General features: G+C 40.2%; 11 protein-coding genes and 1 long non-coding RNA gene across 22 annotated transcripts in view; 3 read left to right on the forward strand and 9 right to left on the reverse strand.

Moving 5' to 3' along the window:
• Nucleotides 1-2,462, reverse strand: part of LOC120552018 (vascular cell adhesion protein 1-like) — a 5,579-nt gene extending 3,117 nt beyond the window's left edge. The window contains exons 1-3 of the mRNA XM_039789633.1: nt 2,383-2,462; nt 2,124-2,199; nt 1,597-1,980 (exon numbers count right to left, since the gene is read on the reverse strand). Coding sequence (XP_039645567.1) covers nt 1,597-1,980; nt 2,124-2,199; nt 2,383-2,397 — 475 coding nt within the window. The 5' untranslated portion in view covers nt 2,398-2,462. The remainder of the gene's footprint in view (nt 1-1,596; nt 1,981-2,123; nt 2,200-2,382) is intronic.
• A 4,501-nt stretch (nt 2,463-6,963) lies between these two features.
• LOC120552019 (vascular cell adhesion protein 1-like) lies at nt 6,964-40,539 on the reverse strand. 2 transcript variants are annotated; one of them, XM_039789634.1, is made up of 8 exons: nt 9,804-9,889; nt 9,473-9,539; nt 8,904-9,275; nt 8,505-8,813; nt 8,151-8,417; nt 7,947-8,037; nt 7,725-7,779; nt 6,964-7,388 (listed from the first exon to the last, which is right to left on the reverse strand). In XM_039789634.1, exons 2-8 carry the CDS (start codon nt 9,534-9,536, stop codon nt 7,137-7,139), a joined length of 1,410 nt encoding a protein of 469 aa, XP_039645568.1. In that variant the 5' UTR covers nt 9,537-9,539; nt 9,804-9,889; the 3' UTR covers nt 6,964-7,136. The 2 variants fall into 2 exon arrangements, with proteins under 2 accessions (XP_039645568.1, XP_039645570.1); XM_039789636.1 differs by lacking the exons at nt 8,505-8,813; nt 8,904-9,275; nt 9,473-9,539; nt 9,804-9,889 and adding exons at nt 39,444-39,749; nt 39,841-40,209; nt 40,399-40,539.
• On the reverse strand, nt 35,769-39,030 carry LOC120552022. Its single transcript, XR_005637955.1, has 3 exons — nt 38,903-39,030; nt 38,723-38,777; nt 35,769-36,740 (listed from the first exon to the last, which is right to left on the reverse strand). It is a non-coding gene; the product is annotated as an uncharacterized LOC120552022 (long non-coding RNA).
• Nucleotides 40,540-42,171: 1,632 nt separating the features above from the next.
• On the reverse strand, nt 42,172-46,865 carry LOC120552020 (vascular cell adhesion protein 1-like). Of its 2 annotated transcripts, XM_039789638.1 has the most exons (9): nt 46,721-46,865; nt 46,424-46,488; nt 45,798-46,178; nt 44,856-45,161; nt 44,505-44,768; nt 43,920-44,013; nt 43,534-43,573; nt 43,128-43,146; nt 42,172-43,069 (listed from the first exon to the last, which is right to left on the reverse strand). In XM_039789638.1, the coding sequence occupies exons 2-9, from the start codon at nt 46,464-46,466 to the stop codon at nt 42,957-42,959; spliced, it is 1,260 nt and encodes a 419-aa protein (XP_039645572.1). In that variant the 5' UTR covers nt 46,467-46,488; nt 46,721-46,865; the 3' UTR covers nt 42,172-42,956. The 2 variants fall into 2 exon arrangements, with proteins under 2 accessions (XP_039645572.1, XP_039645571.1); XM_039789637.1 differs by having other exon boundaries at nt 42,172-43,146; nt 46,721-46,864.
• An 868-nt stretch (nt 46,866-47,733) lies between these two features.
• LOC120552021 (sialoadhesin-like) lies at nt 47,734-52,612 on the reverse strand. 2 transcript variants are annotated; one of them, XM_039789639.1, is made up of 9 exons: nt 52,453-52,612; nt 52,175-52,239; nt 51,701-52,084; nt 51,419-51,460; nt 49,958-50,263; nt 49,594-49,866; nt 49,436-49,514; nt 49,269-49,305; nt 47,734-47,902 (listed from the first exon to the last, which is right to left on the reverse strand). In XM_039789639.1, the coding sequence occupies exons 2-9, from the start codon at nt 52,215-52,217 to the stop codon at nt 47,849-47,851; spliced, it is 1,218 nt and encodes a 405-aa protein (XP_039645573.1). In that variant the 5' UTR covers nt 52,218-52,239; nt 52,453-52,612; the 3' UTR covers nt 47,734-47,848. The 2 variants fall into 2 exon arrangements, with proteins under 2 accessions (XP_039645573.1, XP_039645574.1); XM_039789640.1 differs by lacking the exon at nt 51,419-51,460 and having other exon boundaries at nt 52,453-52,611.
• A 4,486-nt stretch (nt 52,613-57,098) lies between these two features.
• Nucleotides 57,099-63,243, reverse strand: fen1 (flap structure-specific endonuclease 1). 2 transcript variants are annotated; one of them, XM_039789702.1, is made up of 12 exons: nt 63,108-63,243; nt 62,609-62,726; nt 61,337-61,439; nt 61,075-61,177; nt 60,587-60,650; nt 60,219-60,328; nt 59,452-59,588; nt 58,907-58,973; nt 58,501-58,632; nt 58,254-58,405; nt 57,744-57,858; nt 57,099-57,462 (listed from the first exon to the last, which is right to left on the reverse strand). In XM_039789702.1, the coding sequence occupies exons 2-12, from the start codon at nt 62,688-62,690 to the stop codon at nt 57,385-57,387; spliced, it is 1,143 nt and encodes a 380-aa protein (XP_039645636.1). In that variant the 5' UTR covers nt 62,691-62,726; nt 63,108-63,243; the 3' UTR covers nt 57,099-57,384. The 2 variants fall into 2 exon arrangements, with proteins under 2 accessions (XP_039645636.1, XP_039645637.1); XM_039789703.1 differs by lacking the exon at nt 63,108-63,243 and adding an exon at nt 62,862-62,880.
• Nucleotides 63,244-63,331: 88 nt separating this feature from the next.
• On the forward strand, nt 63,332-72,913 carry tm9sf1 (transmembrane 9 superfamily member 1). Of its 3 annotated transcripts, none has more exons than XM_039789699.1 (9): nt 63,332-63,796; nt 65,437-65,648; nt 67,563-67,694; nt 68,051-68,173; nt 68,455-68,813; nt 69,639-69,793; nt 69,981-70,166; nt 71,535-71,808; nt 72,330-72,913. In XM_039789699.1, exons 1-9 carry the CDS (start codon nt 63,658-63,660, stop codon nt 72,721-72,723), a joined length of 1,974 nt encoding a protein of 657 aa, XP_039645633.1. In that variant the 5' UTR covers nt 63,332-63,657; the 3' UTR covers nt 72,724-72,913. The 3 variants fall into 3 exon arrangements, with proteins under 3 accessions (XP_039645633.1, XP_039645635.1, XP_039645634.1); XM_039789701.1 differs by having other exon boundaries at nt 63,332-63,572; XM_039789700.1 differs by having other exon boundaries at nt 63,654-63,853.
• A 1,679-nt stretch (nt 72,914-74,592) lies between these two features.
• Nucleotides 74,593-76,773, reverse strand: nanog (nanog homeobox). The gene is made up of 4 exons (XM_039789705.1): nt 76,355-76,773; nt 75,460-75,797; nt 75,230-75,367; nt 74,593-74,961 (listed from the first exon to the last, which is right to left on the reverse strand). Exons 1-4 carry the CDS (start codon nt 76,758-76,760, stop codon nt 74,593-74,595), a joined length of 1,251 nt encoding a protein of 416 aa, XP_039645639.1. The 5' UTR covers nt 76,761-76,773.
• Nucleotides 76,774-80,441: 3,668 nt separating this feature from the next.
• ipo4 (importin 4) lies at nt 80,442-96,618 on the forward strand. Its single transcript, XM_039790926.1, has 29 exons — nt 80,442-80,893; nt 81,304-81,390; nt 81,594-81,673; nt 81,782-81,823; nt 81,997-82,126; nt 82,411-82,590; nt 82,720-82,785; nt 82,919-83,020; nt 83,134-83,217; nt 83,402-83,557; nt 83,685-83,738; nt 84,811-84,877; nt 85,047-85,186; nt 87,322-87,451; nt 88,096-88,209; nt 88,610-88,723; nt 88,954-89,077; nt 89,239-89,350; nt 90,542-90,672; nt 90,776-90,853; nt 91,136-91,193; nt 91,626-91,731; nt 92,068-92,261; nt 92,382-92,435; nt 92,837-92,962; nt 94,656-94,882; nt 95,000-95,132; nt 95,656-95,812; nt 96,088-96,618. The coding sequence occupies exons 1-29, from the start codon at nt 80,828-80,830 to the stop codon at nt 96,216-96,218; spliced, it is 3,243 nt and encodes a 1,080-aa protein (XP_039646860.1). The 5' UTR covers nt 80,442-80,827; the 3' UTR covers nt 96,219-96,618.
• An 843-nt stretch (nt 96,619-97,461) lies between these two features.
• si:ch211-196f5.2 (uncharacterized protein LOC556372 homolog) lies at nt 97,462-99,326 on the reverse strand. The gene is made up of 4 exons (XM_039789706.1): nt 98,843-99,326; nt 98,593-98,692; nt 98,365-98,494; nt 97,462-97,681 (listed from the first exon to the last, which is right to left on the reverse strand). The coding sequence occupies exons 1-4, from the start codon at nt 99,082-99,084 to the stop codon at nt 97,584-97,586; spliced, it is 570 nt and encodes a 189-aa protein (XP_039645640.1). The 5' UTR covers nt 99,085-99,326; the 3' UTR covers nt 97,462-97,583.
• Nucleotides 99,327-102,365: 3,039 nt separating this feature from the next.
• Nucleotides 102,366-120,772, reverse strand: rec8b (REC8 meiotic recombination protein b). 4 transcript variants are annotated; one of them, XM_039790505.1, is made up of 18 exons: nt 120,591-120,772; nt 120,299-120,367; nt 119,813-119,955; nt 117,656-117,731; nt 117,025-117,142; nt 115,752-115,827; nt 115,000-115,067; nt 112,648-112,729; nt 111,447-111,492; nt 110,980-111,145; nt 109,778-109,912; nt 106,873-106,948; nt 106,031-106,215; nt 105,669-105,708; nt 105,477-105,534; nt 105,274-105,375; nt 103,022-103,128; nt 102,366-102,695 (listed from the first exon to the last, which is right to left on the reverse strand). In XM_039790505.1, exons 1-18 carry the CDS (start codon nt 120,644-120,646, stop codon nt 102,619-102,621), a joined length of 1,680 nt encoding a protein of 559 aa, XP_039646439.1. In that variant the 5' UTR covers nt 120,647-120,772; the 3' UTR covers nt 102,366-102,618. The 4 variants fall into 4 exon arrangements, with proteins under 4 accessions (XP_039646439.1, XP_039646438.1, XP_039646437.1 ...); XM_039790504.1 differs by having other exon boundaries at nt 110,983-111,145; nt 111,447-111,495; XM_039790503.1 differs by having other exon boundaries at nt 111,447-111,495.
• Nucleotides 120,773-121,981: 1,209 nt separating this feature from the next.
• The window catches only part of pdcd6 (programmed cell death 6), a 24,524-nt gene continuing 12,844 nt past the window's right edge, over nt 121,982-133,661 (forward strand). The window contains exons 1-2 of one of the 2 annotated variants that reach the window (XM_039790507.1): nt 121,982-122,193; nt 128,080-128,141. In XM_039790507.1, the coding sequence (XP_039646441.1) occupies nt 122,111-122,193; nt 128,080-128,141 (145 nt within the window). In that variant the 5' untranslated portion in view covers nt 121,982-122,110. The remainder of the gene's footprint in view (nt 122,194-128,079; nt 128,142-133,661) is intronic. The other variant, XM_039790508.1, reaches the window with a different exon arrangement.

Genomic DNA, 133,661 nt, shown 5'->3' on the forward strand with positions numbered 1-133,661 from the left:
AGTTTTTTAATATTCAGGCTGTGAAACAGGTTGTTGTGAGTTGGCTGGGTGGTAGCTGCTTTTAAAAATGTAATGTTTGTTTTTCATGACTTGCTAAATTCTACGATTGCTAAGAAACCTTTTTGCTGACTTTTTTAGGGTTTTATGTAGACCAAACTGTATGGGAGAAAGCTATATGGGACATGCAATAATACAAAGTTAATTGACTTTTTATTGCTAAATAAAAGCATGTCAATAAACTCAACATGTCTGGCCCTTATTGTGATCGTCAAGTGAAATTGAGTTTGACACCCCTGGTTTAAGGCAATGGGTTTCCATGCAATTCTTTTAGTAAAGGCAACTAATTTGGGATAACAATGTAGTTACTCTACATATTGAGATTTTGCATACACACATGTGATAAGAGTATATATCTTGTATATTTTTTGGCTTGGGATCTCTTATTAAAAGTAGTGTTTGTTTGGGGTGTCTTGTCATGTTTCTGATGTTTGAGTTGTTCCACCAAAAGGTGATTTCCCCTCTCAACTTCTCACATGGTTTCATTTCAATAATTGTTTGAAGCAAAACTCTCCAATATTTCACAATAAAATAAAGATGAACGAAAAGTCAAAAATATGAACACAGATTTGTGTCGCATTAATTATTTTTTTCCTAATTTGCTCTCCCATTAATCATCACAACCCCTTAGATTTATCTTTTGACCCTTTGTAAGGGGTAACATAAAAAGTCAACTTGAATGTAATGTTTCCCATCACTGATGGTAAATAGTCCAAATAGCACGGCAAACACATGAAACTTCCCCTTTTCAAGTGTTAAATGCAAAGTTGGGTTTACAGGCAACTTTCTCATGGGACTACTATTAATAGTGCACTCATATGTATGTATATTTCATATTTCATGCAAACCAATGACTCCGATCACAGACTGGTTTCTGATACTGTTGATCATCCTACTGCAGATATCAGTGGTGGAAGAAGTAGTCAGATCCTTTACTAATATAATAATAAAAGTACTAATACCACACTGTAAAAATACTCTGTTAGAAGTAAAAGCCCTACATTGAAAATGTTACTAAGTAAAAGTATGTAAGTATCATCAGGAAAATGTCCTTAAAGTATTAGAAGTCAAAGTACTCAGTTCTGTCAATCAACCAAGTGTTTAATCGGCTAATCATTTCAGATGGACTGGTATGCCTGTATCTTGTTGGGTAGTTTAAGTTATAATAAAACATCATATTTAATAAACTAAATAATTTTTGTTTGCAGAAATCTTAATTTGTAAAGTAACTAAAGCTGTCAGATGAATGTAGTGGAGTAAAAAGTACAATATTTCTCTCTGAAATGTAGCGGAGTAGAAGTAGAAAGTGGCATGAAAAGAAAAGACTCAAGTAGAGTACAAGTATCTCAACATTTGGACTGAAGTACAGTACTTGAATAAATGTACTTAGGTACATTCCACCACTGGCAGATATTTACATTCACTTTGAAGGTCAGGTTCACTGTGTTTGCTGTTTACATCAAAACTGCAACTGATTTCACTTTTTCTTCTATAACAATCATAATATATACTGACGGATAAAAAACAAAACTCTTTTACCTTGAACTGTTATTTGAAGAGGATCACAAACAGCTGTTGCCAGAAATGGCCTGTTCTCAATTCTGAAGTAGTATGTGTCTGTGTAACTTGTGATTAAACTGGAAAACAAGGTGGTGCAGTTTTTCTGTCTCAGGTCTCCGGTAATATTCATTGGATAGATATTATTCACCATGCTACTGTTGAAAATCACATTATTTGTTTTGTCACTAAAATGTATATCAGTTTTAATCCACACTCCGAAGATTTTTCTTGTGCTGATGAATTCCGTGTCTGGTTTAGCACTAAAGTTACATGGGATTAACAGACAAGATCCATTCAGTGCTTCCATGTTCTTTGGTGCAGTAATGAATAGGGATGTATCTTTAGAACAAGCAGCCAGAGCACCTGTGAAACAGATGAACAAATTGTGGAGCAAAATCTGCTATGAAAAACAAAAAATGTCAGTATAAAACATTTCACTTTGCAGTCAGGACATGAACAGTTGGAAAAAGAAACATCTGCAAATAAAAGTGACTGAACAAACTCACTTGAAAGAAAGAAGACACTCAGTAATGCGTTGGCGGTCACAGTTTTCACAGACTGGACTGCCATGACACTCCTCAGCTGGATTTACAAACACAATAATGCAGTATCTTTTATGAAGCATTCAACACGATCTGTACAACCACAATTTAAGTAAATTGTTAAAGTTAAGTAACTGAGCGTCACAAGTCCGTAAACTGCAAATGAGTAAAACTCTCTGGGTTAGATGAGAAGTAAAACCAGCAAATAATGTTGTCTTCTTACCAAAGAAGCCCACATCAAAAAGAGAACGGCAATCAGATCCTTTGGTTGGCAGTTCCTACGTGAAAATGGTTAAGTGCATGAATTTTAACAGTTTAACCAACTTCCCTTTTTAGCTGTCGTAATTCAAAACCAAGTCGACTTCCTATGATTTAAGAACACAGTGCAAGTGCAGTTGGCTTTTATATCAGAGAAACTGAAGAAGTTCTCAGTGAGTCTATATGCTCTACAATCTTTATATGTTGCACAAATCCCAATAATAATGATGATAATAGTAATTCATGATATTTCAACAGATGTAAACATAAATGAACTACCACAGTGTTGTTGCTGACTTGTGTACAGTGACTGTGACTTGACTGATCACATTGGTCTTTATCACTGTTGCTCTGGAGGACTAGACTGATGAGAGAACCTCAGATGCTTTTATTTGTCTTATTACAACATTATCATTAAATAAATTACATCATGTGTTGTTGGAAAATATATTTTGTACAAAGCCAACATTGTGCTGGATGTACACATTCATGTAACAGTCACCAACAAAAAACACATGAACAGGTGCCACAGATCATTGTTGAAGCTGTGTCTGTTTTTATGTTTTACAGAGGGGTAAATACAGGAATCCATGGGAAACAGTGGAAAAAGGCTTCCCAAACGGTCTTTGCAAAAAATTTAATTTTGAACGTCAAACACTTAATTTTCTGCATTCTGGTGAAGTTTTTGGCTACATTTTGTGCCTTTTCTGCATCAATTTATGGAGCAAATGTCTATTTCTGTAAAGGAAATTATAATCTAAACATTTTGGGGGGGGGGGTGAGGAAGGGTTACACTGGCCAATTTTGATTATTGGGGAGGTTTTAACCCCTTTCCCCTTTAAATTACGCCTATGATGGGCAGCTACTCTTGACAACAGGTTTTAAGCTGGCTGATGAAGAATGCCAAGCTTAAAACACATTGAGATCTAACACTCTGGTTCATCCAGCCAGATAAATCTTGTTATTTAAACAGTTTCAGCACATGGGAGAAGTTAATGTTCAGGACTTTCTGCCAGAAAGGGTCTATTTTAACGCTAACCATAACCTAACCAAAGTAACTTTGTTGCATAAACAAGATTTCTGGTAACAAACGTGGTTCATTTAACCTAAACCATGACCCTTTTCTTAACCTAATCAAGTAATGTTTCAATCACAACATTGATCACGTGTTTTAAACTGTGACCGATTCACAATGTGCATCTGTCGCATTATCTGGGAGAAAATTCATTTTCCCTTGAAACGTAATTGAGAATGCAGTTTAGCTGTAACCAGCTTAGCTAAACCAGTGATTGCCACAATGTGTACGTCCTTTTTTTATTACTGACTGACATGAATATGTTGTATGTCGAGATTTTTCTTTACAGAACAATAAATAGTCTATATGTTTGAAACACAAGTTAAATAATTTAGGTGAGGGAACATTAAGGGTCCAACAGCATTTTAGAAAATGAGCTGAACCATAAACGTCTCCACCATTGCCAACAGTGCAGTCTCATGGTCAAATTATGTATAACCACTTAGTTTGGTCAACAACCACCATCATATCCAACATAGTCTATATCCACGACGTTCCACTTCTGGGATTGCTCCGTTGGATTTCACTCATTTAGGCCGTGTATTCGTTGCCTTTGGCTTTCTTTGTGTTGACATTTCAAACTGCGGTGGATTTCTGAGGACTATGGTTAACTGCTCCTCAGATCTCTGCAGGGTAAATCCAGACAGCTAGCTAGACTATCTGTCCAATCGGAGTTTTCTGTTGCACGACTAAAACAACTTTTGAACGTACACATGTTCCACCAAAACAAGTTCCTTCCTGAGGCTATTTTGCAGAGGTGTCGTTACTCTGTACGGCGCTTAGCACCGCCCAAGACGATTGTTTTGGGTTTAAAGAAATGCCAATAAACCTCCTCCGCAGCGCTGTGGAGGAAGGTCTGGCAATGTGAGACTATATCCATCATCACCCATGAGTCCTGACACACTGTTTTTCTGTATCTCTGTGGCATTTAATATGAACATAGAAATTCAAAAAGTGAAACACAAAAACAAGCCAGTCCTCAGGGTGTTTCTGCCTGAATCATAACTAAACAAAAGAGAATTGTAGTGATTGTAGCAGAAATCAGGCCCGGATTGGCTAATTGGGAGCACCGGGAATTTCCCGGTGGGCCGGTCTGTTTTTTTGGCCGCGAGGGCCGTTGTTGTCATGGCACTGGGTTGAAATATGGATGCTGTCCCTAGGCTGCCTGCACTTACAGCAGCCCCACTTTTTTTTTTTTTTTTTCCCCTTTCCTCTTTTTTTTTTTTTTTATATATTTTCTCGGGGTGGGTGTTTTTTTTTTATTTTTTTTTTTTTTTTCTCCCCCCCCCCCCCCCCCCCCAACAAAACAAAAAACTTTTATTTTTTTTTTTTACCCAAATCCTTTTTTTTTTTTTTTTTTTTTTTTTCAAAACGCCCCTCCCTACAATTTTATTTTTTTTTTTTTTTTTTTTTCTCCCCCCCCCCCCCCCCCCCCCCCCCCAACACCCTTGCTCAAAATAAAAAAGTCTGATAAAAATGGATAACAGGGAAGCAAAGCGCGGCACTGAAAAGGCCAAAAAAAGAAGAAAGCTTTGGAAATCAAATGTTGTAAACTGAGCACATTTTTCCTCAAAAAAACAAATGGACGCGAGGGCGCGGGGTAAGTAAGCTAACGTTAAGGTAGTTAAGTGCAGTGCAAGATGTTAGCGACTGTGCAAAACAACGTTGTCTGCAAACCACCGTTCATGTATCAAACTTTTTCTTGTAGCTCTTCAGCAGCAGCCGCCTCTAGTCCGGTTTGCGGCTAACAGTGAAGAGCAAGGCCCAGTAACGTTACCAAGCTCCAGTCATGAGCCCAGCACAACAGAATGGGCAGGTAGGATTGTCATTCAGAAGAACTAATAGTAATGAAGAGCCCTGCAAAATGAAAAATGCCCTGAGATAATTAATGATACCTGATGATTCAGCAATACATTAATAAAACTGACTTGACTTGATTTGAAAGCTTTGTAAAAAGGGGATATTTGTGGTGAGAAATAAATGTAAAAAATTTCATTTACAGAGCCAGGACCCAGTTGAATGCTCTCACTGTGAAAGACACAGGTAAGCTGCTGTCGTACCATAGTGTGTGAATAAGCAAACATTATCACTGAAAAAATGCTTTTCTTACTTAGTATCTTACTTGTTTCCAGTTCAAATATCTAAATATTCTTAATTCAAGATACATTTACTAGACAAGTGAAATGGCATAAGAAATTGTCTTGTTTTCTGAAAAAAATAAAATTTAGTGATTTTGTTTTTTTGTCTTTTCTTAAAACAAGCTAAATCTAAAACAATTATTTTTCTTACCCCATTGGCAGATAATGTAACTTGTTTTAAGCAAAAAAAATCACTTAGTTTTGAGGTGTTTTTCATCCTTGTTTAGTAAATGCATCTTGATATAAGATTTTTTTTTTTATATTTGGACTGGAAACGAGACAAAAATACTAAGTAAGAAAAGCATTTTTTTTTTTTGCAGTGATCACATTAGTTTCAATATAACAACTTTATATGCCCAAGTGTTACTAGTGACCCATTATGTTTTTAATCAAACGATTTTTAATATAATATATCATCATTTCCAATTTGGAAATGATGATATTTTTCAAAAATACAATTAATTACAAGGCAGTAGAGAACAGTGCGCCTATTGCAGACTTATATTTTTAATTACATTATTTTAATATAGTCAGTCGTGAACTAAAGTGGGCCAGTCTAAGGCATGAAACTCCAGGGCTGAAAATGAGTCCCAATCCGGCCCTGGAAGAAATCAACAAGCATTGGAGTCAGTGTTTTTTCTGCTGTCTGACAGGTTGATGCAGAAGTCACAGTCTGTGAAGTAGGAAGGACTGTGAGAGGAGGGAGGAGTTAATAGAAGGAAAGTCAAAATATCACTCATGGTGTTTCTGCAAATAGGAAATAAAGTTGTAATTCACACACTTGTATTAACATTTGTACTACAACAAGCAGAAGCAGAAATATCACAATTTCCCTTAATTTCCTAACCAATGATCAAATCGCAAAAGTATTCCAACTTAAGATGTGATTGTTAGGATTTTAGAAGGTGCTTAAAAAGGGTTTTATTACAGCACAGAGAATGGTTTGAATCATAGCACATTGTCTTCAGTTTTTCAGTGAATATAAAACAAATAAATGTATGAAGAATTGATGGGGTTTATTTAAATAGGGTTCACAATACTTATGTTAAGAAATGGAGATTACTTTTGACGACTTGTCAAAAATGAAAATACACATTTTAAATTAAAAAAACACTCTATACTACTATAGTATACTAATAATCCCCTGCACTGCTCTACAAGTGTGTGCAGAAATACTTTTGATGTCATTTAGTCTTGTTCCTTTTGTAGAGCTTTGGGACTTTTCCTAGCAGGTATCTGACATTTAAATAACAAATCACATAACAATGGCCGTGTGATTTCAGCACCCACGTATTAACATGTCGATAACTGACACAAAATAAGCTGCAGGGTGTAGAGGTTTTGAGTTTCCCTTTATTGAACGGTAGGCAATGAAAATTATATTTTCCTGTCCAGGATCCAGTGTTGTTTTTCTACTGTTGAACATAAACAAGATCTGATAAATAAAAATAAAAGTACATTTCAGATGAATCAAATGCAATCTTGCTGTACACAAACAAAACAACTCTATTTTGTCTTCACTTGAGCGTAGAGATCCTCTGGGCCGTCAGCAGTCTGTGTTCGGCTGTTTGCTGTCTGGGACACTTTGACCTGTGCATACAGCGTGTCCTGCTGCTGTCCTCTGTCCTGCTCTGAGGACAGTTCAGGCCTCAGCTTGGAGAAGTCGATCTCTCCATAATGGATGTCTTCTTCTTTTTCTTCTTCTTGTTCTGTTCTTCTTGCTGGCTCTTTAACAGTCAGCTCTTCACCTGTTTGACTCTGCAAAAATATGAAATGTTAAGTAGCTGGATTTGGAGCCTAGAGCCAGTTGTGACACTGTCACAAAAACATCTTATATTGTGTCACAAAAGAAAAAATTGTCTCCTCTTGTGTAGTTTGCCCAGTTTCACAATCTTTAACCACAGTGGGTTGCTAACAGGATAATTGGCCACATTTCCTGCAATATTTTTCTCATGAAGAATTTCACACAGTAGATTGTGTATTTAGTGGTCAGTACAAATGCTTTCATATATCTTATATAGTACACGGTCACTGTGGACAGATGCAAAACATTTCGAGCGCAATGCTGCACAGAAAAGTTGAGCATTTTCCCACCTGATTCAGTCGTTGAGTTGAATGTGTCAACTTTATCGGCCTCCTACACAGAATGCTGTAAAATAAATCATCAATGAGGAATTTGGATTAGTGCGTAAATTGAATGTAGAAATATGATGCTGAGATGCTGGCACAGAGGAGTATACGCCAACAGATGACTTCATCATCTGTGCCTTCAACCAACTAAGAATCCCATTAGCTGCTTTCATTTGAGATACTTACCAAACACAGACCACCAGGGAGATGAGAACGATGATCCCAATGATTCCTCCAATAACTGGCCCCAATGGTAGAGATGGATCAGGAGATTCGGCTTATAGAAACAAACCAAATATAAGTGACCACTAAAAGAAGGCATGTAACCAAACTCATGTAGCAGAAGTTCCCATTTTTAAAGTAAGCGGATCAATCCAGTTCCGTTTTTACCTTTAACATTCAGATGGATTGTTGATGATGTTTCATTACCAAGCTTGTTTGTGGCCATACAGTAATAATCTTCTATATCTGTCACACTGGTCACTTTGACGCTGTAAAAGACTCCTTCAGCTACACTGATGGCTCCATCTTTGCTGTTCTTGAACCAGCTGAAGCTGGCGGGAGGCTTGGCTCTGCTGGAGCAGGTCAGGTTCACCCAGCTACCTGCTGACACCAAACCTGATGGACTGATGGACACTGAGGTGTTCTTGGGAGCATCTGAGGAAAATGTGAGATTAACTTTATTCATTCAAATCAGCACATGATGTGCTGACAGGATCCAATAACAAACACTGGTTGTCTTACATGAAACATTGAGAGTCTTTCTCTCCTCTGCTGTCTTGACTTCTCTTCCTTCATTCACAGGATATGTGGCAGAACAGTTGATGGTGAATCCATCATGTGTGTCTGACAGAGTGATGGTCTTCTGGATTTTAGTTGTCAAAGTCCGATTTGTGTTCTCCTCTATGTTGTTGGGAGGGTCTTGTTGGAGATTCCAGGTGCGGTGGTTTGGGAGGGAGTGTGGACAGGGAGTGGAAGCTGAGCAGCTTATAGTGACAGACTCCTTCTCCTTCAGATCACCTGAGATCTCAATTCTGGGGCTCGGGGGGGAATCTGGGGTTTTAAACAGAATCAGAAACTGTGCATCATTTTCTTGTTATATCTAAAATAAAACATTATAGAATGATACAAACCCTCTCTTACCTTTAACTGTTATTTGAAGAGGATCACAAGAAGCTGTTGCCCTGAATGCACTGCTCTCAATTCTGAAGTAGTAATTGTTTGTGTAATTTATGATTAAACTGGAAAATAAAGTGGTGCAGTCTTTCTCACTCAGGTTTCCAGTAATATTCATTGGATAGATGTTACCTGGGTTTATACTGCTGAAAACCACAGTGTTTGGTTTATGATTAGAATCTTCTATAGTCCAGATTCCAACATAATTGCTGTTATTAAGCGGTATTTCGGGTTCACCGCTGAAGTTACATGGGATTTGTAAACAAGACCCACTCAGAGCTTCCATCTGTGGTACAGTAATGAAGAGGTTTGACTCTTGAGGACAAGTAGCCAAAGCACCTATAAAGACAAGACTCATGATTAACATAAGGTGGAACAAATCTCTACGAACAGAAAGACAAAATATACATCAGCAGCAGGATCTTGTATGTAGTTTTGCCTTTGGAATATCAGTAGAAATCTTTAGGAAGTAAACAGTTTTTATTTTTTTTAATTATCTTATTAGATTATCTATCTGCACAGAACACAGAGCTCACCCGAAAGAAAGAGGATATGGAGTAACATGTTGTCTGTTGCAATATTCACAGACAGGGCTGCCATCACCTACATTTGCAAACACAATAATGTAGTTACTTGTTAAATATGCTTTTAGAGCTGTTACAGAGAACATTTACACCAGAAACTTACACCATACAACCAGAACTCACTGTGTTCTAATTAGTGATCAATCAACATCTTCAGAAGTCAAATCTAAATAATACCACAACATGCAAACTCTCACTTCTTATGGCTCAGTAGAATGACAACATAATATTAGTCTTGACTAAAAAGCTAAGCAAAATCAGTCAAACTACAAGATTGTCTTACCAAACAAGTCCAATTTAAAAAAGAGAGCAGCAATGAGGTCCTTCGGTGGATGTTTTCAAAGTGAATGAGCTGTAGTGCAAATAAACTTCCCTGTTTAGTGGTTGTAACTTAACATCAGGTTAACTTCCTGTGTTTCATGACTCCAGAGTAACTGGTTACACCTGCTAAATATCATCTGATTTAAATGACTTATAGTAAATATAAGAGCCATTCAGGATGTTTTCACCTGTACTGCTCATATCCAGTGTGTGCCTATCTGCTGTCTGCTGTGTGGAATAAAACACCAGTTCATTTGCTCTCCATGCAGAAATACGCATTTTTATTAAGAAACATTTTCAATTAAAATATAATTCACAGTTGTCAACTGAATGCATCAAATGAGTCAATCTAAAGGAAACACAAAAAAACTTTCATTGCTTTTATTTATTAACAGTAAACTTACTCCTCAACATTCAATAATATACTTTAAGATTTATTTTTTACATCAGAAAAAAATACCAAACTTAATTTGTTGCCTCATTGTTCATCTCAACTAATTATTTCCCACAAACTCCCATTGCTGCAGCTTCCTCCCACATCACCTGGAGCCTCTGGTTCACTAGATTTGCTCTTCCTAAATTTCAGGCTTCTGCTTCTTCTTTGCTGATTCTTTAATCTCAGATTCAAAAGGAATACAGGAAACAAAAAGTCCAGCATTTAAGAGAAATACAAACATTACTGAATATAATAAGAAGTTGCTCTAAAAACAAATTAATAACAGTGACTGGAAAAAGACAGAATACTGATGGGATTAAAACATTAAACGAGAATAACTAGATAAAGACTCAGACAGAGGGGCACCACACATAAGGTTAAATCAATAACTGATCAACTAATCTGATCGACCATCAAAGCACCATTGGATCGCTTTGAATGTGCCGTGACCTCGTCCTGCCATATCAGGCGAGATAGGTAACAGGTTGGTCTCACTGTAAAACATGCAACATCAACCCATGGAATGTCCACCATCACCAATGAGTCCGGTCCCAGTCTTTCAGCAAGAAGCTGAGCCCTGTATGGGCTTCTGTGCCATTTATTAGGAGCACAGGACTTAAAGGAGCAGTGTGTCAGATTTATTTGATTTGATTTTTGATTTGAAAAACTTTATTAATCCCGATAGGGAAACTGGTTTGCCACCAACCATACAACCAATAAATAATTCTGCATTAGGAGACTAATAGACCCTGATTAAGAGACACAGTTTTAAGAAAAAATTTAATTTAAAAACACTATAAAAGACAAAAATAATATTTAACAGTTAACTGTGTTGGTTAAAATATCTAACCGCTGCGGGAACAAAAGACCTTCTCATGCGCTCACTAGAGCACCGAGGCATTACCAATCGCTCACTGAAAGAGCTTCTGAGTCCTTTGAACAAATTGTGTTGTGGATGGCCTTCAAAAAGCAGGAACATTTTTAGTTTTGAACTAATCCTCTTCTTTACAGTAACCTCCAGTACGTCCGGGTTAAGACCAATAACTGAACCAGCTCTCTTGATTATCTTATTTATCCTATTTTTGTCCTCAACAGACATACTGCCCCCCCAGCACAGTACAGCATAAAAAAGAACACTAGCTAAAATTCCTTGATAAAAAACATTTAAGAGCTTTGTGCTGATGTTGAATGATCTAAGTTTTCTCAAAAAGAGCAGTCTCGACTGAGCCTTCTTCATTAGGACATTTGTGTTCTCCTTCCAGTTTAATTTTTCATCCAGATGTACACCTAAAAATGTATGTGACTGCACAATTTCAATCAACTGACCATTAATTGTAACTGGAAGGACCTTCTCTTTTTTCTTTCTAAAATCAATAACAAGTTCTTTAGTCTTTCCTACGTTCAGTTTCATAAAGTTTGACTCACACCAAGTGTAAAAAGACATTATAAAAGGGGCATCTAGTGGTGAGGCTGCAGATCACAACCGGCTGAATTCCTCTTCCCTCACCCCGTGTGTGTAGAGAACCTACGGTGGCCTTCCGGGAATATAAAAACGCAAAAGGCTCTCTCTAGAGAAGTGGTTGTCAAAGTGAGGTCCATGGACCCCAAGAGCCCCTTAAAAGGGGTTACAGTGGTTCCCCAGCAAAAAGAGGAATAAGTTGTTTTCACTATAATTCCATCATTAAGCAACATAATAACAGAATGTATGACTATTCATTGTTTTCATACACATGCTGTCAGGGACGGTTCTACATTGAATGACGCCCGGGCGAGACCCCCTCCATTGCCAAAAGACCCAATATAGAAAAAATATTCGAAATAGCACAAATCCTTCATCACACGATATGTGAAAACACACTAAAGAGAATGTAATTATTACACTATAGCACTAAGAACAGAAAACCCAAACTACAACTAAAACCTGACCTTTCTGGCCTTCCTTGATGCAAAATCATCAATGATGTCATTGTATGAAATCTGCTCGGCCCACCACATAAGATCACTGACTGACTGACTGACTGACTGACTGATTGACTGACAGATAGATAGATTTTTATTGATCCCAAAAAAAATGGGAAATACCAGTGTTGCAGCAGCACAATATCAGACACACAGCACACACAGAATATAAATGAAATAATAGGATACAATACACATGAAATACTAAAACTGTTTAACTAGTAGTGATAAAGCTGTACCCATCCTTGCGCTCCCCTGAATATGTATACCAACTCCTACTCCTAAAACTACTAACGCCATGTAATGAGTAAGCAAGAATCAGTGAGAGTTGACACATTAAATACTTCAACAACCATTTATTAATACACTAAAACTGTATACTCCTAATGAATCATAAAACAAGCTATATATATATTTATATCATTTCAAGAGGCCCTGTGCTTTAATTTGAAGAGGTCTATCATGATAATGTGTCTGTCAACGCAGATACAAAAGCTACAATTCTTGTTAAGAAAGTTTGCATGATGTGCAACGTTTATATAGGCTACTAATGCGGTAAAGCATGCCTACGTCTTTTATTGTTGTAGTTTGTCCACCACTCAGTTTTGTCAAGGGTAAAGGTACTTTATTGTCACATACACATACATGTAGCGAAATTCATTCTCTGCATTTAACCCATCCCTCAAGGGAGCAGTGGGCAGCCAATCACAGCACCCGGGGACCAACTTCAGATCTGAGCCAGTGCCTTGATCAAGGGCACTGACTGGAGAACCTTGTACATGTTTTTGATGGTGGGGGAAACCGGAGCACCCAGAGGAAACCCACTCAAACATGGGGAGAACATGCAAACTCCACACAGAAAGGCCCCAGAACAACCTGGATTTGAACCCAGAACCTTCTTGCTGTGAGGTCACAGTGCTAACCATTGGGCCACCATGGGTTAAGTGTTTTAAGGGGAGTTGTGCTTACCGCAGGTTCTACTCTCACTCCCTCATCTCTGTCCCTCTCCTCCTCAGTCTCCTCCCCACTGTGCATATGCCACTGCTGCCGAGTCCCGACACCACTATCATCAACCACCGAAGCTGATGAAGGTCCTGCTACTGCCGAAAACATGTCTTTTCGCTTTTTTATTTTATGAAAGCCGCTTGGGTAACTTTGTTTCATTTTGGCGTTTAGACCATTGACATAAAAGAAAGTTTTAGACTCATCTTGCTCCGTCTCTGTGTAGGCTACTTCCTAGTTCTCCTGTCACTTTGTGTTTATAAATTATAGAAAACAGACAAACGCTTCGTGGCGCAGATGATTTATTTTTTTAATTTTTAAGTTCTCGTGCCGCCCCCCATGTGACAAGAAAAATGCCGCCCCGGGCAGCTGCCCGGTTCGCCCGTACCAAACACCGCCACTGCATGCTGTAATGAAACATCTAAAAGCATAAATCCTATCAAGTGGGGGACCATGGAACAAATCTTATTAAATGAGAGTCCATGGTCTACTTTGTGTCAGTTTTGGGGTTCTTTGAAAAAAAAAATTGAAGAATTAATGTGAGAGCCAGTGTTTGATTTGTCTGTTTTGGGCTACTGTAGCAACATGGTGGGCTCCGTGGAAGAGGACCCTACTGTAGAAATGAAGGTTTTTTTCTAAACGAAAACACAACAATTCTAAGTTTCAGGTGATTATACACTAACGTAAACATAATTATGAACATTATATTCCTACCCATAGATTTTGTAGATATCATTTTTGGTAGAGATGCACCGATAGACCGGCCGGTGACCGGAACTGGGCGGTTTTCACATGCTCGGCCATGACCGGCGACCGGCAGGTCAATCGGATATATGCTGATTTCATGCCGGTCAACGCTACAATTAACTGACAACATAAGTTATACGAGTTACGGTTCTCACGAGTTACACACTGACGCGACAGCACAGTCTCTTTTTCCTTTCTCTCAACTTTTCCGCCGTGTGTCGCGCGTACCCACTCGCGATGTGAAGCGCATGTCCGCACTATTCTCACACATGTAGGGAACCTCGTGAATTAACCTGCAACATGTCAACTGTTTGGAAATTCTTCAGCGCGTGTAGAGAAGACAACAAGTTTGCAATATGCAACACCTGCAAGGAAAAAGTAGGGCGTGGAGGGACAACACCAAAAAGCAAAATCACATTTTTTTAGTTGGATATTGGATGTGAAAAGAAGGAAATGGTTCTAACATTGCGCTTTAGATGTGTGTGAATTTCCCACACCAGGAGTAATGTATATAGTTCTATTTTATGTTTCTATTTATTTGTGCAAAATGTTTTATTAAAGAAAAGATAGAAAATAAATACTTGTGTGTGCTGTAAAGTGGTTAGAAAATATGAAATGGGAATCGGCTAAAATCGGTATCGGCTGGCCTAACTCAAAGAAAATCGAAATCGGCCTAGAAAGTTGTAATCGGTGCACCTCTAATTTTGGGGCACTTTCGGCCTTTATTTTTGAGAGGACAGATGAAGACATGAAAGGGGAGAATGACATGCAGTAAAGGCCACAGATCGGAGTTGAACCCGAGGCTGCTGCTTCAAGGAGTAAACCTCTACATATGGGCGCCTGCTCTACCAACTGAGCTACCTGGGCGCCCGGACAGCTACACTTGACAACATGTTTTAAGCTGGCTGATGAAGAATGCCAAGCTTAAAAAACATTGAGATCTAACACTCTGGTTCATCCAGCCAGATATCTTGTTATTTAAACAGTTTCAGCACATGGGAGAAGTTAACGTTCAGGACTTTCTGCCAGAAAGGGTCTATTTTAACGCAAACCATAACCTAACCAAAGTAACTTTGTTGCATAAATATCTGGTAACAAACATGCTTCATTTAACCTAAACCATGACCCTTTTCTAAACCTAACCAAGTAATATTGTTTCAATCACAACGTTAATCACGTGTTTTAAACTGCGACCGATTCACAATGTGCATCTGTCGCTGGTACGAGGATGTGTTGAAACAATATTCCACCGGATTTCACTCATTTAGGCCGCATATTCGTTGCCTTTTGGCTTTCTTTGTGTTGACATTTCAAACTGCGGTGGATTTATGAGGACTATGGTTAACTGCTCCTCAGATCTCTGCAGGGTAAATCCAGACAGCTAGCTAGACTATCTGTCCAATCTGAGTTTTCTGTTGCACGACTAAAACTACTTTGAACGTACACACGTTCCACGACGACAAGTTCCTTCTCGAGGCTATTTTGCAGAGGCTCCGTTGTACGCTTGCTTAGCTCCGCCTAAGACGATTGTGATTGGTTTAAAAAAATGCCAATAAACCAGAGCACGATTTTCTCCCATCCCGGCAGAGGTGGAAAGTAACGAAATACATTTACTTACGTTACTATTGAGTAGTTTTGTTGTGTATTTTGTATTTTTCAAGTAGTTTTTGAAATCTGTAATTTAAAAAGTACTTGATTATTTTTTGAGTGAAGTATTGTATTTCACTACATTACAAATCCCATCCGTTACTGAGTTAAAAAAAACTTTGACTAACGAAAACCGAAAGGAAGAAAAACAATCAGTAACGAATGATCAGCATCTAGGCCGCCTATTAGGCGCCAAGTCTTTCTGTAGGAGATTGAGAACGAGATGGAGGAGGATCAGGCAAGCAACGACGGTTCAGAGACTGTTTCAGTAGAAATGCTAGCTGAAACATCCAATTCTGCTGCCCAAAACGATGAAAATCCTTGACCATATTTGAAAGACTGTTTTTCATTTAAATTCAAGAGGGCCAATAGTATCATCATGCAATGCCAGATGAGCCTGCCAAAGGTGACTGAACTGGCAGCATTCAATAACTCCACATCTAATCTGCAGAAGCATGTTTTGGTAAGTATTTGTGCATTGGTACTTCAAATGAAGTTTTCATGACTAATAGCAAATTGCCAATTAGCAAAACAACATGTTTCGTGGCATTGCTAATTTTTGTCTAGCACTAGCAACCCGTAGGACAACGTATGTAGGACACTGGCTAAATGAATTTACATACAATCTAATTAGCTCATACGGGCTACTAAGGTGTGTAGAAGCTAGCTGCTAGTCTGGGCTGTAAACATCAGTCTCGATTGAACAAATAGGCTGTGCCCCACCGTAATTGTCACCGGTTTGAATGTAAACGAGCCTTTGAATTTACAGTCACATCAAGAGTGGAGAGGATTGTAGCATGAGGCTAGCCTGGGAAAACCCTGACAAACTTCTGGCAAATTTGAGATTTGCTCTGCAAGTCCGTCTGGCCAAGAGCCCATTCAAGCCCATTTCCAATTTTTCCAAATCGAGACCCCAATCACAACTGTTGAGGCGGGCTTTACACGATGACAATAGCATAGCGAAGGCAAGCAGCTTTGTTTACATTCAACATAACGGCCGCTGAAGATCGTTGGTCTGATTGGTTGAAGGACTATCCAATTGCGCCCAGAGGCATTTGAGCGGTGTCCGTTGGTGACGCTCCTTTGGAAATGAGATGTGAATGAACCTTCCCCAGACCCACTCAACTGAGAAGGGTCTGGTGTCAACCAGGCTAGCATGAGGCACTTTGCCATCATGTCATGTGTGACGTGTGTTATGTTGTTATTACATGTGTATGCATTTGTATAGATGTTTATACATTTGTATAGATTTTTCTTTAATTAAAAACAAAATAGTTTTGGATTTATGACCGCTTGTCCTATTTTCACTACATGGGAGAAATCCCCCACCCCATTTTTACAGTTTTTTTTAATGTAACTAAGTAACTTTTACTTAAGGTACATTTTAAATTAACTACTTATTACTTTTACTTGAGTAATTTGGCATCAAAGTATTGGTACTTTTACTTGAGTACAATATTTGACTACTTTTTCCACCTCTGCATCCCGGAATGCTGTTTGGAGTAGCCAGACCCTCCTCCGCAGCGCTGTGGAGGAAGGTCTGGCAATGCGAGACTATATCCATCATCACCCATGAGTCCTGACACACTGTTTTTCTGTATCTCTGTGGCATTTAATATGAACATAGAAATTCAAAAAGTGAAACACAAAAACAAGCCAGTCCTCGGGGTGCTTCTGTGTGAATCATAACTAAACAAAATAGAAATGTAGTGATTGTAGCAGAAATCAACTAGCATTGGAGTCAGTGTTTTTTCTGCTGTCTGACAGGTTGATGCAGAAGTCACAGTCTGTGAAGTAGGAAGGACTGTGAGAGGAGGGAGGAGTTAATAGAAGGAAAATAAAAATATCACTCATGGTGTTTCTGCAAATAGCAAATAAAGTTGTAATTCACACACTTGTATTAACATTTGTACTACTACTATACTATACTAATAATCCCCTGCACTGCTCTACAAGTGTGTGCAGAAATACTTTTGATGTAATTTAGACTTGTTCCTTTTATAGAGCTTTGGGACTTTTGCTAGCAGGTATCTGACATTTAAATAACAAATCACATAACAATGGCCGTGTGATTTCAGCACCCACGTATTAACATGTCGATAACTGACACAAAAAAAGCTGCAGGGTGTGGAGGTTTTGAGTTTCCCTTTATTGAATGGTAGGCAATGAAAATTACATTTTCCTGTCCAGGATCCAGTGTTGTTTTTCTACTGTTGAACATAAACAAGATCTGATAAATAAAAATAAAAGTACATTTCAGATGAATCAAATGCAATCTTGCTGTACACAAACAAAACAACTCTATTTTTTCTTCACTTGAGCGTAGAGATCCTCTGGGCCGTCAGCAGTCTGTGTTCGGCTGTTTGCTGTCTGGGACACTTTGACCTGTGCATACAGCGTGTCCTGCTGCTGTCCTCTGTCCTGCTCTGAGGATGAGGACGGTTCAGGTCTCTGCTTGGAGAAGTCGATCTCACCATAATGGATGTCTTCTTCTTTTTCTTCTTCTTGTTCTGTTCTTCTTGCTGGCTCTTTAACAGTCAGCTCTTCACCTGTTTGATTCTGTAAAAATATGAAATGTTAAGTAGCTGGATTTGGAGCCTAGATCCAGTTGTGACACTGTCACAAAAACATCTTATATTGTGTCACAAAAGAGTTACAAAAACAATTGTCTCCTCTTGTGTAGTTTGCCCAGTTCACAATCATTAAAGATGCAGTAGGTAAGTCTTATAAAACTAACTTTCTGTCATATTTGCTGAAACTGACCCTATGTTCCAGTAGAACTACATGAATTATGTAAAATAAAATAAAAAACAGCTCCTCTGGCACCTCCTACAGCCTGTAGTGCCATTGGCAAAATTCCACCGCTCCCGGTTGATTTTCTCCAATCAGGGCCACAGAGGTGGTCTATCTGCCTGTCAATCACTGCTCAGGCACACGCATATAATAGGGTTCTCCCCTACCCCTTTCCCGCACAAGCTGCAGAAAGGTTTACCCAAACTCCGGTGAATATTGGGAGTGGCTTTTCAGAGGTGGCGTGAGCTGCAGGATTTTAAAGATCTGAAGAACGATGCAGACGTAGCCACATTTCTTCTCGACAGGTAACATAATTACCATGAATGATTTATCTTTCACTTGGTTATTAGTAGTCAAAAGTCCACAAAGCTATGTCGGTGAGGATAATAGTAACGTTTGCACTGTGGTCGGTCTGATATGATGCTGAAATGGCTAACGCTAGCCTGCTAGTTAGCATCGTTTTACTGTTGGTGAGTAAAGTTAACGTTGTGTTAGTGTTTATTTATTGAACATGTTGTCTGACATGCAGTTCTGTCAAACTCCGTTGTGTGGGCGGGGCTTAGGAGACGTTTTGGGCTGCAGCAGAAAGGGGAGGGACTGAGAAGTTGTCGATGTTCAAATTTGTTGGCAAAGTCCTGGATCTTCACAATCTTACCTACAGCAGCTTTAACCACAGTGGGTTGCTAACAGGATAATTGGCCACATTTCCTGCCCTATTTTTCTCATGAAGAATCTCACACAGTAGATTGCCTATTTTGTGTTCAATCCAAATGCTTTCATATATCTTATATAGTACACGGTCACTGTTGACAGATGCAAAACATTTCGAGTGCAATTCTGAACAGAAAAGTTGAGCATTTTCCCACCTGATTCTGTCGTTGAGTTGAATGTGTCAACTTTATCGGCCTCTTACACAGAGTGCTGTAAAATAAATCATCAATGAGGAATTTGGATTAGTGCGTAAATTGAATGTAGAAATATGATGTTGACATGCTGGCGCAGAGGTGTAAACGCCAACAGATGACTTCATCATCTGTGCCTTCAAGAATAAGAATCCCATTAGCTGCTTTCATTTGAGATACTTACCAAACACAGACCACCAGGGAGATGAGAACGATGATCCCAATGATTCCTCCAATAACTGGCCCCAATGGTAGAGATGGATCAGGAGATTCGGCTTATAGAAACAAACCAAATATAAGTGACCACTAAAAGAAGGCATGTAACCAAACTCATGTAGCAGAAGTTCCCATTTTTAAAGTAAGCGGATCAATCCAGTTCCGTTTTTACCTTTAACATTTAGATGGATTGTTGATGATGTTTCATTACCAAGATTGTTTGTGGCCACACAGTAATAAACTCCATCAGTGACATCAGTGACATTGAAGCTGTAAAAGTCTCCTTCAGCTACACTGATGGCTCCATCTTTGCTGTTCTTGAACCAGCTGAAGCTGGCGGGAGGCTTGGCTCTGCTGGAGCAGGTCAGGTTCACCCAGCTACCTGCTGACACCAAACCTGATGGACTGATCAACACTCTGGTGTTCTTGGGAGCATCTGAGGAAAATGTGAGATTAACTTTATTCATTCACATCAGCACATGATGTGCTGACAGGATCCAATAACAAACACTGGTCTTACATGAAACACTGAGAGTCTTTCTCTCCTCTGCTGTCTTGACATCTCTTCCTTCATTCACAGGATATGTGGCAGAACAGCTGATGGTGAATCCATCGTGTGTGTCTGACAGAGTGATGGTCTTCTGGATTTTAGTTGTGAAGGTCCGATCTGTGTTCTCCTCTATGTTGTTGGGAGGGTCTTGTTGGAGATTCCAGGTGAGTTTAGGAGGGGAGTGTGGACAGGGAGTGGAAGCTGAGCAGCTTATAGTGACAGACTCCTTCTCCTTCAGATCACCTGAGATCTCAATTCTGGGCCTCGGGGGGGAATCTGGGGTTTAAAACAGAATCAGAAACTGTGCATCATTTTCTTGTTATATCTAAAATAAAACATTATAGAATGATACAACCCCTCTCTTACCTTTAACTGTTATTTGAAGAGGATCACAAACAGCTGTTGCCCTGAATGCACTGCTCTCAATTCTGAAGTAGTAGTTGTTTGTGTAATTTGTATATAAACGGGAAAATAAAGTGGTGCAGTCTTTCTCACTCAGTTTTCCAGTAATATTCATTGGATAGCTGTTAACTGGGTTTTTACTGCTGAAAACCACAGTGTTTCGAAGAGGATTAGAAACTTTTATAGTCCAGAGTCCGACATAATTGCTGTTAACCGGTAGTTCTCTGTCAACGCTAAAGTTACATGGGATTTGTAAACAAGACCCACTCAGAGCTTCCATCTGTGGTACAGTGTGGTGTATTTTGTAGCGATGCTGCATTGCTGGGTGGAAAGGAATCCGTCGACACTGTTTCTTGATTATAAAGGTTTATTTACATCAAAGAAATCAGCATCATGTACAAGCTCTGCAGAACTCGGAGAGGACCGCTTCTCAGATTCTCAAAAGTCACTAAAGTTCTTTGTGTGTGTGCCACATGTGTATATTCCATGAATTGGGGTGGGATCGATAACTGACCAATGGCTTCATGCCAACTGGCTCTGTCCTGGAGGGCCCCATTGATAACACTTTTCCAGATGTGTCTTCTGAAAGTAGGCTAAAGTTCATCACTTCTAGCTACATATAGATAGTTCAGATATGACCTAAATACAAGTTATAGAATGATCAGAATAAAGTAGGATGTTAATATACCTCAACAGTAATGAAGAGGTTTGACTTTTGAGGACAAGTAGCCTAAGCACCTATAAAGACAAGACTCATGATTAATATAAGGTGGAACAAATCTCTACGAACAGAAAGACAAAATATACATCAGCAGCAGGATCTTGTATGTAGTTTTGCCTTTGGAATATCAGTAGAAATCTTTAGGAAGTAAACAGTTGCAAAATTATCTTATTAGATTATCTATCTGCACAGAACACAGAGCTCACCCAAAAGAAAGAGGATATGGAGTAACATGTTGTCTGTTGCAATATTCACAGACAGGGCTGCCATCACCTACATTTGCAAACACAATAATGTAGTTACTTGTTAAACATGCTTTTAGAGCTGTTACAGAGAAGATTTACACAAGAAACTTACACCATACAACCAGAACTCACTGTGTTCTAATTAGTGATCAATCAACATCTTCAGAAGTCAAATCTAAATAATACCACAAAATGTAAACTCTCACTTCTTATGGCTCAGTAGAATGTAGGGGTGGTACGGTTCACAAAACCCACGGTTCGGTTCGTATCACGGTTTTAGGGTCACGGTTTTCGGTTCTGTACGGTTCTTGTTATTTTTTTCTTTTAATCTTTAACGCTCCAGAATAACTTCAGCATATGATATATAGCTAAAATTAGCATATTGAATGCATGTTGCACAAAACATGCACACAGTGGCAGTTCTAATATATTGTTTTATTTCATCATAGGTACCATGAAATCCAAAATGTTCCCACACACCAGACTATAAACGACGCTGGCGCATCCTCCAGCTCTGGGCAGCCTCTCTCCCACTTGACATTTCTGCATGTGACGTGACCTGCAGCGGCGGCAGCAGCACCCCACTCCACTTGAGGAGCGGTCGGCTCGGTGTCTCTCAAAATCTGACAAAAATCTTTTAAACTGACCTTTGTCGATCTGAAATGAAGACAGATTCAGCAACTGCACGGCCTATTTCTCGCTTAAAATATTTTCAGAAACACGTTTTGGTGAACTATTTTAGTAGAATATGAGATCGTATTCTGAACGAGCCGCCATGACAGTTTGGCTTTGAAATTAGGGACCAGCCAGACCTATGGCAGCTGATTGGACGATCGCGTCACATCGTCCAATCAGCTGCCATGGGTTGCCTTTGTCACGCCCATCCCGCTCGTCAAAGTGGGCACTACGGCAGTAAGGTTACTGTTTGTGTGTGTGCCACATTAACAGTGTACTGACGAACCGTGCGGTACACACACGCTCCGAACCGAGACTAGCGAACCGAGCGGTTCGGGTGTTTTTCCATGACCACCCCTAGTAGAATGACAACATAATATTAGTCTTGACTAAAAAACTAAGCAAAATCAGTCAAACAAAAAGATTGACTTACCGAACAAGTCCAATTTAAAAAAAAGAAAGCAACAATGAGGTCCTTCAGTGGATGTTGTCAAAGTGAATGAGCTCTAGTGCAAATAAACTTCCCTGTTTAGTGGTTGTACCTTAACATCAGGTTAACTTCCTGTGTTTCATGACTACAGAGTAACTGGTTACACCTGCTAAATATCATCTGATTTAAATGACTTATAGTAAATATAAGAGCCATTCAGGACATTTTCACCTGTACTGCTCATATCCAGTGTGTGCCTATCTGCTGTCTGCTGTGTGTGGAATAAAACACCAGTTCATTTGCTCTCCATGCAGAAATACGCATTTTATTTTATTTATTTTTATGTTGTCAACTGAATGCATCAAATGAGTCAATCTAAAGGAAACGTTTTACAAAAAACCCTTCATTGCTTTTATTTATTAACAGTAAACAGACTCCTCACACTCAATAATATACTTTAAGATTTATATTTTTAAATCAGAAAAAAATGCCAAACTTAATTTTTTGCCTCATTGTTCATCTCAACTAATTATTTCCAACAAACTCCCATTGCTGCAGCTTCCTCCCATATCACCTGGAGCCTCTGGTTCACTAGATTTGCTCTTCCTAAATTTCAGGCTTCTGCTTTTTCTTTGCTGATTCTTTAATCTCAGGTTCAAAAGGAATACAGCAAACAGTTCAGCATTTAAGAGAAATACAAACATTACTGAATATAACGGAACATAAGAAGTTGCTCTAAAAAAAGAATCAAATTAATAAAAGTAACTGTAAAAAACCTGATCAACTAATCTGATCGACCATCAAAGCACCATTGGATCGCTCTGAATGTGCCGTGACCTCGTGCTGCCATATCAGGCGAGATAGGTAACAGGTTGGTCTCACTGTAAAACATGCAACATCAACCCATGGAATGTCCACCATCACCAATGAGTCTGGTCCCAGTCTTTCAGCAAGAAGCTGAGCCCTGTATGGGCTTCTGTGCCATTTATTATGAGCACAGGACTTAAAGGAGCAGTGTGTCAGATTTAGGGGCATCTAGTGGTGAGGCTGCAGATCACAACCGGCTGAATTCCTCTTCCCTCACCCCGTGTGTGTAGAGAACCTACGGTGGCCTTCAGGGAATATAAAAACGCAAAAGGCTCTCTCTAGAGAAGTGGTTCTCAAAGTGAGGTCCATGGACCCCAAGGGGCCCCTAAAAGGGGTTCCAGTGGGTCCCCAACAAAAAGGGGAATAAGTTGTTTTCACTATAATTCCATCATTAAGCAACATAATAACAGAATGTATGATTATTCATTGTTTTCATACACATACTGTAATGAAACATCTAAAAACATAAATCCTATCAAGTGGGGGACCATGGGACAAATCTTATTAAATGACTAAAAAACTAATTTGTGTCAATTTTGGGGTTCTTGGCGTGAAAGAAATCTAATGTTGATAGTTTCCATGAAGCCGCAGCAACCGTGGGTTCGAAAAGCGAAATTTAAATTTTGAACGTCAAACACTTCATTTTCGGCAACATTTAGTGCCTTTTCTGCATCAATTTATGGGGCAAATGTCTTTATTTATGTAAAGGAAATTATAATCATTTTTTTAGGGGGTTTCCCGGCCAATTTTGATTATTGGGGGGGTTGTAACCCCATTCCCCCTTTAAAGTCCCCCTATGATGGGCAGCTACTCTTTTTTCTTTTTTTTGGGGCATTTTCAGCTTTTATTTTTGAGAGGACAGATGAAGACATGAAAGGGGAGAGAGAAGGGGAATGACAAGCAGCAAAGGGCCGCAGGTCAGAGTCGAACCCAGGCCTGCTTCATTCGAGGAGTAAACCTCTGTATATGGGCGCCTGCTCTACCAACTGAGCTATCTGGGCACCCAGGCAGCTACTCTTGACAACAGGTTTTAAGCTGGCTGATGAAGAATGCCAAGCTTAAAACCCATTGAGATCTAACACTCTGGTTCATTCAGGCAGATAAATCTTGTTATTTAAACAGTTTCAGCACATGGGAGAAGTTAATGTTCAGGACTTTCTGCCAGAAAGGGTCTATTTTAACGCAAACCATAACCTAACCAAAGTAACTTTGTTGCATAAATATCTGGTAACAAACATGCTTCATTTAACCTAAACCATGACCCTTTTCTAAACCGAACCAAGTAATATTGTTTCAATCACAACGTTAATCACGTGTTTTAAACTGCGACCGATTCACAATGTGAATCTGTCGCTGGTACGAGGATGTGTTGAAACAAACATTCCAAAATTTCACCGGATTTCACTCATTTAGGCCGTATATTCGTTGCCTTTGGCTTTCTTTGTGTTGACATTTCAAACTGCGGTGGATTTATGAGGACTATGGTTAACTGCTCCTCAGATCTCTGCAGGGTAAATCCAGACAGCTAGCTAGACTATCTGTCCAATCTGAGTTTTCTGTTGAACAACTAAAACAACTTATGAACGTACACACGTTCCACCAAAACAAGTTCCTTCTCGAGGCTATTTTGCAGAGGCTCCGTTTTACGCTTGCTTACCAAGACGATTGTGATTGGTATAAAAAAATGACAATAAACCAGAGCACGTTTGTCTCCCATCCTGGCAGAGGTGGAAAGTAACGAAATACATTTACTCACGTTACTGTATTAAGTAGTTTTGTTGTGTATTTTGTATTTTGCAAGTAGTTTTTAAAATCGGTAATTTAAAAAGTACTTGATTACGTTTTGAGTGAAGTATTGTATTTCACTACATTACAAATCCCATCCGTTACTGAGATAAAAAAACAACTTTGACTAACAAAAAAAAAATTTGCGCTACAGTGACGAATGATCAGCATCTAGGCCGCCTATTAGGCACCAAGTCTTTCTGTAGGAGATTGAGAACAAGATGGAGGAGGATCAGGCAAGCGACGACAGTTCAGAGACTGTTTCAGTAGAAATGCTAGCTGAAACATCCAATTCTGCTGCCCAAAACGACGAAAATCCTTGACCACATTTGAAAGACTGTTTTTCATTTAAATTCAAGAGGGCCAATAGCATCATCATGCAATGCCAGATGAGCCTGCTAAAGGTAACTGAACTGGCAGCATTCAATAACTCCACATCTAATCTGCAGAAGCACGTTTTGGTAAATATTTGTGCATTGGTACTTCAAACGAAGTTTTCATAACTAATAGCAAATTGCCAGTTAGCAAAACAACATGTTTCGTGGCATTGCTAATTTTTGTCTAGCACTAGCAACCCGTAGGACAACGTATGTAGGACACTGGCTAAATTAATTTACATACATCTAACACAAAAACAAGCCAGTCCTCGGGGTGCTTCTGCGTGAATCATAACTAAACGAAATAGAAATGTAGTGATTGTAGCAGAAATCAACAAGCATTGGAGTCAGTGTTTTTTCTTCTGTCTGACAGGTCGATGCAGAAGTCACAGTCTGTGAAAAAGGAAGGACTGTGAGAGGAGGGAGGAGTTAATAGAAGGAAAATAAAAATATCACTCATGGTGTTTCTGCAAATAGCAAATAAAGTTGTAATTCACACACTTGTATTAACATTTGTACTACTACTATACTATACTAATAATCCCCTGCACTGCTCTACAAGTGTGTGCAGAAATACTTTTGATGTCATTTAGACTTGTTCCTTTTATAGAGCTTTGGGACTTTTGCTAGCAGGTATCTGACATTTAAATAACAAATCACATAACAATGGCCGCGTGATTTCAGCACCCACGTATTAACATGTCGATAACTGACACAAAAAAAGCTGCAGGATGTGGAGGTTTTGAGTTTCCCTTTATTGAATGGTAGGCAATGAAAATTACATTTTCCTGTCCAGGATCCAGTGTTGTTTTTCTACTGTTGAACATAAACAAGATCTGATAAATAAAAATAAAAGTACATTTCAGATGAATCAAATGCAATCTTGCTGTACACAAACAAAACAACTCTATTTTTTCTTCACTTGAGCGTAGAGATCCTCTGGGCCGTCAGCAGTCTGTGTTCGGCTGTTTGCTGTCTGGGACACTTTGACCTGTGCATACAGCGTGCGTCCTGCTGTCCTCTGTCCTGCTCTGAGGATGAGGACGGTTCAGGTCTCTGCTTGGAGAAGTCGATCTCACCATAATGGATGTCTTCTTCTTTTTCTTCTTCTTGTTCTGTTCTTCTTGCTGGCTCTTTAACAGTCAGCTCTTCACCTGTTTGATTCTGTAAAAATATGAAATGTTAAGTAGCTGGATTTGGAGCCTAGATCCAGTTGTGACACTGTCACAAAAACATCTTATATTGTGTCACAAAAGAGTTACAAAAACAATTGTCTCCTCTTGTGTAGTTTGCCCAGTTCACAATCATTAAAGATGCAGTAGGTAAGTCTTATAAAACTAACTTTCTGTCATATTTGCTGAAACTGACCCTATGTTCCAGTAGAACTACATGAATTATGTAAAATAAAATAAAAAACAGCTCCTCTGGCACCTCCTACAGCCTGTAGTGCCATTGGCAAAATTCCACCGCTCCCGGTTGATTTTCTCCAATCAGGGCCACAGAGGTGGTCTATCTGCCTGTCAATCACTGCTCAGGCACACGCATATAATAGGGTTCTCCCCTACCCCTCCCCGCGCACAAGCTGCAGAAAGGTTTACCCAAACTCCGGTGAATATTGGAGTGGCTTTTCAGAGGTGGCGTGAGCTGCAGGATTTTAAAGATCTGAAGAACGATGCAGACGTAGCCACATTTCTTCTCGACAGGTAACATAATTACCATGAATGATTTATCTTTCACTTGGTTATTAGTAGTCAAAAGTCCACAAAGCTATGTCGGTGAGGATAATAGTAACGTTTGCACTGTGGTCGGTCTGATATGATGCTGAAATGGCTAACGCTAGCCTGCTAGTTAGCATCGTTTTACTGTTGGTGAGTAAAGTTAACGTTGTGTTAGTGTTTATTTATTGAACATGTTGTCTGACATGCAGTTCTGTCAAACTCCGTTGTGTGGGCGGGGCTTAGGAGACGGTTTGGGCTGCAGCAGAAAGGGGGGAGGGACTGAGAAGTTGTCGATGTTCAAATTTGTTGGCAAAGTCCTGGATCTTCACAATCTTACCTACAGCAGCTTTAACCACAGTGGGTTGCTAACAGGATAATTGGCCACATTTCCTGCCCTATTTTTCTCATGAAGAATCTCACACAGTAGATTGCCTATTTTGTGTTCAATCCAAATGCTTTCATATATCTTATATAGTACACGGTCACTGTTGACAGATGCAAAACATTTCGAGTGCAATTCTGAACAGAAAAGTTGAGCATTTTCCCACCTGATTCTGTCGTTGAGTTGAATGTGTCAACTTTATCGGCCTCTTACACAGAGTGCTGTAAAATAAATCATCAATGAGGAATTTGGATTAGTGCGTAAATTGAATGTAGAAATATGATGTTGACATGCTGGCGCAGAGGTGTAAACGCCAACAGATGACTTCATCATCTGTGCCTTCAAGAATAAGAATCCCATTAGCTGCTTTCATTTGAGATACTTACCAAACACAGACCACCAGGGAGATGAGAACGATGATCCCAATGATTCCTCCAATAACTGGCCCCAATGGTAGAGATGGATCAGGAGATTCGGCTTATAGAAACAAACCAAATATAAGTGACCACTAAAAGAAGGCATGTAACCAAACTCATGTAGCAGAAGTTCCCATTTTTAAAGTAAGCGGATCAATCCAGTTCCGTTTTTACCTTTAACATTTAGATGGATTGTTGATGATGTTTCATTACCAAGATTGTTTGTGGCCACACAGTAATAAACTACATCAGTGACATCAGTGACATTGAAGCTGTAAAAGTCTCCTTCAGCTACACTGATGGCTCCATCTTTGCTGTTCTTGAACCAGCTGAAGCTGGCGGGAGGCTTGGCTCTGCTGGAGCAGGTCAGGTTCACCCAGCTACCTGCTGACACCAAACCTGATGGACTGATCAACACTCTGGTGTTCTTGGGAGCATCTGAGGAAAATGTGAGATTAACTTTATTCATTCACATCAGCACATGATGTGCTGACAGGATCCAATAACAAACACTGGTCTTACATGAAACACTGAGAGTCTTTCTCTCCTCTGCTGTCTTGACATCTCTTCCTTCATTCACAGGATATGTGGCAGAACAGCTGATGGTGAATCCATCGTATGTGTCTGACAGAGTGATGGTCTTCTGGATTTTAGTTGTGAAGGTCCGATTTGTGTTCTCCTCTATGTTGTTGGGAGGGTCTTGTTGGAGATTCCAGGTGAGTTTAGGAGGGGAGTGTGGACAGGGAGTGGAAGCTGAGCAGCTTATAGTGACAGACTCCTTCTCCTTCAGATCACCTGAGATCTCAATTCTGGGGCTCGGGGGGGAATCTGGAGTTTAAAACAGAATCAGAAACTGTGCATCATTTTCTTGTTATATCTAAAATAAAACATTATAGAATGATACAACCCCTCTCTTACCTTTAACTGTTATTTGAAGAGGATCACAAACAGCTGTTGCCCTGAATGCACTGCTCTCAATTCTGAAGTAGTAGTTGTTTGTGTAATTTGTATATAAACGGGAAAATAAAGTGGTGCAGTCTTTCTCACTCAGTTTTCCAGTAATATTCATTGGATAGATGTTAACTGGGTTTTACTGCTGAAAACCACAGTGTTTCAAGAGGATTAGAAACTCTTTATAGTCCAGAGTCCGACATAATTGCTGTTAACCGGTAGTTCTCTGTCAACGCGTTACATGGGATTTGTAAACAAGACCCACTCAGAGCTTCCATCTGTGGTACAGTGTGGTGTATTTTGTAGCGATGCTGCATTGCTGGGTGGAAAGGAATCCGTCGACACTGTTTCTTGATTATAAAGGTTTATTTACATCAAAGAAATCAGCATCATGTACAAGCTCTGCAGAACTCGGAGAGGACCGCTTCTCAGATTCTCAAAAGTCACTAAAGTTCTTTGTGTGTGTGCCACATGTGTATATTCCATGAATTGGGGTGGGATCGATAACTGACCAATGGCTTCATGCCAACTGGCTCTGTCCTGGAGGGCCCCATTGATAACACTTTTCCAGATGTGTCTTCTGAAAGTAGGCTAAAGTTCATCACTTCTAGCTACATATAGATAGTTCAGATATGACCTAAATACAAGTTATAGAATGATCAGAATAAAGTAGGATGTTAATATACCTCAACAGTAATGAAGAGGTTTGACTTTTGAGGACAAGTAGCCAAAGCACCTATAAAGACAAGACTCATGATTAATATAAGGTGGAACAAATCTCTACGAACAGAAAGACAAAATATACATCAGCAGCAGGATCTTGTATGTAGTTTTGCCTTTGGAATATCAGTAGAAATCTTTAGGAAGTAAACTGTTTTTATTTTTTTTAATTATCTTATTAGATTATCTATCTGCACAGGACACAGAGCTCACCCGAAAGAAAGAGGATATGGAGTAACATGTTGTCTGTTGCAATATTCACAGACAGGGCTGCCATCACCTACATTTGCAAACACAATAATGTAGTTACTTGTTAAACATGCTTTTAGAGCTGTTACAGAGAAGATTTACACAAGAAACTTACACCATACAACCAGAACTCACTGTGTTCTAATTAGTGATCAATCAACATCTTCAGAAGTCAAATCTAAATAATACCACAAAATGTAAACTCTCACTTCTTATGGCTCAGTAGAATGTAGGGTGGTACTGGTTCACAAAACCCACGGTTCGGTTCAAATGTTTCGCTTTTAGGGTCACGGTTTTCGGGTTTTTTTACTGCGGTTCTTGTTATTTTTTCTTTTAATCTTTAAGCGTCCAGAATAACTTCAGCATATGATATATAGCTAAAATTAGCATATTGAATGCATGTTGCACAAAACATGCACACAGTGGCAGTTCTAATATATTGTTTTATTTCATCATAGGTACCATGAAATCCAAAATGTTCCCACACACCAGACTATAAACGACGCTGGCGCATCCTCCAGCTCTGGGCAGCCTCTCTCCCACTTGACATTTCTGCATGTGACGTGACCTGCAGCGGCGGCAGCAGCACCCCACTCCACTTGAGGAGCGGTCGGCTCGGTGTCTCTCAAAATCTGACAAAAATCTTTTAAACTGACCTTTGTCGATCTGAAATGAAGACAGATTCAGCAACTGCACGGCCTATTTCTCGCTTAAAATATTTTCAGAAACACGTTTCGGTGAACTATTTTAGTAGAATATGAGATCGTATTCTGAACGAGCCGCCATGACAGTTTGGCTTTGAAATTAGGGACCAGCCAGACCTATGGCAGCTGATTGGACGATCGCGTCACATCGTCCAATCAGCTGCCATGGGTTGCCTTTGTCACGCCCATCCCGCTCGTCAAAGTGGGCACTACGGCAGTAAGGTTACTGTTTGTGTGTGTGCCACATTAACAGTGTACTGACGAACCGTGCGGTACACACACGCTCCGAACCGAGACTAGCGAACCGAGCGGTTCGGGTGTTTTTCCATGACCACCCCTAGTAGAATGACAACATAATATTAGTCTTGACTAAAAAACTAAGCAAAATCAGTCAAACAAAAAGATTGACTTACCGAACAAGTCCAATTTAAAAAAAAGAAAGCAACAATGAGGTCCTTCAGTGGATGTTGTCAAAGTGAATGAGCTCTAGTGCAAATAAACTTCCCTGTTTAGTGGTTGTACCTTAACATCAGGTTAACTTCCTGTGTTTCATGACTACAGAGTAACTGGTTACGCCTGCTAAATATCATCTGATTTAAATGACTTATAGTAAATATAAGAGCCATTCAGGACATTTTCACCTGTACTGCTCATATCCAGTGTGTGCCTATCTGCTGTCTGCTGTGTGTGGAATAAAACACCAGTTCATTTGCTCTCCATGCAGAAATACGCATTTTATTTTATTTATTTTTATGTTGTCAACTGAATGCATCAAATGAGTCAATCTAAAGGAAACGTTTTACAAAAACCCTTCATTGCTTTTATTTATTAACAGTAAACAGACTCCTCACACTCAATAATATACTTTAAGATTTATATTTTTACATCAGAAAAAATGCCAAACTTAATTTGTTGCCTCATTGTTCATCTCAACTAATTATTTCCAACAAACTCCCATTGCTGCAGCTTCCTCCCATATCACCTGGAGCCTCTGGTTCACTAGATTTGCTCTTCCTAAATTTCAGGCTTCTGCTTTTTCTTTGCTGATTCTTTAATCTCAGGTTCAAAAGGAATACAGCAAACAGTTCAGCATTTAAGAGAAATACAAACATTACTGAATATAACGGAACATAAGAAGTTGCTCTAAAAAAGAATCAAATTAATAAAAGTAACTGTAAAAAAAAAAATTAAAAAAAAAAACACCAAAAAACTGATCAACTAATCTGATCGACCATCAAAGCACCATTGGATCGCTCTGAATGTGCCGTGACCTCGTGCTGCCATATCAGGCGAGATAGGTAACAGGTTGGTCTCACTGTAAAACATGCAACATCAACCCATGGAATGTCCACCATCACCAATGAGTCTGGTCCCAGTCTTTCAGCAAGAAGCTGAGCCCTGTATGGGCTTCTGTGCCATTTATTATGAGCACAGGACTTAAAGGAGCAGTGTGTCAGATTTAGGGGCATCTAGTGGTGAGGCTGCAGATCACAACCGGCTGAATTCCTCTTCCCTCCCCCCGTGTGTGAAGAGAACCTACGGTGGCCTTCAGGGAATATAAAAACGCAAAAGGCTCTCTCTAGAGAAGTGGTTCTCAAAGTGAGGTCCATGGACCCCAAGGGGCCCCTAAAGGGGTTCCAATGGGTGCCCAGCAAAAAGGGATGATCAGTTTTTTTCACTATAATTCCATCATTAAGCAACATAATAACAGAATGTATGATTATTCATTGTTTTCATAAACATACTGTAATGAAACATCTAAAAACATAAATCCTATCAAGTGGGGGACCATGGGACAAATCTTATTAAATGAGAGTCCATGGTCTAATTTGTGTCAATTTTGGGGTTCTTGGCGTGAAAGAAATCTAAGAACTAATGTTGGTTTGTCTGTTTTGGGCTACTGCAAAAAAAAAAAGGGTGGGGAAAAAAAAGATACTTTTAAAAATAATTTTTTTTTTTTTAAAAAAAAAAAAAAAAAAAATTTTTTTTTTTTTTTTTTTAAAATAATATTTTTAATTTATTTTTTATTATTTTTTTTTTTTTTTTTTTTTTTTTTTTTCCTTTCTCCCTTTTTTTTTAAAAAAAAAAAAAAAAAAAAAAACCCCCCACCCCCCACCCCCCACGGCTGTTGATAGTTTCCATGAAGCCGCAGCAACCGTGGGTTCGAAAAGCGAAATTTAAATTTTGAACGTCAAACACTTCATTTTCTGCATTCTGGTAAAGTTTTCGGCAACATTTCTGCATCAATTTATGGGGCAAATGTCTTTATTTATGTAAAGGAAATTATAATCGTTTTTTTAGGGGTCTGCACTGGCCAATTTTGATTATTGGGGGGGTTGTAACTCCATTCCCCCTTTAAAGTCCCCCTATGATGGGCAGCTACTCTCTTTTCTTTTTTTTGGGCATTTTCAGCTTTTATTTTTGAGAGGACAGATGAAGACATGAAAGGAGAGAGAGAAGGGGAATGACAAGCAGCAAAGGGCCGCAGGTCAGAGTCAAACCCAGGCCTGCTTCATTCGAGGAGTAAACCTCTGTATATGGGCGCCTGCTCTACCAACTGAGCTATCTGGACACCTGGGCAGCTACTCTTGACAACAGGTTTTAAGCTGGCTGATGAAGAATGCCAAGCTTAAAACACATTGAGATCTAACACTCTGGTTCATTCAGGCAGATAAATCTTGTTATTTAAACAGTTTCAGCACATGGGAGAAGTTAATGTTCAGGACTTTCTGCCAGAAAGGGTCTATTTTAACGCAAACCATAACCTAACCAAAGTAACTTTGTTGCATAAATATCTGGTAACAAACATGCTTCATTTAACCTAAACCATGACCCTTTTCTAAACCGAACCAAGTAATATTGTTTCAATCACAACGTTAATCACGTGTTTTAAACTGCGACCGATTCACAATGTGAATCTGTCGCTGGTACGAGGATGTGTTGAAACAAACATTCCAAAATTTCACCGGATTTCACTCATTTAGGCCGTATATTCGTTGCCTTTGGCTTTCTTTGTGTTGACATTTCAAACTGCGGTGGATTTATGAGGACTATGGTTAACTGCTCCTCAGATCTCTGCAGGGTAAATCCAGACAGCTAGCTAGACTATCTGTCCAATCTGAGTTTTCTGTTGAACAACTAAAACAACTTATGAACGTACACACGTTCCACCAAAACAAGTTCCTTCTCGAGGCTATTTTGCAGAGGCTCCGTTTTACGCTTGCTTAGCTCCGCCCAAGACGATTGTGATTGGTATAAAAAAATGACAATAAACCAGAGCTGTCTTTGTCTCCCATCCCGGCAGAAGTGGAAAGTAACGAAATACATTTACTCACGTTACTGTATTAAGTAGTTTTGTTGTGTATTTTGTATTTTGCAAGTAGTTTTTAAAATCGGTAATTTAAAAAGTACTTGATTACGTTTTGAGTGAAGTATTGTATTTCACTACATTACAAATCCCATCCGTTACTGAGATAAAAAAACAACTTTGACTAACAAAAAAAAAATTTGCGCTACAGTGACGAATGATCAGCATCTAGGCCGCCTATTAGGCGCCAAGTCTTTCTGTAGGAGATTGAGAACGAGATGGAGGAGGATCAGGCAAGCGACGACAGTTCAGAGACTGTTTCAGTAGAAATGCTAGCTGAAACATCCAATTCTGCTGCCCAAAACGACGAAAATCCTTGGCCACATTTGAAAGACTGTTTTTCATTTAAATTCAAGAGGGCCAATAGCATCATCATGCAATGCCAGATGAGCCTGCCAAAGGTAACTGAACTGGCAGCATTCAATAACTCCACATCTAATCTGCAGAAGCACGTTTTGGTAAATATTTGTGCATTGGTACTTCAAACGGTTTTCATAACTAATAGCAAATTGCCAGTTAGCAAAACAACATGTTTCGTGGCATTGCTAATTTTTGTCTAGCACTAGCAACCCGTAGGACAACGTATGTAGGACACTGGCTAAATTAATTTACATACATCTAATTAGCTCATACGGGCTACTAAGGTGTGTAGAAGCTAGCTGCTAGTCTGGGCTGTAAACATCAGTCTCGGTTGAACAAATAGGCTGTGCCCCACCGAAATCGTCACCGGTTTGAATGTAAACGAGCCTTTGAATTTACCATCACATCAAGAGTGGAGAGGATTGTAGCATGACGCTAGCCTGGGAAAACCCTGACAAACTTCTGGCAAATTTGAGATTTGCTCTGCAAGTCCATCTGGCCAAGAGCCCATCCAACCCATTTCCAATTTTTCCAAATCGAGGCACCAATCACAACCGTTGAAGTGGGCTTTACACGATGACGATAGCACAGCGAAGGCAAGCAGCTTTTTGTTTACATTCAACATGACTGCCACCGAAGTGCAGCAACCCATTGATGCCGCTGTCGCTGCTACGTCACCTGGATCGTTGGTCTGATTGGTTGAAGGACTATCCAATTGCGCCCAGAGGCATTTGAGCGGTGTCCGTTGGTGACGCCCCTTTGGAAATGAGCTGGGAATGAACCTTCCCCAAACCCACTCAACTGAGAAGGGTCTGGTGTCAACCAGGCTAGCGTGAGGCACTTTGCCATCATGTCATGTGTGACATGTGTTATGTTGTTATTACATGTGTATGCATTTGTATAGATGTTTATACATTATATAGATTTTTCTTTAATTAAAAACAAAATAGTTTTGGATTTATGACCGCTTGTCCTATTTTCACTACATGGGAGAGATCCCCCCACCCCATTTTACAGTTTTTTTTAATGTAACTAAGTAACTTTTACTTAAAGTACATTTTAAATGAACTACTTATTACTTAGTAATTTTTCAGATAGGTAATTTTACTTGTACTTGAGTAATATGGCATCAAAGTATTGGTACTTTTACTTACGCAATATTTTACCTACAATATTTTACTACTTTTTCCACCTCTACATCCTCGAATGCTGTTTGGAATAACCAGACCGTCCTCCGCAGCGCTGTGAAGGAAGGTCTGGCAATGTGAGACTATATCCATCATCATCCATGAGTCCTGACACACTGTTTTTCTGTATCTCTGTGGCATTTAATATGAACATAGAAATTCAAAAAGTGAAACACAAAAACAAGCCAATCCTCGAGGTGCTTCTGCGTGAATCATAACTAAACGAAATAGAAATGTAGTGATTGTAGCAGAAATCAACTAGCATTGGAGTCAGTGTTTTTTCTGCTGTCTGACAGGTCGATGCAGAAGTCACAGTCTGTGAAAAAGGAAGGACTGTGAGAGGAGGGAGGGGTTAATAGAAGGAAAATAAAAATATCACTCATGGTGTTTCTGCAAATAGCAAATAAAGTTGTAATTCACACACTTGTATTAACATTTGTACTACTACAATACTATACTAATAATCCCCTGCACTGCTCTACAAGTATGTGCAGAAATACTTTTGATGTCATTTAGACTTGTTCCTTTTGTAGAGCTTTGGGACTTTTGCTAGCAGGTATCTGACATTTAAATAACAAATCACATAACAATGGCCGTGTGATTTCAGCACCCACGTATTAACATGTCGATAACTGACACAAAAAAAGCTGCAGGGTGTAGAGGTTTTGAGTTTCCCTTTTTTGAACAGTAGGCAATGAAAATTAAATGTTCCTGTCCAGGATCCAGTGTTGTTTTTCTACTGTTGAACATAAACAAGATCTGATAAATAAAAATAAAAGTACATTTCAGATGAATCAAATGCAATATTGCTGTACACAAACAAAACAACTCTATTTTTTCTTCACTTGAGCGTAGAGATCCTCTGGGCCGTCAGCAGTCTGTGTTCGGCTGTGTGCTGTCTGGGACACTTTGACCTGTGCATACAGCGTGTCCTGCTGCTGTCCTCTGTCCTGCTCTGAGGATGAGGACAGTTCAGGTCTCTGCTTGGAGAAGTCGATCTCTCCATAATGGATGTCTTCTTCTTTTTCTTCTTCTTTTTCTTCTGTTTTTCTTGCTGGCTCTTTAACAGTCAGCTCTTCACCTGTTTGATTCTGTAAAAATATGAAATGTTAAGTAGCTGGATTTGGAGCCTAGATCCAGTTGTGACACTGTCGCAAAAACATCTTATATTGTGTCAAAAAGAGTTACAAAAATAATTGTCTCCTCTTGTGTAGTTTTCCCAGTTTCACAATCTTTAAAGGGGTGATAGAATGCAAAACCGATTTTACCCTGTCATAGTTGAATAACGACAGTTCGGTGGGTAAATAGGACATACATATAAGCTCAAAATCCCATTGACACCCCTTTACTATGAAAATCTCATATTTAGAAACTGCCGCTGAAAACGGGCGAATCTCAACAAAGCTAGTTGCTTGCGTAAGCATCTCAAAATCGGGAACCTTTGTCACAGTGGGTGTATTAAGAGAACGGTCACGCCCCAACATTTGCATAGGCTACACAACTGACCTGAGATCAGTTAGTCTTCTGAATCTAGGTCGTGCACATCTCAGAAAATGTATACATTGTTCATATGCTATTTTACCATTAAATTCACTTCTGAGACTTTTTTATGCGAGAAATCAACTACGTAGAGGTCAAATATGGGCCGTTTTACAAAAATTGATGTCTAATTGCAAATTTTGTCCGACTGTGTGTCGGACTTCAGATGCCGGTGCTGCCTGTGTTGCTGCCTCGCCGCCCGGCCTGCCTTCCTTCACAGACCCCGGCCTGCTGTGAGCTCGATTGAGCTCCGTCACGACTGGCAGCCCACGGCACTCCATACCCGCGCAAAGTCACCGTTTTGGGCTAATGAACTACGAAACGCCGCTGCTCTGACAGAGCTCCAGGGCCTGCAACTCCCCTCTTCCTGCTAGCTAAATGCACGGTGTATGTGAGTGAAAGCGCGGTCAGCGAGCTTGTTACGCCAGCAATCTCTTACCACAGGTTCCAGTTACTGTTTTAATGTGTGTAATTATAATGTGTTGAGTTATTTAAACAAACGATTGGGAAAATAAACGCTGCTTGTCCGTGAGTCTCATTGATAGCACCTGCGGCTGGATGGAGCTCTATCAATGAGAGCTAGCTAGCCTCCTCTTAGAATTCCTCTGGAATTCACAAAAATTAATTAACTTGAAATCGGACACCGTTGTTAGCTTTATAAAACATTTAGTTAGATGTTGTATAAGTGGCCGTGCGAAGTGAAACTGTAAATATAGCCAATTACGACCAAAAATGAAGCTAACTAGCCGCCGAATCTGTACATAGGATTGAAAGGGACAGTGATGCGCAAACGAAACCCTTACAGCTCACAAATATTCATTAACTTGAAATCAGACACCGTTGTTAGCTTTATAAGACATATAGTTATATGTTATATAAGTGGCGTGTGAGAAAATTCAAACTATAAATATACAATTACGACCAAAAATGAAGCTAACTAGCCGCGAAATCTGTACACATAGGATTGAAGGGACAGTCGCAGCTAACGAAACCCTTACAGCTCACAAATATTCATTAACTTGAAATCGGACAACCGTTGTTAGCTTTATAAGACATTTTAGGTAATATGTTGTATAGCTAAGTGGCGTGACATGTGTGTAACATGTGGTAAGAGATTGCTGGTGTAACAAGCTCGCTGACCGCGCTCTCACACACGGGCCATTTAGCTAGCAGGAAGAGAGGAGATGCAGGCCCTGGAGCTTTGTCAGGGCAGCGGCGTTTGGTAGTAGTCCATTAGCCCAAACGGTGACTTTGCGCAGGTATGAGGTGCTGTGGGCTGCAGCTGTGTCGAGCTCAATCGAGCTCACAGCAAGCCGTGGTCTGTGGAGGAAGGCAGGCCGGGCGGCGAGGCAGCAACACAGGCAGCTGAACTCCGATACACGGTTTTACCAAATTTGCAATTAGCCATCCATTTTCGTAAAACGGCCCATATTTGAGCTTTATATAGTTGATTTCTCGCATAAAAAAGTCTCAGAAGTGAACATTTAGACATTTAGAGTGCAATGCTGCACAGAAAAGTTGAGCATTTTCCCACCTGATTCTGCCGTTGAGTTGAATGTGTCAACTTTATCGGCCTCCTACACAGAGTGCTGTAAAATAAATCAGCAATGAGGAATTTGGATTAGTGCGTAAATTGAATGTAGAAATTTGATGTTGACATGCTCCAGCAGACCAACTAAGAATCCCATTAGCTGCTTTCATTTGAGATACTTACCAAACACAGACCACCAAGGAGATGAGAACGATGATCCCAATGATTCCTCCAATAACTGGCCCCAATGGTAGAGATGGATCAGGAGATTCGGCTTATAGAAACAAACCAAATATAAGTGACCACTAAAAGAAGGCATGCAACCAAACTCATGTAGCAGAAGTTCCCATTTTTAAAGTAAGCGGATCAATCCAGTTCCGTTTTTACCTTTAATATTCAGATGGATCTCTGATGATGTTTCATTACCAAGATTGTTTGTGGCCACACAGTAATAAACTCCATCAGTGACATCAGTGACATTGAAGCTGTAAAAGTCTCCTTCAGCTACACTGATGGCTCCATCTTTACTGTTCTTGAACCAGCTGAAGCTGGCGGGAGGCTTGGCTCTGCTGGAGCAGGTCAGGTTCACCCAGCTACCTGCTGACACCAAACCTGATGGACTGATGGACACTCTGGTGTTCTTCTGGGAGCATTGAAAAACTGAGGAAAGAATTATGTGCATTCAAATTTGCCAGGATCCAATAACAAACACTGGTTGTCTTACATGAAACACTGAGAGTCTTTCTCTCCTCTGCTGTCTTGACTTCTCTTCCTTCATTCACAGGATATGTGGCAGAACAGTTGATGGTGAATCCATCATTTGCATCTGACAGAGTGATGGTCTTCTGGATTTTAGTTGTGAAGGTCCGATCTGTGTTCTCCTCTATGTTGTTGGGAGGGTCTTGTTGGAGATTCCAGGTGAGTTTAGGAGGGGAGTGTGGACAGGGAGTGGAAGCTGAGCAGCTTATAGTGACAGACTCCTTCTCCTTCAGATCACCTGAGATCTCAATTCTGGGGCTCGGGGGGGAATCTGGGGGTTTAAAACAGAATCAGAAACTGTGCATCATTTTCTTGTTATATCTAAAATAAAACATTATAGAATGATACAAACCCTCTTTTACCTTTAACTGTTATTTGAAGAGGATCACAAATAGCTGTTGCCTTGTATGCCTTGCTCTCAATTCTGAAGTAGTAGTTGTTTGTGTAATTTATGATTAAACTGGAAAATAAAGTGGTGCAGTCTTTCTCACTCAGGTTTCCAGTAATATTCATTGGATAGCTGTTAACTGGGTTTTTACTGCTGAAAACCACAGTTTTTGGAAGAGGATTAGAAACTTTTATAGTCCAGAGTCCGACATAATTGCTGTTAACCAGGGGTTCTGGTTCAGCGCTAAAGTTACATGGGATTTGTAAACAAGACCCACTCAGAGCTTCCATCTGTGGTACAGTAATGAAGAGGTTTGACTCTTGAGGACAAGTAGCCAAAGCACCTATAAAGACAAGACTCATGATTAATATAAGGTGGAACAAATCTTTAGGAACAGAAAGACAAAATATACATCAGCAGCAGGATCTTGCATGTAGTTTTGCCTTTGCAATATCAGTAGAAATCTTTAGGAAGTAAACAGTTGCAAAATTAGCTTATTAGATTATCTATCTGCACAGAACACAGAGCTCACCCGGAAGAAAGAGGATAAGGAGTAACATGTTGTCTGTTGCAATATTCACAGACAGGGCTGCCATCACCTACATTTGCAAACACAATAATGTAGTTACTTGTTAAACATGCTTTTAGAGCTGTTACAGAGAACATTTACACCAGAAACTTACACCATACAACCAATCAACATCTTCAGAAGTCAAATCTAAATAATACCACAAAATGCAAACTCTCACTTCTTATGGCTCTGTAGAATGACAACATAATATTAGTCTTGGCTAAAATCTAAGCAAAATCAGTCAAACAAAAAGATTGTCTTACCGAACAAGCCCAATTTAAAAAAGAGAGCAGCAATGAGGTTCTTCGGTGGATGTTTTCAAAGTGAATGAGCTCTAGTGCAAATAAACTTCCCTGTTTAGTGGTTGTACCTTAACATCAGGTTAACTTCCCGTGTTTCATGACTACAGAGTAACTGGTTACACCTGCTAAATATCATCTGATTTAAATGACTTATAGTAAATATAAGAGCCATTCAGGACGTTTTCACCTGTACTGCTCATATCCAGTGTGTGCCTATCTGCTGTCTGCTGTGTGTGGAATAAAACACCTGTTCATTTGCTCTCCATGCAGAAATACACATTAAGAAATATTTTCAATTAAAATACAATTGACAGTTGTCAACTGAATGCATCAAATGAGTCAATCTAAAGGAAACATTTTACAAAAAAAACATCATTGCTTTTATTTATTAACAGTAAACACACTCATCAACACTTAATACAATACACAATAATATACTTTAAGATTTTTAATTTTTTACATCAGGAAAAAAATACCAAACTTAATTTGTTGCCTCATTGTTCATCTCAACTAATTATTTCACACAAACTCCCATTGCTGCAGCTTCCTCCCACACCACCCGGCCCCTCTTTTTTTCTTTTTTTCCCCCCCTTAATTTTTTCCTTTTTTCCCCCTTTTTTTTTTTTTTTTTTTTTTTTTTTTTAAAAAAAAAAAAAAAAAAAAAAAACCTTTTTTTAAAAAAAAAAAAAATTTTATATATAAAAAAAAAAAAATTTTTTTTTTAAAAAAAATTAAAAAAAAAAAAAAAAAAAAAAAAATTTTTTAAAAAAAAAAAAAGGGGGGGGGGGGCACCACACATAAGGTTAAATCATTAACTGGTCAACTAATCTGATCGACCATCAAAGCACCATTGGATCGCTCTGAATGTGCCGTGACCTCGTCCTGCCATATCAGGCAAGATAGGTAACAGGTTGGTCTCACTGTAAAACATGCAACATCAACCCATGGAATGTCCACCATCACCAATGAGTCCGGTCCCAGTCTTTCAGCAAGAAGCTGAGCTCTGTATGGGCTTCTGTGCCATTTATTATGAGCACAGGACTTAAAGGAGCAGTGTGTCAGATTTAGGGGCATCTAGTGGTGAGGCTGCAGATCACAACCGGCTGAATTCCTCTTCCCTCACCTCACCTCATAAAAACGCAAAAGGCTCTCTCTAGAGAAGTGGTTCTCAAAGTGACGTCCATGGACCCCAAGAGGCCCCTAAAAGGGGTTCCAGTGGGTCCCCATCAAAAAGGGGAAAATAAGTTGTTTTCACTATAATTGCATCATTAAGCAACATAATAACAGAATGTATGACTATTCTGGTCACTGTTTTCATACACACGCTGTAATGAAACATCTAAAAGCAAACCCCCCCCATAAATCCTTTTATTTTTTTTTTTTTTTTTTTTTTTTTTTTTTTTTTTTTTTTTTTTTATCAGAATGTGGGGACCATGGGACAAATCTTATTAAATGAGAGTCCATGGTCTAATTTGTGTCAGTTTTGGGTTCTTGGCGTGAAAAAATCTAAGAACTAATGTGAGAGCCAGTGTTTGGTTTGTCTGTTTTGGGCTACTGTAGCAACATGGTGGGCTCCGTGGAAGAGGACCCTACTGTAGAAATGAAGGTTTTTTCTAAACCAACGAAAACACAACAATTCTAAGTTTCAGGTGATTATACACTAATGTAAACATAATTATGAACATTATATTCCTACCAATAGATCCATCTAAGTCCTACACACTGGTCCTTTAACAAAACAAAGTGCAGAGGAATCCAACATGCAGCACACAATGCTAAAGAGAGACTGTTGATAGTTTCCATGAAGCAGCTGATCTGTCTCTCATGTGAAGATTAATTCCGCTACACTACACACCTTCATTTATTAAACAACATTCAAAATGTCACACTTTAAATGTATTGCAAAAACATTCAGGTTGCGAAGCCAATATTTCCTTGTAATACTAACAATTAAATATTTGTCCAGGGGCGCCGGGCACCTCACCTGGTTGAGTGTGTGCCCATGTACAAAGGCCCAGTCCTTACCGCAGCAACCGTGGGTTCGATCCCAACCTGGGCCCTGTGCTGCATGTTGTTCCCCCTTTCTCCCCCCTTTCTTGTCTTAAGCTGTCCTGTCAAATAAAATTGCCCCCCAAAAAATCTTGTCCGTGTATGTCCATAAACTCATTTATTTCTTCACTAGAGCGTAGAGATCCTCTGGGCCGCCAGCAGTCCGTCTTACGTTCTTTGCTGTCCTGGAAACTTTGACCTGTGCGTACAGCGTGTCCTGCTGCTGTCCTCTGTCCTGCTCCGAGGCCGAGGACGCTTCAGGTCTCTGCTTGGAGAAGTCGATCTCCCCATAATGGATGTCTTCTGTTTCTGTTGCTCTGGCTGGCTCTTGAACAGCCGGCCCCTCAGCTGTTAGGCTCTGTGACAAAAGAACCAAATGAGAAATGTTGTGAGGGACCTTCATCTACTTCCTTTAGTTCACCTCCGTTTCTCTCTCACTCAGCTCCCACTGCTATAACAAAGTGATAATCATCCTAACAATCAGCTCTTATTGGACACAGCAATGGGGACATCTTGTTGTTCTTGTTGTTTTTCTATGTATTTATAGATACAACAGTGGATTATCATTGTGAGAGTTTTAACAGGATCTTTTTTTTGTATCACATTTCCTGTGGGTCTCCACATTTACTCACTAATGAGGAAGCTGCTCAGTCCAGTGTAGATCTTATGAATGCTGATAGTATGACTAGTTAGAAACATATTCATTACACTCTCTGAAGTACTGTACATTTAAATATTTTCCCACCTGTGTCTGTTGTAAAGTTGGATGTTTTGTTTTATACCACCTGGAAGACATAAGAAGCCTGTCAGCTTTTCTTTCTGTGTAATAATAATAATAATAGTAATAATAATAATAATAATACATGAAGATTTTGTGTATATAACAAGTTTCAATACATAAATGACGAAGTGTTTTAAATGGAATTTAGAAATGATCAAGAAAATACAGATAAAGACATTTAATATTACAATACCAATAAATACACAAAAGCAAGTTATTTCACAGCTTAGAGGATTTGAAAGTGAAGCCTCGATCACCTCCAGTCTTTCACCCGACCGTATCAATGTCCGTGCTCGTATAACACACATTTGATTTATGGATACATCTGGAAATGATACTGAGGTACTTACCAAACAGCAACGATCACACAGAGGAGTATGATGATCCCAATGATCACTCCAACAACCGCCCCCCATGGTGAAGAGGGATCGAGCTTTGTTGCTCCTACAGAAACAGAAACGTTAGAAGTGACTGAAGTCAGGTAAACAAGAATCATGGCTGGGATCCAGCTTTCATAGAAAGCTCAGCTTGACTTCATGAAGTATTTTCAAACTACTTGTTCAAGATGCAAACATACTGTGTGTCAATTGTGCTTGCAGATGTGCAGTGAAATTAATTCTACACTGTACAATAATTTAAGAAAAAGTAAAAATTCAGTGGCAGCAGAGAATGGGATCAAGATTTATAATAGAAGATCATTTTTACTTCTTTATTCTGCTGGTCAAATTCTTTCCTCTCTCTTTCTATTGTTACTTTTTAGGAATCAACAAATACAACACTTTTCTCTAAAAATATTGTTTTTAACTTATCATCGATCTCTCCTTTTTTAATTTAAGGACATTATTCCAAATTCTGCATATTAACATTGGTGTATAAAATACTTTGTCCAACATGAACTGCTTCTATTTCCAAACCAGATGCAGTGCAGTGTTTACCTTCATTAGTCACATGGATCTCTGATGATGTCTGATTACCGAGATCATTTGTAGCCACACAGTAATAAACTCCATCAGTGACATTGGTCACTTTGACGCTGTAAAAGTCTCCTTCAGCTACACTGATGGCTCCATCTTTGCTGTTCTTGAACCAGCTGAAGCTGGCGGGAGGCTTGGCTCTGCTGGAGCAGGTCAGGTTCACCCAGCTACCTGCTGACACCAAACCTGATGGACTGATGGACACTGAGGTGTCCTTGGGAGCATCTGAGGAAAATGTGAGATTAACTTTATTCATTAAAATCAGCACATGATGTGCTGACAGGATCCAATAACAAACACTGGTTGTCTTACATGAAACATTGAGAGTCTTTCTCTCCTCTGCTGTCTTGACTTCTCTTCCTTCATTCACAGGATATGTGGCAGAACAGCTGATGGTGAATCCATCATGTGTGTCTGACAGAGTGATGGTCTTCTGGATTTTAGTTGTGAAGGTCTGATCTGTGTTCTCCTCTATGTTGTTGGGAGGGTCTTGTTGGAGATTCCAGGTGAGTTTAGGAGGGGAGTGTGGACAGGGAGTGGAAGCTGAGCAGCTTATAGTGACAGACTCCTTCTCCTTCAGATCACCTGAGATCTCAATTCTGGGCCTCGGGGGGGAATCTGGGGTTTTAAATCAAACTTTTTACACTAAAGAATACAGTATATTAGTTTGTACCAGTGATTTACATCTGCAAATGTGACCCTTTTATTGTAAAACTGTAATGACAATTCAGTCAGAGATCCCCCTTATGGAGAAACCTCATCATGGGACGCTCATGTAGATGTTTTAATCCCATTACTACCCCAACATCATCACAACACTCCACTCCACAGGGTTTCTCAACTGGAGCAGTATTTTCCATACAAATGAGGAAATGTGCGCATGCATGTGTGAAAATGTTAATGTACCATTTCAGGAGCTGCACAGCAAATGTTGTTGTACACGCTGCAATGATAATAAAGACATTCTATTCTATACCAAGAGACTTTCCTTTTTGAAGTCTGTTGAAATGAAGATGTATTCTTTTAAATAGCAATGCTAAATATATGACATATGTAGTACAATATATAGATTGTAATATGTGATAAGGAAGATTTCTTTTCAGCAGGTTTCAGTTATTAGACCATGTGGAACATCCTGACTGATCACAGGCTGGTTTCTGTAACATTTCACAATAAAGATATGGGTCATGGTGTTTGCTATCTAAGCAACAGCTGCAACAACATTATAAACATACTAATACAACCAAACCTTACCTTGAACTGTTATTTGAAGAGGATCACAAGAAGCTGTTGCTATGAATGTCCCGCTCTCAATTCTGAAGAAGTATCTGTCAGTGTAATTTGTGATTAAACTGGAAAACAAGGTGGTGCAGTTTTTCTGACTCAGCTCTCCAGTAATACTCATTGGATAGGTGGTAACTGTCCCACTACTGTTGAAAATAACATTATTTCTATTGATGCCAAATCTGGAGTCACTTTTAATCCACACTCCAAAGGTTCTTGTGCTGTTAAAGTCCTGATCTGGTTTAGCACTGAAGTTACATGGGATTATCAGACAAGATCCACTCAGTGCTTCCATCTTCTTTGGTGCAGTAATGAATAGGGATGGATTGTGAGGACAAGCAGCCAGAGCACCTGTAAAATCAGTTTCACGATAAACAAAATGTGAAAGAAAATCTGTAGGAAGAAAACATTCATGGTAGACAAAGCAGCAGTACGTTGCATGCTGGTCTTTTTTCACTGTCTTGTTAACAATTTCCTCATAAAACATTTCACTTTACAGTCAGAATGTGAACAAAATAACTAACGATCTGCTCTGGTCTTTCTGCTTTTTGTTTCTAAATGAAGATTGTAAATGATTCAAGTAACACACAGCTCACCTGAAACAAAGAAGAGGGTCAGTAAGATGTTGTCGGTCAGCATATTCACAGACAGAAACTGGCTCCTTGGATTGGCAAACACATAACACTGTTCATTTTCAGTTGTCTTAATCATATACTTAAAGTTTTTACAAAGCATTCAATGTCTAAACGGGAACTTCCCTACTTCAACTTCATGCCAGAAACTTGCCCCATACAACCACAGTTCAGTTTTTTTTATTATAAGTAACAATTAAAGCCATCTGCAGAGCTGTGCTTTATCATTCAAATATAAAGTTCAGTAAAATGTTTTCTTACCAAATGAGCCCACAGCTAAAAAAGAAGAAAAAATGAAGTTGTGATTCCAGAGTGAAATGAGGAAATTAGTTATTTTTAGCAGAGCTGCAACTAACCACCTAGCCGCTCTAGTATGAAAGAAAGAGGACTTTCCTTAAAATAATTGCAGTTCACTTCATTTGGTGGCAGAACTGCTAGATATCACATGACCCCCATGACTTAAACAGTTTTGCCACTGCTCATATCCTGTTAGTAAGGAAATCGGATATTACAACATCTTAAAAACTTTAGGTTTCAAGTGACACGACTCGTTGCTAGCCTTCATATATACTTAACATGACTCACAATAATAATGACTTGTTTGAACAGTTGAAAGTATGAACTTTGTATAATTTACTGCAATGTTGTCACTGATTTCTGCACTGTAAAACAACACATTATATCAGCCCTCATCTACACAGATCCATACATGCTTTCCTCCTGAACACTTTCTGCTCTGTGAAAAGCTTCTTCCCAGATAATCTGAAAGTTCAAATATTAACCCTTCTTGTTCTGTCTTTTTCAAACCATCTTTATTTCATTAACACACTTTAAATGCATCCAATGGAAACACCAGTTAACCGATGAAAATGACACATGGTCTAAGCATCTTTTTGGTATCTTAAGAACAAAAGAAAAAAGCCGGTGCTGTGATTCAGTTCAACCTGAGATGAATGATTAAAGGAACACACCGACTTATTGGGACTTTAGTTTATTCACCGTATCCCCAGTCCAGTTGTTGGAGCCGGTTACCTCCAGGATCTGGGCTAAGCGAGGCTAGCGGTGGGTGCATCAGACAGAGTTACAACACGCACAGAGATGAGAAGGGTATGTATGGACTTATCTAACTCTGGGGGTTACGGTGAATAAGCTAAAGACCCAATAAGTCAGCATTTTTTTTCAAAGAAGATGCTTTTATTTTTTATGTTGATTTTAACAAAGAGAGAGCAGAAAAAATACAAAAATATTATTCAAGCCTTTAAGAATTAATACCATTGAGTATTTAAAGAAAATCTATACACTTTATTGCAAGTGGCACACTAAGGCTAATAAATGCAGCATCAACAATACAGTTTGTTGAACATAACATCTTCTTCATCTCCTTCTGGCTCATGATGGATGTAACTCAACTGCACTGTTGACATAAACTGCTTCTCCTGTGTCCTGTGGAAGGAAACAACACAGAGAGAGAGAGTGGTGTTAGTGCTCTGCAGTGGATTTACTGCAGCTCAGTTTCAGTTAATGTAAAGATAAAACATTTTTTTGCAAAATGTCATTTTTATATGACTCGGTCATTTAAATTAGATCTTTAAATTCACATACACACCAACACACACACACACACACACACACACACAACCCTGTACTTTTATACTTGTGAGGACCCTCGTTGACATAATGCATTCCCGTAATTCTGTCATGTCTGTACGACACATTATAGTGAAGTAATTTCACAAATTTTCGTGATTTTAACCCAAATCACGATCTTATCTAAACTTAACTGCATTGTTTTTGTGCCTAAACCTAACTAAACTGTGACTGTTTTATAAAGTTAACAATGGTTTTAAAACCGTTTTAGAGCAGTGGTTCTTTGGTAGAAACAAACTACCTATGTGGTCTGATGGTTTGACAGGATATAATAGAATATTAGCTGTTCTTTTAGCTGCTAAATGCTCCGTTTGGTCACTAGCTAGTTGCTAACTTCCTCAGTCTGCAATGTCAAGTGTCATAATTAGCTTTTTTCTTTATTTTCATTCTCTTCTCTTCGTTTCCTTTCAAAATCAAAAGACAACATTCCCTGCATTCATTCATGATTCATCAAGAAAAAGTCAGATGTGCTGCGTTGCATTGTGGTCTGGTGTTTCTGCTGTAGGTGGAGACTATTTAAAGGTTTCTCCTACTTCTGAGACCTGCAGACAGATAAGTTGATCGATAATGAAGCAACTCTCCTTATCTGGTGGTGTCATCTTTGTGGTTTTCAGTTGTGATATTTCCTATTTTATTTTGTTGATTCATTTGTTAATTTAGTTTCTGTTTTGTTGATGTGTCCCTGTTATTTGTTCAGCGTTTCCTGTTTTGTTGTATTGTTCTGTTTTTTTGTTCATGGTTATGTTTTGTCCCCGTCTGTGTTCCCTGTTTTGTTCTCCTAGATACATCCATGTGCATGTTTGCACGCTTTACTTCCTGTGTTATTTTGTAGTGTTCTGTTACATGTGTCCCTAATGTCTTTCACCTGTTCATCACCTGTCTCTCGTGTTGCCTTGTGTATTTGGGGTATTTGGTCTGTGTGCTCACTTTGTCTGGTGTCAGCTCGTATGTCAAGAAGAAGTTCAGCCTGTGCCTAGAGTACTTTATTCTCCTGTTTCTGTTTCTTTTTCCTGCTTTCAGATTTTTTGATAATCGCCTGCTTACTTAGAGTGTAAATTTATTTTTGGTTATTAAATTATTCAACTCTCCGTTATCTTCTATTTTCCTCCCACATTTTGGGTCCAAACCTGCAAACTACTGCCTCATATGACAGGTGGCTTACCTTCACTGGTTCTGTGGAGCATCTTGATCTAAACCAGCTGTGAGAAAAAAGAAGAATGTTTTTTTGCAGTAATCATAAATATCGGTCTCATATGGCCAAACCACATTTAAATTAGACCAATTAGTGTGTACCTGCAAATGATCATATCACAGAAAAGTGTGTCTCACCACTCAAAGATGACCAATGTGCTGACAAGCATTATGACTGCCAGGATCTTCAATATAACTTCAACACCAACCTGTTCACCTGCAACACAGCAGCATGGTCACCTTCTAATTAATGGGACATTTTATAAAACGTCTCAAACCATAATTCCTGCGGTTACCTTCAAATATCAGCTGACATCCTGTTGATAGTTGGATGTCCCGATCATTTCTGCATCCACAATAATACACTCTGCCTCGATCACCGTTGGTCACTTTAAAGCCATAAACCTGTGTATCAGCTTTGATCAGTTCCAGTCTGCCATCACTGATCATGTACCAGACAAAGTTGACGACAGGATGTTTTCCTCTGCAGGAGCAAGTCAGGTTCACCACGCTGCCGACTGACACTGGATCAGTGGGACTGATGACCACCATAACATCTTTGGGAGGGTCTGGAAGATTTGACACATGGAATGATAAGAAAAGATCAGTTGTCTTGCCACCTGCTGTTGTCTTCATAAAACAAAATAAAGTAATTCTTACATGAAACATTGAGAGTCTTTCTCTCCTCTGCTGTCTTGACTTCTCTTCCTTCATTCACAGGATATGTGGCAGAACAGCTGATGGTGAATCCATCATGTGTGTCTGACAGAGTGATGGTCTTCTGGATTTTAGTTGTGAAGGTCCGATCTGTGTTCTCCTCTATGTTGTTGGGAGGGTCTTGTTGGAGATTCCAGGTGAGTTTAGGAGGGGAGTGTGGACAGGGAGTGGAAGCTGAGCAGCTTATAGTGACAGACTCCTTCTCCTTCAGATCACCTGAGATCTCAATTCTGGGGCTCGGGGGGGAATCTGGTGTTTTAAATCACACATTTTACACTAAAGAATACAGTACAGTGTATGGTTTGTACAAGTGATCTACAAATATGACTCATTTATTGTAAAACTGTAATGACAATTCAGTCAGCTTCACACTTGTGGAAAAAATCTCATCACGGGACATTTTTGTAGATGTTTTCATCCAGTTATGTAAATAAATAATAAATGTGAAGGAGTGACAGAAGGTCACTACAACACACTGGCCCACCCACCAACATCCTCACAACACTCCACACGACAGGACTAACAACTGGAGTAGTACTTTCCATACAAATGGGAAAATGTGCAGTAACATCTTTATAAGGTGCAATAGCATGTGGCACAATATCAAATAGTAGCGTTAGTGCGCATGCATGTGTGGAAACCGGCAGGTAGAACAGCTCTACAGTCACACATTTTGATGGGTCACAGATTTCAGTGTAACACCGGAAAAGCCTGTGTTAGTGAGTATGCAGGTAAAAGGTAGCATGAGATTTCTTTATGTATGCCTAATTGTATTTTATTGTTATTTTAGAAGTTATCTGCTGCAGTTATGGCTGATACAGGGGCAGGACCATCACAGAAAAAAAGGAAACAAAAAAGGAACAACTGAAAACTAAAAGGAAAAGTGACAGACGACGGGCGAAACCGAATAAATCTCGGTCAGGCTTTCAACAGATGGAGACAATTACGGGATTGTAAATGATTCAAAACCGACCCCGAATTAGCCCTCAGGTATGTAATTTGTCTATTAATTCCTAAAATAAAATAACTTTACAATGTGTAATGTGGTCGTAAATAGGATTGGGCATCGAGAACCGATTCCTACTTGGAATCATTTCAAAAATGGAATCAGAATTGTTAAAATCCAAACGATGCCCATCCCTAGTTGTAAGTCAGTAGCCGACATTATGGCCCCTGTAGAAAGGCATTTTCTATGGGCCCCTCCCCGCATCCACAGCTATTCATTCTAGCATCTTTTTGGGCCCTCCTCACATGAGGGCTCTGGGTACTCAGTCCTCTTTTTTTTCCCCCAGTCAGACGCCCCTGTCCATCTGTAACTTATTCTTTTATTGTAAATAAATGATTTTCTGTCTGAGCAAAACATTCTCGGTAATACAATGGGCAAGACAGCATGTAAAGAAATACCTTGTGTGGTAAAAACACTACCGCTTTTGTCCAAAGGGGCAGCTGAAATCAACACAAACTGAAAGTTCAAATAGCCACTTTAAGTCTGTTCACATAAACATGTTTTTTATATATATATACGTATATTAATGCAAAAAATATGAGTTATGTAATACAATACAACAATCAATTCTGGGCCTTGGAGGAGAATCTGGGCTTTCAAAACAGAATCAGAAACTGTGCTTCATTTTCTTGATATTTCTTAACTATAACATTATAGAATGATACAAACACCTCACTTACCGTGAACTGTTATTTGAAGAGGATTACAATCAGCTGTTGCCGTGAATGGCCCGTTCTCAATTCTGAAGAAGTATGTGTCAGTATAACTTGTGATTAAACTGGAAAACAAGGTGGTGCATTGTTTCTGACTCAGGTCTCCAGTAATACTCATTGGATAGGTGGTAAATGTCCCACTGCTGTTGAAAATAACATTATTTCTATTGGTGCCAAATCTGGAGTCACTTTTAATCCACAGTCCGAAGGTTTTTCTTACACTGTTGAAGTCCTGATCTGGTTTAGCACTAAAGATACATGGGATTAGCAGACAAGATCCACTCAGTGCTTCCATCTGCTTTGGTGCAGTAATGAATAGGTGTGAATACTGAGGACAATCAGCCAGAGCACCTGGAAAACCAGACTCATGATTAACAGTTGTTAATGTTCTAAATTGTTCTAAATGAAGATTGTAAATAATTCATGTAACACACAGCTCACCTGAAACAAAGAAGAGGGTCAGTAACATGTTGTCGGTCAGCATATTCACAGACAGAAACTGGCTCCTTGGATTGGATAACACATAACACTGTTCATTTTCAGTTGTCTTAATCATATACTTATTAAGTTTTTACAAAGCATTCAATATCTTTAAAAGCAACTTCCCTACTTCAACTTCATGCCACAGTTCAGTTTTTTTATTATAAGTCACAATTAAAGCCATCCACAGAGCTGTGCTTTATCAGTCAAATATAAAGTTCAGTAAAATGTTTTCTTACCAAATGAGCCCACAGCTAAAAAATAAGAAAAAATGAATTTGTGATTGAAAATTGTGATGAAATGAGGAAATTAGTTATTTTTAGCAGAGCTACAACTAACCACCTAGCCGCTGTAGTATAAAAGAAAGAGGACTTTCCTTAAAATAATTGCAGTTCACTTCATTTGGTGGCAGAACTGCTAGATATCACATGACCCCCATGACTTAAACAGTTTTGCCACTGCTCATATCCTGTTAGTAAGGAAATCTGATATTACAACATCTTAAAAACTTTAGGTTTCAAATGACACGACTCGTTGCTAGCCTTCATATATACTTAACATGACTCACAATAATGACTTATTTGATACACACATTATATCAGCCCTCATCTACACAGATCCATACATGCTTTCCTCCTGAACACTTTCTGCTCTGTGAAAAGCTTCTTCGCAGACAATCTGAAAGTTCAAATATTAACCCTTCTTGTGTTTTTCAAACCATCTTTATTTCATTTAACACAATTTACAGGCATCCAAGGGAAACACCAGTTAATTGATGAAAATGACACATGGTCTAAGCATCTTTTTGGTATCTTAAGAACAAAAGAAAAAAAGCCGGTGCTGTGATTCAGTTCAACCTGAGATACATGATTAAAGAAGATGCTTTTACTTTTTATGCTGATTTTAACAAAGAGAGAGCAGAAAAAATAAAAAAATATTATTCAAGCCTTTAAGAATTAATACCATTGAGTATTTAGAGAAAATCTACACTTTATTGCAAGTGGCACACTAAGACTAATAAATGCAACATCGACAATACAGTATGTTGAACATAACATCTTCTTCATCTCCTTCTGGCTCATGATGGATGTAACTCAACTGCACTGTTGACATAAACTGCTTCTCCTGTGTCCTGTGGAAGGAAACAACACAGAGAGAGAGAGAGTGGTATTAGTGCTCTGTAGTGGATTTACTGCAGCTCAGTTTCAGTAACAGTTACGGTAAAGATAAAAAAAACATAATTGTGAAATGCTCCATTTGTTCACCCGCTAGTTGCTAACTTCCCCTGTCTGCAATGTCAAGTGTCATAACAAACTTTTTTTTCTTCTTTTTTTTTTTTTTTACTTTTTTGATAATTACCTCATTTCCTTTTAAAATGAATAGTGAACATTCCTAAATGACTGAATTTATTTCTGATTTATCAAGATAAAGTGAGATGTAATGCATTGCATTGTTGTCTCTTTAAACAGTATTGTCTTTGAAGGATTATTCCTGTTGGAGCTACATTATAATCTATTTAAAGGTAGATGTTTCCCTCTTTCTGAGACCTGCAGACAAATTGATAGTGAAGTAACTCTGGCAGCTTACCAGGTGGCTTACCTTCACTGGTTCTGTGGAGCACCTTGATCTAAACCAGCTGTGAGAAAAAAGAAGAATGTTTTTGTTCATGCTATAATGATAATGATCTGTCTCATACAGCCTAACCACATATAAATTAGACCAATCAGTGTGTGCCTGCGAATGATCATATCACAGAAAAGTGTGTCTCACCACTCAAACATGACCGATTTACTGACAAGCATTATGACTACCAGGCTCTTCAATATAACTTCAACACCAACCTGTTCACCTGCAACACAGCAGCATGGTCACCTTCTAATTAATGGGACATTTTATAAAACATATATAGTTAAGAAAAAGAGCAATACAGTTTCAGCAGCAAAAGAACAAGAGCAGGTGTGGCAGAAAATTGCTGATCGAGTCAATGCGTGAGTATTCATTTAAAAAAGAATTAAAGTTGTATTCAATTCAATTCAATTTTATTTATAGTATCAAATCATAAAAAGGGTTATCTCAAGACACTTTACAGATAGAGTAGGTCTAGATCTAGACCACACTCTATAATTTACAAAGACCCAGCAATTCCAGTAATTCCCTCAAGAGCAGGCATTTAGTGCGACAGTGGCGAGGAAAAAAACTCCCTTTTAGGGAGAAACCTTGGGTGGTGAGGAAAACTCCCTTTTAGGGAGAAACCTCAGACAGACCCAGGCTCTTGGTAGGCGGTGTGTGACGGTGCCGGTTGGGCGTGTGATGAACAGTGGCAATAATAGTCACAATAAAGATATTGGAACTATGACTAGAAATAGTAGTTGTAGTAGTTCATGGTGTAGCGGGGCACTGCAGGGCGTTACAGGGTGTAGCAGGACATAGCAGGGCACTGCAGAGCGTATCTGGAGTTTAATTCTTATTTAACATTTGTGTGTCTGTGTGTGTCTTCATATTTATTCAGTTCAAACCCAGCGGGCACAAAACACACTTGGCAGCAACTGGAGATGAAGTACATGGTATCATTTTGTTTCAAGCAATTGTGATGTTTAGCATTAGTGGAATTTTCTAAGTGTAGTGGGGAAGACTTCCCTTAGCGCAGGTAAATGTGTAGTGGACCTGAATGCAGCCTTGGCCTGACCCCCTCCCATGGCCCCTGTGCTCCTTCGTCCTGTCTCTGAGCTCTCCCTGCTGTGGCTGATGCTACGTTTACATGTGGCCGGCTATTTTCATAAACGGACATTTCAACCTCTCCGTTTTCAGAAAAGTGTTCGTTTACACAAACCCGTGTATATATATGCCGTTAATGCAGCCAAGAGAACGCCAGACCTGTAGGTGGCGGTGTAACGACAAGCTCAAGCCCACGTTAGCCAATCAGAATCCAGAAAATAGCAACAACAGCAACCAATCACTTCCTCTTTCTCTCTCTCGGCTGCCTAAACCTCCGTTTGTCTCAGTTTACGTGCAAACGTGCAAACAACGTTTTCCAAAATCTCCACTTTGGCTGGAGTTTTTAGAAGTAATCGTTTTCTGTGATAAAAACAGGGTTTTCGTGTAAATGAGAGGCCAAACCGCAGGAAAATATCTACGTCTTCCCTTCGTGTAAACGGGGCCTGAGACTAGTCTTTGTTGCCCCCAGCGCTACCAGGAGACTCTCGTTGCCCCTCCTGCCCTGGGAAGGTGATTTTGTTCCTTTTAATGTCCCACCTCAGTGCTTGTTCATTTTTCCCTTATGCTGTTTTGCCCTTATGGTGTTGTTTTGCCCATTTCTTAGTTTCGATGTTTGGTTTAGTTCTGTTTTGCCCTTTGGTTATCTTATTTTTTTGTCTTTAGCTTGTGTTCATTTAGTTTAGGTTTGATTTGCATTTATTGTACTGCCCCTTTATTGTTGGCTTTTTGTGAGTTTTCTTTGTTTATTTAAAGATCTAATGTTATGCTCATTTTCAGGTTCATAACTGTATTTAGAGGTTGTACCAGAATAGGTTTACATGGTTTAATTTTCAAAAAACACCATATTTTTGTCGTACTACACATTGCTGCAGCTCCTCTTTTCTTTTCCTGTTGAGCTCTCTGTTTTAGCTACCAAGTGAGGCATCTCACTTCTGTTCCATCTTTGTTGGGAGTCACACATGTGCAGTACCTAGGTAAGGATTACCAGCCAGTCGTAAGGACTACTAGCCAGTCAGAAGCAGAGTAGGGCGGGCCCTGACAAACAAGCTAGTGTGATCCAAAACACAGGCAGAACAACCCGAACCAGCTTTGCTAGAGCAAGATGTTTCAGAGCAAGTTATTTAAATGTTAACAAATTAGTCTTTCATACGTAATGCTTTAATTCTGCACTGTCTCCTGGACATGGTGATAACAACTATTGGAACTCTTCGGGCCTCCGCTCTAACTAGCTTGGTTTGAGGCCGTGCCACGCTAGCAGCTAGGCAAGCGTTATAACGTCTGTTACAAAGTGAAGCAAAGTGACGCACGTTTGTCACAGAAGTAAAGGCTGAACTACAATAGAGCTGTTTGCAGCAGTTTGTGAACAGCGTTTTCTGTTGGAGATGGTAAGTCCCTTTGGGGTGGACTTTGGGCTTTTTCACTTTGTAAACCTAAAACTTGCACAAAAAGATATAACACAATAAAGGAAAGGGAAAAGGCAAAAAAGCATAATATGAGCACTTTAAAGATTGCTATCAAGGCTGTTATTTTAACATTATTGTTATATAGAATCATTTTACCCACCCTACCACTTTAGGAAGTTTGTTAATTAACCCTTTTCTTTTCTGTCAGCAGTTTAAGCCCCTGCCTATTTTGATTTATGTTATTAGAAATAAAAACATTTGATATTCTTTGATATCGGTAACGCACCTGCCTGCCTTTCTCTTTCTTCAACTAGTCAATGTTCATATAGTTCCTAGGGTGCAATTGCCTAGGTGGTGTTGCCGGTTCTTCCATTCTTCCTTTTAAAAGTAACACTAAGTGCACTTATGCATGCAAGTCCCTAAATTTGTGCTTAATAAACTAATTCAAACTCTATTTCAGCCAACAGAGGGGGGTGGGGGTGTACCAGAAGAGATGGTCCTCAGTCAAAACAGATATTCAGCATTAGCCCATGACTTACAATGAAATTAGGAAGGCTGGCACTGGGAAAATTGTATGTAATTTTGTGTTCCTTGAGCTCCTTGTGAAAACTGCTGGTCTACTTTGAGAAAAAGATGTGCCACGGTCTGTGCATGTATGGACAATTACTGTAAGTGAAATTGTAATTAGAACTTAAACTGTATTACTCACGATTGAGTTATCAGCTGTCCGTTACCCCAAGTGAATAAATCAAAAGGCTAATAACAAATTGCTCTACAAAAAGACTTTTATTCAATAACAGAAAACACACTTTGATAAAACCCTAATACACTCAGGAAAACACGGCTAGCTTGGATTTTTATTTTTTCAATTTTACATCAACAAATCATGTTTGGTTTATACATACACAGTTGTTCAGCTGAACTAATCCCAACCTCTTATTGTGTTGCAGCTTCCTCCTGCCTCACTGGGAACTCAATGCTGGGTTTTATACTAGGTGTTAATAATTACAACAATTACTTCCCAAAAGAATCAAAGGGAGTCCTATGTTCAGTCTATTTTCCCTTCCTAAATTTGCCCGGCGTGGCTCCGGTCTTCTGCTTCTTTTTTGCTGATCCTTTAAGCTCAGGTTCCTAAGTAACGCAAAAAGGAATAAAAACAACTGAGTCCAACATTCAGAAGATAACATGTACAACATCACTACCTACTGTAAGAATATACACAATATACACATAATAAAGCAGCCTACTGAACACCTCTGCTTACTTTTTTTAAAAAGTTACTTTTTTAAGTAAGACTGAATATAGATTCTGACATTGGGTAGTGCACATTACATACTACTGTAGGTGGTCAGATTAATAATTACTTAAAGGCAATGATTTCATCATTTTGGAAACACATGACCTAAATGTACCTTTCGTTTGGAGGACAGAGATCCAGTGATGGTGAAGAAAGAGTCCAGTCGTCCCTGTGTGCTGCCCTGTCGGCTCTTCAGAATCTTCTTACAGCCGTTACGGATCCTGTCCTCACTGCACACACATACCCAAATTAAATCAATCAATTAAAGCGGCCATGCTATTCTGCGCCTAAGCAGCATTTAGAAGATGGTGAGAAACAAAAGCAAGAAACAAAACAAACTGAAATTGTGTCTCCTGTAAAGAGTTCATCCTGAACAGACTGGTATGTGCTGTAAACCTTAAATCATATGTGAAAAGGCTGTGGGCTTCAGTGATGCTAGAGCCATAAACTCTTGCATCTCTGCAGTGCAGCCTAGTGGTCAGATAGTGCATAAACAGCTGGTCTGATCATATAATTATTGGAACAACAGATGTCTTCATCATGACAATCAATTCAAGAAATCCTAATAAGCAAGCAAAAAAGATGGATCCAGCACAGTGCTGAAAAGAATCTTCTGATGGTTCACCTGAACTGTTTCTCGGCGCACATGAACTGGATCAGTGCCTCCTCATCCGGCTCGTTCCACTTCAAATCCACTGTGGAACAATCCACCACTTCTGCCTTCAAGAACAAACCCCGGGCCTCTTTGTACAGCCAGTCCTCGGGCGCAGGGTGCTTCTGCGTGAAGGAAAGCAAGACACACGCAAAGAATCAGAACCAAACCTCCATGTTTAACTGCCGGAACTTCTGGATTGTAGCAGACATCGACTCACTTTGGGGTCAATGTTTTCTAAGATCTCCTCAATGCAGCCGTGCTGTCTGATCAGGTCAATGGCTCTCTTGGGGCCAATTCCCTTGATGGTGCCGCAGTAGTCACAGCCCAGCAGAATACACAGGTCTATGAACTAGGATGGACCATGGAAAGAAAAAGGAGTTCATGTAAGAAAGAGCCAAATATCACTCATGGTGTTTACAGTTCTAATTAGCAGGAGGACTGTGAATTTCAGGGAAATATTGGTCATGGCATGCCGACACTGCACTGTAGGGTGACAGCTTGCAGAGGGAACAATCAGCGTGATGAAAGCAGAGCAGGTTCTTGACATTGACCTCGGGTAAGAAATTACACTCTTGAGTAAATATTGTGCTGCACCTTTCTCAAAGTAAAAAAAACAACATTACCTGTTCATTGGTCAGGCCGATGTCCTGCAGGATGCGACTGAAGTGGAACTCTTGGATAGGAAGTTTCCTAAAACAAATAAAACCCCTTGATGTATTATAAAGTGCACAAAAGAATACATTGTCATTATTATTATTTGTGTTGTAACAAGGAGCATATTGTCTCCTCTTCCGAGCCTTAAATATACACAATTATTTAAGGGGATCGAATGGACGTCATAGGTTTAGGTTCATAATGACTGAGATGTGTTACCACCTCAATAAAACAAAGGAGAAAATACAGGGGACAGTAGTACTCTTGTGTATGGTTTCATGGCTGTAGTACTTGTAGCATGTGGTGTTATTTAGAGCGGGTGGGACAACCCAACAACACGGTCATCATTAAAATAGAACATATGAACTTTGACAATTTGGCCACATTTTTCCACCAAACAATTTGAATTTTATCATTATCAAGTATAGAAATAAGATGAATTTACAGGTTGTATCCAAATAATGTGTGCCAGAACCAAGGATGCCGTGATGGTGGGATGCGGGTGTAACATTACTTTGCTTCACTGGCAGTGAGGTGTCTGAGCAGGACGTTTGTCCCAAAGGTCAGCCCATCCATATCCTCTGTTGCTGTGGCAAAGACCTTCCCTTCTTTAACCAGAGCAGCACACGTGGCCTCCGCCTCACATGGAGCCTGAAACACAAAACACATCAAATTACATTTCACTGAATTATTCACCCACACCTTTCCTGTTGCAAGTGATTTCTCTGACATGGAGAAAAAAAAAAAAAAAAACACTCTAGTTGCCAGGCATACAGTAGAGCAGGAGGCAGTTCACTGTATATTCATTTCAAATGTACTTCTTTAATTCATGAACATTTCCTTCCTAATGACACAATTTAAAAAAAACATTCATTATGTTTAACATTACCTTTTCTGTCTTTCAGGCTCTTTTTTAAGATTATTTGGGGCATTTGGGCATTTTAGGCCTTTATTTCTATAGGACAGCTCAGACTTGAAAGGGGAGAAAGAGGGGGGAATGACATGCAGCAAAGGGCCACAGGTCGGAGTCGAACCTGCGGCTGCTGCATCGAGGTGTAAACCTCTATATATATGCACTCCCGCTCTACCAGGTGAGCAAACCAGGTGTCTGTCTTTCAGGCCCTTTTCAGCCTATTCTGACACTAAACTAAACTGGAAAATAATGATAAACATGTCAGAAAGAGCACTGAAAAAAGAAAAAGTTAGCAAAAAACATTGGCAATACAAATGTAGAAATATTCTTAAAGCCAGCAAGAGTTGCAAAGTGAGAGTGGATCTTACCTCAATGAAGGGCACTCCCATCAGGGTCAGCAGCTTCTTACACTCATCATTATGCTGCCTGGTGACTTTTACCAGACGCTTGCTGAATTTGTCAATATTCTCTTGTTCCCCTGGGTGGAGACAAACCATTTTGCCCACATTTTAATACATAACCAAAGTAAAACGTTTCTACAATCTCTACCATGTAAACAAAACTTATTATGTAACATATATACATGACACCGATCACATTGGTTTACATGTTAATTGGCAAAAAAGCACATTCACACTCTCCCATTAACAGTCAGGGCCTACATGAAAAGACAGCACAATAAAGCCACTTGCACCACTCATGATTACTGTTTAGTAACGTGAAAAAGTAACTGTACCCATTTCCTGGGCCTGAGCAAGCATCTTTTCAGCTTCTGCCCTCCTCTCCCCTCTCTTCTCCAGCTGGGGGTGACAAGAAGAGCAAAGACAGAGGAAGAGAAAGATGAAACAAGAGACAGAGGGCGTAGCTTACAAAAAACAAACCTAAGTCATTATTTAAATAGGAAGATGAGAGCAAATGTAAATCCGTACAATTTTCATGTGACATATTTGCCTCTTTCTATTGCCAAATAAATAAGTTACACATACAGACAGCGTTAAAACATTTTTTGCTATCTATTGAACAACAGATTACAGAGACTAACACAGTGGTTAAACAAAGTACAGAGTGCCTCAAAAAAATCATCATGCCACATTTCTGATTACACTGTTGTTGATGTAAGTGATCAAGAGTACAGGTGAAATGCAAACAACAGCAATACTACACAGCAATAAAAAGAACTGGACAGCTACTTCCGCAATAACAGCATTCAGAGCCCATACTAACCTCTGCTGACTTGAGCTGTGGGGGCTTGCCGTCAAACACGTACACAGGTTTGATGCCGTTTTCCAGCATGCGGATTGTCCGGTAGAACATTCCCATCAGGTGGCTGGTAAAAAGAGCAGGTAGCAGACATATTTCAGCCTTGTGTCAAGATGTGAGCTACCTAGTGTAGGATTAATCCCAGAACTCTATCTCTAAAGTGTCCCCTACTATGACATCACAATCTGAATTTCAAAGTGTCCGTCTGTATTGCTGGGGGTTGTACCTCGTTGTCTCGCCATCCTCATTCTGCAGAAGGTTCCCATCCTGTCGCACAGCAATCAGGAACTGGTACATACACATGGAGGCATCTATAGCAATTTTTCTGCCTGCAAAAAACAGCAGTGCGTATCAAAACAATGCTTTACATTGCATTTTCCATATATAACCTGGTTTTGATGCAAACCTTCAATCACTATATTATAAAGTAGTGTAAAGCAGTGATTCTCAAACTTTTTTCAATAATGTACCCCCCTTTGAAATATTTTTTAGTCACGTACCCCCTGACGAGTGCAAAGCATTTTTGGTAGAAAATAAAAGGCTATATAAAGAGGTACATTACAGCTCTGCACCATTTAGTGTCTGATTTAATTAACAAGCTTGTAACTGAAACACACTTAAATGTTACTTCAGATGTTTAGAATGCATAACTAAATACATTTTATTAATTATGCATGATTGAGATATTTGAAATTAACATTTATAAAAGGAATCTCACGTACCCCCTGCAGTACTCCAAAGTACCCCTAGGGGTACACGGACCCCCATTTGAGAAACACTGGTGTAAAGTATAGGGCTGCACTATATATCGTTTTTTTTAATCGTTCATCACGATATCAACTGGCACAATATACACATTGCGTAAAGGCTGCGACATATCGTGAAAAACATTGAGGAGATTTTTTTTTTGAGTTAGTTAAAAGAAATATCAGTAGAAAACTGCACTCTGATTTTTTTAGTGGTGTCTTTTATATTCAATTCAATGTTCAATGTGTTCAATTAAAGAATGTTGGAAATTATTTCCTTTCATTTGTTTTAAATTTAACAAGCAATTTGTTGTATTTTAGCAGAATACTGAAAGCAACAGAAATGCAGAACTGGGTACACTTTAATATCTTTATTTATCACAAGTAATATTGTTATTGTGATATTCAACAACGTTATCGCAGATTTTCCTTATTTTGTGCAGCCTTAGTAAAGTACATAAGATGTATTAAGTCATACTAGGGTTTTGTTAATACAAGACAAAAAAATAACGTTTTCAACAATCAATTTGAAATTATTAGTACACCACTATGATACATTGTTGGGTAATGTTAACTACTGACTTATTTGGTCCCGGGCTCTATTCATCTTTATTGAATTACAAAGACCTACAATCTATGTTATACCTCCCTATCCATATTCCATTTACCCAAGAAGATAATTAAACTTTCATTTGATCTAATTATCACTTCTTATGCAGACCTCATCAATATGTAGGAGAAGAGACCCGTACCAAAGTAGTTCTTGATGTCTTGCTCTTTGATGGCACCGGGGGCCTGGTCAGCAATCAGCTTAGCAAGTCCGTGTATTCCCATTGTGTTGGGCTGAAGTTAAACTGCAATCACCAAAGTCTGAAAAACAACGATTTTAAAAGTTTACATTTTGTTTACATATGTGCTGCTTTATTGGATCCATTCCGAAATCAAGACAATGTATTGGCAATATCTAAAACATAATGTAAGCTTGCTCTGAGAGTGTGGATTTACAATGAAAGACGGCCACATTAAATTGTCAGTTTATTTAAGGAAATCTGTATTGCGGGGACCGAGCGTATCCTGACAAGTCCGTTAGCTTTGCCGCACAGAGGTAGCTAAAAGCTGCATAGATACAGCTAGCTGGAGGGCTAAAACACAAATGACGTCACACATATTCATAATGTAGATGCTTTTAGCGCAATAACTGTCACCTGTATGCGTTATCTGTTTGATTACATGTTACTGTTTTCAACTCACCAATTACTTGAGTTACACTCGCGTTTGTGCACACTTGTCCCCTGCGTCTCGGGCGCGAGGAATTACCTCTCTTTCGCGGGAAACCAAATAGCAGGCATAGCCTATCAATCTATCGAGCACGGCATCGTCAAAGACGCTGAAGAAGTGCGCATCGATAGTGCAGGTACGATTAAACGGGTCTGAGTTCTAACAAGGAAGTAACGGAAAGGGCATTCGATTGGTTCATTGAGGTTGAAGGAAATCCGGTCAAAACAGAAAAATAATAGAGTCACTTAGGTAGAAGCTCAGTCGGTTTAAATGTTGGTTTTTGTTGGCGTTAAAGCACAAAAGTAAACCACATTATTTTCAAATGGCTTGTGAGAGGGACATTTTACCGGCTGCGAATAACCGGTAACGTCGGAGGTGTATTTTTGTTTCTCCGCCCACTCCGGAAAACTCAACTGAGTCGTCGTTATTTTTATTAAGGTGACGTGGAGTCGGACCCCTCTTCTACTGTCGCATGTGTCAATAAAAGTAGGCTACTTGGTGTACCCGGATATGATCGCAATGAATGCATAATAGGTTACATTTCCCCGAGGATTTTCAAGATGTACAGCTGTACATTTTTACATTGAGCTCCATCATCTGCGCATACCGGAGCAGAGGAGACTGTCGGGGCCTGGAGTCCGAGAAATCCGGCGGACAGACAGGTTTTGTTGGATCTGCAGCATTTGGAACTGAAGTGACATAACATAACAGTGAAACTGGTAGTGCATAATTTTCTAACCTCTTGCCTGTAGTCATTTGCTGTCTTCGTGAGTCGGGGCTGAAAATGAATAAAGCAGTGTTGATGTAGGCTAGATAAGTTGACTGTTTTGTGTGACTCAGTGAGGCCCCTCATTATTATCACATTTATTTTCATGGAATCTGCTGAACAAATAGGAGGCGCCCTGCGTTTTGTGGCACTTTTTTTACTTGACCTTCCTTAGTCTTAGTGCAGTAAATTAGGGAATAGTCCAGTTATTTCTTATTTCTTATACTTAACTCACTGTCAGTACAAATAGTTTTTAAAAGCACGACTGCTTTGGCATAGTGCTATAGTTGTCAGTTGCTGCTGTTGTTATTTGTCCAGCTAATATAATTCTGAGAACCCCCCAAGTTTTTAGATGTAACACACATTTAAAAAAACAAAACAAACAACAACCTTGGCTGTCCTGGCACTACAAAGTTCAGGAGGTCCGGACCTGCAGGTGTGATGCTACTTTAAAGAGGCATAAGAGGAAACCGTTTGACACAGGGGATCATTGATTATTGACAAGTGATCAGCTTCTTGAGACTTCACCTTTTTGCTGAAACTCAACAGAGAGCACACCTAGGCCAGTGCCATGCTGTATGCTACTCTGGTCAGAAACCAGCTAAATCCATATTTTAGCCTGAGAAAAAAAGACCACTATTTAGCATCCACATACACTCTCCTTCAGGGGCATTCACATTTAAACTAAAATCTGCGGTCACCATCTGCATTCCAACTTTTCTTTAACATTAACACTGAAAGTCAGCATAGTGATGCAGAACACAGGCAAGACATTTTGATCAACTAGATTTTAATTGCATTAATAATGCAATTAAACACACCGACAAATCCCAAATTTTGCATTGTGACATCTGACCATGGATCAACCATGGACCATAGATCAGCCTCTTAAATTCCTTTTTATATATCAAAAGTGATGAGACCTGTTTTGCTTTGTGATATTGAGGACACAATTTGTATTGCTAAACTATTGATTTTTAATACATAGTTATGGTAGGTCATTAGTTTTGTACATGCAGGGCTTTCCTCAAAGAAAAAAGGAAACAATGGCGCTGTTGCATCATCATTTCCCTTTCAAAATGTGGTGTTGTGCATTCAAGTTTAGTATGCAGTGTACAAACTGTGTTTCTATTTTGAAATTGAAAGCATCTAACTGTGGAATTCTGGGGAGACCCCTGTAGTGTTAAAAAAAAAAACAATTGCCGACAGATGCTCGTTTAATTATAGTCAAAAGGCCCCTCTGGACTAATACAACTGATGAAATACATTGTAACTAATTGTGGTTACACAGTGTCTCACAGTTCTGTCTGTGTGTTTCTCAAATGCCTGCTGTGTTTGTTAGACCGTTAAGGGAGTGACATTGCATAAAATGTTCCACTTGACACATAAATCCTCACATATCAAGTATAAGTGGCATGGACATGACCTAATTTCCTGACTTGAATTGAGAGGCATACTGTAAGTGTCAGGACAGACCGTCTAGTTTAAATCACAGCTGTCCCTCATGAACTGATGAACTGTCCATCTTTGCAACAGGGGTTATGCAGTGTGGAATAGGACACCTGCCAGGTGGCTGCCAGAGGACGATGGGCCTGCACTGCGTCTTGATCCTGTGCTTGTTCTCAGGCTGGGCAGTGGGCTACAAGCAGGGGGAGAACGTGACTCTCTATGTCAACAAAGTGGGCCCTTATCATAACCCCCAGGAGACATATCACTACTACACCCTGCCTGTTTGCAGGCCGGAGAAGGTCAGTCTTTGTTCTGTTTCACTGTGTATTAATGGGCTACTGAAATCCACAAAGGAACTGTACAATATGTTGTCATGCTAAATGTAGACACTAATGTAAGGATAACACAGTCAAATGTGTTTATCTGAAAGGTACTGTATCTCTATCTGGCCACAAAATGGAAATGTTAAAATGATTATAAAAAAGGGTCCAAAAAAATGGCTCTGAGATGGGATTTTTTCCTATGTCGATGTGTTTACTTGTGAGCAGGACGTAGCATTGAAAGGGATTTTATTTGAGACTTCATTTTGGGACTTCACTGATGAGAGCTTGGTTGGATCGTTGCAAAATCTATGAACAATTTGTAATGAATACAGAATAATTCAAATTAACCTCTTACAGGAAAAAAATATGTTCAAATGTATTTTTGAATTTCCATTTATTATTTATTTTCAGTCGATGCTTTCCAAAACTGACAATAGCAGCAACTTATTTATTTTTTTATTAGTTTATTTGTCAAGGACAATGCAGCGCACATTATTACATACAATTATCATAGTCAATCCATAACAATGTGAGTAGATGTGTTGCATAAAAAGGTTTCTAGCCAATTGGCTAATTTGCAACCCCAGTCCTTGGTCAGGCCTTTCTAAAACTGTATCCAATTGTAATTTTTAAAAGAACTACATGTGGGTTACACAATCATGTAGCTAATAAGTTGTATACTAATACATTACATCAACATTTCGCAGAGTCGTGACCACATTACACAGAACAGCATATCCTGTAACAATACAAACCCCAGGCAACCGGACACTCACACTCACTCACCTATACCCTAACCATAACCTTGGCAGCCGTATACGACCAGCCATGCATCCACAGATAATACATTACTACAACACAGCTGACTCAATGGTTACATATTTGATTTTCTTTCAGCCAGTATTTCACCATTGTATGGAATGTTTTCAGTTCAGTTTGTGTTTTTATTTTGATTGGTAAATTATTCCAGAAATGGGTCCCTATCACTGAAAAACATGACTGGCCGAAAGTAGTTTTGCGCCCCTCTGCTATGCAGTTGCCACCTACTGCTCCCCTAGTGGCCACTCTCCTTGTATTTGTCTTTGTCACAAAAGGACAGAGTACGGCTGGAGCTAGATTATTTGCACATTTGAAAGTCAGTTTAAGAAAAGAAAACTTAATAAAGCTATCAAAATTTAAAAGCTTGTATTTCTGTGCTATCAAGCAGTGATGCCACATTGTTGGTTTCCGATCCATTATTTTCAGTGCCTGTTTATATAGTGATATGATGGGTTTGACTGTTGTCTGGGAGGCTTGACCCCATACAGTAGCACAATAGGATAAGTGAGAGAGTATCATGGCATGAAAAAACAATAAAGCTGCCTTAACAGGTATGTAATGCCTCATCATTCTAAAACAGTTCAGGTTTGTCCGGACAGTCTTACAGAGTTTATTAATGTGTTTATTGAATTTAAGTTGGGAGTCCAGAATAATACCTACAAATTTAAATTCCTCAACTTCCTCTATGACCTCTTGGTCTATTTTGATAGTACACTTAGCTTTCCCTTTTATAGAGAAGCACATAGATACATAGATCTTTTTGATGTTGAGCGTCAGATGGTTATCTTTAAGCCACTGGGATATACCCTCCATTTCCTTGGTCAGGGTCTCTGCTACTGCACTTGGTGTCCTAGCTTCCCACCATTATGGGATATGGTACTTCAACACCAAGCACGCACTGATGAAGTGTGATTGTAGCCAGTTGTGTTTTTGTTTTCAGTTTGCCCCTATAACTACATCATTGCTGTGTTCGCTGTTTTGAAATCACTTGCTCACAGAACTGTGACCAGCTAATGCTTTGTGCTGCTTTTTTTACACTCTGTTACTCATATTGTAAGACTTCTTCTTCAGGTGCATCACAAGTCCCTGAGTCTAGGGGAAGTGTTGGATGGTGACAGGATGGCAGAGTCCTTATATTACATCCGATTCAGAGAGAACGTGGAGAAAAAAACACTTTGCAAGCTCACTCTTTCAGAGAAACAGGTATTTATTTGCAGAAGACCGGGATAGTAACACTTAACACTTCTACTACCAGACATCTTGTGTTAAGCTTCGATACTCTGGGCTCATGGTGGATTTAAGCTGTTTATACTTTATTAAGTGGCTCAATTTTAAATTGAAATTACTGTATGTCATAAATGGTCAGTGGATGGTAGATGATGCAAGACAAGGATCATTTTATATGACAAATTTTGCAGTTACTTTTAATAATTATCATTGCTTAACATTTCCTCGGGTAGATGGTTTTCTTGGATATGCTAGTCTATTGTAAAACGATTAAAAGGCTGGGGCCCTTGAATGCATGGGATGTGATCGCGGATATGTTTTGTGTGTGTCAGGTGGACGAACTTCGTGAGGCTATCGAGGAGCTGTTCTACTTTGAGTTTGTCCTGGATGACATTCCAATCTGGGGTTTTGTGGGATACATAGAGGAGAGTGGCTTCCTGCCTCACAGCCACAAGGTAAATTCATTTGTGCTTCTGAAAGATTGGAAGATATTTGGAGTAGATTGGATTCCATCAGGGAAACAAAAAAGACTGAAAAACTGTGTGAGTTTAACGGTTTTATCTTTATGCAAAGTTCCCGTTTCAGCTGAACCAAATTCATTGTCATTGTTCTTATCTCTCACTTGCTCCTTTTTCTTTTCTCTCTCTCTATCTCTCTCTCTCTTTCTCTCTCTCTCTCTCTCTCTCTCTCTCTCTTGTTCTGTCTTTTCTCTCTCCCTTTCCCTTTCTCCCAACAGGTGGGTTTGTGGACTCACCTGGACTTCAACATCGAGTACAACGGCGACTCAGTGATCTTCGCCAACGTCTCAGTAAAAGACGTCAAACCTGTTCCCCTGGAGGAGGGGGCAGGTGCAGCGGTGGGCGTAGTCGGAGTGGGCGGAGGCAGCCTGACGGTCACCCACACCTACAGCGTGCGCTGGTTCGAGTCCCCCCTGCCTCACGCCCGGAGATCCGAGCGCCTACGAGACTACTCGTTCTTCCCTAAAACACTGGAGATCCACTGGCTCTCCATCATTAACTCACTGGTGCTGGTGGTGCTGCTGCTGGGCTTCGTCATCATCATCCTAATGCGGGTCCTTAAAAATGACTTTGCCAGGTTAGTCAGCGAAGGAGCTAAAGTGGTTATTTTTTTGAGCCAATGTATAGGAAACTTTATCTTCCATGGCTTTTAAATATTAAAAGGTTATAGTGAATGAAAGGCTGACAAAGACTTCAACGCAACGTCAGCATCACTTTGGGTAAGAAATCTTAGGGAAAAGACATTTAGCCTATAAAGGCTATTCAAATATCTTAAATATAGTTATGTTACATTTGAATTGTTTACCAATGCAATAACATATTAGTCAACTTACAGAAAATGAAAATTTGTTTTCTTGTTTTTCTTACAATTTGTCCACCATAACAAGCAATATGAAGACATCACCTTGTGGTCTGGGGAATTTTAAAAGCATTTCTCACAATTTTGACAGTATAAAATGTCATAACAAAATCATTCGATTAGTTGAAAAGACATTAAACACATTGGTCAAAAATAGAAATAGTCAGTAGTTGTAGCCCTAATTGTACTTTTTATTTGTACTTGCTGCAATCAGGTAGGAAAGGTTACCAGTTTCATATATATTTCTTAAATATTATGGCCTTAAATGTATACATTGTGGCTTTTATCATGCTGGAAATTATACATAAGTCTAGCTACAGGGTAGTTTGGATATTGTATACTTGCAGGCATAAGACCCTCTGACATCTGCCTTGCATACAGCAGGTGTTCTCCTGAAATTGTGTGAGGTTGATGTGTTTCTTTGTGCACTCTTCCATGCAGACCTTAATTTCATCTAAATTAAAGGTGAAACTTGTGGACGTCTCCTGCTCGTCAGGTACATGATAACATCCTGAGTGAAAGCATTTTTCCTCTCCCCTGCAGGTACAATGTGGAGGAGGAGGGCGGCTGTGATGATCTGGACCAGGGAGACAATGGCTGGAAGATCATACACACTGATGTCTTCAGGTTTCCCCCTTACAAAAGCCTGCTGTGTGCCGTGCTGGGAGTGGGGGCTCAGTTCCTTACTCTTGCCACAGGTGAGCATTCATTCTGAAATACACCCAAACACAGCAGCACACACGGCTGAACGTGGACACACACACACGTGGACACACAGAGTGACATAACAACTAGAAACCACATAATGGCATATACACGCAATTCATATGTACAGACCCTTAGATGCAGGAGTCTGATCACTCTAATCCCTCCCCATTGCGATAGGAATCATCTTTATGGCATTGCTGGGAATGTTCAATGTGCACCGCCATGGTGCCATCAACTCTGCAGCTATCGTGCTGTACGCTCTGACCAGCTGTGTGTCAGGCTACGTGTCATGCAGCTTCTACACACAGATCAACGGCCAGCGCTGGGTGTGGAACATCATCCTCACCTCGTCGCTCTTCTCTGGTGAGTCCGACATAAGAAGGGTTTGGGATCACTTCACACTTTGGTTGTAAGCACAGGGTAAAAAAAGTTCATAGAGCGCTTGAACATGTACTGAAGCCAGAAACGTTTTCACAAATAAACCATGTTCATTTACTTACTGATAATGAAAACTCAATTAATCTGTAATGGATTCAGATATATTCAGATGTTTTTATACCCATTTCTTTCCAGCCATTCTCCATCCTTGCTTAGTTTGCTCTTTATTTCCTCCTGTTTCTCACCACTACTCTCGCATTATTTCTGTCAGCATTTTTTTATTCATGCATTGAAACTGTAATTGCAAAATTAGGTAATCAACTTGAAGGATTTTTAGGAAAACATGATAACAAACGGATACCGATCAATTTTAATCCAACTGTTTATCTTAGTTTGCCACATATTGGAAATGAAATTTCAAAATTTCAAATGCATATTCTTGTAAACTTAGCTGCTGGCTGAGACGAACCAGCCCTTTCTCCCCCTTTCAGTGGTTAATCCACATGGCTAATTATTATGCATGTCAATGACACTGTCGGACCTTGCCAGTAAAGGTGTGAGTAGCAGATTCACCTCAGCAGAGGAAGGACTGATACTGACTGATGTTTATGACAAATACATCTCTTAAATCTCTTTATTCTTTCTAAACTCAGTATGAGTTTATACAGTGACTTTGCTGTTTAAAACCTGTCTGTTGCTGCTGTTACATTAGTTTTTTTTGTACAATGTGACAATGCTGCCCTACTCAGTTAATCATTTATTCATTCATCTATAACGTATTAACAGCATTCACACTTTGCAGGAGTACTTTGTTCAGGTTCTGGAAGTTGTTTGAAAAAAACAGCCCTCTGGCACATACATTTCCTGGTCTTATTCAAAGTGCTCTAAGCATTTTTTGTCACATACAGCAACCATCTCCTCACTATCCGCAAGCTGCCTGTACCCTGATCACACTGTAAAAAACGGCAACAAAGACAAATTGTGCCAACCTGCACCACCAAACATAACCGCGTTCCAGCCAATAACCGACAAGAAGGATTTGGGGGTGGGGGTTGGGGGGGTTACTGCGCGGAAGGGAGGGAGAGGAGACGGGATGAGGAGGAGGGAGGGGCGAGCAAGCCTCGTTTTGTATGAAAATACTTCGAACGGCAACAAGAAGTGCCGTCACCCAACATTGCTTAGAGCAGCTTTAAGTTATTAAGCAGCCATATCTCAGTATATTTTCATCATTAAAATCACTGATATGATGGGTAATTTTTTAGCAGTACTCTGGGGCACATTTTCCCAAAGAATTACCTGGAATAATTAAAAACAATGCCCATCCTTTATTCAATTGGTCCTTCATTCCCACAGCTCCTCTGTTCCTGACATGGAGTGTTGTTAACTCGATCCACTGGTGGAGCGGCTCCACTCAGGCTCTGCCGGCCACCACTGTGCTCCTCATTCTGGGTGCCTGGGTGCTGGTGGGCTTTCCACTCACTGTCATCGGCGGCATTGTGGGAAAGAACCGAGCCGGCAGCTTCCAGGCGCCATGCCGCACTCGCAACATCGCCCGGCAGATCCCTACACAGCCCTGGTACAAACACACGGCTGTACACATGGCCATCGGCGGATTCCTGCCATTCAGGTGAGATGTCTTTGCGTGTGGAAAAGAGCTGCTTGGCTCATAGGGTGAATACATAGATTAACACTAAAGGTAAAGAGAGCTTTACCCTAAATCACCATTCAACGGTTAATATGACCACTTCAGTAGTCGTATATAAAAATATTTCCATCATCAAAATTAGATTTTTGGTAGCAATAATGACATTGCACAATGAGATTTTATTTGTACGTCAAGAATGGAAATAGGATAATTAAAAGTCAAAGAATGAAAATAAAATGGAGGTCCCTAATTTGAATGTATTTCTACACTTATTGGTGTTGTGTTTTTTAGCTTTTGTATTACTTATAGGTCCAGAATAGTTTGGATAATGTGTATAATCTACTCTGCAAATGTTTTCAGTAAAAGTTTCTATGTCATCTTGACTGACGGGTCCGTTTTTTTTTAAATTACTATTCTAAGAATGTATCCACTGCGATGGGGAAAAAAATATTACAGCCTATTAAATTTAATTATTTCTTCTATCAATTTTTTTTCTCCCCCAGTGCCATCTCAGTGGAGCTGTACTACATCTTTGCCACGGTTTGGGGCAGAGAGCACTACACCCTCTATGGCATCCTGCTGTGCGTCTTCGCCATCCTCCTCTCAGTGGGAGCCTGCATCTCTGTTGCTCTCACCTACTTCCTGCTGTCTGGCGAAGACCACCGGTGGTGGTGGCGGAGCGTCCTGAGTACCGGCTCCACTGGCCTATTCATCTTTGTCTACTCTGTTTTCTACTACCGGAACCGGTCCTCTATGAGCGGCCTGGTGCAGAGCACCGAGTTCTTTGGTTACTCTCTGCTCACAGCGATGGTGTTCTCGCTGATGCTGGGCAGCGTATCGTTCTGGGCCTCACTGGCATTTATTCGTTACATCTACCGTAGTCTCAAGATGGACTAGACATCAAATGTGCACACCAGACATATGGCTATAAACAAACATTCCCTCATAGCACACGTGGACAATCGTCATTCTCCTCTCTTGCTTTCAGTCGTACACCACACACACCTCCAATGTGGGAGGAGAAACAGGGGCCTTTATCTTGATTTGACAGGAGCTAATGGTTGAACTCGAGCCATCATTGTTGTAATAAAGAAAAAATAGGAAAAAACAAAAAAAAAAAATAGAAAAAAAAAAAAAAATTTTGATTGTTTATCAGGTGTGAATGGTTCAAATGTATGATGAGATACATGAGTGAATGGATTTAATAAATGTAGTGTGGCATGACATCTGCTCTGGTTCCTACTTGGTCTACCAAGGCTTGGCAGGCTCTTTATTTCCCCCATCATACCACTGAGACAGCTGACTTGTACTTTAGTTTTAATTATGCTGCAGTTCAACTGTTATTACTTGGAATTATGCTCCCCCCCACACACACAATTGTAGCCACCTTTTCAATAGAACCTAAACCTTGTTTTGCACTGGCCTTGTCAAGCTGTACGTGGCCCTGCAGTGGATTAGAGGAATGATGAAATTTAGATTGAAGAGCTGTTGCAAAATATTGGTGATGGGAGCAATATTATTGTATTATGGTCAGCATTGACTGCGATTTTCGTTGTGTAAATAGTCTTTTCAATAAATGCTTTTTAATACAATATTGCCAGCAAACATTACTCGACTATTTTTTTAACCCACGATTATACATTTCCCTTCAAATTATTTTACAATTTTAAGAGCATATTCACCGCATCTTGCATAGCCAATTGAAACACTAGCATAAATTGTGATGAAATGCTGGGGTTACGGCAAGTGTGACAAACTGCCCTACTAGTCTTGGTGGACTGCAAATACAAATATTTCACTTTTAGCCACAACGCCACCAGTCACACATTGCATCAGGGGTGTCAAACTAATTTTCACTGAGGGCCACACTGGAAAAAGAATCACACAAAGGGCCAGACATGTAGAGTTCATTTTTGTTTTGGTTCCGACTTTTGTGGCTCTCAAATTTGTCACCTTTTTGTAAATTTGTTGCTTTTTCCTGACTTTTGTACACTGTCGTATTTTTGTTGACATGAAGCCCTACAAAAGTCATCAAAAGAGTTCCTTAACCATTATAGAAGTTAGCAAATCAAGCAAAACAATGATAATTTTTTTTAACAGCAACCTATTTCACAGCCTGAATATGAAAACTCTGATTCTGGGGGAATTTCTGAGTCTAAGAATCAGCAAATCTTCCATATTTTGCTTTGAATGTCATGTAATTGCAGTTTAAAAAAAACTCCGTCCTGTGTTTTTTCATTTGGCACACAACTAAAATTTATTGTGAACCCAAATTGATATATACACGGGCCAGATCTAAAGCTGCAAGGGGCCGGATATGGCCCGCAGGCCTCGAGTTTGACACATGTGCATTACATGCACTATTCAATCAAATTAGAGAAGTTATTTGTAAATTTATATTGCAATATTAATCATGCTCTCAGAAAAAAACAAAAAAAAACACTCGTGAAACAAAGTGAACTGGTATTTATGTAAAAAAAAAGTGTGCACATCAGATCTGTATCAGCACTTGGCCTTAAAACAGTTCCAAAAAAAACAATGTAATCCAAAGAATGCATCCAACTTGGACCTATCTCGTATCACCAAGCGCAAGGAACACACAATACATTAAATAGTTGCATATAAAAATAAAAGTTCATAGTAAAAAAAGTTCTTTTCAACAGGAGTATGAACAGGGAATATGTACACACCGGCCAAAGACAAACTAGTCAGAAAACTTAATACCAACTTACAGAAAAGCTTATTAGCTTAGCAGCTGAACATAGACTACTGGCTGGCATTATGTACCATTGTTGTGCTGCTGTTGACATGCTCCCCATCTTTTCCTTCAAAGCTTGTGTCCTGCCCAGCGTCATTTTCAGCAGAGTCACTGGCTGAGGTAAAGGCATTGGGATTGTATTCATAGTGCCTGGACCAGCCAGCCACCTGGGGCATGGACCAACCAGCTGCCTGGGGCCTGGAGGGCACTGCAGTCTGGGGTGTGCCAGGTGCCCAGGAGGGGTAGCCAGCAGATCCAGCAGCAGAGCCCATAGTAGCCAGATAGAAGGCCATGTTCTGTGGATTTTTCTTAAAGGCTGCCTCCATCATGTGCTGGTTGTATTGCTCTTTAAGCTGGGGCCGGGCTTCTCCCGGATACTGAAAAGGAAAATAAAGTGGTAGTTCAATTTAGTAGAAGCAGCAAATTCATATAGTCTCCTTTATCACATCATATATTTTGACCTTGTTTCGTCTCGCCTTTAAGGCCATAACCAGACTACGGTTAGGCCTCCATTATGGACGTCTTGTTCTATGTCCAAACCGCTTTTTCTCTGTTCTCAGTTAACAGGAAACCTGGGCAGGACAATAGTCTCACTTTTATCTGCCTTTACCATTTGAGCAAATAATGCTTTAGCTAGCTACTTACAGACTGTCCATGTGAGGGAATGTTGGTGTACATGGTTCCACGAACCGGGCTGCCTTTGTTGTAGCGCTCAGACACCCAGCTGGTGTCTTTCTGGTGCCTCCTTAGCTTCATCCTTCGGTTCTGAAACCACGTCTTAACCTATAAATAAGATGGAGATCCCAGCTGATCAAAAAGTGAACATGCATACATTTTGTTGTGCTTGTGATCCAACAACCTTTTTAATGCCTCACCTGTTTGTAGGTCAGCCCTGTCAGCTCTGCAAGGTTCTTCATTTCAGCAGGGGTGAGGTACCTCTGAACACTGAAGCGCTGGACAAGAGTATTCATCTGAATCTCTGAGAAGGCTGCACGGGCCTTTACTTTAGGGTTATTTACAGCAGTAGTCTTCTTGATGCCATCGTTCTCATTGACAGCAAAGGTCCTTGGCTCTTCCATGACTGAGCTTGAAACATCTTTGCTGGCATCAGGGCTCCTGCTGCTTGCCTCATCGTTGAGTTCTTTCTTCACCCAGGTGGCAGGGTCTGCCTGGGGGAGAACTCCTTCTCGGCTGCTGCCAGAACTCCATGAATCTAAGTGAAAGGGAACAAATTGTGAGAAGGGTGAGCTACAGGGTCAACGTGGATTTGCCAAAGCATTGGCAGCAACTGTAGGAGATGACATTTTACAAAAAAAATAAATAAAAATTTTTTTTTTAAACTTATTGAGCCTCACATTTACATTAAATGTAAACTATGCCCCATTTTCCAAGGCCTCACATTTACATTAAATGTAAACTATGCCCCATTTTCCAAGGCATATCTAACCTAAACTTTCTCGGATTCTGTCGCGAGATGTCGCCACTTGGCTTTTTCCAGGAGCGTTCAGTAAAGTCAGTGGCGGGATGTTTGGGAATCTCTTTCACGACCAAGATGGAACTGAATTGGACTTTGGGTGCAATATTGGCGGAAGAAATTATAGCTTTCAGCAACCAACGCGAAAATGTAAGCACTGATGCAAAACCTTATAATTAAGTTATTGTTAATTTCCAGTTAAGTTCCAACAGCACAGGGAAGGTCCACGGTCTTTTCTGCTATGATTAGCTAGCTAGCTAACATCTTTGCAAAATGCTAAAATCAGAATTACATACCCGGTGAGGTGTGTGCCTCAGAGTCACTAGTGGAATCGCTCCCGGCCCGTCTGGCCTCGTGTGACCGTTCGTCGTAAGCAGTCCGGGGAGGTCCGGCCAGGAGCATACGGCCTGCCTGTGTGTCACCGAGGTAGACGACCCCGGTGCCCTGGTAGGGACCAGGGCCGTTCAGGTCATGCTGCTCCGGACTGCGAGGTGAAGACTCTTCCCGGGTTCTGGCGGTGGTGGCGTAGTAGGCCGGTGTCACCCCGGCATTGTAGTTGCTCAAATCCGTGACTCCGGCTTCTCCCCAGTTAGTCAGGTTCGCGTGGTTTTGCTCTGAACCGGGTGGGTACACGAGTCCGTAGGCGTATGCATGGTAAGAAGGGCTGTAGTTGTAACTTATCTGCGTCTTCCAGTCTGCCATCTCTCTGGCAAAATGTGCGTCTCGCGATAAAAAGAAAAATAATGGAACAACCAAAAAAGTATTGGTGTTAAAAATGCTTAAAATGGAGGTGGGCACCCCCGTAGATCTGAAAAGACAAAAAAAGCAATGACCTGTCCAGTTAAAACAAGCAGCGCCAACTAACTTCAAAAATGAAAATGCCACCAGCCTCCAGATGCTGTTTATAAAGACGTGTGGGATTGTGGGTGTGGTGGCCGTTCTGTGGGCAGGTATGTAGGTGGGTGTTTTGATTTGAGCCAATCTCTTTGATTCACCCTTCATGGGCGGCAGTAACGTAATTTCATTGGCCACATAGGTAGGGTTATTCTTTGCTTTTAATTTGTCAAGTTTGGAGGCAAAAATAAAGTTAAGTTATTAAGTTAAGTTAATTTTTAAGTAACCCACTTCTGTAATATCATCATCCTATATTTAAAAAATCAAAGTATAGGTACACTGAATATCTAGAATCTTTCTTTTTAGTGAGTGATGTCTCAATACCACAGATCAGAAAAGTAAAATGGCCCACAGTGTTACACGAGTTTTAGTGGATTGGAATGGGAATTTGGAAATTGTTTTGTGGTAATATCAATAAATGTAATTTTGTTTGGTAATATGAATATGCACTATTTGAGCACAATATGAGCCTGCATGATGATAAGGAATCTAATTGAGGCCCTTTGTTGAAGAGTGTTTGTGTGTCAAAATATTTTTTAAGGACATTATTTAATCTGATAATGTGCATGATGCATATTCTTAAATGATTATTTATAATTTGTTTAATCATATTACCTCACGGTTACCTCATGCCTAAATGCTCCTAATTGTGTGGCCCAAATTCAGTATTTGCAATCAAGAGATAAGTCTCTTTTAAAGACATTAATTTTGAGGCTCAGATAGTTACTACTGGTGGTGTTTTGCGGTTGTGTTTGTTAGTAGGGTAGGGAGGACACCTTTAGCTATCTTGAAGGAAAGGAAGGCAAGAAAAGGGCAGTATTGCAACTCCCTGATAATGCATTTCAGGAAAACATGATCTTTTTTTTATGGCATCTTGATTGTTGGTACAAAACATGCTTCCCTGCCTGGATGAATACACTGTGCAGCAAAAGATCTAGCTAAGCAGGGAAGGGTTTTGTGTACCAGGCAGTTTCACAAAACATAACTTAGTAACCAAAAGCGGCTTTCCAAATAGTCTGTTGACTCCAGTTGCATGATTAAGAATGTTTTCATGAGCTTCAGTGCCAGATCAATGGACTAAATACAACATATGGGTCTCAAGCATGAATAGTTTATGAACCACAAATACTTCATAGTCAGCATTTTTGTTAATGATTGAGAAATCTAAATCTATGGCAGCGGAGCTGCTTACTAAAAATGTATTTCACAGAATGTTTAGTAAAACATATTCAACTCTTTAATTTCTGCACTTTGAACATAAGTGTTGAAAGACAGACCATAGCTTCAAAGCCCAACATTTCCCCATTCTGTACAGCGGGTTGGGCATGTTGATGCAAACGGCCTTTACCTCCATTTGCAATCCTTTTCATAAAGATGATTTAGATTAGCCAGGTGTTACCATCCAAGTGCTTGTTTGTGTTCCCATTCCTTGCCTGTATTGAGGTGGTAATGATTTACTTAGTGCTGAAATAATGTGCGAACAGTGAGCCTAATGGGTACATTAGCATTTCTACTGATCTCTGCCTCGACAGGGTGTGTTCGTCTGATCGTGTATGAGCTGAGAAGTTTAGGAGGGGGGTTGATGGTGTAGGTGTGTATAGTGGCAGCTGTGCAGGAGTAGCATTGGTATGTGGTAAGGGGCCAACAGATTGGCCTCTGACGACTAGGCATACTGTACTCTATTTTGTAAGTGTATTTGTGAGGCACTGCTACTGTGAAAAAAGGGTGTACAAGCTTAGAGTATCCATACATTTGAACATGCTCATTTTAATCAATTATGGTTTGTTTGCATTTTTTTTTTCCTACTGCAAAAACCTTGGTAGATTTTCTTACCCTCCTGTAATAAATGTATAACAGTAAATACTGATTACCTGGTAGGCGTAAGCATATCTAACTAACTGATGCTGAATTTGACTTCTTGTCCTCAAATTACATGATTGCTTCTTCAGCTTTGCTTTCTTGTGTAGTGCAGATTAGTCACTGATGTTGTGTTTTGGGTAATGGGTGTTTTGGGCGGGAAATGCAACACCATGAGTATCTCCTTTGTTGTCTGAAAAGTGTGCAAATGAGGCTAGCTTTCTCCCAACTGCAACCACAAGGCACTTTTCATGCAATATAAATCAGTGGTGGAATAAGTACCGTACAGGTCCTTTACCTTAGTAAAAAAATCTTGATTACTAAGCCTTGCGCTAAAAATGCGTAAGTATACAAGTATATATCGGCTAAATGTTGCAAATATCAGTACTTGACATAGATGGTGCCTTTTAGTTGTTTTAGTCGTGTAACAGAAAACTCAGATTAAACATTTAGTCTAGCTAGCTGTCTGGATTTACCCTGCAGAGATCTGAGGAGCAGTTAACCATAGTCCTCATAATTAGACGAGCGTTAAAAATTTCAACACAAAGAAAGCGGAAGGTAACAGACATCTGGCCGAAAAGAGTGAAATCCGGCGGAATTTCCGGCGGCAACGGAGCAATCCCGGAAGTGGAACGTCGTGGGTTTTCTGTTGCACGAATAAAACAACTTTTGAACGTACACGTGTTCCACCAAAACAAGTTCCTTCCTGAGGCCAGTTTGCAGAGGCACCGTGGCTCTGTCAGGCGCTTGGTCCCGCCCATGACGATTGTGATTGATTTAAAGAAATGCCAATCGGGCGGCCTCTGGCTCACCCAGTAGGAGCGTTAGCACCATGTTGGCTCAGTCCTGCAGCGGCGCGGGTTTGAATCCGACCTGCTGCCCTTTGCTGCGTTTCATCCCCATCTATCTCCCACTTTCCTGGCTATCCACTGTCACTCTATAATAAAGGTAAAAGCCCCCAAAAAAGAATCTTTTAAAAAAAGAAAGAAATGCCAATAAACCAGAGCACCATGCCGGAATGCTGTGTGGACTAGCCAGGCGCTCCTCCGCAGTGCTGGGGAGGAAGGTCTTAAAGGAAGACTATAGTCTGACCAACAGAGACTGATATTTAATTTTGAGATAACTATATAAGCTAATATTCATTTTTTTACATGAAAACCTGAGCTAAACAGATAGTTTTGTCATCCTCCAAAATTACCATACACTTAAATCAACACCTCTCTAAAAAGTTCGAAAATTATAATATATTATAATTTTCATGAAGGTATGCTTGCAGGGCAGATATATTAGACTGCATCAGTTTTAGCTAGGTATAACTAAACTTGTAATTGAGTGAATTTTTGGTATTTAAAGTCTGCAAAGTGAGTAATATTGCTGTCAGATTAATGTACTGGAATAAAAAGTACAATATCTTTTAAATGTAGTGACGTAAACGTATAAAGTAGCATACCATTTAGTATAATACCAAGCTTTGATAATACTAAAGTAGGTCTATGTATAAGTAACTCAATGTTGCACGACAACTGCCATAAATATCTCAGTTACTTGCCCACCACTTTTAGATTTGCACTACGCCCTCCTCTCCGCTGGGAGGCGCTGTTTGTTTTTGTCAGACTGAATGCAAACTGATAGCAGCAGGTCCCTTTAACTCAACTCACATGGAACTCCTGGCCGGTTCTGCTCCGCGTGCTGGCAGTTGAAGCCTAAACGGACCAGACCGAGCTAGGGGGTTCGAATCTGTCAGACTCTCCTTTTCGGCTTGATAGCTTCATACGTATCCGACTTTTTTAAAAGAGATTTTTTTTTTTTTTACAGCAAATTTGGTAGCTAGCTAGCTATAAGACCTACCCAGAGAGGCTCTCTTTACATATTTGACAGCTGTAACATACTTGGGACACCGTTGGTAACCACAACACAGAAGGACAACTCGTTTATCTAAACCGGTTAATTAGAAATAGTACCGCTAACGGTCACAACAGGTTAACTAAAGGTGGTAACGTTTGTTCTGAGCTGTCAAGATGACCGAGGAACTTGAGCGAATTCTTTTACAGCTGACACAGCCCGATAATGCTGCCATTCAGCAGGTAACGTTAAAGCCACAAATAACTTTTTTTCAAGTTAGCATTTAGCTACGTTTCTAGCTAGCTAGTTTGTTAGACAGACGACAAGTTTGAAAACTAACAGTTAACGTTAACTAACGGTTATCGAAGTAACGTTAAGCTAGCGAAATAAACGTCTGGCAATAAACGGCCGACTGACTGTCAAGCAGTTGGTCATGATATATCTAGCTACAGCACCAATGTGTTCTAACGTTATTAGATGTCATGTAACGTTAGATAACTTAAACTTAGTTCCAAAAAAAATTAATTCAGGCCTCGGGCTGAGTCAGTTGGCTGCATTTTGTAATGTACGTTTGTGTCCTGTGATTTCTGCAATAATGTAGCTTTGTGGCAGCCAGTCTAACTTGGTCAGACTTCTTTTGTCCCCCTTTTAGGCCACCGCCCAGCTGAAACAGGCTTTCAAAGACCCAGCCATTATACCAGCACTATGTGCTGTCATGAGTGGCTCCCAAAACCCTCAGGTATTGTGTGAGCAGTGAAAGAATGTTTTATACTATTGGATAAGTATAATTTCCAGTGTGTGTGTGTGTGTGTGTGTGTGTGTGTGTGTGTGTGTGTGTGTGTGTGTGTGTGTGTGTGTGTGTGTAAATAGCGAGTGATGGGTATCAGCATTTGTCCTTGTGTACTTTCATCTTTGTAAACTTCACCTGATTGTACATCTTAGATTCGTCAGTCAGCTGCAGTGATGCTGAGGATGAGAGTGAAGAAACACTGGAAAAAAATTATCCCTAATGATAGAGAAAGGTTCACAGATTTGTTTTCATTGACGAATTTACACTACACCCAGTTATAGTTGAAATTAAGTTGAAAATAAGTTGTAATTGTGATGTTTGCCCTTATTCATTCATGCAGCCTTAAGGCGGTGGTGCTGCAGGCCTTCATGCAGGAAACAGAGTAAGCTATTCGGTTTATTTAATTAACTTATTGTGTCTTCAATTAACCAGATTGTATGTGTTGTAAATGACGCTGACATATAAAATGTTATCTCAAGTGTGTATGGCCATATGCAGCCATACACATGTGACATAGGAATGAGCCTGAACTAAATCTATAAATCAATTTTGCAGGCACACAGTGCAGCATTCACTCTCCCAACTGTGCGCAGTTATGGTCAAACATGAAACACCAGACCGCTGGCCTGCCCTGCTGCAGTTTCTCAATCAATCCACCAAGAGCAGCAACCCTCATGAACGACAGGTACAGGCTTCATGTAACACCTACGAATTTAGATACGGTTCATTTATCTACTAATTTAACAGTTAACTTATTATTTTCATTAGGACCTTCAAATGATTGCTGAACACCTCTAGTCTAATTTGCAATCTGTGGCTACAGCTGTGGTGTATTGCATTTTTCATTTCATGACCTAAGAGTTACAGTTTGTTTGGGGTTGTTTAACTACTTCAGTCTCCTGTTAGATTGTATAACACGATCTTCGTCAATCACAGCCTTGGAATATCAACGCTCTTCTGTCCTAACAGGTTGGCCTCCTGCTGCTGAATAAGGTGATGGAGTCCAATCCTGAGCCTTTCAAGCCTCACTACTGCCAGCTGCTACAGCTGTTTAGTACTGTACTGCAGGACCACAACAACCCGACAGCTTTGTACTACTGCATCCTCGCCCTTACAGCCATTACTGCATACACTGGCTCAGAAGAGATGGTGAGGCAGTTTTAACTTTGACATTTGGCAGCAACAGTTTTCAAATAGTATATAGACATTCAAAACATTACAAATGGGAAAGATGTATACACTTTTTAATGACCGATGTGACACATTGCTGCCTTACAGAACCTGATGCGTTCTATCATCCCAAATCTGATTGTCGCTTTGAAACACCTCATCAAGGCAGATCAGGTAAATTGTAGTATGTTTTTTATTTTTTATTTTTTTTAAACAAGTAATCCTGTTTCTGTTGCCAGTTAAATTAATTTAAGGGTATGAATCACTCAGACCTGTCGAATTATTACGTTTGTCTGTGTTTGCACAGGGCCAAGCCAGCGAGGCCATGGAGGTGTTTAATGAGCTCATGGAGAGTGAGGTGTCCATCATCGTCCCTCATGTTTCTGAGATTGTCCGCTTCTGCTTGGAGGTGGGAGCTGAATGTCTGAATTCTGTCTTTACTTCCCACTGTTGTGTTGTGAATTTTATTTTAATTTCAGAATTGACAGATTATAACATGTTCAATATCAATGTTTGTGTCAGGTGGGCAGTGACACCACACTGAGTGACTCTCTGCGGGTGAAAGCACTCTCTTGTATTGCCTTCCTCATCAAGCTGAAGAGCAAGGTAAAATAAACCATATGTTACTATAAATAAATTAGTAACAAGGCTCAAGAACAGGTATGAGTCATTTGAAACAAAAGATGGAAGATTTCTACTTTCTGCTTTACTGGCCAACTACGAAGTGTTTAGCTTTGTAACATTATATATAGACTAAATAAAAAAAATCTTAATTTTATCTACTTTGTAGACGGTGCTGAAGCAGAAGCTGCTGAACCCCATCCTGCAGACCATTTTCCCTGTGCTGATTGCAGCTCCCCCACCTGGGGAGCATGACCCAGAGGATGAGGAGGATGACAGCGGAGACGGCACAGACAATGACAATCCCAAACACTGTGCTGCTCAGGTATTTGTGTTGATATACAATGTGTTCTTCTGTTGTGTAAGAAAATATACTTTGCAACAACTTAAGTAGATTCATTGGAGTTGCAAGAAAGCTTAATCTTGATGAATTGTTTTTGCTGTATTTACAGATAATTGACACTATGGCCCTCCATATGCCCCCAGAGAAACTGTTTCAACAACTGGTAAGTCATCTGGATGTTGATGTTAACAGATATGTTCAGGGTTCATACGTTTTGAAAAAACCTGGAAAAGTTGTGGAATTTGAAAAATGCAAATTCCAGGCCTGGAAAGGTTTTGGAAACATAAAAAGACTCAGAAAGTTTTGGAAAAGTCATGGAATTTTTTTTTAACACAGCATAATAATATGTGATTAATAAATGTATTTTCACATAGTCTTAACCTCAACGTTCTATTCGGGGAGCGATATTATGAATCCCACTATGAACCACATAAATTGTCAAATTGTTAAAATGAATTTTTATAGAAAAAAAACCCAAATGAACTTTCTTTTTTAGGTTTTTGTTTGGGTCTTGATGAATCTTTAAAACAGCAATGTGCATTTAAATAACATGCATTAAGTAAAAGTCCTGACTTGAACATTTTACACACCACGCAAAACACAACACCTCCCTCTCCTCTCCCAAACCCGTCCCTACAACCTATTAAATCAATAAAAATAATTTCTTACACGGCACTGGAACTTTTATTCTTGTATTTGTATTTCATTCTATTTTAGCCTGTTATTTTCTATCTCTTTTTAATTTCTCTTTTAATGTTTTAGGTAAAGCACTTTGAATTGCCTTGTTGCTGAAATGTGCTATAGAAATATAGTTGCATTGCCTTACAACCTCCAGCCTGTCAGTCTGTCACCAGGGCATATGCCGCTTTCGGCTCGCCATTATACAGTATTGCAGCGAACGCTGTCTGCGTTGAGTGTAACCACACTTGCAACCGCTTTACCGGCATTGCCGTGTCTCACTGTGACTTAAACAAACTGCTGAGGTGACATCATTTCGCTCCGTTCGCACCACTGCTCTGTGTGTGTTTTGTAGCCCCGCTCTCTGTCACCATGCAGAGAGGACAGATAAGCTCGCACTTACATGCTCTCAGTTACCGGAATTTGGCACTGTTGGATTTAATGTGAATCAGTCCTTGGTAGTACCGTCGTTATTCAGTCGGTACCCAAAAAAGTACAGAATGCGGTACCCAACCCTATGCTTGTGGCCATGTATTACATTGTGTCTTGTGTTTTAGATGCCTCTTGCCAAGACCTGCCTTGCCAGTGACAAAAAGGCTATGAACTTGTGTGTTAGCGCCGTTTGCACAACCATATCAATCACACAGATAAATAAAGAAAAAAAAAAAAAAAAAAAAAAAAAAAAAAAAAAAAAAAAAAATAAAAAAAAAAAAAAAAAAATTAAAAAAAAAAAAAAAAAAAAAAAAAAAAAAATGTCTGTTGGCTGACTTTGGAAAAATCAACATGATTTGAGTAACTTCACCTTTTATATCTGTCGATGTTAGGTTGCTGTCGTCAATGCTGCAGACAGTGTGCCAGAGTCTCTCTGACAGTAATCAGGTGGTGCGCAGTGCCGGCCTTTTTGCCCTGGGACAGTTCTCTGAACATTTACAGGTAATTCAACACAGCAACATGTAAAATGGTACATACCTTTTTTGCCTTTGCTTACATGTTAATATTTTGCTTTTAAAGGCCCCATATTGTCAAAAGTGAGATTTTCTTTTTTTGTTTATTATAAAGCAGGTCGAGGTGCTATGTTAATACTGTGAATGTATCAAAATGCTCAATCCACAGAAAAATGCACACACCCCGTATTTGCAAACTGTGCCTTTTTAAACGAGCCACTTACTTTAACGAAAACATGTTCATAAATAGATATTATTTGCAATATTTCGATATTTGATATATTTATACAGTTGAATGCTCACAGTTCAGACTTGGGACTGTGTATGTAGGAGAGGATATACATTTCAGTACAATATCGCATTCCTTGGCATGGGAGTACTGGTTACTTATTTTTTACACATGTACAGTGCCTTGCGAAAGTATTCGGCCCCCTTGAACGTTTTGACCTTTTGCCACATTTCAGGCCTCAAACATAAAGATATAAAACTGTAATTTTTTGTGAAGAATCAACAACAAGTGGGTCCCAATTATGAAGTGGAACGAAATTCATTGGCTATTTCAAACTTTTTTAACAAATAAAAAACTGAAAAAGTGGGCGTGCAAAATTATTCAGCCCCTTTACTTTCAGTGCAGCAAACTCTCTCCAGAAGTTCAGTGAGGATCTCTGAATGATCCAATGTTGACCTAAATGACTAATGATGATAAATAGAATCCAGCTGTGTGTAATCAAGTCTCGTATAAATGCACCTGCTCTGTGATAGTCTCAGAGGTCCGTGTAAAGCGCGAGAGCATCATGAAGAACAAGGAACACACCAGGCAGGTCCGAGATACTGTTGGGAGAAGTTTAAAAGCGGTTGGATACAAAAAGATTTCCCAAGCTTTAAACATCCCAAGGAGCACTGTGCAAGCGATAATATTGAAATGGAAGGAGTATCAGACCACTACAAATCTGACGAGACCCGGCCGTCCCTCTAAACTTTCAGCTCATACAAGGGAAGACTGATCAGAGATGCAGCCAAGAGGCCCATGATCACTCTGGATGAACTGCAGAGATCTACAGCTGAGCTGGGAGACTCTGTCCATAGGACAACAATCAGTCGTATACTGCACAAATCTGGCCTTTATGGAAGAGTGGCAAGAAGAAAGCCATTTCTTAAAGATATCCATAAAAGTGTCGTTTAAAGTTTGCCAAAAGCCACCTGGGAGACACACCAAACATGTGGAAGAAGGTGCTGTGGTCAGATGAAACCAAAATCGAACTTTTGGCAACAATGCAAAACGTTATGTTTGGCGTAAAAACAACACAGCTCATCACCCTGAACACACCATCCCCACTGTCAAACATGATGGTGGCAGCATCATGGTTTGGGCCTGCTTTTCTTCAGCAGGGACAGGGAAGATGGTTAAAATTGATGGGAAGATGGATGGAGCCAAATACAGGACCATTCTGGAAGAAAACCTCGATGGAGTCTGCAAAAACCTGAGACTGGGACGGGATTTGTCTTCCAACAAGACAATGATCCAAAACATAAAGCAAAATCTACAATGGAATGGTTCACAAATAAACATATCCAGGTGTTAGAATGGCCAAGTCAAAGTCCAGACCTGAATCCAATCGAGAATCTGTGGAAAGAACTGAAAACTGCTGTTCACAGCACTCTCCATCCAACCTCACTGAGCTCGAGCTGTTTTCAAGGAGGAATGGGCAAAAATGTCAGTCTCTCGATGTGCAAAACTGATAGAGACATACCCCAAGCGACTTACAGCTTTAATCGCAGCAAAAGGTGGCGCTACAAAGTATTAACTTAAGGGGGGGGCTGAATAATTTTACAACACAATATTTCTCAGTTTTTATTTGTTTAAAAGGTTTGAAATATCCAATAAATTTCGTTCCACTTCATGATTGTGTCCCACTTGTTGTTGATTCTTCACAAAAAATTACAGTTTTATATCTTTATGTTTGAGGCCTGAAATGTGGCAAAAGGTCGAAAAGTTCAAGGGGGCCGAATACTTTCGCAAGGCACTGTATATCTATAGTTTAACAGAATACAAAATGTTCTTATTTCAAACTGAATTAGTCTAGTTTCTGTTCTTAATTTCTTTTTACAAACTATTCTTCCCAGCCTGAAGTGAGCAAGTACTGTGCAGAGTTGATGCCTTTGTTGCTGGGTTACCTTTCGTCCTTGAACCAGGCCAAGGTTGGTCATGTCACCAAGGCCTTTTATGCCCTGGAGAACTTCATGGAGAACCTAGGTAAGCTTAAAAAAAAGGTTTATTCAATGACTGGCACAGTATGCCTGCATACCTTGCTCCCTATAAGAGGAAACAGCCTTCCCATGAACCAGTAAAAAAACAACAACAAATCAACAAACCAACAAACGTGTGTTATACAGATGATCTGGTATTGAAAAGGTTAAAATTCTTCAAATTTGGCACAAAACTCCACTTGGACCCAAGGTCTGAACTGATTATGACATTTCACGCAAATTTTTCAATAGGATTAAATAATGAAGTTATGACATTTTATATCCAAAAAAAACTTCACTGTGACGTCATAATGTTGTGCAAAAACGCTTTTCTCAGGAAGCGAAGGGGAGATTTTGACCATATTTCACATTTGGTTGGATACTGAATTGGAATTGAAATAAAACTGCTGACTGTATAGATCTTCTGTGCTGCCGGGTTGAAAATGTGTGTCAAGCATCCATGTTTCGTCAAAAATTCGCTAATTACCTTTTTATCAAATTGCTTCAAAGTCTTCGCTACATATGTTTTGAGTCTTGACAGAAATGAATGTAAACTGCAACTTGGCTGGTTGATGAACTAGAACAGCTAGGCTGTAATTCTTGTCAGAATAGGGTCTACATGCTTTCTTCTCTTTCTTTTTGGTTAAACAGGAGCAGATATTGAACCCTACCTGCCCACACTCATGGAAACTATGTTGTCTGCCCTTAACAACACGGAAAACCTCAAGATAAAAGAGCTTGCTGTGTCTGCTATAGGTGCCATAGGTAAGAAGATGTCAAAGATTCATCAGATGCAATCATGCAATTTTTCAGGCTTACTATGTAAGCTAAATGTTAAGCTTATAACTCACTTTAGCAGTGTTCAGTTTTGGTCCACCTTCAGACACTTAAAAAAAAAATAAAAAACACAAGGAGATTGTAAAAGTCATAATAGTATGACTTTGAGCCTCAGTTTGCAAGTCTATAGGTTAATTTGGCTTAGGGATGTGTTTCCAGAGAGAGAGATAAATAAATAAAAAATAAAATAAAAACATAAAGTTGGGTTGTTGGTGTAATGTTATCCTGCAATACTTGGTCCACTATGAAACAAACTTGCGGAGATAATGTTACTCTTGGGATCAAAGTGAAGTGATGTAAGCCCCATTGTGAATCACTGTCTTATCAGCCAATGCCGCCAAGGAGCTGCTGGTTCCCTACTTCCCTCCAGTTATTGAAAGCCTGAAGGGCTTCCTGACTACCACCACAGAGGAAATGAGGTCTCTGCAAACTCAGTCCTTGGGTATGTAATCACAGAGATTTGCAAAGTAAAAGGAAGAAGTTGTGATGTATATTTAGAAGAAACTATTTTTCCCACTTGACCCTGGTGGCATTTTGTCATACATAGATCTTGTGATAATGTAGGTTTTGTTTTACTCTTGTTATGCCAACATATATATATTTTTAAATTGCAACACCAAACTCGACAGCATGAATGAATTGATGTTGACCCTTTGTTGTTGTTGCTGTTAGATACACTCTCTGTGCTGGCCCGTACCATTGGCAAAGATGTCTTCAGTCCTCTTGCTGCAGAGTGTGTTCGTTTGGGCCTCAACCTCACCGACACCATTGATGACCCTGACTTGAGACGCTGCACGTATGTAACTCAGTGTGTGTAAATGTTTGAAGTTTTTTTAAATTTTTTGTCTCCACTCACTTGACCAGTCCCCACATACAGTCTGTTAGTTTAAGATAAACTGAAGGAAAATAAATAAATACATAAATAAAAAAGTCTCCCTCTGTGCTTCTGTCCTTCAGGTACAGTCTCTACTCTGCTGTATCCACAGTCAGCCCGGACTGCCTGACTCCTCACCTCCCGGCCATTACAACAGTCATGCTGCTCGCCCTCAAGTCCAATGAAGGCATTACGGTATGAAGCATACATACAACACTATGTAACCTACAAGATGTTCATCTCTCTAAAAAATCTGTGTGTGTCTTTGTAATATCTCAGGTCAACTGTTCATCCAATCTACTTCCTTGGTACCCAGCCCCACTTGGGGTTTGTAATTTGAAGCAGTTTGGATAGCATTCGGTGTTTCCCACAGGTTAAGAATTTACTTGTGGTGCTGGATTCAGTAATAAACTAGTCAAACAGGTTTATTAACTATTTATTGAAAACAATGACTACAACATTAACGGATAATTTAGAAATAAATAACTATTTGCATAATAAACATATCAGACTAAAAGATGATACAGATGAAGTAGCCTTTGATGTCAGTTCAATCTGGTTGGTTTGTAAAATGTTGTGGTTCAGCAGATAAAATACCTGGAGCCAAATGTTATATGTATTGACAACTTCAATTTAAAACTATACTATGATCCATACAGACAGTTATGATATTATAAATCTCAACACTGTCTTCTCCTAACTTCTGTTAAATCAAGTTAATTCTTTATCATTTTGTTTATGAATCATTGTTCGGTTTTTTTTGTTTAAGCGTTTTGAGGATCCTAAATACTCTGTTTAGTATTATACATGTCTGTGTTGCACTCATTAAGATCTCATCTGATCAGATTTCTGTTATTTAAACAACTGACCATAAATACTGTTAATGAATACGGGAACGGAGAACAACTAAAGGCTCGGTCAGCAACGATTAGCTTCGGTTAGCTCCGGTTAGCTCCATTATAAAGATATGAAGTGGACGAGACTGCTGCAGAGGAAAAAAATCACAACAAAAAAAAAACCTCTGCTGCGCAAAAGACGTCACACGCAGCAAGCTGTTGACAACGCTGTGTACAGCAGCGGAAGAGTGTTCACTTTTTGCTAAGAGGAAACTCTATAAAAAAGTCATTTTGCCAATACTAGATATCAAACAAAAGCCAGTATAGTAGTGTAGTAGTACAATATTTTCTTCCAAAGTAGAATTGGTTGCATATTAGGTGCTTTGGGGTCCTTCTGTAAGTAATTTTGGGGTACAATGGTTCTAGAGAAATACCACAGGCCAAGCAATCGGCCCGTTTAAAACGGGAACATTTTGAAAGATCACCACTAGTAATATAAATAATAATACGGCATTTCACTGAGCATCCTCTTCCTCTGTCTTTTCATCAGGCCCACATTGAGGAGGACAAGACATTTGTCCTGCTGGATGATGATGACGATGATGACGATAACGAAGGACAAAAAGATACAGATGAATTTCTGGAAGATGAGCCGGAGACAGATATCCATGATGTTGCAGGGTGGGGTCACATACACATACAAACATACACGCAAGTATATTTACTATCCCTGAGCAAACGTTTGCGCTCACTCCGTCTGATACCATGTCTATCCAACTCTCAGGTTCAGTGTGGAAAACGCCTACATCGATGAGAAGGAGGATGCCTGTGATGCACTGGGAGAGATTGCATTCAGCACTGGGTAACATAGATATTTACAGGGGATCTAGTCTCGGCATTTATATGACGCTTCTTGTATTTCTCTTCTAGTCTGACTCTATTCTCAGAAACTGTATTACAGCAACTCAGAGTAGTACATGTGCAGTTATCTTTTAGGTAGTGTCGATGAATAGTTTGACATTTCTTTTCTGTTCTAATTTTGTCATATGTTCTTTAAAACGGTGTAGTACTAATTTTATATCAGACACTTTTGTGTGCATACATGTGTGTATTTTAACTTGTGTTGCTGTGTTTCCCATGAAAGTGCTGCCTTCCAGCCCTTCTTGGAGTCCAGCTTTCAGCAGGTTTACGAGATGAGAGATGTAAGTCACTCTGACTGGCTGGTCCGGCCCTATCATCCTTCTCTGTCCAATGTGCCATGAAGGGCGCTTTGTACATTGTGTTTATAAATGGAAGTGTCCGTAGATAGATTGATAATGCAAGTCTTGAACTCTTACCATGCTTTAAATCATTAGTTTAAGTCAGATTTAAAAGGTATCCAGTACAGTTACTTTATTTAGATAAAGGTTTATTATTATTATTATTATTATTATTATTATTATTATATTATTATTATTATTATTATTATTATTATTATTTAATTATCAATCAATCTCTAAATCAGGGTCAACGTTAGATTAGTTCCACTGGTCATAGTAGGGACTTGGTGTCTTGTTAAACAACACTTATGAATGGCAGGTGCTTAATCTCTCTTCTCACCCCATAATTCTGTCATTTTGTGTGTGTCTCCCTAGTTTCCCCACGAGGATGTCCGCAGGGCAGCATTCGGAGCCATGGGCCAGTTTTGTCGAGCTCAGCATCAAGTGTGGAAGGAGAATCCCAGCGAGACCAACCACCAGGGTAAAGCCTCTCTTCTCAGGAACTCTACCCTACTGTTATTATTTACAGGAAATGCAGAAATGGGTGGTGCTGCTTTCTGCTGCAGTGGGCATTATTAATGATCAACATCAAGGGAGAAAATAAAAGTGGTTTCTAAGCAGATATACAGTATACTGTGAGATTATACACAATTGCAAACAGTAAGGTCGAAGACAAGCTAACTTCTTTTTTTGTAAGACTGTGTTGAACCGGTATCAATGCAGTTGCTTTTTGCTAGTTTTAACTTTATTCCTCCTCATACATGTGCATCTTGTCGTCCCCACCCCACCCCACCCCACCCCACACACACACACACAGCCCTACTGAAGTTGCTGGATGTGGTGCTTCCCTGCTTCGTGGAAACAGTGCGAACGGAGCATGAGCGCCAGGTTGTGATGGGTGTTCTGGAAACCATGAACAATGTCATAAAGTCGTGCAAGGAGGAGGCTTTCAAAAACCCTCAACGTCTAAAGGAGATCAGCCATGTCATCCGTGATGTGCTCAAGAAAAAGGTGAGAAGAGGGGAGGCTGATGAGGATGAAGGTTTTTTTTGTTATAGCTAAGGACGCTAAAATGTGGAAGTAACGCTCGTAACGCTCCCTCATTGGTTCCTCTCTTTTCTCTCTGTTCAGACCGTTTGTCAGGATGGTGGTGGTGGTGATGAAGCTGACGATGAAGACCAACAGGTTGGCTGTCCTCTTGCTGCATATCAAAGTCACAGTCATGGACATTAAAGTCCATCTACACATACAAGTGATTTAATCTTGAATGTCACAACATTACAGCAAAATTGTATGTGATGATGAATATGAATTATTGTGGTTACAACATGTTAATGTAAATTACTTTCAAACTGAATGGATGGAACGTTGAATTGGTAATGCAAGAGTTTCACTTTCTTTTGCAGCCATCCAGGTTAAAGTGTATGCTCTCACATTACACAAATACAGTCAAAATAAAAAAAATAATTTGATATATTGATACTGTAAATATAGAATATGTAGATATTGAATTATAGGCTGCTTTTTTACCCATTATTTCTTTCAGTTACACATTGTCCTTTGTGTTGATGTGCTTTCTGATTCAGGCAGAGTATGATGCTATGCTCCAGGAGTTTGCCGGGGAGGGAATTCCTCTGCTGGCCTCTTCTGTGCCTGCAGACAACTTTGCCCCTTTCCTCAATGACCTGCTGCCTCTCCTCATGAGTAAAGCTGTGAGTCTGGAACAATTAACAAGAACAGGAGTCTAACAGAAGTCTATTTACTTGTAGATTTTGTTGGTACGATTATAGTCTGAAGAATAATCACGGTTTCACGACTATCACGATTATTATGCATTCATTTATTTCACTGCTCATATAAAATCACATGAACACTTTTGAATGTTATGTATTGCTGCTTTTTGAAACAGAAATAACAAACCGAATGTTTTGAAAATGACTATCATCAACCTTTTTTAATTAAATTCATCTGAAAAGATTAGAGACTATCGGTGACTCGGTCACAACACAAACAAAGGCCAAGTTGGCAGCAACAGTGCTGTCCTTCAGGCCCTCAAAAAGCTCCAAACGGCCCTGCTAGCTGGTGTTTCTAAAAGTTGGATGAGCTGCCTGCATGTTGCCAGGAATAAATGCGATGGAGTGATCTCTTTGCAGCCTTATTTCCCATAAGGGGGTGAAGAGGAGTAAGTAACGTTAAGCGGTAACGTCCGTGACATGATTGAACTGTTGCAGAGTTTTGACTCGTACGAACGTAATGTTAGGACGCTATCGTCGGCTGATGCTGACTTGAATAGATAGCGTTAAATGTAACGGTAACATTAAACAGGCTACATGAGCTAACTGGTAATGTTGACAAGCGAACAAACAATTAACAACAACGTTAACAAATAAAGTCGCTAGCTGGCTTACCAACTTGAGTTGAATTCCCTGTTGCAGCTGTTGTGAGGTCAGGGGCTGGCTCTGCTGTGTTTTCCTGGTGTTTGCTTACTTGATGTAATGTTAAAAAATTGCAGCAGTAAGTTATCCCACCATGGGACTCTGACAGTCAATACTCACGGTGACCGACGTCTGATGTGAGCGTTTATGTTGTCAAGGAGGTTTGTAACGCACGTTATAATGCTCGCTTAGCTGTTAGTATGGCACTCCCTCATACTCTGCTTCTGACTGGCTAGTAGTCCTTACCTAGCTACTGTGCATGTGCGGCTCCCAACAAAGATGGTACAGAAGTGAGATGCCTCACTCGGTAGCTAAAACAGAGAGCTCAACACACAGGGTGAAAAGAGGAGCTGCAGCAATGTGCAGTAAAACAAAAAATATAGTGTTTTTTTTAAAATTAAACCATGTAAACCTATTCTGGTACAACCTCTAAATACAATTATGAACCTGAAAATGCACTTTATAGTATCTGTTCAGGCCCCGTTTAGGCACCGGCACCATTTAAAAAAAATACTGGTATCGGAAAAGAAAAAAACAATACCCAACCCTGGTAATAGGTCATAAAAATGTGATATAAGCTATTGATATATATTTAGCCTGTAACTGTTTCATACAGGGGCGGGGTGTGTGCTCTCCACTTGCGACTGCAGTTTATGATGCGTGCCCCTTACTACATGTTCACATTAGAAAGATACAGAGGGATGTGGACTCAGACTCTTCTTTAGGACTCGAGACTAGATCTCAGGTAATGGTGACTGGACTCAGACTCTTCTTTCGTGACTCTGACTTGGACTCGAACACTGGGGACTCGGGACTTGACTTGGACACAACCGTTGGTGACTGGACTACAGCACTGAATGGTACAATCCTTTTGATATTTAGCCAATGTGTATTGCCACAGAGTAATGCCTTTTGATGAGTCCTTTTGTGGTCAGTGTAACACTAATTAATTGCCTTTCTCCTTCAAAAGAAATCCACATGCACCGTGGCTGACCGGTCCTTCTCTGTGGGTACCATTGGAGAAATCCTGCAGTCCCTTATGAGCGTGTCCGGGGGCCAGGGAGTGGCAGGCCGGCTGTCCAATCGTTTGCTTCCCGTGCTGGTGGCTGGAGTGAGGGACAGTGATCCAGAGGTTCGCAACAACAGCGTGTTTGGACTGGGATGTCTTGCCCAGGCAACTGGACCCATCTGTGTATCGTATCCTTCTTACGTGTGTGTGTGTGCTTTTGCAAGTGTGGATGTGTGTTGTGTATTGATGCCTAATTTCTAAAAGCAAACATTACACACAGTTGTTCCTTAGTTAACGTGTTCCAGAGACTATCCCATGATGCTGTCTGTGTTTTCCAACATGCTGACCAAAGAGTCAGACCTCAGGGTGATTGACAACCTGTGTGCCGCGCTCTGCAGGATGATCATGAGCAATGTGGATGCTGTCCCTCTGGAGCAGGTAAATAGTATAATGGATAGATAGTATTCCTTTTAGCCACCACAAGTAATCTCTTTATGCTGACTCTACACCAACAAAACCATGTAACTGAGCGAGCTATGCTCTACACAAAAACATGCCATGCTCTGGTACAATGAACTTCACACCTGGTATATCCTATAAAAATTTAGAAAAAAAAAAAAAAAAAAAAAAAAAAAAAAAAAAAAAATCCCTCTTAAAAAAAAAATTTTAAAAAAAGGGAAATTTTTTTTATTTTTTTAAAATTTTAAAAAAAAAAAAAATAAAAAAAAAAAAAAAAAAAAAAAAAATTTTTTTAAAAAAAAAATACAACTTTAGAATGACCTCAACACATGCTTTATAAAAACCACTATCAGGCCAATCTTTCAATCATTTTTTTATTACATTTTGTGATGTTTATACAGTATTACTACATCATATTATGCATGCATACAGCATATTTCAACTCTCTTGATTCTCTCTTGATTTTTACAAACATCCCATGCTTCGATGAAGATCCTGAAACTTGTGGTTTCTCATCATTGTGTGTATTTGGTCCATGGACTTGGACACCAATCTTAAACATTGTTACTTACTTATTTTCCTTTTTCAGGTTGTGCAGCTAATGAAGCCCATAGTTGCTGCTTCCAGTCATGTCCTTGGCAACAAGAATGTTGATGAAGGTAAAGATTTCTTTGGTACCAGGCAGCATTTTCAGTGTCCTGTTTTTCTTGGATTGCACTGAAAAGGCACTAACTTAAACTGAATGCTGTAACTGTTTAGTGTTCAAGCTATTTGTGCATCTGAAGTTACTGAAAAACATAGTACAGCTGGCATACTATTTTCCACTCATTGAGCATCTTCAGGCAGTCACTGCACAGTACTCGTATCAACATTCTGTTGCAATGTTGCTGTATTTCTGTCATCCCTAAACTTTTATTTTGTCTCTTCTCCACAGAAACCCAGAACACTTTGGCCATGCTGATAAAACAATTTGCCCAGCAGCACTCTGCAGACTTCCAAAAAGCTGTGACCTCACTTCCTGGAGAGCAGCAGGCCAAACTCAGTGTCGCCATCTCTGCCTCGTAGCCCACACACATCCTTCCACTCTTGTGTAATAGCCAGCCAAAACCATACATTTTTATACTGTAGGTAGAAAATGGGACAGTTCTTTGTGGTGTAAATGATCTAAGCACTTCAAGCATTCTACTAGTTATTATCACATTTTGCAGTTATGCCTCTAAGTATTAACTTTTAATTTATTTGCTTAAACACATGCTATGTTGAAGTTTTATTATTTTAAGAGTTATGTACTGTTTACCATCCTGTATTGTTAGCATTGTATTTTGTTTTCCTGTTATTTCTAGAATGTGCCACTATGAATTGCTACTGTCCCATTTCTGCCACTGTTTGGACTGACTTCTGGCTTTGCTATCTGAGTGTAAAGCAATGAATTTGATCGCCTGATAAATGTAATTTTTTGTTCCAATTTCAGTGTACTTTACTTTTTTTTTTTCTTTATGTGTTTTCTCTTAGCGTTGCCTTACTCAGAGAATATCTGTTGCTTACAAAGGGTTTTCTCTAAATGGCAAACTCTGCAGCGGTGTGTTGTGTGAACTCTGGCAGAAATACAGCTATAAGAACCCCCAGAGGTCCCTGACTGACTGGACACACTAAAGCTAATACACCACATGCAGTTGTTATTAAAAAAAACAACAGCACTTACTACTGTTGATGCTTAAAGCAGCCCAGCCTGAAACTGTATGCAGCAGTAACCTTTCCGTCTCTATCCGTGCTATTTCTGCTCAGCCTATCAAAAACTACTCAACAGTATCCTACAACACATATTTGACAAGTGCAAGAGATTTTTTACAAATGCTATAAAAAAAAGTAACATGATGCTACAACGCTGGCAAGTTTCGGCATGCAGTTAATGTCAAACCATTTAACCTCGCCTCGCTGTAGAAAGAGAAACTGCCGACACTTAGTTTGAATCCTCCTAATCGAATCAAAATGGAGTTAAAAATGTGCTTTGCTGTGGACTAGTTGAACCTCTGTTAGCCTTAATGGCCAGCTTGTGGATTCACATTAAAGGTGCAGTAGGTAGGACTTACAAAACTAACTTTCTGTCATATTTGCTGAAACTGCCCCTATGTTTGAGAAGAACTACATGATTTGCAAAAATCCACTGCTCCCTGTTCAGATGCACCAATCAGGGCCGGGGGGAGGAGGTGTCTAACTGCGTGTCAATCACTGCTCATGCACACGCATTCATTCTCCCTTGTGGGGGGGAGGGGCTTAGAGACCGTTTTGGGTTTTAGCGGAAAGGGGGGAGGGACTGAGAAGTTGTCATTGTTCAAATGTTTTGGCTAAGTCCTGGATCTTCACAATCCTACCTACGGCACCTTTTAAATCTGCATTCTGTTTTGGATGATGGCGACTCTTTGTTGCTCCTCAGATCTCCCGTTGTCCCTGGGCCTCAGTGGAGTCAGGCTGCTGGTTTTCCACGTCCAACGCCATAGTCATCTGCACCGGTGTCAGTCCATTCTCCCCTGGCAGACAGACAGACAGACAGACAGACAGACAGGTCTTATCAAATGTATGCGCCACTTAAACCACATCAGTGCTAATGATGAGGGGGTAAATACCACACATTAGAAACAGCCCTACGAAGGTGTAGACACAACATAACTGAGAAGATGCAATCTGGTCTGTGATTATTATTAGTGTCTATATCTGCATGTTGGCTGTTTTTTTATTTTATTTTTATTTTTTTTAATACTGTTGACATCAGCCATAATCTTTAGCTTGCTCTGTCACACAACAACCAGCCTTTTCTGCGCAGAAGTCATTCTATTACGCATTGAGAAAACAAAAACGGCCATGATTGGCACAAGTCAAACAGATTTTCACAAATCCCCCCCCCCCATAGGTTAGGTCCAAGGCTTTATCTGGACTTTGCTGTAATGTTTACGAGGATCTCATTTCGGTGCCTGCGGCTCTGGCACACTGCTGTGATCTGCATCAGTCTGACAGTTCACCCGTTATCTGAGAGCTCGTTGCAGACTGCCACGGCTGAGTGACTTTTGGGGCATGGTTGCGCACATACAGAAATAAATCCTCCATTATAAGATGAACTATGAGCTAATATGAGGGATAATGAGAGCTGACCGTAACATTAAAAACGTCACAGGAGTTTAATATTTGGATTGATTGATTTGAAGTGCTCCCAGACCTGTATTCGTGTGTTTCCAGGGCAGGATATCCATTCCTGTACGACAGAAGGAGCGGTCAGTGTGCGCCTCAGTGCTGTACAGGACCTCCTGGAGCTGTTTGTCTCCCGGCTTCTGGGCTTTCACTCTCACCTACAACAGGAAACCAACATGTGTTTACTATCCTGCCTCAGGTATACTTTTGTTTGCTTCCGTTTACATCAAGGATAAAAAAAAAAAAAAAATCTTACCTCCAGGATGGTGATCTCTTTCTCCTTCAGCTTCCCTGCTTTGTTCTTAACCTGGGTCTTCTTGGTGTCGACCCACACCACCCTCTCCTTCACCTCTGACCTGGACACACACACACACACACACACACACACACACACACACACACACACACACACACACACACACACACAGGCACACCAACATGTTAATAAGTCTACATGAAATTGCATTTTAAGACCCCTCAGACTGAGAGCTTGGATTGGAACTCACTCTTGGATGCCCAGGTCGGCCAGGGTCGTGTCCAGGAAGGGAAAAGGCTGGTGTGCCGCGTCGGGCTCCACCAGGATGGGCAGTGACAGAGACATGGGGATCTCCCACTCCAGTTCAACACGCACCATCTTGCCCCGTGACCCGGGGGGCTCCCTGTCTGCTGGGCTGTCCGGCCCTCCGTTGGCCTGCTCCACGTTGGCCTCTCCCTCCTCCAGCAAGCTTGTTGTCTCGTCTGCTGCCATCTTGACTTTCTGATCACTATGTTAAACAAAAGAACGCGATGTGTCCCTCGCCCTCGCTTCTATGATCTGTACTCTATCTCTGTGGCTGATGCTGGGTATCTGCGCCGTGTTGTTGTTGCAGATGCTGGCTGATCTAGCCTCTCCTCCCCTCTCCTCTCTGGGCTGATGATTCAGAGCTCTGCCTCTTCTGATCTAGAAGTCCTCTGGAAAGTCTGAGTGTGTCTAAATGCATACGGACTTGCGTTCTGCCCTCCTGGCTGATATAAGCAGCCGCTGTGAATGTGTGCTATGTGTCACTCAGATGCTAGGTTTATTAGACTGTCAGGGTGGTGATGGACGGGTGGTTGTGCTTGCACTGCCAGGTGTCTGTGTGGGTTATCAGTCTGAGCGTTCCTGGGTGAAATCAGAGCAAAGTAAGAGTATGTTTTGACTGTAAATGGAAGTATGTGGCCTAAAGCACTGCCAGTCTGTGAAGAAACCACTGGGAACTGCATGCGTCATGATCTAGAGTTCATGTTTTGAATGTATTTAGTCACATAACGCACAACAAAATGCCAAAAGGGTCACATATAGTTCAGCGTAGACAGATGTATTACTGTGCAATGAGATGATTCTCTCCACCACCCGTCATCGTTTGTCTCCCTTCTCTCATTTGTCCGATAGTTTAGGTGAACAGGAGCTTGACGTGTGGATCATTCACAGCACAGCGTCACATTTTGGGCTTTTGAAGAATGTGTTCTTGCTCTGACTTACAAGGGGACACAAACATGGGACACTGTCGGTCCCCATGCTGTGGAGCATGCGTGTGTTGTTCTGTACAGCAGGGAGCTTTTTTTCCCACTAAACTAGCACTCTGGACTCAGCATGTCACATTCCATGGGCAGCCGCACAATAAAAACCTCCTTACGTCAGCGCTGCGGAGCGGTACAGATGATGTACAGGCTCGGGAATGTATAGAGCCAAAGGGAGGTCGACTGTCTAAGCATCACGTTAGGGCAGCACATGTTGGATTTTCTGCTCGTTGAAGTGGCCATAATCAGAGCTACACACACTTTATTTGCTAGGTGGAATTCTATCGTTGCTACATGTCCGCTGGATGTGTAAATAAGCAGCTGTTTGTTCATCTGATCACTGATATATATTTGTGATCAGGTTTTTTTTTTTTTACGTTTAGCTGCTGCCCCCGTCCCCAGCAGTGCATTGCTTAGCTTCTGTGCCTGTCTTCTACTAACTGGGGGCGTGGCGACCGCCATCTACTGTAGGTAAATACTCTGCCTATGGATAAGTACCTCATATAACTCCACTTCAAAATGTCCAAACTATCCCCCCCCCCCAAGCCCCCTTTTCTTATAAAAAAAAAAAAAAAAAAAACATTTTTTTTTTTTTTTTTTGAGATTTTTTATTTACCAATGATATACATATCTTGAGTGCTTTATGTACCCATTAATCAACAGTGGTGGTTAACCTGCAACATGGGCTTTAAGTGTATGTTGCTGATTTTCATACAAGTTTAAATTTTTTTTTATTTTAACAAAAACATACAGTTTAATCCAAGGGGATTTTTACCACCTGCCAAGTAGATATTTTGGCCTCACTATTCCGCCTGTGAACACAGTGAAGTCACACTTAGATTCTGTCCTGCAGTGATGCAGCAGCAGCACGAAGCCCACCGTAACCTCTGTGTGCCAGAGGTGACTAACCATTAAGCTGCTTTTGAGCAAGGCATTTAGCTCTAATTGATGAGGGTTCGTACCTATGAAGGAGGTAGCAGCAGGGGAACACCATGGAAAAAAAAAAAGGAGTTGACTTGTTTTAGATGATGCATTATTTATTTATTTTTTTATGAAAACACAACTTGGCAGCGTAAACGACATTTCCCGGCATAGCACCGAAACCTGAATGTATCACAAGTAGTATCAACAAAATGACCATTCTACCATGTTGATGTGAGTTAGGATTTCTGTTCTGTGACTGCAGCACTGACCTCAGCTCGGTCACAACCAGGTGCCACATGGACACACACACACACACACACACACACACACACACACACACACACACACACACAGCGGCGGTCCCCAGCGCGTTTAACGAACAAACACTTTAATTGTGTGGAGTTATTGAGGCATGAAGTCAGACAGTGAAACCCAATGTGGTCCTGTTGGAGGCAGGGGACTGCTGATGTAACTGTATGTTACATTTCTCTCCACCATCACAATATTTGAATTTGTTGGATTTGTTGGCAGCTGATTTTTATTTATTTTTTTCTCTGATGATTTTCAGTCCAGAACAACAAACTATAAGGTTCACGTTTTGTGTCATTACTTTGGATTTGTCTTGAAGGAATAATATTTAAAAGAAAATACTCACTAGAAATGGAGTTAACATATGTTTACAGTGATTCTTGAGCAGTTGAAATGAGAGAATACTATGCTATAGAAAATGACAAACCTAAATCATATTCTCACAGAAATACAAAGTTTATCAGGGGTCAAAATGTTTAGTGTGGAAGAATAATTCAAGATCATATGCTGTACTGAGCAAACCCATTTTATTTAAAGTTTTAAGTTAAAAAGGATAAAAATGCACACAGCAGATACAAACGTCATAAAAAGCTTAATTTAAAATCATTACAAAGGTTAAAATGTATACAAACTGTGGAACAAAACCTAGCAGGTCCAGTTGTTAAAAACGTCAATAACAGTATGTGAATTTAAATGATGTTAACACTGATAAACTCAGTGGGTAGAAATGAAAATACAACCATACCAACAAATTACAACCAGTTTAAAATGGTTAAAAAAATCTTCTTTAAAACACTGCATAAAAGCTAAGTTATGCTGTTAAATATGTCACCCTTCTGAGTAATTTAAAGGTGCCCTGCCACACATATTTCATTACTTTGTGGTAATGTCTGAAGTTCTACCATGGACTATGTAAAAAAAAATTTTGTAGAGAAAAATGCCTTGGTTACCTTGTTTCAAGCCATTCTAGTGTGATCTAGAAAGCCTGCAGGAAGACTCGGCTCGATTTGTGCCAGTTCTCATTAATATTCAACGAGCTAAGCTGCTTGACTCTGATTGGCTAACAGCTAGCCAATGAGAGCCTGGCTATCAGCATCCTTTACCCAACGCAACTGAGCGAGCTCATGAATAGAAATGAGCTCAGGCAACATGATGTCAGACTGACCAGCTTTTGTAATTGGCCTGATTTCTCCGCTTATTTCTTTTCAGTGGTTAGAGCTGACAGAGAAGGTAGCAGTTCATTTTCACATTCACAACATAACACAAACACATATGGACCTAACATATTTCAAAGAATGCAAGTACAAACGGTTTTGTGTGGCAGGGCACCTTTAACAAAATAAATAAAAGATATCTAGAGTGTGAGATCTGATGTGATGATAATAATATAATGCGTCACTAAAAGCCAAAGGATTAACTTCATACATTATATTCATCAATAAAAAAAGACTATTAACTGTACCTCTACAGGACTCTAGTGTGTGTGTGTTGTGTGTGTGTGTGTGTGTGTTCACGCGGCCATCCTGATGCAGATGTTCCTGAACGGCTCAGTCTGTTGGACCGTCAGCTGTCGAGCAGACAGCAGCTCTGAAGAACAGAACCATCACACGTTAATCCCATCAATACGTTTCACTGACTGCTACTGTGGAGGTCCGTTAGGAGACCTGACTAAAACATAAACGTTATTTTTGAGCTAGCATCAAAGAGCATCTTTAACTGACAAACGTTTCTAAAATGAAAAGCTCCATTATTCATTTATTTTGTCACAGTTATTTCAACACTAACATCTGCGTCATTCCTAACATCTCTATTGCTGTCTGCATAAAATCAATTTCTAAGACCTCAATGCTAGTCAATGAAGACCGGGAACTTTGTTTATTGTTAAGATAAATCTCAGCTTTGGATTTCCTCACCTAGCAGTTTATAGAGCGTGTGTGCTGCGGTGGTGCGGTTGGCCTCCGGGGGCACCAGAGAGTCAAAGGTGACGTCCCCAAACCTCTGCAAGCTGGAGGAGATCCAGCTAAAAAAGACGAGCAGTGTGTGAGCACTGATAGGATTCAACCTAGACGACTGACATGGACCGATATTTTGTTTCCGTAAGCAATAGTATATAGACAGTGTTTCCTCTATGTTGATTGGCAAGTGGCGGTCTGCCACGGTTAGATTTCTCCCGCCACGGTATCAGAAATATATATACAAAAAGCCGTCTATCAGCAGTGATTGTAAAGAGCGCGTCGACGGAGAATAGCGCAGACACGCGCTTCACAACGCGAGTGGGCACGCGCGCCACTCGGAGAAAAGGGAGAAAGAAAAAAAGAGACCGGCTGTCCAGAGGACCCGGTTGAGATGGCATGTGTGCATTTTTGACAACTGTAAGTCGTATAACTTATGTTGTCAGTTCATTTAAGCCTGTATTAGTCTATAGTTCTCGCACATTTTTAGTTTCATCTTCACCTGCCAGCTAAATTGCACGTGGCCGTTGATTCAATACAACGCCCTTGATATCAGATCATGGCATAGTAGGCTAAACCCTGATTATTTCATACATTCATGAAACATATTGGGGGAAATTCATTCAACATAATTCACAGCCAAATAACAATTAAAATTATGTTATTTGAACATTTATAACCTAACCTAAGCTGGCAGGCACTGCCTCTCGCTTTTGCGTGTCTGCGCGGTGTGCTAGCGCCTCGACCGCGCGCGCCGCTTCCTTTTTCCTCCATATACACCTCCCCGCTCCCCTCTGCCAGTTGCTGCATGAACTTCCTCCGGGACATTTTACAGCTGGTGCGCTCCTCGGAGAGGATGTGTGTAATGATTCCAGCCAGTTTTAGCATGTATAAAGTTATATGAACACGTAAACAGCGACCGTCTTAAGTGTACCGCGCCTTTCACAGAGCGAGCGCCCGGTGCTTTTCTTCTGATTCAGAACCATCCACGCCGTAGCCTAGGTTACAGACCCTGGCTTAGCCTTTGGCCCATCGGTGATGCATTGCCCACACTTGTTACTCGGGACCGCTAGTTACGTTTCTCTGACGGAGACTATGATTATTACTAATTAACCAAGATGCATCTTCAACCACGCAAAAGATTAAAAACAAAACCGCGAAAATCCGAGCGGTCGATATGACAGTATGGCCAAAATAGGTAAAAGGGATTGTATTTTCTTTGCCTTTTGTGTAATGTACAGTATATAAAAACTATTTTAAATGAAAATACAGACTCTTTTAGGAAAAGTCAGGTACCAGCAGGATTGTATTTTTTTTATTTAGCAAAGTTATTACACATATAAATTTCAAAATGGTCAAAATGACCGTCCTGGCCGTTCTAGTGTAACCCAGCCTTGGAGTTTTTTTTTTCCAAAAGCCAAGAAAAATCAAATGCACACAGCAAGGCTGCCAACTTTGCCGCTGAGGCAAATATGCAATTAGTTTCATTATGAATGCTTTCATACTATAGCCTACTTTGGGTTTTGGTTTCCCTATGAAGAATTTCTTGTAAAATCCCGACAGATCTGCCCCCACTGCTAAAAAACAAATCCTAGAGGAAACACTGCGTTACGGACTGTATCAGTATGACCCTTCCCAGTGAAACCAGTGATTGTAGAGCCACTATTGCTGCTATGAACGTTAACTCCTCACATTACTGGCTTCCTACAGACACCCACTGTCATGCTGCTGAGTTATACAACACATACCGTATACTCAAAGTCTAAAAAGGTTTCCCTGTGTAACCCTGATAGAGGAGTTTAATAGTGACTCCGGTCCATCCCCTCAGGCCTGCTGCGTGCTTTCTGTTTTCAATTTCAAAGCAGACGTCAAACAGAGTAAGATGTGGGTCAACCTGTGATGCCCGGAAGTGTTGTGTCCAAAACAAAAACGTGACCATGGAATTATTTTATATATATATATATATATATAATTATTAGGGCTTTCATTTGATAAAATATTTAAATCACATCGACAGTACATGCAAATAACTTTGGTCATGTCGAGAGAACCACCAGAGCCTTTTAACGGTGATTAAGGGTTAGGTTTTAACCTCCGAAGCCGTATACAGGGTACGGCGTGCACCCCATCCCTCGCGATCACCGTCTTCTTCTTGCGTGTTTCTAAGCTCGCTTGTGTTCTGAATGTGTGTATGGTGTTATTGTACGAAGTACCTCAGCATGTCCCTTTGTTCTGTGTCAGTCTGAGCCTCGGGCATCTCGATGTTCTCCTCCGCTATGGGAGCCATTCGGAGCTGCGCCTCCTCTTGTGGGGACCTACACACACACACACACACACACACACACACACACACAAATATATTTCTTTGTCCATCTAGCTGTCTGTCTGTCTGTCCATCTATCCACCTGAGACTTACCATCTGCTGACCGGAGTGACCACATCGTTTATGGATTTGTCCTCTTTGGACGTGTAGGCTGTTGACAAACACAGACATAAAGAAACACACAATTAATGGTTGCAGCTTGAGGCAAATTATATCTTTATTGTCCTGCCAAAAAATGTACTGAAAAACTGATATGTGTCTGAGAAAGAAAGGAAGAATTCTTACATGAGCCGTCTGCGGGTGGCAGTCCTGACTCACTGGATATCTGAGAGAGAGAGAGAGAGAGAGCGAGAGAGAGAGAGAGAGAGAGAGAGAGAGAGGGTGGCAGAGTTTCATGAAGTAGAAGCAAGGTTTATAATCTAATTTGTCTCACCACTGAACCGAACACCCAGTTGGCAGGCTGCGACTGCGGGCTAGCTGGCTAACCTTTATTATTATTATAGCCACAGTTTGACAAATATTAGCCTCGGACCTTAGCATGGCAGCCACTGGAGCGTGCTAAGTTGTACCAGGATAAGAGCTGTAAAACATAACAAGATGTAAAAGATCTCCAACTCCTCTTAAAATGGACCTTCACACAGACCCACCTCTCGCATGCTTGAGTGCCTCCTCTTCCTCTCTGTCCTTAATGTTTCTCTGTCCTGCTCTGACTCCCCTCTCGCCTCCTCCTCTTCCTCCTCCTCCTCCCCTCCCTGTTGTCCCCCATGTCCTGGCAGGACGGTGAGTGAGGCACACTGTTTCCATAGTGACTGGAGGTCAGCATGGATGAGGGCTGTAGAGGGGTCAAAGGGCAGGTTTTGGTCAATATTTTGTATTTTTCTTCACCACAGCTGATGTTCGTGGTACTAATACAATGTTTCAGAGGCCCCACAAGGTTGTTGCAGATTAGAAAACATGCTCACAGTTATGAGTTATACTCTGGGGGCTTTAAAAAGAGCAGAGTTTCTGCAATAAACATAATACTATCTCTGACTGCACAGCAAGTTTGTCTGTCACCTAATATGTTATGTCGATTAGCCATTGGGGATGAATCTAACTTGCAAACAGGGAATTTGTTTTCTTCAGACATGTATTTATTTATTGGGTTCTTTGCCCAGACGTTGGCAGATCTACTGCACCACTTGCCAGACACATTCCCCACATTTCAATCTTTCCCATTGCTACTGCTCCTGATGTCGTTTTGGGGTTTACTAATGTTGTCACTGATTCAGCAGGTGTGATTTTCTTGGCCGTGACACTGAACACCGTTATTTATTTTTCTATGCTATTATCTGCATTTGTTGGCTAGTTTTCTTGTTTAGATCTCCATCTTGCATGCTTCTTTCATTTCTTTAAAGAAAAAAAAAGCTAAGAAATCATTTCTAATGTTCAAGTCAATATTGTGGGGTTTTTGTACAGCCAGGTGTGAAGTGTAGCACTTAGCACTGACATCCACAGGGGGCGCTGAAGAGCTGAGCAGGAGCGGCACACTTGGTCAAGTAGGGCAAGTCCAGCAATACCTCAGACTGAGAGGAAGAACAACAAATTAGCTTAATGGAACAGTTTCAAGTGGGATTTTTGCTTTTTTTCCCCCCCAGTGTTTTCAGAGTACACAGTGGAGAGAGAGAGAGAGAGAAAAGAAGGGGTAAAAGCCAATGAACGTGTCTCAAAGGAAATTAAAGAAATAAGTAAGAAAGGAGGAAAGAAGGAAGGCAAAAAAATCGAAGAGCGCTATCCCAGTGGGCTTAGAGAGAACGAATGAAGAGAACTGGAGAGGTGGAGTTTAATGAACTGAATAGACACTTTGATGGCAAGTCTTTGATTACAGAATGGCAAAGCCTGAAAATTCAATCGGTCAGTGTTCGAAAAATTATGCTTAGAACAAATTGCTTCAATTCCTTTGTTAAACCATTTGCATCCAAACTGCTGTTTTAGTATTTGAGTTAATCATGAAAGCTGAGTGACCTTGCAAAGAGCACAGGATGTATCCTGAGGGCAGAGCGCATGATGTGGAGGAGATGCCGGGCCTGACCAGAGATAAGAAGAAAAGCTACTGATTGCATGAACCGAATAGCTAACCTGACTCCTTTAAAAAGACTCTTTTCTGTACTTCTGCTGTGGGTGCTGTAAAACGGACTACTTGCAAGTAAACAAGCTTTTGAGAGAGCTCCAGTGATTGTGTCCATTCTTTGATAAATCATTATCCTAACACTCAGTGTCAGTGAACCCTTGATCCTCTTAAGTGTGTATTTATGTGTCTACATACGGTTCATTTAGCTTTAGGAATAGTGTTTGTGTACGTGTGTGTTCAAGTCATGACGTGCGTTTGAGAGGGGAAAAAGGGCCGTTTTTAATCTGCTGGCATGTGTGTGTGTGTGAGATCACCAAAAAGCCTAAATAACTCCAGAAACTGTGAGCAGAGTAAAAAAGGAAGCAGAATGTGGTTTATCTGTGTTTTAAGCCCCCGTCACGTCGGCACTAGGATTAGGCACAGTGTTGCCAACTTAGCGACTTTGTCGCTAGATTTAGCGACTTTTCAGACCCCCTTAGCGACTTCTTTTCAAAAAAGCGACTAGCGTCAAATCTGGCGACTTTCTGTAGAAAAGTCGCCAGATTTGACACTAGTCGCTTTTTTGAAAAGAAGTATTGTCCAGCGAGCACGCAAGGTATTTCTCTCCTGTAACTGCCAAAACAGTCTTCTGTTCTGTGACTGAGGAGCCGAGGAGCAGCCTCTCCCCTCCCCCTCATGTGCAGCAGCACTGCACACAGTGCGCAGGCAGTTAGAAGAAGGGGAGGGGCCGAGGGGGGACAGGGTGTGCGGGGCTAGGTGTAGGTAGAAGAGACAGGAGGACGCGACGGGAGAAAGATGCCGCTTATCTTTTTCCCTCCCTCCCAATACGTCAATACGTAATACAAAGGGAACATTTATTAATGTTCGTTGAAAATAAATTCCTGTATTGAATTTGTGATTATTTGGCTAAAGAGTTCTATTTCTTTCTTCTACTTTGCTGACACAACCACTAAGCTTTATACAAATGATTGCGTAATGAGGTCACAAATATGCAAATGAGCGTATGACGTAATTTCGCGACTTTTAGCGACTTTTGGAGCTGGTGCTAGCGACTTTCATTGGAAAAGAGTTGGCAACACTGATTAGGCAATGGTTATGGTTATGGTTATGGTTAGGGTTAGGTGCCTTGAAGTCAACGGTCGCAGCGCTGCCTTGAAGGAGACGTCGGGGGCTTAAAACACCATCGAGCCAGGATGTGGTGCACCTTAACCTACAAGGGATCCAAACCTCACTTCTAATATCTGAAATAGTTTAATAATATAAATGTTGCAATTTGAGTCAGTGGATCCACTTAAGCCCTATTCGCACGGGATGAGTATTATCTAGGGACCTCGTGTGAATTATAAATTACCCACCCACGTCTGAGTTTCATCTGGCGCATTCGAACGGGATAAGCGAAGCCTGTGATTTTACTCAAATTTACTGACATTAAGCAACAGTAGAAACATGGGTGTGGGTAGCTCTGCTACGTGTTTGTGTGTGGTCAGATCTCGAGGACACACACGCACACAATCTCAACCGGGTAGTCAGTCATCGTCCGAACTGCGACCTCTCCTTTTTCTTTCTCTCACTTTTTTCTCCGGGGGGGTGTAAAGCAAGGGTCCGGTTAGATGGATAAAACTAAACATTTCACCAGGTTAAAATCTATTAGCTTGATTTATTTGTAACATTAACCTCTAATTATGAAGTGAGCCCCCTCGCTTGATTGTGCATTATTTTTGATAAGCTATGGCTTGGAGATGTCTTGTCGTTATCTCTAGATGTATGATACAAACAAAAAATATATTTACCGCATGCTGCTATACATGTCATCCATCGCCATCTAATCATTCTTTTTGTCTTCGCACTTGTGGTGGTTTTCATCTTTCTCTTTCTGCAAATTGTATATGATGTATAGCGACATGACCCAGCACCCAAAACACTGTCAAAACACTCCAGCGCACCCTCCATTCTTCGCGAAAGATGGATAAAAAGGCGCAAAAGAAGGAAATAGGTACCTTGAAAAAACAAGAAAGCCCCGCCAAATCCTGGACAAATCAGAGATGCCGATTCGCACGGGACTAATATTATAACAGGACCTCCGTTTTCGGCGAAATATGGTAGGTCATTTGCGGGGGAATTATTACTTTACAAATTACAGACATGACCGATTCGCACGGGATTAAGATCACAGACAACCTCCGCAATTATTACAAATGACTGGAGGTCACCAGGTAATACTTATCCCGTGCGAATAGGGCTTTAGACACATCCATTGTACGACAATCTCAGTGTGTTTCTGTACCAGTTCCAGTGTCTCCGCCAGCGGGTTAGTGATCTGCTCCTTCATCGCTCTCTCAGATATCTGGACCTGAGGGTCGGCAAAGACCAGCTGACGCCTGCGACGTCCGCCGGGCTTCCTGAGAGGAGGAACCCCCACCTGAGGGCAGAGTGAGAAGCACACCGCGTCAGCGGCTACAGCGTCGGTTCTATTAAAGGACATCCCACTCCGGCACACAAACTGGAAATTATGAAGCCATGTGTTGACACACACCACACGTGCTTTCCATTACATGTTTCCAAAACAAAACTGGTTGCTCGTGAGTCACTTCGTGGAATGTAATTCAAGGTTGATGACAACAGCTGTCACAACACGCAACGCTGCGTCACTGTCACCTCCGTGGCTCCTACACGTCAGAATTTGGACATGATGTCAATAAAGAGGTACTTGGAATATATATTTTACATTTTTAAAGGAGATGCACTATAATTGGATTTAACAGTTTGTATTTTCCATTTAGGCACTTTATAAAAGACAGTAAAATTAATTGTCTTGTCTTCCCGTCGGCCATGCAACTTTTTATTTTTCTGGGTCAAAGTTAAAAATTTAAACCGTAAGCTTTTGTAGTTTTCCCCGTTTTTTTTTTTTTACGTTTGTTCTTCTTCTTTTTTTACCACGTTTTTGAAGCTTTTTTCGACATTTTTGTCACTTTTCCGGAATTCTTCGTCGATTTCTTTTCCTGTGCTTTTGACGTTTTTGTTCTTGTTTTTTTCGGACATTTTTGTCACTTTTTCAACGTTCTTTTATCAATATGTTATAAAATGGAATGAAACATCCACATTCAATGAAAGTAGTGAACTGATCATTCATTTTACTTGTGAAGAGCGTTGTACGGAACCATCCACGTTATTATTTTTGACAATTTGGTTGAAAGAAACCCACGTTTCTGATATAGAATCTTTTTGAAGAAAAAAAAAAAAAGGTCAAATTTGACCCGAGGACAACAGGAGGGTTAACGTTAGATGAAATGACAGGGTGTCTCCAAAACACGTTTAGAGGCATGTATGCTCTTATTTACTTGTCAGGAGTACAACACTTAGTGTAAATAACTATTTGTTCACACTCGAGACACACTCTACACCTTTCACTATTTCAGTTTACATTTCGCACAATACAAAACTAATACTGAACAAACTAGTGAACAGACAGCATCGCCCATGTCTCACCACCTCATAGAAGCCTTCTGTCGCTCTGTCTCCCTCTGATGGCATGGCAACCTGCAGCGGAGTCATCTCAAAGTCTCCAGCTGCCAGAGGACGCTCCACGGCGTGAGCCGACTCCTCGTCTGGCAGCCACACACTCTGCTCTGCTCCCAGCAACGTCTCCTTCAGCCTGGATACAACAACACACAGTAAAAAAATAAATAAATAAAACTACCAATATATTTGTCTGTCACGTAACAGTTTGTCATCACAGGCCTGGGCTAAATATACTGACAGACGGATGACAAAATACTCATTTACTGCAGTATGTTTGAAATCTTTCTCGAAACTACAGGACGTGGCTATGTTGTAGCATACACAAAGGCAGACTGGTATATCATTATAAAGTTGACATGGCCCTGAAGGCACACTCTGAGCTGCGGCGCCACTGTTGAGGACTGACAATCATTTGACAATCACAAAAGACTCACAGATCAATAGAGGACATGGCTCCCAGGTCTGTCTGCCGATCCTCCCCTTCTGTTTAACAAACATTGCGCACGGTGACACAATGTGACACAACACATGGACACAAATAAACAGATGTTCAAGTGAACACATTTCCCCAAAATGATCTCATCTGTAAAAACACATTATTGACGAAAGTGGTGTGTTCCCTCTGTAGTACCAAACCTCCTAACACATTCCCTCTCTACTCTTACTCTCTACTCTTACTGCGCTTTTAATGCAGGAGGTGAATTGAGAGCCCAAACTAATTATAACCAACTGAACACATGCGACTGACATGTTGTCCTTTTGCTGTCTTTGCAAAAACAGTGGGCAGTTTTGTTAAAGTAAGGCAGGCTTTCCCAACCGTAGATGTTCCCTCTCAATGAAATCAAACAGTCTCCTGAAAATAAACAGCAAAAGCACTCACAGAGTCCATATTGCTATTATTATTATTTTTTTTTTTCAATTACATCACTTGGCACAAAGAATTTGACCTGGCTGACCGATGCAGACGCGTTCCTAGAGAGGAACACACTGTGGGAATGTAATCTAGACCAGAGCTTCTCAAAGTCCAGACCAAGGTTTATTTTGTGAAATGTGTAAAATGTTCTGAATACATTTCAAAATGTAAATACGATGAATAGGTTGGACATTTTTACAACATAAATTATTATTTAATAGACATAAAGGCCAAGGCACACATTTCGTAAAAGACGAGTGCCTTGGCTTCTCCCTTGATGTCTATTGGATTTGTTGATGCCCCCTACCAAACAGCAACGCCGTTTTATCAAAGTTCAAAGAAGCTCTCCAACCTCATCCGTTCTTCATAAATTATTATTTTTTGTTATTACAGAGGGAGAGAAAGAGAGAGAGAGAGAGAAGACTACTGGAAAAGGTACCGTTGGGTAAAGTTGACCAGGCAAACCGAGTACTCAACTTGAATGTATGTTGCTAAAAAGTTCTAAGCGAGTTGAATAAATGTTTTTTATTATTGCCAATTGTTCTGGACCTCTGACCTTGAACAAGAATCAGATGCGGACCATTGAGTAATAGCTTTTAGAATCCCTAAACTAGACACTTCACACATCTTTAAATTTAGTACAAACCCGCAGTATGACATCATACTAAACAACTAAAACACAAAGATACGTATGCAATGCTTATCATACACAAAGCACACACCTCCACGGAACTGGTCTGGCTGATCCATCAACAAGTCAATCTCTCTGGCTGTGGCTTCAGGAAGGTCATCTCCCTCAAAATACTGATCCAGAAGGAGGGTGACAATTAGAGACGGACAAAAGTCAAACAACAAAGGTAAAGAATAAAGAGAAGGGGATAGAAAAGAAACAGAAGCAATGGGGTTTTGTCTGTTTAGTGTCCACAGTGATAAATAATGGCAGTAAAGTAATGTAAAGGCCCTGACACACCAACCCGACGGCCCACCGTCGGCAGAAAAGGCAGTCGGACTGATCAGTCGGCTCCCCGAAGTCCAAAAGTGCCTCGGAAGCGACGCCAACTAGAGCGTACGTTCTGCGCGTGCGCAAGACGTAATACATCTCCATAACAGCAGACGGCTTGTTCGAAATACGATCTCGTATTTCACGAAAATAGTTCACTGAAACGTGTTTCTGAAAACATTTTAAGCGAGAAATAGGCCATGCAGTTGCTGAATAGTGTTCATTTCAGATCGACAAAGGTCAGTTCAAAAGATTTTCGCCAGATTTTGAGAGGCGTCCATCACTCATCCCGCTCAGCATTTCCGGGTTAGCACTCCACCAATCAGACTGGTCATTGAGTCCGACTGCCCGCCCTCCGACCTAGCAAGTCAGGTCGGCCAAAATGAAGGCCGACGGCTCCTCCGAGGGACGACGGCACGGAACACACCGAACAGACTCGAGTCGCTGACCTCGCCAGACTGTCCAACGGCTGATTATCGGGTTGGTGTGTCAGGGCCTTAAAACAGCAGTAAAATGCAGCAACCACAAAAACAAAAGCATATATAAATAAATTACTAAACTCGTGCATGCAAAGCAAAAATAAAGCCATGGGGCAGACACGTGCGGGGGAGGAGGACAACAACAGATATGTGAGCAGCATATCTGAGTGTAAACAAACTGTGAGTGCAGGCTGATGTAATTAAGTCAGATCGTATCAAGCCAACATGGACTTGATCAGCTGATGATGCTTCAGGAGGAGCATTATCAGTCCCTAAGTGACAGAATGAGGAGGGGAACAGCGTGTGGAGGTACTGGTGGACTCAGACTTACTGTAGTCAAACTACATTATAATAGAACTCTGCCTTCTTTAAAGCACTGCGGACGTTGAGAGGTGAATTCAGGACAGTCGGTCAGGCATCAGAGGCCTGTGCTACGGATCAAGAGCAACATGCCCTGGATTTATTTCAGTTACCCGGCTTCACCTAACCTAACAACCGCGGTCCCGCATAAGCTGTGTCACGACGGTGGTTAACAACTAGTTCAGTCAACCCAGGGTTTCCCAATCCAGCGACGCGCGCGTCCACATAAAAGGGGCGGCGTTTGCACAGCGTGACCATCGCAAACATCTACCAGAGCCGCATGTTCTACATAAGAAGAGCAAACTATAATTCCTGCGGCCCTTTGCTGCATGTCATTCCCCCTCTCTCTCCCCTTTCATGTCTTCAGCTGTCCTGTCAAAAATAAAGGCCGAAAATGGCCCCCAAAAAAACTAAAGAAAAAAGAACACAGATACGGTTTTACAGGCAAAACGCAATACAGTCGCTGCTTCCTAAAACTGGAAGGAAAGCTGGCAAAAAAAATAGCCGACACTGTTATGCGTAAATCACAATGCTTATTAATATCACTTCCCCATCAGTCAGGCACAAGATCTGACCATAATTACACCTATTATTATTATTATTATTGCAGTTGCAACTCTGGCAGTGGTAAGTGATCATGAGAGAAAATAAAAAAAGTATAATTCACACCGATGTGCGCATTCGCGACACGTGGCTCAAGAAGCCGACAAATAGCCTAAACGTAATTCCCTCTGCTGAAAATCCATATCTTTCATAAAGATACCCATCGAGGACATTGTTTCGGGGTTGTCGGTCTCTAAATGTTTTCACTTTTATGAGTGCACCTCTCTCTCTCTCTCTCTCTCTCTCTCTCTCTCTGCGCAGCAAGCTCCACCCATGGATGTATTACAGTAAGAGAACGGTTCCACCGGATCTTCTAAGAACGGTGACGCCGTTATCAATGGAGTATTGATTGGTCAGTAGGCGGTGCTTTTACACCGATTGATCTCTAATCTCTCTAATCTCTAATATGCTGAACACATAACCTGCTCCCGAGCAGGTTATGTGTTCAGCATAAATTACCACGGCGATTTAACCCGGTAAAAAGTGATCCACCGTCGTGGTACAGAAAACCCTGGGTTGAACCTGAAGTTGCCTCGTTAACGCCAAGTATTTTGCGTAAAAAATATTGCGCTAAAGTATCTAAAATGATGACTGGGATGTTTCCTGTGCCTGGACTGTGACAGGGAGTTTACCTCAGCAGCTGTGATGACAAACTGCTCCTTCTCTCTCAGGGAGATGGCAGCTGGAGGCGACCTGAAACCTGGTTTAACACAGCAGGAGGAATTAGGAGCCAAGCGTGTTTGCAACACAAGAAGGATGTGAGAGTAGCTGAGGAGAATGCAGCCGTCATTCAAGTGTTTCTAGCACAAAAAAACAGACAGGACATGACATCCAAATCTGGGCCTGGGTTTAGCCTGGAACTGATGTGTGTTTTTTTTTTTATTGAACATGTGCAGATAAAATAAGATGAAGTCGCTGACGACAGAAAACGTATTCACAATTTTCCTAACAGGAATGGAAATAGCAACCTCTTTGTGCCAGAAGTTTATATTTAGAAGAAAATCTATTTATGGAATCCAAGCTAATGAACTGACCCATTTCTAAAACCTTTGAAGATTATTCAATTATCTTGACTGGAAACATGCATAATGTTGCCACAACCACTATTACAAATCATAATCATCTGTATTCTTAATTAAAGTGGGTTTATTCAAAGTACTTTATCACAAGTGTCACAAAACACCAGAATCAATCCTTATCAATTATTGTATTGTATTTTCACTGTTTTCATCAATTATTAATGTTATAAACATTGTCATAGAGTAAGTTGTGTCCCATTTCAGATGAGGCGTCTTTCAAAGGAATTATGATATGTTTGGTCTAGAAGTGTGGAGCCACACCTAAAATGGGACACAGCTTTCAAATGTTGAAATATCAGTCTCACCCTCTGTGTCAAGTGAAGTGTAGGAGCTGGGCACCAGGGAGTGCTGTGAACCTGCCTCTCCAATCGCCAACATTTGCTAAAAATATATACATTACAAATATTATCTAACTGTATATACTGAAACAGATTTACTTTTCATTTCATTCCAGAATGTGAAACTGAGCGTAAAGAAAACTGCCTCTTCATTAAGGCTACAGTTTCTAAAGACCAAACTGATTCAGAGGTAATGTCTTCTCTTTTTTCTTATTTTGCCTCTAGCCAGTCTCATACCTGATGCACTTCCTTATGTTTAAAATATTGAAATACAAACTTTATCTAAATACACTGCGGTTTCTAATTTGCATTCTAAAATCCAGTCCAGTTTAGGGATCCTTTAAATTCATGATAGTACCAAATGAATTTTTTTCATATTTATGTCCCCATGTTATGTAGTCTTAACCTTGATTTAAGTCCCACAGGAGGGGAGGCAAAGTTCAGCCATTTACAGCACAGATACTGATTAAGAGTTATCGACTGTGATTCGCTCTCTCACATCTGACAATACCAATGGATAGTATAGGAGGGATATTGCACATATGCAATGTTAGAATGGGCGTGACCTACACTTGTGTTCAAGGCCAAGAAACAATGACTCACTTGTGGCAGTTTATGATTAATCAATAGTGGGAAAACCCTGAAAAGTAACATCACAAGAGCGTAGTTTATCAGGTGAACATATGCAGCTGTAGAGAGACTAGGATGTTTCCTTTAGTTGGCTGTGGTATGTCTGTGTTAGCTCTAGGTGTGGTTAGAAACACTCACACGTAGCAGCTGAGCATTTGTGCTGAATGTGGTCAGATCCTACTAATTGATGATGTAATTGTGTTGTGTGTAAACTGCAGGTTCTCCGAGACATCTACAGTTTCGTATTATGGGTACAGAGTACGTGTCTTGTATACTTAATATTGAGTATCTTTGGTCAAGTTTGTTATGTATATGCAGTTATTAGGTTACCTCAAACTACTACTACTATGGGTCCTGGTAAATACTGTACCACTATCATTATAACGGTTGTATTTAACACTGAGTTGCTACCGCTACATCCATCCAGCCAGCTCATGTTTACAGGGTGAATATTTGATGTAAAGTGCAGGTTACCGACTGTGTACAGGCACATTTGACATTTGCTGAGTTTTGTCGTGCTTCACTACTGAAACAGACATTAGACTACACCCCCTGTGTAGATTGCCTGCCACACCAACACATGCAGTGTACGGCGGTATGGTTAATGTACCTGGTGTGTTTTATAGGGGCTGGGCAGCTGGTGTGATGCCATGAGGCCGAAGAAGGGGTCCTGAGCTCCCTCAGCCTCCTCCATCATGTACAGGCTGTCAGGCACATTCAAGGCCAACCTGCCAGATGAAGAGAGAGTGATACATGCCAATGTTACTAATCAAAATATTAAAACACCGCACACGTTCAGTGCTGCACAGGCTAATGCAACACTATGCATACTTTTCACCGCGCTGTTGGTTTCACGGACTTATAAAATAATAATTACAAAAAAACTACTGGAATAAGATTAACACAGAGTATATTTAGAGTGCAGAATGTTTAAAGATAAATTGCATCCGCAGAAACAAGAGCTCGTACATTACCGCTGTGACAACGGCTTATTCAAAATTTACGAAGCCATTCGCATGAAAGTAGCTCAATTTGTCCAACACTCACTCAATAAACACCACCATCTCCTTCGCAGTGTTTATTCCCCCCAAAAAATCTCCCACATAAATATTCTACCAGGCGCTTTTGAGCTCAGACTTTCCTAAACACGTACAACCTTTGCACAGCTTAAAATGTTAGGCGCCCAAGGATACAAAACACTCTTCCACTGATGATCAAATGTCGTGTGTGAGTGTGCAGACCTGTCAGACTCAGCCATGTCGATATTTATGCATTTTTTTGAGCGCAGCAGGCGATCAATGGTCTGTTGAACCTCCTCTGGAAAATAGGCATAGACAAGGGGTTAAAAGTTTTCACACAAACGTCATAAAGTGCAGTTATTTCCTTCAGAAACAGAAGCAGACGTGTCACATTTAAGTCGATGTCTAAAATATCTGCCATAGCAAGCAAATCATCATCCTGTACTCATAATGTAGGTGACCATATGACCATTCTGGCTCCTCTCCTCACAAAGAGGAGAAGGCAATGAATGAAACACGTAGTAATCAAATGGTATTTTCACTATGGGTCTTGTTAAGGTCACTTAAAAGCTTATTATGCATACACTTTGGGTTCATTGAAATCCACACCCTAGTCTGGACTAACAGAAATAAAACAGTGGAAAATTCACATTTTTAAAAGATCATATTATGAAAATTATGAGGAAAAACTCCACCACGCCATGCATATGAAATACAGAACAAACATATTACAGGGCTCTCAAGTTTTGAACAGAGTTCAGAGTGAGATTTTGGCAGCAGGGGTTTGGGTGGGGATGGGGGTCTGATCTGATTTATTTTGTGTGTGTGTGTGTGTGCAATAATTAATACTATGCATTGTCTGGATAAAATATAATGAAATGTGTTTTCACAATGTGGGTTGTGCGGTAAAAATTAAAGCAAAGAAAAAAACGATATATTATATTCCAAATTATTATGGGTATTGTTATAAAAGTATTATGGGTAGGCCTATTATAAAATGGGTATCTTTGTAAAAATATAAAACGGTCAGGGTAGCCCTGCAGCCGATTCAACATGTAGCTATAATAATAATAATAATAATAATAGGTGCAAAAGCTACCCAGTGTTCCTCTATGTTGATTTCTGCCGCCACAGTATCAGAAATAGGGCAGACGCATAACAGGGTTTCTGCTATGTACATGTAGTATATAAAGTCATAATTACACGACTCTACAGAGCCGTGTGCTCTACTGAACTCAAGCGAACTGTCATCCGCTCTCTCTCCCCTCAACTGGAACAGTGACAGGACGTCATCACTCGCGAAGTCATGGCAACCAAATAAACAACAGGGCGAATACACTTGTCACTTAATCTTAGGCAAAGTCACAAACAGCGACGAAAGCCGCAACTTGAAATCCGCATTCACTCAGCTGGTGCGTGGCAGAGCCTTCTGAACTCTATGGGGAACTCACTTGATTCCTATACCTGTTCCACTGTTTAAAAAATAGCGGCGCAACTTGGTGGGCGTTATCCTGGTAATTTCTCTGCGTGAGAAATACAATGTGTAGCGTGTGAGCGTGTGAACGGGTTGAAATGCGTGTGTCTCACGCCCAATGCAAGCGACTTGAGAGGTATGATATTATGTACTCTCAATTGTATGCGGCAGCTTTGGGAGGTTCTATTCTATTCTACTGATTGATGAAATGAAATACCGCTGCTGAATCAAAGAGCAACAGTGGACCACAGACAGTGAATGCTTTCTTGGCTTCTCCTCCTGCGTATCATTATGCATTGTATTTCACTGTTTTCATCAACCATGACAACAGCATGATTATGAATCTGTCAGACGCAATATCAGTGTCAGGGTGTAATTTAGCACCAGATGAATAGAGACTGAGATACACTGAGTTTGATCATATTGCATTCATCAGCTCTAAATTAGCTTCTAAATCAGACTTGCCACAGTGATTTTGCAAAGCTGAGATTTCTACATTTAGCTTAGCAACTGACATTTTGTCTGCTGTTTTCACATTTCACCTGAGCTTACTTCAGAAAGCCGCCAACAAAAACAATATTGTTTCTTGAACTAAAGATCATCCTGCATAGTGACTGCATTTTCTGCAAATGTATAAGTAAGCAGCTAGAAAATGATTCCCTTGTGTTAACCCAACTACCTCACTCTATTGCCTGACTTTGGTAACTGTTCCACACTTTAAACTGCTGCCACAGTAACTGAATGTACAGTATTTGGGTTTCATATTGGATTAAAAAAAAAGAAGTAAAGCCTCTATTTTTTTGTCTCTCATGCTTAGCAGACAGTGACAGTGTATTGTGTGTAGACAATGTAGCTTGGAGGAGAGTAACAACTGATTTTTTTCAATTCTTGCTTGTTTCCCTTACCTAGCAGGAAGCCACACTGCCTGTGGTAGACTACAATCACTCCATACTGCAGCTGAGATGACAGGTACAGAGAGAACCGAGGCTTCGGTAGGTTTTGTTGCGGTGGAGGAACCTTAGCTGTCACATAGTCCAAAATGTCTCCGCTGTAACAACATACATGTTAAAATTCTCTACTAGTTAAATACTAGCAGATGAGAATCCCTTTAACGTTACACCAAACTAACGTTAGACCACAGGATGATTGAGAGCAAGCTGCTAAAAATGCATCCCAGCACTGATCAAATTAATAATTAGTATTATAAGTTATATTAACGATCTCAAGTAATAACGTTATATGATTAGCAAAACGAGACATAGATAGCTGGTGATAACGAAATATAATACAAAAATCACAATATATAAAGGTCATACAAAAATGAAACTCATATTTTTATCTGGCCTAATTTGCTGGTGACAAAACCAGGCAGACAAGCTAACTATTCTTACCATGTTCGCTTGACATTGACTTTGAGAAGCTCTCTGCGAGTGATCCTGATACCTTTGGTGGCTGCCAACCTGAATAACAGAACACATTTATACAATTTAGAAATAAACCTTTGCTGACAGAATAATCTGCCATGTAACATTAGTTAAGAGTTTTTGCTGTATGTTAGTAAGTTAGCTAAATTAGACCATAGCCAGTGGTTAACATGCATGATTGCTAGCTAGCTTTGTATGTAATGTTAATGTTAACATTAGCTAGCAGCTAACGCCAACTTAACCATGTTTTCTAACTCACCAGATTGTGGCAAAACATCCAGTATGGCGATGGAGTACATCTGGGTAGTAAAACATTTTTATTTTTTTAGATATAGCAGATACTTAGAAGAAAAGGGAATTTATTTATCTAATGATAATGGTAAAATATTAAAAGCTTGTTAAGTTGCACCAAAGAGACTTGCTAACTAGACCGTCTTTGGTTGCGCCACGATTTTCCCGCGTCAAAATCACAGTGGACCAATCAGTTTGCGAGACTTATCAAATTGAAAATAAACACTGGTGATGCATTCAGGGAAAGATGGAAAATGGACTTTTAAGTGGTATTAGTGCGTTTTATGCATGGATGTATTATGAAGTTGGGGGTTGGAGATAGACATGTGAATAATGAGTGTGCTATTCATTATTAGCATTATTCTAGATTTTCAACATTTTTGCACATCCAGCACTAATGCATACAGCCTCTTTTTTTTCTTAATGTGGAACAGTTATATGTACATATTCTTTTCTGTATTAATTATTTGTTTATTTCATATTAATGGTTAATATACTTTGCAATAAATAATTTTCTAATATTGATTTATATCGACAGTTATGTCCATGAGTGAAAATATCAGCAATTAGTATTATGGTAGATACTTAGCAGTGGTGGAAAGTACATTTATCATTATTCAAGTAGGCCTACTGTCGTCTTCTGCGGTAACTTACTTAAGTACTGCTTGTTAATCATCAATAATAATGGTTCAATAATATTTTTTTTTCACAGCTGGGGACATTCTGCTTATAGTGACTACTTTTACTTTGTGTTGCTAATACTTGCTGTACTATGCTGAAAATGCTGAGTTTACTTACTGCAGTAATTTGATAATGTGGTAGTATTGCTATTCTTCGTGTACCACTACAAATCAGCTTTACAAAGTATGGAAATATTCAAGTTTAAGATGAATCACCATACATATTTTTACAGGAGGAAAAAAGGAGATTTTGATAGTAAAACTACTCAAAAATGACACATGTATCTCATCTATCAAAGGATAAATGAGTAATTAACACAGGGACCCATGACTACAACTGGAGATGTGTTTTATATAGAATTCATTTCACTGAAAAATATTTTAAATAATATTTATATATTATATATTATATATATGTTTATATATATTTTGTTATTTATTTCAAAAAGCCCTTCTCTCGCTTCTGAAGGAAGAGGAAATGTTAGGTATTTTTTTTCAAATTGTAACATCACTTTTGGTAACGTTCGCCTAATTATAACATTGCAGTCTATTTTTACCATTTTTTTTTTTTTTACCATTAGTAAAAATGTTTAGTAACTCAGGAGTTGAAGAGAGGAAAATGTGACGTCACCCTCCTTCAGGGAAGTGTTGACTGATTGGCCACGCCTCTGTGCGCGAGGAGGCAGGCAGGAACGTGAACGTCGGGTGGACTAGAGTCTGATTGAATCTGCTTAGTGAAGAAAGTACACCAGAAGGAAACAGTCTGTCGGTGTTACTTGCTCAATTTTGACAGCTCATTCCCTTTAAAATGGCGTATCACAGTCCATACAGAGCTCCCCCGCACATCAACGCGCCTCCGGACCAGAGTTTTCTGTGGAATATCTTCCAGAGGTGAGTGGGGAAAGGCGGTTTGTTTCGCCGCTGTCTGCCTGTCTCTCACTCCGCTCCGCATTGAAAGCTGCTGTCGTTTGTAGCGCGAAGAGGAAGAGATTGGGGCTGGGTGGTGGTGACACGAAATGTTTCATTCACGGCTCTTTCTTTTTTTTGTCTTTACTCCAATGTCTTTATAACTATCATTTTGTCTGAGAGCAGTGTTTTACAGTCAAATCTAGTGTAGTGTTACCTTTCAGTTTTGGAGCTTCCTGGAGATACTAGTGCAGAGTGTACAACACGCATAAACAGCTATTCACGTCACTCAGCCTGTGTGTATGTGTCAGTCACAGAGCTTTAGAATATGCATTGGCGTTACATTGTCTTTTAATTAAATCACAGGCTATCAGCTGGCTCAATCCGTGAACGGTCTCCTAGAGCAATCTGAGTTTAGAAACTGGGGTCCTAGGACCTCCAGGAGTCCTTGAAGGCTTTTATTCTGGGCTCTTCCGAGAGTCAGTTAAATTTCAGATTACCCATTTAAAGATAGAAATATGAAAGAGTATTTCATTAAGGAATGTTTCAGCTGCCTGTGTCTGCACCATATCTGCACCAAGTCAGCAGTGAGAAATCCTCTTAAGATGGGGGTTTCCAAAAAATAAATTCTGACAGTTGTGAGACGTGAGTCTACATGACGCAGTGTGTATGTATTATACATATATGGGAGGCTGACATGAATACATTGGAAACCTCTGGCCAACATAACCATAGACTGTATTATTTGTTCTTAAACTGATGTTACACTATCAGAGGCGCTTTTCAACCGCTGACAGTCATCAATTTCACCAAAAGTGTGTCAGCAGCTGGAAGGTCACAGTAGTAGGCAGAGAGGGAAATAGTTGATATCCTATGGCCCCTGGTAATAGTAAGCTATAGAGTTATGTAATACTGCAGAGAATTTTTTCCTACTGCTTTGCTTTCCCACAACATTGAGATGCTGCACGCATTGCTAGGCTTAAAGCACCCTTAACAAATTATTAATGTATGGTGCACAGCCTCTTAGAAATCAGTTTGGATGTACACCTTATGTCCCTTATATCTATCTAAATTTCTTTTCTTTCTTTGTTTCTATTTGTCTCTCACACATCCACAGTCACACAAACAACGCGTTTGACTTATGACTGTGTACACACTATGGAGTCACCGTCACTTAAAGTCATACAAATAAACGAATATGACTTTCATGAACACACACACAGTCATCCCTCACATGAGCATTGTGCTGCCTCATCTGCTGCTCCTGGAAAATATCTGGCAGAGCGGTGCTGGAATTCCCTCAGTCATGTGTTCAGAGTCAATAGAGCATAGTCGAAGTGGAAGGCCTCTCAATCTGTGTCACACACACACACACACACACACACACACACACTTACCATTTTATGACTCACCGTTCCACTGTTGCACCGCCCGTGGGTATTCATTCGATGTAACTCTCTTTATCCCCTGTCTAATCATGAATGTGTAATGACAGGAGAAGAAATTAGTCATTCAGGTGTTTAAAGGTAGGCTGCAGTGCTGTATTCAGCCTCTAAGTTTTGTCAATTAAAAAAAAATAATAATTAAAAAAAATATATATACAGTATATATTCCATTCTACGACTTGACACTGCGTAAATAATGAGTAAGTCAATCCCTCCTGTATTGCCTGCTTTCTAAATAATGGTGTTGGTATGACAAAAATGTTTGCACCCAACCCTTTCCAGAGCCAAGAACAACATCAGGCTTTGAGTTGCATCTAGATCAACAGTACAGATGTGTTGCTATGCAAGCACAACAACGTGTTCACTGACTGTCCGCTACTGCTGGATGAAAACTGAACATTTTGGGAATGACAACATACTCAAACCCTGTTTGAAACCCCGTTAGTAACACGTTGGAACTTGTGGGAAGAAAATGTGGTTAATCTAGAATAGAACATACAGTAAAGCTTGATGTGATCACTGCAACATGTGGACGGTGTAACCTGAATCAAAGCCATGACTTAATCCACAAGCTGGACCATGAATCAAAAAATTTAGGAATACTAAAACAATAGAAATGGAAACTGGCTGTTTTGGACACCAGGACTTAAGGTCCTGTGAATGTAGCTTTAATTTGGACATTTCTTTCCGTTATGGGAGCCACAATTACATCGTTTATGCGGAAAGTAGGGCGAGCTTTGTTCCGCCAGCCATATTCCAACCTGATTGCTCAATAGGAAACAGTGAAACATGGGAAAATCTGAGCAGAATAACTGAGCCATGGTGTTTTATGTCAGCCTGCTGTTTTACCTACAAGTTCTGTATTTGACAGCGGGAAGATGGACACGCCAGATGGTTAACTGTCTGTGCTGCAGGCAAGAGGGAGTTTAATGATGTTCTCACTTTTTCAGCTCGCTTTACGTCGAGGTCTGTTGAGGTAACTTTACCTGAGGTTGTCTGTTAGAGGTAGAGGAAAGGAGAGGAAGAGGGAGAAAAGGGGAGAGCTTATTCGGAACACACATACTTCTTTGAGTTAATCTATCAGTGTTTGGTAAAGGTTGTGTACCCCCACTGCTTGCACCAATCCAACCACTCCTCACTTTCAATGTGACAAAGCTCTCATTTATGGAGGCGTGCTGAGAGCTGTTTTCTCTTCAAGGAGAGCAGTCAGGTCTCCTTATGTTTGTTTTTCTTTATTTAAGTGGGGGAAGGTAAAGCGAGCAGTACACACAGATGTATAGCTGATCTTGGTATAGACAGCCATGAAGGCTGCAGACATGGAGATATAACGGCACGGAAAGCGTCACAAGGAGCGGGAAAACCAGCCCGCAAAGTCAGCACTGGGCCGGGCCTGATGTTTTTTTCCTGAGGGGGGTTCCCCGTCTCCTCTCCTCCCTCTTCTTCTCTGCTGGTATTCGACTTGTGTCTGTTGACTGTGCTCTATGTCGACAGGTTGGGCCAGGCAGGTTGCTAAGAAACAACTGAGTCACTGGTTTGACTAAGCTACAATTCCTTCATTTTGTGTCACAGTCCAGCCTCTTAATGTTTTTGTCTCTGCATCTCAGAGAAAGGCTCTTGGCTGACATTTGTAAATGTATCTTAATAGCTACGTTGTCAGCTGCCTTGTATTTAGGGAGAGGGTTTAACGGTCAAAAGAAAAATGAAGAGCAGAAAAAATGTAGCTTTGTTTTGATCTTATTTCTGAAATCTAGATCTCTTTGTCATGAATGTATTTTTATCTGAGGGGGTTTCCCTCATGCTTGATCATTCCAAACTACGGGCATGTATTTTTCATGACCTAAAACTGCTAGATGTTAGTCAGGGAATATTGCCCTAAGAAGATATTTCAGAAAGTGTTTCTAAGCTGTACTTTGACTCAGAAAAACTCCTAGAGGTTATTGAAAGTTATGAAAAACAGCTATTATTCATTTACAATAAAAGAATAAGTTACAGATGCATCGTTGTATTTCAAGTGTTGCATACGGTAACTTAGCCTACTTTGGATGGTCTTGTGAGCTAAACCGGGTCCCTGTCACTCTGCCGCGAGCCAAATAATTAAGAGTTTGTTGTAGTAACCAACGTCGTAATAACATAGATTCATATAGCGCATTTCATGAAACCCACGGACACTTTACACAGGTACAGGGGGACAAGGGAACAGAAAATAGTAGGCCAACACAAACACAGACTAAAAGGAATAAACCGCCCGCGCTAAATGGATGGGGGGTGTAATTTAATGTAGGCTACTGAAGTACAACCACATTGCGCATTGTACAGTTATTTTATGAATGAAATAGAAATATTACATACCTGAGGGCCAATTCAGGGTGGGTTTTTGTCTTTTACAATCCCGTAATTTTCGTCATCCGTTGATAGCCCTCCCAAAGTTGACTTACATTATCGCAGATTGTCTTTCACTTTCCCTTTTTAGCTTTTAGTAGTTCTTTTAATTTCCTTTTTTTCTGTGATGGTCCTGTCCCAGTATCAACCATAACTACAACAGATAACTTCTAAAATAACAATAAAATACAATTTGGCCTATATAAAGAAATCGCCTGCTACCTTAGACCTGGCTGGATACCCAACACAGGCTTTTCCGGTGTTAGAAAGAAATCTGTGACCCAACCGAATGTGTTACTGTAGCGCCGTCTACCTGCCGAAAATCATTCTGTGACTTTGTGGGAAATATCGGACCCGAGCAAAGGCTTTATCTAATAACTATATAACAATAGCGTTCTTTTCACTGTTAGTCTCGTTTGCTGTTACAGGTCATTTAAGATCATTGTGTGAAAAATGACGGATTTCAGAAACTTTAAAAAGTTACATACAGTAACTTTAGTGATCCTTTTGAGAAGATGGAGCCAAGACGTAGACATAACCAGTCACTCAGTATTTGTCCATTATAACTTGACAGCCTATTTATATTTATTAGTATGATAACCCCTTGAGATGAATCATCTCATTTTCAAGGGGGTCCTTAAAACAATTAAACAGTAAATACAAAGCACAAAATACATTCACACATACACACAGCACTCCCAAGCCCGACTGCTCCAACACCAACTGATCTTATGACCTAGCTTTAGACACTCAAGTGTGGCTTTGTCGTCCTTTCTTTTATGTCTGCCACAGCCTCCCTAGAATAGGTGTGCACTGCACTTTTCAGTTCTTCCTTTAAATACTGACACATAATTAAAACTAGACTCTTCACTTAAAGGTATACTTTGACTATTTTAAAACAGCTCTGTGTCATTTTTGTGTAAGCAGTGTGTGCATAGAGCTCCCAGCGGAGCGGAGCAGTGTAGGTCTGTGTGTAGGATGATGCGAAGTGCATCGTTTTGTGTCTTTCGGCGGACCTCTGTGAAGCGTTTTGCGTCTGCCAAACTGCCAACACAAAGATGACACAGAGCTGGATTTAAATAAGCAAAATATCTCTCTTTTCAGAAGGGGCACCCGAACCATTATCGCATCAGTAACCCCAGGAGGACTTTTTTTTTTTTTTAATCATCTCTTTACCTAGCACGACTGCCAAACATTCTCTGGTTCATTAGCATTAGCCTCTCTAATGTGATTTTATTCTATATTTTCTTTGTTTTCTATAACTGTAAACTGAATATCTTTGGGGTTTCCACTGTTAATGTGACAGTGACAGTTGTAGATTAGTTTTCTGTCGATCGACTAATTGATTAGTTGACTAATCGTCTAAGATATAAACCCCACCTCACCTAATCCAACATACTCAAAACTTCATACCCACTCCCTCTCATATCTATAACACAGTACCACGACTCACAACATTTCATACTATAATCACAAAAACACTCATCAGACACACACTTACACACACACAGACACGCCTATTCATACACACACACGCACCTCCCCCACCCCCATTGTAAACTGTCCCCTGTAGCGTTTAGTCAAATACTGTCTTTTTATGTTTTTTGTGTTCACAAGCTCTGTTTATGTATGTCAAATAGTCTGTATGTTACATGTTGTTTTTTTTTACACTAATTTGGATTATGTAAGGTTTGTGGGTTTTTGTAATTATTTGTATATGGCAAAACCTGGAGAAGTATAGGTATTATAGAAGAACACACACACACACACACACACACACACACACACACACACACACACACACACACACACACACACACACACAGAGCTTGTCAGGCTGGTCTCAGGGGAGCTACTAGCGTACAAGCTGCCTTGTGTGCCCTGATCACAGAACTCCATTCATATTCTCAGTGAGCTGTTGAAACACTAACACGCGTTCAGGCGGATAAAGTTTCAGTGTTGATGCCCACTCCTATTGTGTGCTGGAGTGGGTGGGTGTGTGAAGTGGTTAATGCAGGCGGTATCTAATCTGTGTTTTCCTCCCCAGAGTTGACAAGGACCGTAGTGGAGTAATATCAGACTCAGAGCTTCAGCAGGCCTTATCGAATGGTATGTATCTGACTGTTCTGCCACTCCCTTTTTGTTTCTTTCTCCTTATTTTTGACAATTTGTGCTCTGTCTTTATCTCTTATTCTCTCCTTTCTGCTGTCTTCTTCTTACTTTTATTACTCCCTCTCTGCCTCTTTTTTGATCCTCCCATTTCCTCGTTACACACCATTGCTCTCTGCCACTCTTTGATTGAACTGCCAAGCTTAAGCAGAAGAATGGATTGTGATTTTATTTTTTTATCCCAGAGTGGCAGGTGAACTGAATAAAAATGAATGGAGTTTTATTTTAGTCCCATGACAACACAGAAGTGGGCGAAAAGTTTATCAGTGCAGCTTCAAAGAAAACACTCTGCCTCAGCGTCCCTGTGATGACAGCCGACTCAACGCTGTAACGGCTGGTGGTTGAAAGTGTTGGTGTGTGGAGGAAGGACCAGGAAGTGGTTTCTACCCTTAGTATAGAAATCAAACCTCTGGCCAGGGACGCAGTGAGAGTTATCACACAAGAAGTGTTATTGAATGGAATCAATAAGGGAGACATTTAAAAAGTTGGGATGCTGGCTTTTTCAAAATGAAATACAAGGGCAAAAGTGTAAGGAATGGATTAACCAGTGTGTTTGCCTGCTCTGACGTAAACTACAAACATTAGCATATCCCAAGTAGCTAACCTTCTACAGTATTTAACTACAGTAGAAATCCTGCATTTCATGCTATATTATTTTGTAGGGGTTAGTGGTTCTGACTAGCACTTCCACTGTAGAGTGTTTCACCACTGTGGAAGCCTGGATGCTAAGAGTGTAGGCTAACGTTAGCAGCTCTGCCCTGCTCATGATTGGATTGGATTCACCCTATCCCCAGCCAAACCCATATTCTGAGCATTACGTTGGCTGAACACATTGGTTAGTCCTCATCCGAAAAGCCTTTTCTCTTGTAATGTTAAAAGGGAAACAATGTTTGAAAATAGGATCTAACCTCTCTTACTATTCAAGTATATGAGCTGTGCATCTGAAACATGTTGAAATTGTCTGAGTATAATCTATAAATTGTCAGTCTGAGCTTACATTTTTCCTAATCATTAAGATGTCCCAATGTTGTCTATTAGCCTGGATCCCGATCTGGGTCCTTAATATTGGGTATAGGCTGATACTGAGCCGATACAATACTTATATTTAACTAAATATATAATATGTAATATTTCTGCATTAAAATGCCCAAAAACAACTCTACCTATCTTATATATAATTCTTTTTTAAAGATTATTTTTGGGGCTTTTTGGGGCTTTACTACATAGGATAGCAGAAGACAGGAAAGAGGGGTGACATGCAGCAAAGGGCCGCGGGTCGGATTTCAAACCCAGGCCCCTCCGATAAGGACTGAGCCTCAGTATATGGGGTGCACGCTCAACCAGTTGAGCTACCAGGGCGACCCTTACATATATATTTTTATGTTGTGTACTTACATTATCCCAAATATTTCCAACAATGTTCAAACATTACAAATCTGTAATTTTAATTCAATGACATGGAGCGTGTCGTCTGTCAATGGCGACAAATAACCTTTGACCCCTCTAGTTGCTCTAACTTCCATCAAATCACATTCAAGAGTAATTGTGATTCATCCAATTTTTTTTTTCTGCCACACGGCAACATTTTTTTCATTGATTTGTTTCAAAATTGACTAAATGTGCATCATACTTTGCGTGTCTGCAAGGGTTCGCTTTAGTCCGTGTGACATAAATGTCGTCATCCGCCCATGTCCCCAACTGCACATGCTCCATCTCTTGTTTTACTCTCCAGTCCAGTTGGTGGCGTATGCGCCACTGGCTGGTTTGCCAAGAAGAAGAAAAAGATAACAAAAGAGATACTTCTTTTGGAGAGAGGTTGTGTGAGTATCATTCACCATTACCTACATTTATATAATTTAGTCTTTAAAAGAATACAAAGACAGCCAAATGGTGTTGGACTCCTGGCGAGAGATCGTGCAAACGCTGGTGGATCAGGAAATGTTTTCTGTGCTGCAGATTGGAAATTTGTCTGAGAAAGATTTAAAACTGAGATGAAATAATCAGCATGTAAAGGACCCAGGGATAGAACAGGACATAGTGGTGGAAGTGCAGTCACTCTTGGTCCTGTGTAGCTCAGGAGTAAGAGGATTCAAATCCTTGCAAGAAAAGTCAGTTTTACACTTACGTGGACTTAGAAGAGTAACAGGCTGATAAAATATCTGTTTTTATACCCACACACACAACACAGCACCAGCATCGCCTCTTTCCCTTCCTTAAAATGAGACAGCTGAGTTGAAATCTGGTAATGACTAATGGGACACATATTTAGGAGCACAGTAGACATTGTGGCACAGGTTGATGTTTGTCTTCTCATTAAAATATGTGTTGCCCATCAAGTTTATGGCTGAATTGCTCAGGCAGCGTTTCAGAGACTTCTAAACACATGACTCTCCTCAAAACCTATTTTTCTGGGCACTTCAGAGGAGAAAAATCAGAAGCGTTGAAGCCAGCAACAGCGGGAAAAGAAGCTGTTATCAAGCTGTGCAGTGGCTCTGGCTCAGCATACTGATTAGTGTGTGTGTGTGTGTGTGTAGGTGTGTGTTTGTGTAGGTGTGTGTTTGTGCATGCATGAAGGAACATGTGTGTTTATCGATAGTATTTTTTTTGTCTGCATTTACGCCAAGGGTCAGTAATAGCCTTTTTGTTTTTACAGACTTAGCTTGTATGTGCACGTTTTTCTTCAGTGATATAGTTGTATATGTGCGCCTTGCTGTGCGTGTAGTGAACAGCAGGTTTCCCGGTCCAGCCTCGGCCAGTTCATTAGACTCACTGTGATGAAATGGAGCCAGTGAAGCTGAACACATACTGCACTGCATCCTGTCACGCAGTTTGCTCGCTAAAGCCACCAACCCTGCCACTGTCTGTCTCGTGGCTCTACTGACCCTGCAAATACTGCTTTTATTTACATCACACCATAAACCAAGCTTTGTCTGCCTGCTGTTGTTTTTTTTTTTCTTCCTCCTGACCTCTGTCTTTATCCTCTACCTCTTCTTTTCTCCCCTCTCCTTTTCCCCTTCCTCCCTCAGGGGGGCAGAGAGTATCAAGGCCCAGGAGGTCTGGTAGCGAGGCAGGGGTTGTTGGGGCTTTGCTGTGGCTGTTTGCTCTTCTACATCCTCTGCTGTTTCTGCACCACTCTCTCTTATTCGTATCTCCCCTTTCAGTACCTTGCCTTCAATACCTGTCTTTTTTCTAAAAATCCCCCCATGTTTCTTTCTTACATTTTGACAGTTTGTCTAATCTTTTGCAGAGTTTTTACATATATATATATTTTTTTTTCCAAAGTGGAAAAAATCTGCCAACAGGGTGGGAGATTTTCAATTGTTTCTAAACCTGTTTCTCTTTTATCAAGTGGTTTGATGCTTCTGAGGCTCTTTGGTCATCACATGATGTCACTTTTTTTCTAGTGTTACATTCTACACTATAAGCATGACATTGTCTCTGGTGGATCACTCTTTTGTTTGTGTAAATTGTAATCCAAGAAAATTACATGACTACATGAGACTGGATGCCTCCTCTCCTCTCTTCTCCTCTTTTATCTCCCTGCATTCCTCAGGCGGATATGGCACAGACTCAGTGCCTTCTGTGTCCTCTGTCTGTTTGTCCTCTCTCACTCTAACTTTCTCTCTTTTTTGCACGCCCATGCTCCTTTACTTAGCCCCACCTTTTCTACTCTTTCTCTCTATTCACCCTCCGTTCTCTTCCCTCTCTCCATTCCTCTATCAGTCATGGGTGTGACAATATCCCTGACGAGACACAAATTGGCTGTGTGCCGCTGAAATGTATGTGCATGTCTGTGTTGTGTGTAGGCCTCATAGCTGTGCCATTTGCTAAAAATATAGATATTTTTGGCCTCCCTTCGCTCAGCAGTGAGTAGACATCATACCAACTTTCCGTCATGCTCCCCCACTTTCCTGCGCACACAGATTTATACTCCTCCTTGAGTTATTTATTTAAGCGTGTAGGAGCAGTAATAGCCACTAAAATTGCCGATACGATTGAGAGAGCATGGGCTTGCTGTGCAGAATGCACAGTTTGCTGAATGGCAGGACTCAATGAGTTCATTCCACAACTCTTACCTTTACACTGATTTATGGTATTTTGTAAAACTTGATTATGCTGGAGTTAGATGGCAGTGAGCATTTATTCTTGTTGGCTGGTGTTGAGCTTTTATAAGATATTTTTCCCATTATCAGTCTTTAGACCTGCTTAGTCTTTCTGTCTGCTATAGCTGAATAGTGGATGAGATGCTTAATGCGTCCACTGACTGTTCCACCCTGTAATCTTTAGCTAATGGTCCGAGGCACCAGTGCTGTTTATGAGTGACTAGATTCTTTGATTCCATGTCTCACACATCATGACTATAATTGACTGGCATGAACCACAGTATCAAACCGAAACTGAGAATGACCTGCTGACTGACCCATTGGCTAGTGACTATTACTAATGGGTTATGACACATGAGCGATGATTTGGCCTGTTCTCCTGTTCTGGTGTTTTTAAATAGTGTATATACACACTACCATTAAAAAAAAAGAAAAAATACGCTGTACAATGGTTCAATCAGACTGACAACTAAAAGTCATTGGTAAAATAAACTGGAAGCTTAGCATCGAAGTGTGTGCAGATTTGAATAGTAACAGGTTTCTGTTTCAGTGTCAAGTGCACAATAATGCCTATAACAAGCTGGCGTGTTACTTTAGTAAAGCTATTCTTCAAAATTCACAGTAGAAATAGGTTTCTCTAGGGTTAGCGCTGTTTCTAAATTACAGTTTAAACCTATTCAGTCTAACCACTGAGTAGACTGCAGAGGACCCAAAATAAAATGTAAAAATATATATATATATATATATATATATATATATATATATATATATATATTTAGTTCACATTTGCACCGTTGTAATACAATAATGATCGAGGGTCACTTACACTTTTTTGGACTTGGATAAAATCAAAGGGTATTGTGGCCGGGGGGGGGGTAATTACACAGTATTCTCTTTTTTTGCAACACTGTGGGGACATCAAGTAAATGGAAGTTTTTTTTAAATCATTTAATTCTTCTTATTTTGGGGCTAGAGCTATTTCAAATGTAAATGATACATTTGGTATCTGAATTGTACTGTTAAAATAAAATCACACAACTAGTTATAATATCCATTATTGAAGGATAGAAGAAAAACATCAATATAACCGGTGATCACAAACTTTTGAAAGCAACATACATAGCCCTCGATATATGTACAAAATATGAATTTCAGCGCTGAAAATACAAGGTGATGAGGATTAGGCTGATTTGAAGAATGTTAGTAGTGAGGGTGTTCATCCCCTGGCCATCCTGCATTAAAGTGATGGTTCGGAGTAATTTCACCCCAGGGTCCTTTGCACCATGACCTCGAGCCAAAGCGCATGGCTAATGGATCCAGTGATGTATCTCGTAAATGACCCCACTAATAATGCCCG

This window comes from Perca fluviatilis, chromosome 22, assembly GCF_010015445.1.
Source record: "Perca fluviatilis chromosome 22, GENO_Pfluv_1.0, whole genome shotgun sequence".
In the NCBI taxonomy this organism is placed as follows: domain Eukaryota; kingdom Metazoa; phylum Chordata; class Actinopteri; order Perciformes; family Percidae; genus Perca; species Perca fluviatilis.

Coding starts and splice junctions, on each gene's coding strand:
- LOC120552019 (XM_039789634.1), bottom strand. CDS start 9,536: ATGGCAGCCCTGTCTGTGAATATTGCAACAGACAACATGTTACTCCAT. Junction 8,814..8,903: donor TCTTCAAATAACAGTTAAAG/GTAAGAGAGGGT, acceptor TTAAAACCCCAG/ATTCCCCCCCGAGCCCCAGA. Junction 7,780..7,946: donor TCCCTGGTGGTCTGTGTTTG/GTAAGTATCTCA, acceptor TTTATTTTACAG/CATTCTGTGTAGGAGGCCGA.
- ipo4 (XM_039790926.1), top strand. CDS start 80,828: ATGACCGAGGAACTTGAGCGAATTCTTTTACAGCTGACACAGCCCGAT. Junction 82,591..82,719: donor ACACTGGCTCAGAAGAGATG/GTGAGGCAGTTT, acceptor GCTGCCTTACAG/AACCTGATGCGTTCTATCAT. Junction 88,210..88,609: donor GTCTGCTATAGGTGCCATAG/GTAAGAAGATGT, acceptor CTGTCTTATCAG/CCAATGCCGCCAAGGAGCTG.
- fen1 (XM_039789702.1), bottom strand. CDS start 62,690: ATGGGAATACACGGACTTGCTAAGCTGATTGCTGACCAGGCCCCCGGT. Junction 61,178..61,336: donor GAGGATGGCGAGACAACGAG/GTACAACCCCCA, acceptor TCTTTTTACCAG/CCACCTGATGGGAATGTTCT. Junction 60,651..61,074: donor CACAGCTCAAGTCAGCAGAG/GTTAGTATGGGC, acceptor TGTCACCCCCAG/CTGGAGAAGAGAGGGGAGAG.
- LOC120552021 (XM_039789639.1), bottom strand. CDS start 52,217: ATGCTGACCGACAACATGTTACTGACCCTCTTCTTTGTTTCAG. Junction 52,085..52,174: donor GACCCTCTTCTTTGTTTCAG/GTGAGCTGTGTG, acceptor CTGGTTTTCCAG/GTGCTCTGGCTGATTGTCCT. Junction 49,515..49,593: donor ATGTCAGCTGATATTTGAAG/GTAACCGCAGGA, acceptor GCTGTGTTGCAG/GTGAACAGGTTGGTGTTGAA.
- si:ch211-196f5.2 (XM_039789706.1), bottom strand. CDS start 99,084: ATGGCAGCAGACGAGACAACAAGCTTGCTGGAGGAGGGAGAGGCCAAC. Junction 98,693..98,842: donor GCCGACCTGGGCATCCAAGA/GTGAGTTCCAAT, acceptor GTGTGTGTCCAG/GTCAGAGGTGAAGGAGAGGG. Junction 97,682..98,364: donor CTGGAAACACACGAATACAG/GTCTGGGAGCAC, acceptor TCTGTCTGCCAG/GGGAGAATGGACTGACACCG.
- nanog (XM_039789705.1), bottom strand. CDS start 76,760: ATGGCAGACTGGAAGACGCAGATAAGTTACAACTACAGCCCTTCTTAC. Junction 75,798..76,354: donor TGAGGCACACACCTCACCGG/GTATGTAATTCT, acceptor CCTTTCACTTAG/ATTCATGGAGTTCTGGCAGC. Junction 75,368..75,459: donor CAGGGCTGACCTACAAACAG/GTGAGGCATTAA, acceptor TCTTATTTATAG/GTTAAGACGTGGTTTCAGAA.
- rec8b (XM_039790503.1), bottom strand. CDS start 120,646: ATGTTTTACTACCCAGATGTACTCCATCGCCATACTGGATGTTTTGCC. Junction 105,709..106,030: donor GGCACTCAAGCATGCGAGAG/GTGGGTCTGTGT, acceptor TCTCTCTCTCAG/ATATCCAGTGAGTCAGGACT. Junction 102,696..103,021: donor CACGCTCTATAAACTGCTAG/GTGAGGAAATCC, acceptor TCTGTTCTTCAG/AGCTGCTGTCTGCTCGACAG.
- LOC120552020 (XM_039789637.1), bottom strand. CDS start 46,466: ATGCTGACCGACAACATCTTACTGACCCTCTTCTTTGTTTCAG. Junction 44,769..44,855: donor AAAGACTCTCAATGTTTCAT/GTAAGACAACCA, acceptor CATTTTCCTCAG/ATGCTCCCAAGGACACCTCA. Junction 43,574..43,919: donor TGTGTGATCGTTGCTGTTTG/GTAAGTACCTCA, acceptor TATGTCTTCCAG/GTGGTATAAAACAAAACATC.
- tm9sf1 (XM_039789699.1), top strand. CDS start 63,658: ATGCATAATAGGTTACATTTCCCCGAGGATTTTCAAGATGTACAGCTG. Junction 67,695..68,050: donor TCACTCTTTCAGAGAAACAG/GTATTTATTTGC, acceptor TGTGTGTGTCAG/GTGGACGAACTTCGTGAGGC. Junction 68,174..68,454: donor TCCTGCCTCACAGCCACAAG/GTAAATTCATTT, acceptor TTCTCCCAACAG/GTGGGTTTGTGGACTCACCT.